General features: G+C 44.1%; 1 protein-coding gene across 3 annotated transcripts; it reads right to left on the bottom strand.

The window, feature by feature from the left end:
- Positions 1-9,884: 9,884 nt before the first annotated feature.
- LOC110502095 (transcription activator GLI2) lies at positions 9,885-124,291 on the bottom strand. 3 transcript variants are annotated; one of them, XM_036959176.2, is made up of 15 exons: positions 123,858-124,291; positions 123,589-123,649; positions 102,570-102,711; positions 68,882-68,987; positions 56,940-57,145; positions 46,926-47,120; positions 32,200-32,401; positions 31,639-31,840; positions 28,752-28,862; positions 28,306-28,437; positions 18,153-18,302; positions 17,139-17,303; positions 16,657-16,935; positions 14,466-14,811; positions 9,885-13,760 (listed from the first exon to the last, which is right to left on the bottom strand). In XM_036959176.2, exons 3-15 carry the CDS (start codon positions 102,682-102,684, stop codon positions 11,437-11,439), a joined length of 4,533 nt encoding a protein of 1,510 aa, XP_036815071.2. In that variant the 5' UTR covers positions 102,685-102,711; positions 123,589-123,649; positions 123,858-124,291; the 3' UTR covers positions 9,885-11,436. The 3 variants fall into 3 exon arrangements, with proteins under 3 accessions (XP_036815071.2, XP_036815070.2, XP_090072179.1); XM_036959175.2 differs by lacking the exon at positions 123,858-124,291 and having other exon boundaries at positions 123,589-123,677; XM_090216053.1 differs by lacking the exons at positions 102,570-102,711; positions 123,589-123,649; positions 123,858-124,291 and adding an exon at positions 71,670-72,842.
- Between the last annotated feature and the right edge of the window lie 5,652 nt (positions 124,292-129,943).

Below are 129,943 nucleotides of genomic sequence, written 5' to 3'. Positions count from 1 at the left end.
CTTTCTAATGCAGATTTAATTCATTTATGAATTAGTTATTACAGTGTTATTTCAGTGTATTGGACATATTCAATATAATATATTAAATAGTGATCCGTTTCAGTAATGTGTATTCATCAAAGCTTGCTTTATGGCATGTCTTAATAAACTCCAAGTGGAGTAGAGTCACTTAGACAGAGGGAGGGTTATTGAACAACAGATGCTGATTTGCATAGGAGCATATTGTGAATAATTACAGGTGGATTATACTGTGACACCTATGGTCCGGGTGCCACGGGGGCAGACCTCTTTAGCTTCAGTGAAAATGTGGGTGAGTAAAGAAATGGACTAATTAAAAAATATTTATTCTTTACATCATACAGCTGTTGAATATGTTCCTCCTTGCTCCCGAGTGGCGCAGCGGTCTAAGGCACTGCATCTCAGTGCAAGAGGCATCACTACAGTCCCTGGTTCAAATCTAGGCTGTATCACATCCGGCCGTGATTGGGAGTCCCATAGGGCGGTGCACAATCGGCCCAGTGTTGTCCGGGTTTGGCCGGTGTAGGCTGTCATTGTAAATAAAAATGTGTTCTTACTGACTTGTCTAGTTAAATAAAGGTTAAATAAAAATAATACATCTCCAGTCACATCACTTAATAACCCTCTAGAGTCAATTGATGCACCAGATTTAGTACAGACACTTCAAAACCTTTCTTATTATTTATTTTTTGACTGCACTTTTTCCCATTTATTAATGTGTTTTGCAATGCGTTTCTATGGGCTTTAGTAGTAAAGGCCAAAATCAATATTTTACCAAACCATTTTTGAAATATATTTTTGCGATACCTAAATTCTAAATAAAATAGCCCCCCCCCCCCAATGTTTTAGACTAAAGAAATAAGGTACAGTATAATGAAAAGAAAAACATGAAACAGCAGTGGAATATTTTGCCTAAGCTACAGAAGGTACTAGGCATCTCATCAGACAAATAATGAAAAAGTGCCTTCCTTGAGTTCCCTATAAAATGATTGGTTGTGAGATGTTAGCATGGCTTACTCAGGAGGTGCTAAATGGTCCTGCTGGGGCTGGTTGTTGTTGGTACAGAGGCAGGTTTCCTGTGTGAGAAGGGGCAAGCAAAGCGAGCGGGCAGGTGCTTTGTTGGGCGGTTAAGCCTGTCAGCACTGCCAGGGTGCATCACACCAGTTCTGGGTTCACGTACTATTTAAAATCATTTCAAAGACATTAGCAATGCTTGATTGAGCTTGCCTGGTGCAATGGAACCCATAGAATAGTGACAAAGTCACAAAACTCTATGTAGGCTCAAGCAAATGCTCAAAGTACTATGAAAGATTTCAAATGGTATTTGAACCCAGGTCTGCACTGTACTACAGTTGGGAAACTATGATGCTCTACTCTGCTCTACAGTTTGAGTCCAATTCAGGTTAATCTGAACCCCTGGCCACAGCACAGGCTTTGATTTAGCATTCCTTGTAAAGTCACGCTGGTGGAGAAGGGGATGCGGAGACACACGCACACACAGTCACATGCACACAGTACACACAAGATTTAAAGGCACATTGTTTTATAACTTGTGTGTGTGTGTGTGTGTGTGTGTGTGTGTGTGTGTGTGTGTGTGTGTGTGTGTGTGTGTGTGTGTGTGTGTGCGTGTGGTTTGGTTTTAAAAAACAAGGTGGGGGCCATTTCGCTGGACCCCACAAGGAACAAGGCTATTTCAGGCTTAGGGGTTAGGGTTACGGTTGCAATCAGGGTTAGGGTTAGAATTAGGCTTAGGGGTTAGGTTTAGGGTTACAATTTGGGTTAGGGTTACAATTAGGGTTTGGTTTAGAATTAAGGTTAGGAATTACGGTTAAATATAGTCTTAGGGTTTGGGGTTAAGGTTTGGGTTTAGGGGTTAAGGAAAATAGGATTTTAATGGGACATTTTTTGGGGGTCCCCACAAGGATAGTACAACAAACTTGTGGGTGTGTGTGTGTGTTAGAGCGAGTGCATGTGGTTTGAAAGAAGGACCCTTCAAGTGGTTTGAAAGATGGACCCTCCTAACTTTCACAAAAATAATACTCATCTATAATTCTGAAAAAAAAAAACACAAGGCCATGTAAAAATGGGGTTATGTTTGAGCTGTTTTGGCTAGCAGTTCGCAAGATCCTCAGCTTTTCTTTTCTGTGGTGTCTTAGTTGTCAGCACATTTAGCTTGTTAAAGGGAATATCAATAGAAACATCTTCAAGGCACCTCCGGCTATCGCAATCTAAAATGCCCTCTGAACAAACCCCCAGGCATCAAAGCCTCAGCTAGCTCAGCTATCTCTCTGACACGAAGTACAATTTTAATTACATATAAGATTTCCACTCTGTACTACTAGGGCCTCTCCTAGAGGGGGGGTGTTCAGTTTACAGATGTAGGATCTTACTGTGATCACCCTATATTGCAGCAGAACTTTAAAAATATTATTTCCACTTATCCCTTAAGAAACATTTATTAACCCCTACATAAATGTCCATGGATCATAATCATCATAAAATTCTCATTTCTTGTTGTCTTGTTGTCTGTCATACTGTATATAACAAGTAACCACCTTTATTTCTCCAAGTACTTAAATGATATGATATACACTATGTGCAGACTTTTTAAAATTGTCTGAATAGTTAGACACCACAAAAGCAAACTGGTCACACCAGATCTTGAGGTAGAAATCTAAAAAGAAAAGGATTCACAATGAAAGACAAGAATATCTCCAAATATACCCTACAGCCTTCAAGTAATGGAGCTGTTTCCAGGATATATACATTGGTTCATTCGCAACAATGTCACTGTGGTTCCAGACCACTTCCCCCAGTCAGTCTCTGTGTTAAAGGAGACACGTTAATGATTTGCCAGGTGGACTATTGTGCCATTGTATAGACTATAGAGGGCTGTGTTTTGTTTAGGCTGGTTTATGCTGCATCATGACCTCTTCCTGTTTCCTGTACCATGTGACAGACAGGAAAATTCTGTGGCAATATATGATACCTGTGAGATGCTGGGGTCCCTTACTCAAATCAAATCAAATTGTATTTATCACATGTGCCAAATACAACCTTACAGTGAAATGCTTACTTACAAGCCCTTAACCAACAATGCAGTTTTAAGAAAAAATAAGTGTTAAGAAAGTATTTACTAAATAAACTGAAGTAAACAATAAATATATTTTAAAAAATGTATAAAAAAAGAACATTGAAAAATAAAAAAATTATTAAAGAGCAAAAATAAAATGACAAATGAGGCTATATACAGGGGTACCGGTATAGAGTCAATGTGTGGGGGCACAGGTTAGTTGAGGTAATATGTACATGTAGGTAGAGGTAAAGTGACTATGCATTGATAATAAACAGAGAGTAGCAGCAGTGTAAAAATGGGGGGGGATTAGCGTGGCAGATATGTTGTAACCTATCCTTACCACCTGGGGGCGGCCCGTCAGAAAGTCCAGGATCCAGTTGCAGAGGGAGGTGTTTAGTCCCAGGGTCCTTAGCTTAGTGATGAGCTTTGAGGGCATTATGGTGTTGAACGCTGAGCTGTAGTCAATGAACAGCATTCTCACGTAAGTGTTCCTTTTGTCCAGGTGGGAAAGGGCAGTGTGGAGTGCATCCTCTGTGGATCTGTTGGGGCGGTATGCAAATTGGAGTGTGTCTAGGGTTTCTGTGATATTGGGTTTGTGTTGAACCATGACATACCTTTCAAAGCACTCCATGGCTACAGACGTGAGTGCTACGGGGAGGTAGTCATTTAGGCAGGTTACCTTGGTGTTCTTAGGCACAGGGACTATGGTGGTCTGCTTGAAACATGTTGGTATTACAGACTCGGTCAGGGACAGGATTTTTGCCATTCGTTCCAGTCATTGGCAGCAGAGAACTGTAAGGAAAGGCGACCAAAGGAAGTATAGTAGGTTCACAATAAATGTGGCACAATTCAGTTGTTTCAGAGTTCCGCAATAAGAGCTACAATGCTAATGTTCTCTGGGTGTCACTGAGTAGTCTGATACCCCATGTCATTGATCCACAATCCATAGGTAAGGCTGTACAGTGAAAGAAGTATGCCCCCAATGCAAATCAAAAGTCTAATACAGTGTGATTTCAACAGATTTTTGTCAAAATAATAAATTATTGTCTTTTGTTGATTATATATAACAACATTCCAACCTCGTTTATTATGACCTATTCAATTATGGGATAATTCTACTATTTGTATTCATTTGCATCACTGTCAATTACATACTTTTATTTTGAAGGCTAACCACAAAGTCCCTAATCTTCTACATCTGCACACACAGTACATAGATTTTTCTATATATTGAAAAAACAATACTGCGTGGATATTGAAAAAACAATACTGCGTGGATGTTTTGGAGTCTGATAACCCTGAGGAGGGCATTGGGAAAATATATATTGGGTATTGAGTAGACTGATGCCCCATTTCATTGATCCCCAATCCTGAAGGCAAACCGCAAATTCCTCTATTGTGCCTAATCCTTATTGTGGCTAGCTTCACAACACATAATCCGATCGAGCCTCATTAGCCAGATGAAGCTAGCTGCCTGCTTATAACGTTAGCTTTGGGCAACAGGGTTAAGTAGTTGGCTAGCTATTTATTTTCATGAACTGAAGTTCAATTTCAATAGGTGAACAACATGTGGCTACCTAGCTAATATTCACTCACAAGGATTCCTAAATCCTTGCTAAGAATAATGAAAATGACTGCAGTTTCTACTGGTCATTGTTTTCAGGCTGGTTGTATTGGTACTAGCTAGGTACCAAGCTAAAGCTAGGTAGCTACCCCAGAAGTAGTGGTTGAACAAATATCTTATTACCAACGCGGTATTGTAAACACATCGTTCGTGGCCGGTGTGTGCTTGTTTGCAGACTTTTTTGTACAGCTTTGACTGTGCTACTGATAGTGGTGGAGCTTGGCAAGCACGTGCAAATTCAACACACACAACATTCTATAAATGAATTGTGTTCCTTGGCGTGTAAAATTAAAAGCTTATTTAACATGTCAAATTGTGTTCTTTGATGTGTCAAATTGTGTTCTTTGACGCCTCAAATTGTGTTATTTGACGTGTATCTTTTTTGACACACAAAGACTCAAACGACGTTCCTTAGGATTCAATCTTAGTCCTGTATTGACGCTTTGCCTGTTTGATGGTTTGTCGGAGGGCATAGCGGGATTTCCTATAAGCGTCCGGGTTAGAGTCCCACTCATTGAAATCGGCAGCTCTACCCTTTAGCTCAGTGCGGATGTTGAGATACTTACTCTATCTCAGGCGAGAAAAATCTCGAGAATTCATTAATATCAGATTTTGTGCACCAGCTGTTATTGGCAAATAGACACAGACCGTCACCACTAGTCTACCGGAGGCAGCTGCATCATGCCGATGCACGGAAAACCCAGCCAGCTGTATGTTATCCATGTCATCTTTCAGCCACATAAGATATCACAGTTTCTAATGTCTTGATCGGAGTTTATCCAGTTTATTAATTAATGATTGCACATCGGCTAACAGGACTGGTATTGTCACGACTTCCGCCGAGGTCGGTCCCTCTCCTTGTTCGGGCGGCGTTCGGTAGTCGACGTCACTGGCTTTTGTCTTGTCTTCCCACACATACATACATGTTGTGTATTTAACCCTCTGTTCCCCCCATGTCCTTGTCCGGTATTGTTTATTTGTAGTGCTTGTGCACATTATGCTGGTGTGTACCGGGTTTTGTTTACCCATTGATTTATTGTTCTGTTTACGGTGGTTTTGTTTATTAAACTGCGCCATTGTAATTCCGTTTTTGCTCTCCTGCGCCTGACTTCTCTGCCGCCAGTACGCACCCCCTACAGGTATAGGCGGGTTACCCACTTGACATCTGATTCTTACAAGGCACCCCAACCTACAACCCCTATATCTCCGTCTCCTATCACGCGAATGACGGGGATTTGGGCCTTGTCCGTTGTCTGAAGTAAATCCTTTGCGTCAGACTTGTTAAAGAAATAATTTTTGTCCAGTACGAGGTGAGTAATCGCTGTTCTGATATCCAGAAGCTTTTTTAGGTCATAAGAGATGGTGGCAGAAACAATATGTACAAAATAAGTTACAAATAATGTGAGAAAATACACACAACAGCACAATTGGTTAGGAGCCCATAAAACGGCAGCCATCTCCTCCGGCCCCATTCGTAAGCCTGTGTTCAGCTGTTCAAACTGTAGTTTCAGTCTGTATTTGTAGGGCATAATTACAATGATGAAGTTGTGAAAATAGGCGCACAGCACAGCAGGAGTTTCCATCCCCAAGAGAGGCCCAGTCCATAAATTGCTTTATTACGATGATCTGCCCACTTGGGTCAAATGTCAAGATGTGACACTCTGTTGTTTATTAAAATAGCATAATATTATTTCACCCATTCACTCTCTCTCACAATGATTGAACAGTATCTTTGATCTCCTATCTTTTTCTGCGTACCATATAATTGTAATGTTAATGGGTGTGTGAAATTGCATGATTAGTGGTCTTGTGAAGATAGACAGATATATAGTCAACAGATCAGTAATTGATCATCTTTCTCTTTCAACAACATGCAGTTTTTCTTCTGGTGGATTTATTTCTATTATGTGGAGGTTATTTTCTGATGCCTTCACACAAACAATGATTCATTGTTTACAGCCGACTGGGTTTAGTTTAGCTGCTTGATTCCCCAATACCATTAGAAAGTGGAAGGATTTCGAGCGGATAAAAATGACTTACTACTAAATCAGTGGATGTTGTCATTGGATGAGGATAGGAAGAGGTGCTCATTTAGTGGCCTTTTGTCAGCAACATAAGTCACCATAAGGACACTTGGAAAGAAGAATCCTTTTGGATCAAATTTGTAAGACCTCTGAGCCTAGTGTGAGTTGTGTCTGGTGGCATTGTTTTATCATGCTACCTTCCCTTCTCTAAGCAGCTGCCCTGCCCTGCCCTGCCCACCCTCCTCTCTCTTGCTCCATCTCTCTCTCTCCAGCGGCCCAGTGTCAGCCATCTAGGCAACAGCTAAGTGGAGAGGGGGATGGATAGAGAGAGAGAGCAGGAGGGAGGACGAGTGAAACAGAGAGAGAGAGGGACAGAGGGAGTGAATGCCCTGCTCTCTCCCCTGAGACCTATTCTTATAAAACTGCATCTCAGTCTGGAACGACTGGAACCATGGGACCAAGCAGCATGGAGAACACACTGTGTAGATTCTAGAACGTGATGTCTTGAACCTCGCTCTTTCTCCTTTCATTCTCTCTTTCTCTGAGCTTTGAGATGGGGCATGCAAAGCTAAGCCCAGCCCAGACTATCTCTGTGGACTCTCTCTTTCTCTCTCTATGGTAGTGTTTTGAGTCTTACATCTCACCTCGTTTGTGTTCTTGTCTAATTAGCTAGTGCCTTGTCCGTTAGTGTTCATCTTGCCTCCCGTCCTAACCTCTTGTTCTCTTAGCTCCCTTATTACCCCAGGCTATTTTTCTTCCATCCTCTCTCTGAGAGAATAAGGAATTCAAGTGGCAAATGAAATCAGTGGCAAACACATCAAAAGGATCCTCAGCAGAGTTCCGTTGCCTGTCAGAGTAAAATCATTTGTTCCCCCTCTTTTTACACTTTCTCCACGCCGTCATCCTTTTTACAACCCCCGTTCTTCCGCTCTCCTTATCTCTGTCTTCCTCTCTGCCCCTATCGCTCTCTTCCTTTCTTTCTGTTTCTCTTCCTCTTTCTCTCTCTCCACTGGTGTGTTTAATGTCTTTCCTGAAAACCATTTCCTCAGAGCCTGCCTGCCACTGTTAATTTTGGACAAAATGCCTAACTTTAGAAACTGCTATGTATGCATTTTGTTTTTCTGGAAGAATCCTTTTTAGCCTGGGTTTTCAGGTTGAATTTTATGCCTTTACCGACACTGTTTAAAAAAACTGAAAGAGCAACCCAACTAAGAAGATTCACATTTAAAGATGTCTTCATTTGTTGAAGTAAATATGTATTGTGAAGTAATGGATGAAAGAGAAAAAGAAGGGATAAAAGAGAAAACAAAGTTTTCCCCATAGAGATCCTATAACACGTTCTAATTCCTAATTCTATACTTTTCCCTAGATTATTTACTACAGATATAGGATCTTAATTTGAGCCAGTTTGCTGCAGCAGGAAAATAATCCTGCAGCAACAGGAAATGTGAATTATTATGTAGGTTATAATTAATGGACATCTTTGTAAGGGTTGATACATTTTTCATAAGGGAAAATCAAGTATGAAATTTCAAAGTGGAAATTACAAACTTCAGAAGCCTTTTTGAACTTTAAGAAGTGGAAAGTTGTCCTGCAACAGGGTGATCAAATTAAGATCCTACATCTGTAGTAACCTGTTATGTTCTTTTCTTCTATTCCTATTTTTCTAACCACCTCAACTTAATCTATGATAAAATCACCCCCCAAAACAAAAGGCATCCTTTGCAGCTAAACATCAAATATACTGTAGGTAGATGTTATTTTGCTAGCTGCAATTATGTATTTACAGTACCAGTCAAATGTTTGGACACATCTACTCATTCAAGGGTTTTCTTTATTTGTACTATTTTCGACGTTGTAGAATAATAGTGAGGACATCAAAACGATGAAATAACACATATGGAATCATATAGTAACCAATGAAAGTGTTAAACAAATCAAGATATATTTTAGAGCCTTCAAGGTAGCCAGCCTTTGCCTTGATGACAACTTTGCACTCTTGGCATTCTCTCAACCAGATTCACCTGGAATGTTTTTCCAACAGTTTTGAAGGAGTTCCCACATATGCTGAGCACTTGTTGGCTGCTTTTCCTTCACTCTGCGGTTGAACTCATCCCAAACCATCTCAATTGGGTTGAGGTCGGGTGATTGTGGAGGCCAGGTCATCTGATGCAGCACTCCATCATTCTCCTTGGTAAAATATCCCTTACACAGCCTGGAGGTGTGTTGGGTCATTGTCCTGTTGAAAAACAAATGATAATCCCACTAACCGCAAACCAGATGGGATGGCGTATCGCTGCAGAATGCTGTGGTAGCCATGCAGATTAAGTGTGCCTTGAATTCTGAATAAATCAGACAGTGTCACCAGCAAAGCACCCCCAAAACATCGTACCTCCTCCTCCATGGTTCACCACACATGCGGAGATCATCCTTTCACTTACAAAGTGTCGCACAAAGACACGCTAGTGTCATCAGACCAAAGAATGTATTTCCACAGGTCTAATGTCCATTGCTCGTGTTTCTTGGCTCAAGCAAGTCTCTTCTTCTTATTGGTGTTCTTTAGTAGTGGTTTCTTTGCAGCAATTCGACCATGAAGGAGTGAGTCACGCAGTCTCCTCTGAACAGTTGATGTTGGGATGTGTCTGTTACTTGAACTCTGTGAAGCATTTATTTGGGCTGCATTTTCTGAGGCTGGTAACTCTAATGAACTTATCCTCTGCAGCAGAGGTAACTATGGGTCTTCCTTTCCTGTGGCGGTCCTCATGAGAGCCAGTTTCATCATAGCCCTTGATGGTTTTTGCAACAGCACTTGAAGAAACCTTCAAAGTTCTTGAAAAAATAAAGAAAAAACATTGAATGAGTAGGTGTATCCAAACTTTTGACTGGTACAGTATATCAATCTGTATCGCTGAAGTATCACGTAAGATCTGCAATAAAATGTCACGTTAATTTCCAGTTGAGCCGACGTCTCCGCAACAGCGGGAACATTGCCTCGCTCTATAGTTATTTGACATGAGGATGGTTTTCATGGTGTGTAGAATTCATTAGGGTGGGTGCTGAAGAGTTTAGATAACGACACTTTGCTTTCATGTGTCCCAGAGGGACGAGACCATGTGATTTCAAAGGAGACACAAAACAAGACTTTGGTTAAAAAAGAAAAAACGTGGATACTGTATTTGAAATGTACAAAAGCTATATACAACACACACACACACACACTCACACTGAGCATAGCCAAATGAATGAGCAGTATACCTATACATACTATAAGGCTACTTTAAGTCCAGGAAACAAACTAAATAAAAACTTAGGAGTTGCGGTATCTCATTGTCTTTGATATGATTCGTAATCAAAGTAATACATTCCTTATTTGAATCTCCATATAGTCCATGTCTAGCTCAGAACTCAGGGAAGAGGGAGGGGTAATGAATCCACTAATTAGTGTGTGATCATGTCCACAGAGAACACATGGAGTACTTGCATATTCCTTTAGAGATCGGATTCCTCCAAGACGTTGCGACGCATGGGGATCCGTGTGTATCTTCACAGACTGACTGACACTGAGGCAGATCTCTGTCCTTTTCAATCATACAGTCAGACTGACAAGGAGGAGGGTCCATAGAGGGTTCGACATTTTTTAGAGGGCACTTGGAGGATATTTTATACAGTATGACTGAAAGGGGCCATCTCCTGTTGTACGCCAGGGTCTGGTTTCCCAGATACAGATTAAGCCTAGTCCTGGACTAAAAATCATTTTCAATGGATAATCTCCACTAAGCATGGGTTGTAGTCCAGCACTAGGCTTAATCTTTGTCCGGGAAACCGGCCCTAAGAGCTTGGCAAGGGAACCTGTTCCACTGCAAGTTCCTCTATACACGGATAGATGAAAACAATGTAGCATCGCAATGTTAAATAGTGGCATCATACTGTAATCGGCTTGCAATAATTACGTCCCTTCAACATAATTTAAACCACGTACCTTACAGTATATTTATAAACATGATGGAAGGTTGTAATGAGAAATGATATTCTAATATTTTCATACGCATTTTTTCTTGGCAACATTGTTACATGTATGTACGTTTTATGAGTTCACATATTACTCAAACTTGATCTTTTTATCAAGGTACTTGGTGAACTGCTTTCAGTGCACTGCTTTTTAAAAGGTAACAAACATCAACAAATACTGAGCAATGGACACATTTGCCAATGTATTTTTATACCCTTGTCTATTTTTATTCGTAGATACAAAGTATGGCTTTTTAAAACAGTGATACAAATACCCCTTATGTCTTTACTACACTTACTTTATCAACATAAACACTACTTAAAATGTACTTGAGCAAATATTACATATAACTGGATGAGCAAAGTCTCTTTACAGGCCGGTAGAGATCGACATTCTCCTGATAAGTAACTATTTCCATAAGGTGTTGTTACATATAATCAGAGCTTTTATAGTACAATTTTCCTGATGCTTTCTTGAAATGGTCTGAATATACAAGAGGGGCGTCCCAATAATCTCTCCTTCCTCCTGAAGTGTGCACTACTCCCCACAAATGTAAAAGCATTGGATTGGTGTAGGCATGGGCCAGGGGGAGTTTCCATTCACCAATCATTTCCTTTGAAATTCATGAAAGGAAGTGAACACGTGAACACTTTGGGAGAAAAACTATTGCGATGCAGCCAAGGCATTAGCTCATCATGTTGAGGAACTTACTCTCCTCAGCCAGGGCGGTCAACATGGAGTTCATATCGCCGATGGCCATGTTACCGATCCCTGCTGGCACAGAGGCCAGGGTCACAGAGCTACGGGGGGTGGTGAGCCTGGAGGAGTTCTGGGACAGACTTGTGAGGAGCCCGGGGCTGAGGGTCCCCGACATCAGGCTGGAGTGGTCACCATCATCCAACATGGCATCAAAGTCAATCTGGGCGTGCTCCACACCAGAGGAGTCCACGGTGCTGGTGACCTGGTTGACCCCTGGGGATACCATGGTAACGGCAGTGCCTACCAGTGCCTGGGGTGTGCAGGGGGACATGGGGGAGTCGAAACTCAGGTTGTTGTTGGACTCGAACATGTGTATCTGGCCAGTGTATAACATTGGAGCGTTAGAGTTGGAGTTTCCCTTTTGTCCCACGTTATGTGCTGCGGTGCGGCCTGGCTTCTTTGGACTGGCCTCAGAGGTGTTGTGATTGAAGTCAGACTGAAGGAAACGGTTCTGCATCGTACTGCTGGATCTTACATGTTGTCTGGACATAGACTTGGTCTCCATGGGAAGCCTGGGCTGCATCCCATCTCTGGTTCCAGTATGGACGGCTTGCTGCTGAGGCGTACTACTGTAGTTCAGCTGCTCAACCTGATTCATGTGAAGGGGATAGCTTTCAACCTGAGTCCTTGATCTGTAGTTTTGAATATCTGGATTATGTGTTGCCATTACTCTGCCATTGGGCAGTGCCATGCCGTTGTAGTTGGGTCGTAGGCTGCCATTCCCAGATCCAGAGTTAGGGATGGGGACAATGTCTTGGCCGTATCCCTGCTGGGGACTCATCTGCTCAGTATAATTCATGCTGCATGGCTGCCTCTGTTGCTGTTGGACAGAGTTGATCCTTTGGGCGTTGCTTCTTTGAGTGTAGCCTTGTAGCTCCATGTTCTGGCTCATAGGCATCACCTGCTGGTTACTGTTACTACCCATACTACCCTGGAAAGGCCCACAGTTCTGTCTCTGCTGAACCACTGCCAGGTTGTTGTTTCTGAGGAGGTTCTGCTTGGTGAGTCTTGAGGTGCCTGTGGCGTCCACAGTCCCTGAGCTGACCTCATTCCACTGCACTGGCATGTTGTTTTTGTTGTTCATACGGGGTGAGGTTGGGTACTGCTGTTGCTGTGATCCAGAACCAGGGCTCATCTTGTAGAGCGTTAGGGGAGCCTGGCCTGACTCAGACAGGGGCATGTTGGTATCCACCATGGCCATCCTCCTTTGCCCATAGAACTGCTGCTGGGGCTGCTGGGAGGAGGTCATATTCCCTTGGACCTGGAAGCCGTGTGATTGGCTGTTGGTGTAGTCGACGGGGCCTGCTGATTGGCCGGCGCCAGTGTTCTGAGACCTGAGATACTGTACGACATCATCAGGCAGCACCATGTCCTCGTCCCCTGCATGGTCCAGCCCGTCCACAGCCATGGTCTCCATCACCACATTCTCTGAGATGCTGGGGGGCCGCGGGGTGAAAGGGTGGCGGTGCAGACTTCCGTCGGATCGTGTGTAGCCCTGCATGCCCAGGCCCCGGCGATCAGTAGAGGGAGGAGGCATCATGGAGTTGGGGTTCATACTGTTCATGCTGTTGTAGCGCTGTACCCTGGGCAGGGACAGTGGGTCCAAGGTAGGTCTGCGGACGGGATCGCTGGCTCGCCGTGGCAGGTTACCAGGGACCTCGTGGGGCATCATACTATGGTTACTGTAGCCAATGTCGCTGCAGCGTCTGGGCACTGCTCCAGCAGGGGGCTGGAACAGGTTGGAATTGGAGGAGCTCTCCCTCTCCTGGGAGTGGTCCCCGTACAGAGCCATCCTGGTCCTGAGGCTCATGCGCTCCATGTTGGGCAGAGGTGTGGGTGGAGCTCCTCCGGTTGCGGCAGCATACTTGGCCTTAAGATGGTAGTGCTGAGCCGGGGTGAGGCTGAGCAAACTAGGGCCGTTTCCACCAACCCCTCCACACTGGCTGGCCTCGCTGGATCTCCGGGACAGGTCTGTGGAGATGGGGTCGTAGGAGTCGGCTGAACTGATGTTGTTGTGGCGGTTGCTGAACTGTGAAGCTTCAGAAGAGCGGCGGCTGGAGTAGCAGGGGGAGATGCCCGAGGAGCGGCGGCTGGTGTAGGCTGAACTGGCAGTGCTGGTGTTGCTGTACCGGCGGCCCTGCTCATTCAGCTGGTTTAGCATGGTCACCCCGCATGATGACAGGTCACCAAGACGCTGACCAGGGTAGGGCCCGGGTGAAGCGATCATATTGGAGTTCTCCAGAAGGGAACCTGAGGAACCAACAAGAGGAACCACATTAGAACGTATAGGGCAAAACACCTTTCCTGGTATCTAAGGCTGCTTCAACAAATTCCTCCCAACTCCATCTCTCCGATTGTGGATGAACGCAAAAAAAATAAAGTTTGTTATTTGGTCATTTGTACCCCTTTTTCTCTCTAATTTTGTGATATCCAATTGGTAGTTACGGTCTTGTCCCATTGCTGCAACTCCCATGCGGACTTGGGAGAGGCGAAGATCGAGAGCCATGCATCCTCTGAAACACACATTGCTTCTTGACACACTGTTCACTTAACCCGGAAGCCAGCTGCACCAATGTGTCGGAGGAAACGCCGTACAACTGGCGACCATGTCAGCGTGCATGCGCCCGGCGCACAGCAGGAGTCACTAGAGCGCGATGGGACAAGGACATCCCGGCCGGCCAAACCCTCCCCTAACCCCGACGGCCCTGTGCCAATTGTGTGTCGCCTCATGGCTTTCCCATGGCCGGCTGCGACACAGCCCAGGATCGATTCTGGATCTGTAGTGATGCCTCAAGCACTGTGATGCAGTGCTTTAGACCGCTGTGCCACTCGGGAGGCCCTAGCAATAATTTTTTTACAAGATAATATTTTTCTTCCTTGTCATTGTTTATTAAACTTTCAGCATTATAACAGTTCTTAACAACAGTTATCAAAAACTCAATATAAAACTCTTACCAACAGCAGGAATAGGAGGCAGCTTGGTGTTGGTGTTCCGGATCTGTGGACCAGAGTTGGCCCAGGGACACGAATCCCTCACATTCTTCAGCCTCTCCTTCTTGATGTTCTCCAGCTTGATGGTGATTCCTCCCCCTTTACGGAGCCCAAGCCCCACCCCTGCTGAGTTGCCGTGGGAGAGGGTGGAGGAGTCCACCATGGGAGCGTCATCCAGTGCACTCAGCTCCCCAAAGCTTCCCCCGCTGTGCAAGGCCATCTCTACTCCACTGTCATTGTTGTGGGCACTGCCAAGTGGCGATGGCTCACTGCTACATGACGAGTGACCGCCAGGGCTGGATTGATACGTCTGGAGAGGAGGACAGGATATATGGTTTATGTTAGACACCAGATCAAGCCTATCAAGGGCTTCTCATATTACTAAGTTGAACTGAGCTGAGCCAAACCAAGCTCTACTGAGTGGTTTCGTTCAGGTTGGCTTGTTAGTGTGAAAAGGGTACCACGGTCAGACCAATTCAGGGCATGGTCATTGTAAAAATATGCTTAAAGTATGTACAAGCTGGATGTAGAAGCCTAAGTGTTGTTGTTTCTTAGATTACTCCAATTAGGGGAGGGGTGGTAGGGTTTTCGGGAAATAATAAAGGAAAATATAATTTTAAAATATATATATATATATACACATTTATGTATATATATTTATATATATGTGGGTGTGTATGTATATATATATATATTTACAAAAAAAATATGGGGGATTGGAAATGATGTAGACAATTACACTGATGGAAGCTACAATCTATCTGCAATATCTAAATATAATATAAAAATAATAATAATAATAAAAATGCTAATGAATTGTTCTGTGTTTTCTATATATTTTCACACTATGAGGTTAGAATAATACTGTGAAATTGTGAAAAATATGTTAATGCACTTTTAGTGTAAGGCCTGACATTTCAGCCTGTTTTGGTGGGATGGAGTTTTGGCTTGCCTTGTGACATCACCAGGCAGTACATTTGTTATTAGACCAATAAGAAAGAGTTCCAAACCTCTCTGCCAATAACAGCTAGTGTTCAGTTTCCCCAGACCACACACAGACCACTCCCAGACAGTCCTAGCAAAATTCTTGCTTGAGAAATTGCTATTTGCTAAGAACCTATTTTTGTTCCTTTTTGACCATTTTAATTGAAAAGGATCACAGTAAGGTACTTAATTGTTACCCAGAAATGATTTGATATTGAGAAAAAAACATCTGTATTGGTTAAAATATAAAATACTGGAATACAGTTGCACAATTCTGATTAATCAGGTATTTAAACTCTTTGCCAAACCACAAATTAAATAAATGATGTAGCATAGCTATAGTTTCATAATCCTATTTATCATAGATGTGTTGGATTCATTTACAAAGGAAACAAGTATATTGTGGAGCGATGGAGGGATACTGTGAGTCTAATCACAGTCAAGTGTTGATAGTGATGAATTCTGACACAGACTGAACTAGAAAGAGTCTTGATCACAGCTTGATTGCTGACACTATTTGTTCCACACACATGCTGAACAGTCCCGTTCTTTGAATATTAATTTGATAATGACTTTTATCATGGCCCGACAGACATTACCGTCAGATCACGTAGGCCACAGAGGAATATAACTGAATAAACTCATGCAAAAACATCAAACTGTAGACAGTACAGTATAGACTTTTAAAACCAGAAGCGCTTGGAAAGTGCTCGGTGTAATCCTCTATTCTTTCATACATAAAGGAACAGAGTAGTGCAATTTCAAATGTACAGATGCAAAATTGACATGCAGAGTTAGAAAGCATTGAAATGAAAGAGAAAAAGTGGTGGTGCTTACCTCAGAGATGCCTGTCCGTTAGGGAAAGTGTTAAAGAAAGAGAAGCACATTCAAGTAGTGACCAGAGAGGTGAGTTGGATTAGGAGAAAGGTAGACCATCAGCAGGTCAATTGTCCATCACAGTTAGCGTGAAAGGTGATGGGATAGATGGTGAAATGCCTGCATTTGAGTCACAAGACTCAAATAACATAGAATATGTATGAATGGTACTGATAGGATTTGCATTGATAGTTTAAGTAGTTAGTAGTTGAGAGGATTTGGACAATAGTCAAAGTCAATGCTTTGTTAAATAATTAGTGGTGATGACACATTGGAATGTCACACCCAGTCTTACCATTGAGTTCTCGGTCTTGATTGACTTGACCTGCAGGCAGTCCTCCACTCCTCTAGTAATGCTGTTGGCCTCCATCTTTCCATCTATCCCTCTATCACTCTGTTTGGCATTTGCCTCGTTCTCTCCATTTCCCTTGGGAGGACCCCTGGGAGGCACATCGCCACGTTGTTTCTTGGTGACGTGGGCCTCTGGTCCGTGAACCGTCTTCACATGCTTCCTGAGAGAGCTGGGGTCTGTGTAGCGTTTAGTGCACCCAGGGATCTTACAGATGTAGGGTTTCTGGGAAAAATAATTTAAAAGTATGTCTTATTACCTTATCATGCTTATGTTGATTACTGATTTCTTTCATTGTCTTCTGAAAATGCAATATATAAAAACAAAATTAATTTAAATGCACATTAGTTGATTTAAATAATGGCAGTGGGTATATACTGATGTCGCTCAAAGTATGTCTTTGAGGTGATTGTCTATAAGAGCCTTACCTCATTGGAGTGTGTGCGGTTCTGGTGCTTGGCTCTGTCTGAGGCGTTGGAGAAGGCTTTGTTGCAGCCCTCATGTTCACAGACGTACGGCTTCTCCCCTGTGTGGGACCTCAGGTGGGTCTTCAGGTTCTCCAGGCGAGAGTAGGCCTTACAGCAACCTTCAAACTAAAGAGAGGGAGGGAGGGAGACAAAGGTAAGTTAGACTCAGAGACTCTTACACGTATCACACAAAAGTATTTGCTCTTAGAGAAAAATTACTACTACACGTATTCAAGCTAAGTAAGAGACCATGGACAGCTTTGTTGAAACAAAGCATCAAAGCTGGTCTGTGTTTAACTTTGGTATGCTACAATAGGCTATGCATTGATTTGGTATTCCTTCAGAGCGACATACTGTGCTGGGCACTGTGGGTAATTGACAGTTTGTGTGAGATGGGATCAAACTATATTCGCTCAAAAGTGGACATAAAAGACCTAAGATCCTCCCTTCAAAAACACAAGACTTGCTAGAGAGGGAGATAGCCGGGGGTGAATGAGATGCATGTGGGATTTAAAACTAAACTCTTTACACTTTAATAACTAATATCCTTCCCTCCTGTCAATCAGCCTTGTGAAGTCTCTAGTCAGAAGTATTTTAATGGACTGGACTCACAAGGCCTCATCAATGAGCTTTGAAGCTGAGGAAACTACACTCTGAATGTGATCATCATGAGTGGACTGCATGCTACAGATGAAGCCCTTAGGAATTCCCGGAAAACTCATCTAGATGGAGAGGAAGGATCACTACTGGTGAGAAATAGGCTTGGAGTGAAGAAATACAGTAATGTTACGGTCAATAGTTATTATAGGGTGCAAAGCATAACCCTATCTAAAGGTAGGACTTGTGAAGAAATGTGTTTAATACAAGGAGAGATAGTTATGTGAGTGGCTTATCCATGACCTATAATAGAAGGCTCTGGGCTTATTGAAATAACGTGTACATGCCCAGGTGCTAGTTGGGAGTTGGAGTTCTTACTGTGCATTTGTGTGGCTTCTCCCCAGTGTGTCTCCTCATGTGGACCACCAGCATGTACTGAGCTTTGAAGGGCTTCTGTTCTCTCGAGCACTCATCCCAACGGCACACAAACTCTTTCTTCTCCCCATGGATGTGGTCGTTGTTGATGTGCTGAAGAGAGAACAGGGGAACATGGGGTTACATGGGAGTAAAACACAGCCGACACATCCATGTATCTCAACTTGTTTCAGGATATGATCTTCTCAATCAACTGTCAGACTGTCTTTAAAGCGGTCTCTTTCCTGCTCATTCGAGGTGTGTGTGTGTGTGTGTGTGTGTGTGGAGAAGTGAGACATTTAGTCAGCTAGAGCAGGCCTCCTTGTGAGAGCAGGCCTCCCAAACATCCCTCTCTGAGATCCCTTCCCTTCCCCAAGCCAGACCACGAGTGACAACGCCATCCATCATGGCTAACAGTTTGTCTACAACTCACATTGTAGACAAAGGGTTGTGACTGTTTTGTCAGGTCCTGTGTCTCACACACACACAATGTTTTCTCAGGCCCTATATGTGTCAGAGGGAGGGGACTTCCTTAACTAACCGGAAGAGGAATTAGTTATGGGACAGTCACACCTGACATTTACACACATCTCCTCCTCTCTCTTCCTCAGATGCACATGCTTCAACAGCTGATTATATTCTTCGAGGAACACGGTGCACCCTCCCAAAGAACACGTTGCACACCCCCACCCTCATTTTGCCCTCAGAATAACCTCAATACGTTGGGTCTTGGACTCTACAAAGTGTCGAAAGTGTTCTACAGGGACACTGGCTCATGTTGACTCCAATGCCTCCCACAGAGGTCAAGTTCGCTGGATGTCTTTTAGGTGGTGGACCATTCTTGATACACACGGAAACTGCTAAGTGTGAAAAACCCAGCAGTGTTGCAGTTCTCGACACAAACCGCTGCGTCTGGCACCTGGTACCCCCCGTTCAAAGGTACTTCAATCTTTTGTTTTGCCCATTTACTCTCTGAATGGCACACATACACAATCCATGTCTCAATTATCTCAAGGCTTAAAAATCCTTGTTTAACCTGTCTCCTCCCCTTCATCTACACCAGGCCTGGGCAAAGGCCGACCCGGGGGACCTGATTCAACATGGCCCGCGAACCTGATTCAACATGGCCCGCGAACCTGATTCAATATGGCCCGCGAACCTGATTCAACATGGCCCGCGAACCTGATTCAACATGGCCCGCGAACCTGATTCGACATGGCCCTCGAACCTGATTCGACGAGGTAAAGGATTTCACCTATTTCTCCTTGTACCTGGATGAGAGCAGTGACGCACGTGACACGGAGCAGTTGTTGATGTTCTGACGAGGCAAAATCCCAGACTTTGAAATGACAGAGGAGCTTGCTTCAGTGCAGTCAATGAAGAGCACAACCACAGGGAAATATTTATTGGAGGTGGTTACTAAGTGTGTGGCAAAGCTGGGACTGAGTTTTGAAAAGTTATCCAGTGTGACTGTGCCCAAACTTGACAGGAAAAAACGTTGACCTTTTGAAAAGGACACAAGATCAAGTAGCAGAGCTGAACCCAGATCAGATTTTGTTTTCTCCTGCATTGCATTATTCATCGGGAGGTCCTCTGTAAATGTGTTCTGAAAATGAGCCATGTTGTGGATACAGTCACTAAAGTGGTAAACTTCATAAGAGCAAAATCTAAACCACAGGCAGTTTGTCTCACTGTTGGAAGAGACAGAGTTGGGTCATGCAGATCTCCCCTACCACACAAACGTGATGGCTGAGTTTGGAGAAGGTGCTTAAAAGGATCTGGGACCTGAAGTCGGAGATTGATGAGTTTTTGCAAATGAAAGGAAAATGATGATTTCTCTCAACTGCAAGATAAAGAATGGTTGGCTGATTTTGCCTTCACTGTGGACATCATGGCCCTAATGAAATAACTGAATTCCTAACTACAAGGAAGGGCCTTTTAGCACATCAGATGTACAGCCTTGTCAAAGCCTTCAAGGGAAAATTACTCCTCCTGACCCGCCAAGTAGAAGCCAACAATCTCACCCACCTTCTGACACTACTAGTCTGTTCCCTATCAGATGACCTTCTGACACTACTAGTCTGTTCCCTATCAGATGACCTTCTGACATTACTAGTCTGTTCCCTATCAGATGACCTTCTGACACTACTAGTCTGTTCCCTATCAGATGACCTTCTGACACTACTAGTCTGTTCCCTATCAGATGACCTTCTGACACTACTAGTCTGTTCCCTATCAGATTACCTTCTGACACTACTAGTCTGCCCCCTATCAGATGACCTTCTGACACTACTAGTCTGTTCCCTATCAGATGACCTTCCGGCACAACTAGTCTGTTCCCTATCAGATGACCTTCTGACACTACTAGTCTGTTCCCTATCAGATGACCTTCTGACACTACTAGTCTGTTCCCTATCAGATGACCTTCTGACACACCTAGTCTGTTTCCTATCAGATGACCTTCTGACACTACTAGTCAGTTTCCTATCAGATGACCTTCTGACACTACTAGTCTGTCCCCTGTCAGATGACCTTCTGACACCACCAGTCTGTTCCCTATCAGATGACCTTCTGACACTACTAGTCTGTTTCCTGTCAGATGACCTTCTGACACTACTAGTCTGTTCCCTATCAGATGACCTTCTGACACTACTAGTCTGTTCCCTATCAGATGACCTTCTGACACTACTAGTCTGTCCCCTATCAGATGACCTTCTGACACTACTAGTCTGTCCCCTATCAGATGACCTTCTGACACTACTAGTCTGTCCCCTATCAGATGACCTTCTGACACTACTAGTCTGTTCCCTATCAGATGACCTTCTGACACTACTAGTCTGTCCCCTATCAGATGACCTTCTGACACTACTAGTCTGTCCCCTATCAGATGACCTTCTGACACTACTAGTCTGTCCCCTATCAGATGACCTTCTGACACTACTAGTCTGTTCCCTATCAGATGACCTTCTGACACTACTAGTCTGTCCCCTATCAGATGACCTTCTGACACTACTAGTCTGTCCCCTATCAGATGACCTTCTGACACTACTAGTCTGTTTCCTGTCAGATGACCTTCTGACACTACTAGTCTGTTCCCTATCAGATGACCTTCTGACACTACTAGTCTGTTCCCTATCAGATGACCTTCTGACACTACTAGTCTGTCCCCTATCAGATGACCTTCTGACACTACTAGTCTGTCCCCTATCAGATGACCTTCTGACACTACTAGTCTGTCCCCTATCAGATGACCTTCTGACACTACTAGTCTGTTCCCTATCAGATGACCTTCTGACACTACTAGTCTGTCCCCTATCAGATGACCTTCTGACACTACTAGTCTGTCCCCTATCAGATGACCTTCTGACACTACTAGTCTGTCCCCTATCAGATGACCTTCTGACACTACTAGTCTGTTCCCTATCAGATGACCTTCTGACACTACTAGTCTGTCCCCTATCAGATGACCTTCTGACACTACTAGTCTGTCCCCTATCAGATGACCTTCTGACACTACTAGTCTGTCCCCTATCAGATGACCTTCTGACACTACTAGTCTGTTCCCTATCAGATGACCTTCTGACACTACTAGTCTGTTCCCTATCAGATGACCTTCTGACACTACTAGTCTGTTCCCTATCAGATGACCTTCTGACACTACTAGTCTGTTCTCTATCAGATGACCTTCTGACACTACTAGTCTGTTCCCTATCAGATTACCTTCTGACACTACTAGTCTGTTCCCTATCAGATGACCTTCCAACACTACTAGTCTGTTCCCTATCAGATGACCTTCTGACACTACTAGTCTGTTCCCTATCAGATGACCTTCTGACACTACTAGTCTGTTCCCTATCAGATGACCTTCTGACACTACTAGTCTGTTCCCTATCAGATGACCTTCTGACACTACTAGTCTGTTCCCTATCAGATGACCTTCTGACACTACTAGTCTGTTCTCTATCAGATGACCAGCGGGAGAAGTATACATCGCTGCTGCGTGCTTTGAACTGTGAGTTTTCTTGTCGTTTTGAGGATTTCAAAGTGTTGGAAAATGACATGCTGTTGGTTTCCTCTTCTTTCACCTTCAATGTGGATAACACTCCCACTGACCTGCAACTTGAGCTTATCGATCTTCAGTCTGATGCAGTGATTGGATAACTATTCAAAACAATGTCACTGACAAGGTTCTATGCATCTCTCGACGACAAAACTTTCCAAAGATAAAGAGTCATGCTCAGAAGATGTTTGCACTGTTTGGGTCAACCTATGTATGTGAACAGACATTTTCAGTGATGAAATATAACAAGTCAAGGCACAGATTATCTCTTACTGACTCTCACCTCTCAGCAATCCTGCGCATAGCGACATCAGACACTATACCTGACTTCACTGCTCTAGTCAATGCCTATCAGAGACTTCACTCCTCACACTGATTGAATAGTTAAAATGTAATATTGAGCTCTCTCTCTTTCTTGTGTTTTTTGTGCATACCCGTTAACAAGAGTTCTGTCCATGGTGCTGAATGCAGTGTACTTTTCCCTCTGTGTAGTTCATTGCATGTTTAATAATGAAAATACCTATCCTGTGGTGCCTGTTATCCCTAGCCTGACACTGCTCTTATCTCCGCTATAGTTCCGTCCGCTCTGACTCTGGTCCCTCGTCTCGTAAGTCCTGCTTCCCAGCCTTGGACCCCTGCTCTACTGCTTCCTTGGATTCCGCTCCGGACCTGCTTACCCTGCCCCTACTTCCCTTGCCTAAGCCGTAGCCTCAGTTCCTGGTTCCCTGCTACCTGCCAGAGCTCCCCCTGGCCTGCACCCCATTTCCCCCCGGTTTTCAATAAATACCTTGGTTACCTTATCCCTGTCTCCTCGTTTGAGTCTGCACTTGGGTTCACCTGCTCCACCCCACGTAACACTACCATAGTGAAACCATAATATGGGGCTACTCAGGAAGGATTCGTTTGGGTAAATAGAACCTAGAAGCGCTATGTCATAATTGAGTATTTTTTCAAGGTGTGTGATTTCACTGGTGAGAACATTGTATGAAACCTTGGATCTACAGTACAGGGGCATGTGTACAGAAATGTAGATGAAGGTATAAAGTCCTATCAAACTCTTAGCAGCAGACTCTCAGCTATTACATCTACATCTACCGAGATATATAATTAGAATTTACTGTAACAAGAGACTCATTCATAAATACATTATTTTATAACACTGTATTTATACTGTATTGACATATACTGTTAGTATTTTCCTTCCTGGCTGCCTAACCCTTGTTCCAGAGAGTTGTGGTATGTTCTTTGCTTCACATTGTCGATCCACACCCCACGCCCTACAATCTACACCCTACAATCCACACCCCATGCCCTACAATCTACACCCTACAATCCACACCCCACGCCCTACAATCTACACCCTACAATCCACACCCAACGCCCTACAATCTACACCCTACAATCCACACCCCATGCCCTACAATCTACACCCTACAATCCACACCCCACGCCCTACAATCTACACCCTATAATCCACACCCCACGTCCTACAATCGACACCCTACAATCCACACCCCACGCCCTACAATCTACACCCTACAATCCACACCCCACGCCCTACAATCTACACCCTATAATCCACACCCCACGCCCTACAATCTACACCCTACAATCCACATCCAACGCCCTACAATCTACACCCTACAATCCACACTCTACAATCTACACCCTACAATCCACACCCCACGCCCTACAATCCACACCCCACGCCCTACAATCTACACCCTACAATCCACACCCCACGCCCTACAATCTACACCCTATAATCCACACCCCACGCCCTACAATCTACACCCTACAATCCACACCCCATGCCCTACAATCTACACCCTACAATCCACACCCCACGCCCTACAATCTACACCCTACAATCCACACCCAACGCCCTACAATCTACACCCTACAATCCACACCCCATGCCCTACAATCTACACCCTACAATCCACACCCCACGCCCTACAATCTACACCCTACAATCCACACCCCACGCCCTACAATCTACACCCTACAATCTACGCCCTACAATCCACACCCCACGCCCTACAATCCACACCCTACAATCCACACCCCACGCCCTACAATCTACACCCTAGAATCCACACCCCACGCCCTACAATCTACACCCTATAATCCACACCCCACGTCCTACAATCGACACCCTACAATCCACACCCCACGCCCTACAATCTACACCCTACAATCCACACCCCACGCCCTACAATCTACACCCTATAATCCACACCCCACGCCCTACAATCTACACCCTACAATCCACATCCAACGCCCTACAATCTACACCCTACAATCCACACTCTACAATCTACACCCTACAATCCACACCCCACGCCCTACAATCCACACCCCACGCCCTACAATCTACACCCTACAATCCACACCCCACGCCCTACAATCTACACCCTACAATCCACACCCAACGCCCTACAATCTACACCCTACAATCCACACCCCATGCCCTACAATCTACACCCTACAATCCACACCCCACGCCCTACAATCTACACCCTACAATCCACACCCCACGCCCTACAATCTACACCCTACAATCTACACCCTACAATCCACACCCCACGCCCTACAATCTACACCCTACAATCCACACCCCACACCCTACAATCTACACCCTACAATCCACACCCCACGCCCTACAATCTACACCCTACAATCCACACCCCACGCCCTACAATCTACACCCTACAATCCACACCCCATGCCCTACAATCTACACCCTACAATCCACACCCCACGCCCTACAATCTACACCCTACAATCTACACCCTACAATCCACACCCTACAATCTACACCCTACAATCCACACCCTACAATCTACACCCTACAATCTACACCCTACAATCCACACCCCATGCCCTACAATCCACACCCCACGCCCTACAATCTACACCCTACAATCCACACCCCATGCCCTACAATCTACACCCTACAATCCACACCCAACGCCCTACAATCTACACCCTACAATCCACACCCCATGCCCTACAATCTACACCCTACAATCCACACCCCACGCCCTACAATCTACACCCTACAATCCACACCCCACGCCCTACAATCTACACCCTACAATCTACGCCCTACAATCTACACCCTATAATCCACACCCCACGCCCTACAATCCACACCCTACAATCCACACCCCACGCCCTACAATCTACACCCTACAAACCACACCCCACGCCCTACAATCTACACCCTACAATCCACACCCCACGCCCTACAATCGACACCCTACAATCCACACCCCACGCCCTACAATCTACACCCTACAATCCACACCACACGCCCTACAATCTACACCCTACAATCTACACCCTACAATCTACACCCTACAATCCACACCCCACGCCCTACAATCCACACCCCACGCCCTACAGTCTACACCCTACAATCCACACCCTACAATCTACACCCTACAATCCACACCCAACGCCCTACAATCTACACCCTACAATCCACACCCCATGCCCTACAATCTACACCCTACAATCCACACCCCACGCCCTACAATCTACACCCTACAATCCACACCCCACGCCCTACAATCTACACCCTACAATCTACACCCTACAATCCACACCCCACGCCCTACAATCTACACCCTACAATCCACACCCTACAATCTACACCCTACAATCCACACCCCACGCCCTACAATCTACACCCTACAATCCACACCCCACGCCCTACAATCTACACCCTACAATCCACACCCCACACCCTACAATCTACACCCTACAATCCACACCCCATGCCCTACAATCTACACCCTACAATCCACACCCCACACCCTACAATCTACACCCTACAATCCACACCCAACGCCCTACAATCTACACCCTACAATCCACACCCTACAATCCACACCCTACAATCTACACCCTACAATCCACACCCCATGCCCTACAATCCACACCCTACAATCCACACCCCACGCCCTACAATCTACACCCTACAATCCACACCCCACGCCCTACAATCTACACCCTACAATCCACACCCTACAATCCACACCAGCAGGTCCTATTTCTGTTTTCTGATCCCCTCAGCCCCTGACAGAGCAGCATAGTAGGGGGATGGATGCTGGAACTAACTTGGGTTGGTCTGGACTAGCCCTCTGTCAGGACAGAATGGGGCTGAGGGAGGGTTGTTGGGGAGGAGAGGTGAGTGAAAGGGGGGAAGATGGGGTAAAAGGGGTTCTTAGTTTGCTCTCCTCCTTGACTTGCCTTGTCAGGACAGTCTGGGACCGGGGTGCTGAGAGTGGACGGAGAGGGTGGAAAGGGGGGGAGAAAGGGGCTCCAAGGTGAATCCACTCCTGATCCGTAACACTGGGAGACTCCAGACCATTGCAGGCTCAGCTCAGAGACTCCCAGTCTGGGTACTGGGCTGACACATGCCCCCTGCCACCTGTCTGTCAGGTTGGGGAAACCCAATTGTTAATCACAGCCTATGGGAGTGGAGCCGCAGAGAAGGCTGCGTCGGGAGTTTAGTGGACAAGAAAGGAATAGAACAAAGTTCAAAGGTCAGAGGTTAGAGCCAGGGGTTCGGGGTTACAGCTGCAGGGCCATTAGTGTACCTATGTCTCCTCAGTCACAATCAACAGGCTTCATTAACCCTGCGCGTGTCCACTACAGGAAAGGATCAACAGCTGTGACCCCCAACCCCTGGCTCTGACCCGGCACTGACTGGTTAAATCTTAAACTTGACGCACTGACTCTAACCCTGCACACTTCAAGGATGAGCAGAGGAGGCTGTTTTGAACTTTTTTTTTTTTTTAAATGTGAGGTCTTTTGGACTTTTTCCTGTATCTGTATGCCTCTCTCTGTGTGCCTCTCTCTGTGTGACTCTCTGTGTGACTCTCTCTGTGTGACTCTCTCTGTGTGACTCTCTCTGTGTGACTCTCTCTGTGCCTCTCTATGTGTGACTCTCTGTGTGACTCTCTCTGTGTGACTCTCTCTCTCTCTCTCTCTCTCTCTCTCTCTCTCTCTCAAAAACATGGTTTCCATGTTTGATACCATTCCCTTCACTCCATTCCAGCCATTATCCTCCTCTCACCAGCCTCATCTGACTGGCACCCCATGTCATTGTAATAGAGGAGAATAGTTAATTTGGTGAAGAGTGTTGTCATACTGTCCCTTAGGCTAGATGAAACAGTACTGAGAGTCAGGGCATTATCACTTTTATATTATCATTAAAAACATTATTTTGATGAATTTATTCATACTATTTCATCCTTGCACAAGATATGGTCCTTTCTTGCTAGCTAGCCGACTACGGCTAACTTACAGTCACTTTAAACAGTGCTGCCAGAATAATAGCAAAGTAGCTGCATTTGCGTTTGTTTCTAGTGACATTTATTTGGATATATCCATAACGATGAGCTAATGATGTGCGATTTCACTTGGCATAGAAAATGTGCTCTCCCGTTAGGACACTGTTGTTCGGCGGAGCTAGCCAACAACACAGCTAACACAATCACTTCAAACTGAGGCTGGAAAGACTGCAAACTTGCTGCACTTTGTTTCGTTTTGCCTGTTTTCTACTGACATTTATTTGTATACACTGTATATCCATAAAAATGATGTTGATTCATGATTTCGACTGACTGAGAAAAGCTGCCTGCTCGCCTGTCTGTCTCATCCCGACTCCTGACCCCTACATGTTCATTACTATGGTACAGCTGGAGATCGAATACTGAAACATTGTTTCAATACTGAAACAATGTTGCCAATGATAGAGAGACAGACAGCAAGGTTTATACAAATCTCCACTGTTGAAAACTAAATGTTAGTCTAAAAGAAATGGGAGATAATGTCTAGATGCTTTTTACATTGGAGATCAAGTTCATAAATTGTCTGGCTGGGCTGATGGATTGCCAGGGAGATGGAACAAAGTAAATAGGCATTTCAACGTCATAGCTTTAGCTGGTGGTAACTTGTGGAATAGACACCAGCTGCAATGTGGTTTTAACGAATCAGCATCCAGGATTAGACCCACCTGTTGTATAATTTATAATAACTCACGTGAACGAGCTGGTCCTGAGTGTCGTACTCCTTGGTGCAGCCGTCCCAGTGACAGTTGGTCTCGTAGACAGCCTCTGGCTCCTGCTTCCACTCATCTTTATCCCGCTCCTCACTCAGGTCCAAAACATGCTCCTGTGGACCAGAGGACTCAGTTAGAGAGGGGTTCATGACTGTGTCTGACGTGCATGCACGCACACAGTATGTGTGTGTGTGTTAATTGTGTGTAAATGACAATAGCATATCGCTACCAACTATACTGTACTATTCTGCAATTGCTTATCTGCTTCCTGATGATCTAAGATTGCTTTTGCACAACTCGCTGTAAAGATAAGAAAAAGCAACAACACAGTTCGTCTTATTGATCTAGTGTAAAAGGCCCCGGTATTTTATATTTCTGCATGCCATTTATAAAGATCAATTAAGTCAGGGGTCGTGGGGTCCCATACCTGAGAGCACGGTGATATGGACCGGGGTCCCTCTGCTTCTGTCTTGACCTTGTGCCTCTTGGTGATCATGGGATTGACTGTGCTGCTCACCGCCGGGTCACCACCAGCATTCTGCAGGAGAGAGAAGGAGTTAGGAGTTAGACAGACACAGGCTATACCAGCCTTCTGAAGGACATACTGTAGAGCGAGAGGTAGAGTTCAGATAGAGTGGTCCTTTGTGGCTCAGTTGGTAAGAGTGTCGAGTTCAATTCACACAGGGATTACATACAAAAATGTCTGCCAAGTGGCCAAATAGAAGGAGTCAGAGAGTTACGGTGCTCTGGTGCGAAGAGATGGAGGCAGCGTGAAGAGAACCCAGGGTGGCTCTGGCTGACTGGCTCTGTTCTATGGCAACATGATGATGTGAGGGTTGGTTGGTTCCAGAGACAACCTGAGCCAGCCAAGCACCAGGCTCAGGGCACATAACTCGTATAGCGACCCACCACAGAGAAACAGTTCAGACTGCTTTATGAGAGTCAGCCAGTGGAAATATGAAAAGAAAGAAATTATTACCCACACTGCAACGCTCAGAGCTTTGATCCTCCGGCCAACTCTTAACACGACAGGCAGAAACAGCCTTTTAAAGCCTCAGTCACAGGCTCTGAGAAGGAGACACTCAGTGTGTGTGTGTGTGTGTGTGTGTTTAAGCATCGTAAGAAAATATATGAAGGGAGGGTTCGGAGTCAGTGAGGAGGGGTCTCTCTAATCTCCAAATCTCACCCAGCCACTGCACTACACTACAGTACAGTACCGCGCTGACTGTGCTTCTGGGATCTCACTAACACTGACTTCTTTGGCTGGAAACCAGGGGAAATGTGGTTCTGTTCACTGTCAAGCTGAGGGGGAATTCAGCTCTCTCTGCCTGTGTGTGAGTGTGTCTCTGTGTGTGTGTGTGTGTGCGTGTGTGTGCGCACATTGGTGTACTAAAATAGACATAGTGATGGAATGTATGGGTGTCTGTGTGTGTCTGAGGGGGAGATGGTAAATGAGGGGGAAGTTTACATTCATAGAGACCATATTGTATACAATATGTTGATAAAGGAGACAGAGACAGATAAAAACAGCTGCTAGTGGGAGGGAGTCATCCTCCAGCTGAAACATCTCTCACCAAAAACACTTGACAGTTTATGAGAATCTTGGGCTGGATTAATTTAGCATGACATAATTTTACCAATAACATAACTTGTACACAATATACATATCATTCATGTTAGAGAGTTCTGGGTGTTCGTTAGGGCATCTTCACTTCATTTCAGTACATCTTGTGTTTTGTGTCATCTGAACATGACCCCAGATTCTGTGAGATGACAGATGTAGACTATTATTATATTACCCCTGTCTGTCTGTTTAGCAGGGATGCAAACATGTCTCCTTTCAGCGAAATTCGCCGTTTTGAGTGGTTGGGGTTGGATCACTATTGGCTGTAAGCGAACGAGCGATGCGCGTTTGGAGCAATACTGGCTGTATCCAAGGCTCAGCCAATCATTTACATAACAACAGAAATCAGCACAACAAGTGACTGAAGAGAGAAGAGACAACCATCAGCGCTCTGGGAAGACAGCGACCCGTGTGTTTTGTTAGGCTATTAGTTGGTTGTGTTGTATTTGCCAGTACCCAGTGTTCGCGGGGTCTGACATGCCAATCAACCTGCTATCTGCCAATCACAGGAATGCCTGGAGTGTTCTGAAGCCGGGCATCCTGGTGCTTGGTGGAGTAGGAGGGCGGTTGGGCAGGGAGCGTTGGAAGTTAAGACCAGGTTCAGACATTGTTCTCTCTCTTAGTTCTGGCCTTCACAAGAGAAGGTCACGGTTGGTTCATAGGGTATCCTTCGTTTATTTGGCGTGGGCTACGGCCAAACAGTAGCCTGTGTGAAGTTGGGTTAATAAACCGTACATTCGTAAACTCAATCCTCTGTCTGGACAATTGTTCCTTTATGATCCAGTCATTATTAACTGGTAACGGATAAGACTCCTTGTCATTCCTCAAGTTATAACGCGTTAGTTGCTTACTGGACCCTGACATTCTGTGTGAAATGTTAACTAGCTAACGAACTATGAGACATTGCTTGTTAAACAAGTGGATTCAGGGATCAAGTGTAGCTGGAGCTGGGCCTGGTTTAAGCTGGATGCCACTATAGAGGTGAAAGGACCACCACACACTTTCCTGCTTTCTCACTTTTGCTGGGACATTGTAGAACAGATGTCCACAGGCAGAAAGTGTACAATGTAATAATGTGCAGTGTAGCCCAAAGATATTGTTTTTGTTGTGTTGAATTTGACAGTAACATGTATGAGTGAGGGGCAGATTAAAATTTGTTTTACTCAGTGAACGTTATTTTTGCACACATGTAGCCTTGTGCACTTGGTCGATGTCTACTATAGTGGCCACTATAATAGAGCAAAAATAGAATGCCTGTTTCTTTCATTATTTTTCTTCTTTTAAGATGTGTTTTCCCCCATGGCAATATATAGATGTGTGTGGTCACAAGCGTTCTATTATAAAGGCCGTCATGGCTAACTGCAATATTACTGTATTGTTCTTTCTCAGGAGTGTCATTTGCAGTGAAGTCTAGGCAACAAAAAACATTGGATTGCTTTTTTTTTCCAGCTGTGAGTTAGGTTCACATTAACCACTTTATTTTACACACAGAGACTGATCATGTAGATCATATTCTTGGTGGTTTAGTTAGTTAAAACCTGCATTCCCCCTAGCAGGGATTTTTCTCTATTATTGCTCTATTATAGTGGCCACAATAGACATCGACCAAGTGGCGTATTTCAGTGCAACAACAAAAAAAGTCACCTTTTTGGGCCCTCAGCAGTTTGCATCCCTGGTTTAGGAGACTCACCTGGTTGGACTCAGAGCTGGAGGTGTTGTGGGTGGTGTTGAGGGCGGAGGCTGCAATGGCGTGGGCATGCTGGCGGGCAGCGAAGGAGGGCGAGGGCTGGATGAGGGGAGGGGTATGGCCGAACGCACTCAGGCCTCTCTGTTGGTTGAACAGATGCTGGTATGCCATGGGGTTGATGGAGTGGGGGAAGGTGAACGAAGGACTGGGAGAGGAAAGGGAAGGACAGTTATTAGCAGATCCACTCCATTTACAACAGCAAGAGACAGACATAACTCCGCTATAGGCCTGGACATAAGGTTGAATGCTGTGGCGATTGAGTGAGCGAGTGAATAGTGTACGTGGATAGATGTATAGATATGTGAAAGTAATAAGTACTTTAACACATAGAGATGAGGAGAGTTAGAATACCGTGTAAGTCTTTGAGTGAGTGACTGGTGTAATGCCTTGTATTGAGCCCTGTGTGTGTGTGTGTGTGTGTGTGTGTGTGTGTGTGTGTGTGTGTGTGTGTGTGTGTGTGTGTGTGTGTGTGTGTGTGTGAATGCGTGTGTGTATGTCCTGCACCTGATGCCGCTGACTGACAGGTGTCCGTAGGAGCTGCTGGCTGCAGAGCTGGAGCGTGAGTTGTTGATGTAAGCCACGAGGGAGTTGGGCGAGGTACGGATCATGGTCTGCAGGTCGATGCTGGCGTCTGAGAGAGGGGAGATGGACAGGGCTCGCTTCCTGTTCAGCCTGGGGGTCAGTCTGGGGCTGGAGAACCTGGACACTGCAGAGAATGAACACAATCAATCAATCAAATGTATTTGATAACTGTTTAACTGTTGTCACTAGTCATCGTCTGTTTTTAGATGAAAGCAGCGCAAATATTTTCTCCAGAGGCGTTCTAGTAGAGGTCATTGTGCTGCTAGTCTGGTCTAGACTACAGTACAGTCCCCCCTCAGTCTGTTAATGGTTGTGCTCCAAATGGCACCCTATTCCCTATATAGTGCACTACTTTTTTCCCTTCTTTTTTTATTTTTTGTTGTTGAATTGTACCCCCTTTTCTCCCCAATTTCGTGGTATCCAATTGTTAGTAGCTGTGCCACCCAGAGTCTCTGGTGGCACAGCTAGCACTGCGAAGCAGTGCCCTAGACCACTGCGCCACCCTATAGTGCACTACCTTTGACTGGGCTCTGGCATAGGGCTCTGGTCAAAAGTGGTGCACTGTATAGGGAATAAGGTGCCATTTGGGACACAACCTATCTCTCTCCAGCATCTCTCTCATACAACCCTCCTTCTCCCCTTAAAGTTCACATCCTCTTATGCATAATTAATCACTTGCAATCATTTCTGTAATTACCGTGATAAGAATCTCACCCAGTCAGTTGCATTTCAGCAAGTTAAATGGAGGCAATTTAAACAGATTTATTTGAGAATAGCATTAAAAGAATGAGGCATAGCTACAAAGGACAGAAGTCAACCTAGAGAGTTGTGGAGGGCTTTTCCTAAGCTGTTTTTAGAGCATGAACATTACAGTAAAATAAAAAAGGTTTTTGACTTTGAACTGCCCATGAACTGTTGTTTTGGTACTTTGTGTTAACTTCAACCCTTTTAGCACTAATTCCCTCAGGTTGTGTTTGATACTAACCCTTATTATATAAGAATGCATGTAGACATACTAAAACCACCTAGTTCTGTGTACGTCAATCTGACCTGAATTGAGCACGTAGTTCACGTTCACTCTTTGGGACATGCAATGGAAAGCCCCTTCTACCCTGCTACATTAAACAGTTCCAGGTAGTCATATACATTTGGAAAGATGTCTTTCAGGGGTATCCAAAAAGTTCCTTTCATTTTTCTTTGTCGGCTTTGGTTTTGACTCCTGTGTTCCAGTGGCAATGGGTGACAGCTACTGTAGGGAGAGATGGAAAGAGACAGAGGAGGTGATAGGGGAATACAGGGTAAGGGTAGAGGGGAGTGGCTAAAGGAATACAGGGTAAGGGTAGAGGGGAGTGGCTAACGGAATACAGGGTAAGGGTAGAGGGGAGTGGCTAACGGAATACAGGGTAAGGGTAGAGGGGAGTGGCTAACGGAATACAGGGTAAGGGTAGAGGGGAGTGGCTAACGGAATACAGGGTAAGGGAGGAGGGGAGTGGCTAACGGAATACAGGGTAAGGGTAGAGGGGAGTGGCTAACGGAATACAGGGTAAGGGTAGAGGGGAGTGGCTAACGGAATACAGGCTAAGGGTAGAGGGGAGTGGCTAATGGAATACAGGGTAAGGGTAGAGGGGAGTGGCTAACGGAATACAGGGTAAGGGTGGAGGGGAGTGGCTAACGGAATACAGGGTAAGGGTAGAGGGGAGTGGCTAACGGAATACAGGGTAAGGGTAGAGGGGAGTGGCTAACGGAATACAGGGTAAGGGTAGAGGGGAGTGACTAACGGAATACAGGGTAAGGGAGGAGGGGAGTGGCTAACGGAATACAGGGTAAGGATAGAGGGGAGTGGCTAACGGAATACAGGGTAAGGGTAGAGGGGAGTGGCTAACGGAATACAGGGTAAGGGTAGAGGGGAGTGGCTAACGGAATACAGGGTAAGATTGGAGGGGAGTGGCTAACGGAATACAGGGTAAGGATAGAGGGGAGTGGCTAACGGAATACAGGGTAAGGGTAGAGGGGAGTGGCTAACGGAATACAGGGTAAGGGTAGAGGGGAGTGGCTAACGAAATACAGGGTAAGGGTAGAGGGGAGTGGCTAAGGAATACAGGTTAAGGGTAGAGGGGAGTGGCTAACGGAATACAGGGTAAGGGTACGGGGGAGTGGCTAAGGAATACAGGGTAAGGTTAGAGGGGAGTGGCTAACGGAATACAGGGTAAGGGTAGAGCGGAGTGGCTAACGGAATACAGGGTAAGGGTAGAGGGGAGTGGCTAACGGAATACAGGGTAAGGGTAGAGGGGAGTGGCTAACGGAATACAGGGTAAGGGTAGAGGGGAGGGAGTGGCTAACGGAATACAGGGTAAGGGTACGGGAGAGTGGCTAAGGAATACAGGGTAAGGGTAGAGGGGAGTGGCTAACGGAATACAGGGTAAGGGTAGAGGGGAGTGTTGGCCAGCTGCTGTGGGTCAACAGGTGCAGGGGCAGGGGCAGAGGACTGAGGGTAGTACTCGTCTGTAGGGTTATTAGGCCTAACAGGGAGCATCATCAGAGGTTCTGGCAACAGGAAGTTCTTAATAGCTCTCATCCCACCTCGCCAAAACACATGCCCCGTCACACACAGACACGCACACACACCAGCCGCCAACATGTCAAACACACCACTGTCAACCTGCTTTATTGGGTAAATTAGTGATCCTTCCTTCCAGGCCGTATGGCTCCAGAGACCACTATACTATTCCAAACCTACGGCCATAAAAACTGTAGTCTTATACATGGTGTGTGTGTGTGTGTGTGTGTGTGTGTGTGTGTGTGTGTGTGTGTAAAAACTTAAGTCTTACGTTTTCAAACTATTACGTTGTAAAAGGCATATGTGAATAAAGAGCTGCAGGACTCAGGACTCTGGCTGCTCTATGAAAACTGCTGTAGAGATGTAAGAGATATTTATGAAAGAGTTGGCAAAAACAACAAACGGTCCTTAGGAATGTTCCTCTATGAAGCTAATAAATAAATGTGTCATGTATCATTAGGCGTGTTGAGAAAGAGGGGGGTTTGTCTCAGGGGAGAGGGGGAAGAGAGGGAGTAGGGGGGGGGGGAGTGGGGAGAGGGGGAAGAGAGGGAGTATAGGGGGAGGAGTGGGGAGAGGGTTGATACCCGAATACAGTGGTGGGTTTACAGTTCTCTAAAAAAGTTTGAGGTGGATTTACATTGAGCCTAATGGCTCTTTCTCTCTGCCTGGGACTGGGCTGGCCCATTGTGGAGCCGCTTGTGTGTGTGTGTGTGTGTGTGTGTGTGTGTGTGTGTGTGTGTGTGTGTGTGTGTGTGTGTGTGTGTGTGTGTGTGTGTGCGTATGTATGTACAGTGGGGCAAAAAAGTATTTAGTCAGCCACCAATTGTGCAAGTTCTCCCACTTAAAAAGATGAGAGAGGCCTGTAATTTTCATCATAGGTACACTTCAACTATGACAGACAAAATTAGATTTTTATTTTTTTAAATCACATTGTAGGATTTTTAATGAATTTATTTGCAAATTATGGTGGAAAATAAGTATTTGGTCACCTACAAACAAGCAAGATTTCTGGCTCTCACAGACCTGTAACTTCTTCTTTAAGAGGCTCCTCTGTCCTCCACTTGTTACCTGTATTAATGGCACCTGTTTGAACTTGTTATCAGTATAAAAGACACCTGTCCACAACCTCAAACAGTCACACTCCAAACTCCACTATGGCCAAGACCAAAGAGCTGTCAAAGGACACCAGAAACAAAATTGTAGACCTGCACCAGGCTGGGAAGACTGAATCTGCAATAGGTAAGCAGCTTGGTTTGAAGAAATCAACTGTGGGAGCAATTATTAGGAAATGGAAGACATACAAGACCACTGATAATCTCCCTCGATCTGGGGCTCCACGCAAGATCTCACCCCGTGGGGTCAAAATGATCACAAGAACGGTGAGCAAAAATCCCAGAACCACACGGGGGGACCTAGTGAATGACCTGCAGAGAGCTGGGACCAAAGTAACAAAGCCTACCATCAGTAACACACTACGCCGCCAAGGACTCAAATCCTGCAGTGCCAGACGTGTCCCCCTGCTTAAGCCAGTACATGTCCAGGCCCGTCTGAAGTTTGCTAGAGAGCATTTGGATGATCCAGAAGAAGATTGGGAGAATGTCATATGGTCAGATGAAACCAAAATATAACTTTTTGGTAAAAACTCAACTCGTCGTGTTTGGAGGACAAAGAATGCTGAGTTGCATCCAAAGAACACCATACATACTGTGAAGCATGGGGGTGGAAACATCATGCTTTGGGGCTGTTTTTCTGCAAAGGGACCAGGACGACTGATCCGTGTAAAGGAAAGAATGAATGGGGCCATGTATCGTGAGATTTTGAGTGAAAACCTCCTTCCATCAGCAAGGGCATTGAAGATGAAACGTGGCTGGGTCTTTCAGCATGACAATGATCCCAAACACACTGCCCGGGCAATGAAGGAGTGGCTTCGCAAGAAGCATTTCAAGGTCCTGCAGTGGCCTAGCCAGTCTCCAGATCTCAACCCCATAGAAAATCTTTTGAGGGAGTTGAAAGTCCATGTTGCCCAGCAACAGCCCCAAAACATCACTGCTCTAGAGGAGATCTGCATGGAGGAATGGGCCAATAATACCAGCAACAGTGTGTGAAAACCTTGTGAAGACTTACAGAAAACGTTTGACCTCTGTCATTGCCAACAAAGGGTATATAACAAAGTATTGAGATATACTTTTATTTTTGACCAAATACTTATTTTCCACCATAATTTGCAAATAAATTCATAAAAAATCCTACAATGTGATTTTCTGGATTTTTCCCCCTCATTTTGCCTGTCATAGTTGAAGTGTAACTATGATGAAAATGACAGGGCTCTCTTATCTTTTTAAGTGGGAGAACTTGCACAATTGGTGGCTGACTAAATACTTTTTTGCCCCACTGTATGTACAGTATGTGTGTGAATGCGTGTGTGTATGTCCTGCACCTGATGCCGCTGACACATAGAGATGAGGAAAGTTAGAATACCGTGTAAGTCTTTGAGTGAGTGTCTGGTGTAATGCCCTGTGTTGAGCCCTGTGTGTGTGTGTGTGTGTGTGTGTGTGTGTGTGTGTGTGTGTGCGTGTGTGTGTGTGCGTGTGTGTGTGTGTGTGCGTGCGTGCGTGTGTGTGTGCGTGTGTGTGCGGTGCAGTGGTCCTATTAATCTCTGCTTGCTTCAGAACTGAACCTCAGGGGAGATGCTTATTAATGTGCCACTTAATAAATCAGGAAACAAAACAGGGTACCACTCGCAGCCTGGCAAGGCTGGCGCCTGCCTCACCCCCTTGGCACCTATCCCAAAAGACTGCCTCATACCTCCTACCCTCCAACCCCCATTACCCAGACATGGTCTCAGCCCCTTTCCAAAAGACTGCTTCATACCTACAACCTCCCCTAAACTCCACCCCTATACCCCTGAACAAACTGTAGTCATAACCCCCCAAACCCACCACCACACACTCCTACCCTCAGACAGGATCTCAAACCCTCTCATACCTTATACCTCCAACCCCCAAATCCCCCTCCGTATCCACCCCTAGACAAACTGTAGTCTCTCCCTATGCAATTCAATACAACTTCATTTTCCCATTAAGAGTCCCTAGCTAATGTGTTAGTCAACAGTGTGTGCATGGGAACAGTGTTCACTCCTCTAGCCTGGATCTGGCACACCAAGGATACACTCCTCCCAGGCCCCCGTGTTAGAGACACAGCGTACAAGGTCATTGCTGCATCTGCTCTGCTAGAGGTCACTCAGGCAACACTCACACGGCGATGGAGTGTTTTATAGGTGGCGGGGCTCTAATTTAGGGATACGCCAGGTTCCGGCAGGGGAGAGTGAGAAACCAGATGTTCTATGAGGTGGGATACGCCGCGCTGGCGGAGAGATATGTCCTGTTCTTTAGGTATAGGACTCTCTCTGTGGGAGCAGAGGAGAGCAGAGCACGGGGAGGGTTGGCTATAATTGGGGGATCTGGGCTCATAATTACAGGCACTTCAGTGCACATTCACCAAAAAACGAAAAGGAGGCAGAGTGATTATTTTAAGCATCTGCCTTGCTGTTTTAATTGAAATGGCTTTGTGGAAAATCGGAAAACTCTAATTGGTAGTTATCCTTTACCCCCCGTCCCTCCCCAACAACCCTAGTACAGCCCTAAACCAAAGCCCCCCAAATAAGAGTTGGCACAGGTTCCACACACAGCACAGCACACAAAGGTAGTCTCCCTTTGTTCAGTGTAACAGTTTGCATGGGACCAGGAGAGCCAGTGGAAACCTGTGGAGGGCCTGGCTTTGTTGGGTCATTAGTTAGGAGTGTTGATTCACTACATCCGCTGCTTTCTGGCTCTGACTCTCTCTCTCTGGTCTCTCTCTCTCTCTTTCTCTGGTCTCTCTCTGGTCTCTCTCTCTCTCTTTCTCTGGTCCCTCTCTCTGGTCTCTCTCTGGTCTCTCTCTCTCTCTTTCTCTGGTCTCTCTCTCTGGTCTCTCTCTGGTCTCTCTCTCTCTCTTTCTCTGGTCTCTCTCTCTGGTCTCTCTCTCTCTCTTTCTCTGGTCTCTCTCTGGTCTCTCTCTATCTTGTCTCTCTCTCTCTGGTCTCTCTCTCTCTCTTTCTCTGGTCTCTCTCTCTGGTCTCTCTCTGGTCTCTCTCTCTCTCTTTCTCTGGTCTCTCTCTCTGGTCTCTCACTGGTCTCTCTCTCTGATCTCTCACTGGTCTCTCTCTCTGGTCTCTTTCTATGGTCTCTCACTGGTCTCTCTCTCTCTGGTCTCTCACTGGTCTCTCTCTATCTTGTCTCTCTCTCTCTGGTCTTTCTCTCTCTTTCTCTGGTCTATCTCTCTCTCTCTGGTCTCTCTCTTTCTCTGGTCTCTCTCTCTCTGGTCTCTCTCTTTCTCTGGTCTCTCTTTCTTTGGTCTCTCTCTCTCTGGTCTCTCTCTTTCTCTGGTCTCTCTTTCTCTGGTCTATCTGGTCTCTCTCACTGATTATATATTTTTTTGCATGATTTTGGTTTTGATGATTTTTTAAAACATTAAATGCACTATGCATTATGTGGGTTGAATGCTGTTACAACACAGAATAAAACATTTAAGTCCCATGATGGTGTGACGGACCATGTGTGAATAACCATCAGTTATTCACAGTACTTTACTTTAATCAAATATTTCAGTTGTTGTGTATATTACATTTGTGTTACTTGATTACTTGATTATTTCATTCCAAGTCATCATCTCATCGCTATAGAGCTGCTTCCTAAGCTGTTGGACAAAAATCCCAATTTTAGTAGTTCTTCAAAGTAAATAAGGCATACTTTTATGTCTGCTGAATACCAATACCTTGCGAAGCAACTGTTCTGTATCCCCTCTTGATCGCGCATTCTTCGTTCTCTTACATAGTAGGCGTGAAATAAACACAGACTGGACAAGTAGCTGCTGCGCTATGGATTGTGGTCATTGCAGTTAAAAATCATGTTTTCTGCGCTAAACTATGTATAACATTGGCCTGTTGGAAACTACAACTCCCTACTACATTGCACAGTTCGGGCATGATCTGATTTATCTCTAGAGAAACAACAACTCAAAAAACGGAACAAAATGGAATCCAATAAAATGTAACAGACATCAGTCAATTAGTTTTCTAAAAAACTAAAAATAACCAACATTTTGGTTAATCGCTCAGAACTACTCTCTGGACTCTCTTTCTCTAGTATAGTTGCTATACAGTGGTTCCACTACATCCACTGCTCTCTCTCTCTCAGGTGACCCTAGACTGAGGTGAAGCATGCAGGCCCAGGCCTTGATCCTGCGATGCGAGTGAGAGGCCCAGCGCAATGCCCAATCGCCTCCCTGAACTACACCCCAGCCTGGGTACCAGCCAGCCAAGAGCCCCAGCCCAGCCACCCCAGCCTGGGTACCAGCCAGCCAAGAGCCCCAGCCCAGCCACCCCAGCTCCGCTCTGCTCTCCTCCGAGTGGTGAGGAATGTTTATTTTCCCTGGTAAATCTCTCTAATACCACCACTGCACATTTTATTAGAAGAGGCTCGCTGCGATGATTCCCCTGTGAGCCCCTAGTGTCGTGCTAAAGCCACATGTCTGCTGGGTGTTCATACAGTAAGTGTTTGTGTATGTAGTCAAACCAGGGGGACAAGACCCCCCCTCCTTCTCTGTCCCTCACTCACATCCCCTCCCTCATCCCCAGATGTATTTTTCCTCTGACTAGATGGAAGATATTTACATTGGCAGCAGCTGTTGTCATAGGATCTTCAGTTTATTTTCCCGCCAGCAGGTTCCTCTACAGTTAGTTCTCTATGACACCCCCCCCATTATCAAGACTGTGCATCATGTACTGTAATCTGTAGGACTTTTTAAACATGTTTAAAGAACCTAGTCAGTTCTTTCAGATCAGTGCAATAAAGGAGAAGTGAGGAGACAGATTGTTTAGACAACTGAAAAAGCTTATCCTCATCCCCTCAGTTTGGTGATGTACATGTATGTGTTCTGCTGAGTGCCGCAAGTTTGGCCCACCATCCGGCTGTGTAACAGCATAATATCCCCCCCTGGTTTGGCCCACCATCCGGCTGTGTAACAGCATAATATCCCCCCCTGGTTTGGCCCACTATCATGCTGTGTAACAGCATAATATTCCCCCTTGGTTTGGCCCACCATCAGGCTGTGTAACAGCATAATATTCCCCCTTGGTTTGGCCCACCATCCGGCTGTGTAACAGCATAATATCCCACCTTGGTTTGGCCCACCATCCGGCTGTGTAACAGCATAATATCCCCCCTGGTTTGGCCCACCATCCGGCTGTGTAACAGCATAATATTCCCACTTGGTTTGGCCCACCATCAGGCTGTGTAACAGCATAATATTCCCCCTTGGTTTGGCCCACTATCACGCTGTGTAACAGCACATTATCCCCCCTTGGTTTGGCCCACCATCCGGCTGTGTAACAGCACATTATCCCCCCTTGGTTTGGCCCACTATGACGCTGTGTAACAGCATAATATCCCCCCTTGGTTTGGCCCACTATGACGCTGTGTAACAGCATAATATTCCCCCTTGGTTTGGCCCACTATGACGCTGTGTAACAGCATAATATTCCCCCTTGGTTTGGCCCACTATGACGCTGTGTAACAGCATAATATTCCCCCTTGGTTTGGCCCACTATGACGCTGTGTAACAGCATAATATTCCCCCTTGGTTTGGCCCACTATGACGCTGTGTAACAGCATAATATTCCCCTTTGGTTTGGCCCACCATCCGGCTGGGTAACAGCATAATATCCCCCCCTGGTTTGGCCCACTATCATGCTGTGTAACAGCATAATATTCCCCCTTGGTTTGGCCCACCATCCGGCTGTGTAACAGCATAATATCCCTCCCCTGGTTTGGCCCATTATCATGCTGTGTAACAGCATAATATTCCCCCTTGGTTTGGCCCACTTTCACGCTGTGTAACAGAATATTATTCCCCCTTGGTTTGGCCCACTATCACGCTGTGTAACAGAATATTGATACGTGATACGCTGTGTGCTGTGTTTGCATTAGGCTGTGTCGTCGAAGCCTGCGGTTAGTTACTGACAGATGTACTGACAGATGTATTTATTTGCATGTTCATCCACCCAGGGGCCCATCTCTTCCCCTTTATCTATCAGAGATCACTCATAACATAACATGTCACGTGCAATATATTTACTTTAGGTTTACAAGGGGCTTTAGGGAACAAGGCCCAACTGGCCTCTGCCTGGTCTGCTGGAAGTGTCTGCTACTAGAGGGGGTAATTGGTCTTTGTTGGTTTAGCGGAGACTGTTCTTTCAGCCTGTGTGTGGGCCTGCCCGTCACATGAACGTGTCAGAGCACACATTGGCATGGACACGCATTTGGCACGGCAGTGAAGAAGAGAGTTTCGGCACGGCCCACACTATCCGGCCGAGCGACGGCAGGCTGGATCTGCCAGTGTTTGTTTTGTAGGCCTGTCAAAGCAGACTGCATGTAGACTACATGGCACCCATGTCTCAGTCAGTCACACAGTAGGTGGAGGAGAGGAGCAGAAAGCTACTGTCTGCGTCCCAAATGGCTCCCCAATACTGTATAGTGCACTACTTTTGACCAGGGCTCATAATGTGTTCTCAGAGAAAGCATTTCTACTTACTTAGCTACTCCCCTTCAACCTTAACAAAGGGACCCAAAAATGTTAAAGGATGCTCACACAAATTATTGTTCAGATTATTGACTGTTCTCATCAATTGTTTTACACAGTATACAATTGTCAACGTACAGAATACAGTACCATGCATGGAGACAGGGTTGCATGGTCTTTCCTGAGCAGTTAGCTCTGGTAGACTGAACTGGACAGCATCAGGGTGACATGTTTAGTGTAATTTAACCATGTTCCTGAGAAAAAGAGAGTGTCTGGTTTATAGATCTGCTTAATGGCAAGCTGTACAATTGACAGTAAATCCATACATTTAGCCCTATGGAGATACGAGGATACCAGACTGTCTTAAACCTTTACTCTCCTCACTGACACGGCCGAATTTTACATAAACACATTTCTCTCTTTTGTTAACGAATCAAAATCAAATCAAATCAAATGTATTTATATAGCCCTTCGTACATCAGCTGATATCTCAAAGTGCTGTACAGAACCCAGCCTAAAACCCCAAAGAGCAAGTAACGCAGGTGTAGAAGCAACGATCACTATTTTATAGTTCAACCTTTAACCTCTAAGCCCACTCTCTCATGTCTGCAGTACTAATAGGAATAACTGGGAGGGAAAATAACCAGCCATTATTTAACTTTGGGTTCACTGAGGACTCTGCCCTTGTGGTAGGTCCAATGAGTTTATTAGAGCATAAACTGATTTTGAAATATGCATATACATTTTATTTTATCAGAGCAAAGCTTCCAAAACAAACGTTGGGGTCTAGATGCATATGTATCGCCCTCTCTGCTGTTAAATGAGTCTCTTTATTCGCCAGGCTGTCTGCTGAGCCCCTGAGCCATTAGATGGCTGGCTGGGTCAATACAGAGGCTGTGTGTGTGGGGCAGCTAGCCTCGCTAACCGCACTAACAGAGAGCCACAGGTCCGAGAGTGCCCGGACGTTGACCACATCAAACCCAGCGTGGAGAAGGAGAAGGCCCAGTGCTGTGTTGTGTGAGTCGGTGTCTGTGGGTGTCTGAGCAAACAGCCTCCCCAAACAACTGTGGGCAGCCAGCAGCAGTGGCGGTCACAACGGGAGAGAGAAGTGGATGGAGGAATGGAGGGGGAAGGCAACAACATCTATGCCCCAAACTAGCCGCCCGTTCTCCACCCTCCCTCCCTCTTCATGTTTGATTATGTGATTTAGGGGTAATTTAAGGTTCATTTCAACGGCGGTCCTGTTTTCCTAGCGCGTGCGTGTGAGGATTGATGCGTAAGCGTCACGCAGGGTGGACCGGGAGTGTGACAGATGAGGTGGAAACACTGTTAGATGGCTCGCTCTCGCTCATTTTCCTTGGGTGGGTTGAGACAGGATGAAAGTGATATGGATACTACACCGGGAGTCTGTGCCTGGCAGGCAGCGACTGCATTTCTTTGATTGTCGAAAGGCATCGAAAGGCTTACTTTCATGGACAGTTTAGTTTAGTTTTCCACTCAGGACTATATTGCCCTTTCATACAGCTTACTGGAAGGTTCCTGGGTTCATTTAACTTAAGTTGAATCCAAAAGTCTTGGTCCAGGGACTTGCAGCAATGTTAGGCCGTACTTACTATCACTCTGCTCATACAGATATAGGATATTAATTTGAGTCAGTTTGCTACAGCAGGAAAATAAACAGGAAATGTGAATTATTATGTGAATTAATAGACATTTTTGTAGGGGTTGATACATTTTTGTGTAGGGGAAAATCAAGTCTGAAATGTCAAAGTGAAAATTACAAACTTCAGAAGCCTTTTTAAACCTCAAATACACTATACGTTTTAAATTGAAGGAAAGTTCTCCTGCAACAGGGTGATCAAATTAAGATCCTACATCTGTAGTTCTGGGTCCTATAACAATGCAATAACAGGCGAGTGAAACAGACTGGCAGCAAGGCTTTGGTCCCTCACCATATGTCTGACTTCTGTGAAAAGCAGGGTTGTTCTCTTCTGTCACACTGTCACTGAATGACCCCTGCCTGTATCTAGTCTCTGTCTTTGCCATTAGCTGTAGAGAGCAGAGCAGGAACCACAGATTTACAGTATACCTGCCATAACACTGACTGAGAAAGAGAAGAGACAGATATAGAAGCTCTGGCATCTGCTGCTGCCTGCAATATAGTACATCCACTGCCCCCCCCCCCTCTCTCTCTCTCCATGGTTGCCCTTTTAAGGTTACCGCTGTGAATTTACAGGATGTTACTGATAACAGTGTAACACACCTAAAACACCATATGACTGGCTGTGTGAATAAGAAGCCTGTGCTGGGAGAACAGTAGGGGTTTTTACGAGTCCCCAGCCTCAGGCCTTTCTGTGTTTATATAAGACCCCACGACTCTCACTTTGATGTGGGGAAGTCTTACACACAGAAAACCACAAGAAGAAAAGGCATCTATGAAAAGCACAGCACCACATCCACATACCTGGAGATCAGCACAAAGGGCAACAAGGCTGTTAGTATTTAGTAGTGTGGTATATGGATAACTAAGCTGTTAGTATTTAGTAGTGTGGTATATGGATAACTAAGCTGTTAGTATTTAGTAGTGTGGTATATGGATAACTAAGCTGTTAGTATTTAGTAGTGTGGTATATGAATAACTAAGCTGTTAGTATTTAGTAGTGTGGTATATGGATAACTAAGCTGTTAGTATTTAGTAGTGTGGTATATGGATAACTAAGCTGTTAGTATTTAGTAGTGTGGTATATGGATAACTAAGCTGTTAGTATTTAGTAGTGTGGTATATGGATAACTAAGCTGTTAGTATTTAGTAGTGTGGTATATGGATAACTAAGCTGTTAGTATTTAGTAGTGTGGTATATGGATAACTAAGCTGTTAGTATTTAGTAGTGTGGTATATGGATAACTAAGCTGTTAGTATTTAGTAGTGTGGTATATGAATAACTAAGCTGTTAGTATTTAGTAGTGTGGTATATGGATAACTAAGCAATAAGGCATGGGGGGGGGGGGGGTGTGGTATATGGCCAATTTACCACAGCTAAGGGCTGTTTTTAAGCCCGACGCAATGTGGAGTGCCTGGACACAGCCCTTAGCCAAAAAATCAGAATTGAGCTCAGGTGCATGCTGTTTCCATTGATCATCCTTGAGATGTTTCTACAACTTGATTGGAGTCCACCTGTGGTACATTCAAGTGATTGGACATGATTTGGAAAGGCACACACCTGTCTATATAAGGTCCCACAGTTTGGAACCACCAAGACTGTTCCGGCCGTCCTGCCAAATTGAGCAATCGAGGGAGAAGGGCGTTGGTCAGGGAGGTGACCAAGAAAAAACAACGCATGAGAGGCTTCGGGACAAGTCTCTGAATGTCCTTGAGTGGCCCAGCCAGAGCCTGGACTTGAACCCGGTCTAACTTTGGAGAGACCTGAAAATAGCTGTGCAGCGACGCTCCCCATCCAATCTGACAGAGCTTGAGAGGATCTGTAGAGAAGAATAGGAGAAACTCACCAAATACAGGTGTGCCAAGCTTATAGTCATACCCAAGAAGACTCAACGCTGTAATCACTGTCAAAGGTGCTTCAACAATGTACAGAGTAAAGGGTCTGAATACTTATGTAAATGTGTTATCATATTTTTAATACATTTGCAAAAATGTCTAAAAACCTGTTTTGGTTTGTCATTATGGGGAATTGTGTGTAGACTTATGAAAAAAATGTAATCTGTTTTAGAATAAAGCTGTAACATAACAACATGTAGGAAAAGTCAAGGGGTCTGAATACGTTCCCGAATGCACTGGTAACAGTATCACAAACCCCAGAGGAGCCTTATTGCTATTATAAACTGGTTACCAATGTAATTAGAGCAGTAAAAATAAATGTTTTGTCATACCCGTAGAATACAGTCTGATATACCACGGCGTTCAGCCAATCAGCATTTAGGGCTCAAACCACCCAGTTTATAAGATGCTCCTGAGTGGCACAGTGGTCTAAGGCACTGCATCTCAGTGCTAGAGTCATCACTACAGACCCTGGTTCAATTTCAGGCTGTTTCACAACAGGCCGTGATCGGGAGTCCCATAGGGCGGCGCACAATTGGCCCAGCGTCGTCCGGGTTTGACTGGGGTAGGCCGTCATTGTAAATAAGAATTTGTTCTTAATTGACTTGCCTAGTTAAATAAAGGTAAAAAAAAAGGAATATATGATACAACTAGCAGTGAGGTGAGTAGAAACTATAACGTGTAGGAAACACTGGTCGTTTAGTGTCGCTTTAGACATGTGAGACCAGGTGAAGAATTTAGCTCATTAAGGTTGGTGAGGTGATTGGTATAGTCAGGTTTACGGTGTCTGGTTGGGAAAGAATTCTGCAGTGGTTGTTGCACTCCAGGACCAGGGTTTCTTACCCCTGTTCTAGAGAATTGGGTGTCATTTGCAATACAACCCTGGTGGGTGTGCTTTAGGATTTCAGGGTGACTCACCATCCACAGGGCCGATGTAGTCGGGCAGGTGTGCTGCTGCGGCTGCTGCTGCCGCGGCCGCCCCGGTCTGCAAGAGGAGGTCTCCGTAGGTGCTTCTGCCACTGGCCATGAGGTGGTAGTACTGTGTAGGGTTGGCCCCTGGAGGGGGAGGGGGCAGGCTGAACAGACCACGCTCCTTCAGGTGCTCATGGGTCACTGTAGGACAGAGAGAGGGAGAGAGGGGTGAGATGAGAGGCACCTGTTAACTAACCAACAATTGACACAGGGAAGACTGGCACAGGAACAGACTGACAGCGAGAGAGGTAAAGATAGACAAAGAGAGACAGAGAGAGAGAGAGAGAGCGAGAGAGAGGAAATGAGAGGACGTAGAGGGACAGACAGACAGAGACAAAAAAAGAGTGAGTAGGCAAAGAGACAGACAGACACAGAGTGTGTGCATTGCTTCACAGGTTTGAAGATCTTTGCTACAGCAGATGACTGGAGGCAAAAAGGCTTTTGGTAAGCGATGGGTGAAGTCTGAGGTTTGATGGGGTGTGTGAATGACCCTGGGGAGTAAAGGAAGAAGACAAAGAAGGAGAAAAAGAAAGAAGGGATAACACATTCCTGCTTTTCTCATGTCTCATACATAAATTAACCGTGACAGACTATCTGCACACACACACACGCACGCGCGCACGCACACACACACACACACACACACACACAAAGCCATAAATGCTATCCATAGTGAGTAGCAGGGAAACCCTTTTGCACCACAGTAATATTGATGTAAAACATGTTAACACCTGCACACAGTAAACCCACATGTAAAAGTGTCACAAGCTATAAGAGTGAGAGATGGATTTGTTTTTTCTTCCTTTCCTTTCATTCACAGCCAGCCACTGTGGGCTAAAGCCATTACTGTGGCCTCCTCCCCCTGTTTCCTGCTCTCCGTTTGTCCCTGTGGATATGTCAGGGGCTAATGTCTCAAATCATCAAATCAAATTTTATTGGTCACATATAGGCTGTGGCAGTCACGAAATTTCGTCAGCCGGTGATTGTCAAGCAAATAACTGTCAGGTAATTGACAGTTTATTAACCTAAACACATTTAGCATCTCCTGGCTTCCACACATAGCCTACAAGACACTGATGCAGACCTTTGGAACATTCACATTTTAAAAAGTTAAATAAATTCAGGTAATAAAGCCTACACCTTCACAATACATCCATTATTTATTTTAGACAGGTCTAAAGAAACATGATATGAACAAAATGTATTCCATTTCAGAAGAAAAGAAAAGCCTACTCTGAGTTGTCCTTATGTTAGGTCCTAATCTGGCTATGCCAGATGGCTGTGGGCTACACTAGTTCATTTAGCAGACAAGATTTGCTTAGAATTCCATGGCATTATTTTATAGTATAAAGAATTCAACTGAACAAAGCTGAAAAAAATATAAATGTTTTCTCCAGACGATTTGAGGGAGTGTGCACATGTGGCTATTCTGTGTTGAGCGGTTAAAACTTCTTCGGGATCGGTGTCCCTTCCACGGGACAGTTGAGCTAATGTAGGCTAATGTGATTAGCATGAGGTTGTAAGTAACAAGAACATTTCCCAGGACATAGACATATCTGATTTTGGCAGAAAGCTTAAATTATTGTTAATCTAACTGCACTGTCCAATTTACAATAGCAGTGAAAGAATACCATGCTATTGTTTGAGGAGAGTGCACAATTTTGAACATGAAAAGTTATTAATAAACAAATTAGGCACATTTGGGCCATCTTGACACAAAATCTTGAACAGAAATGCAATGGTTCATTGGATCAGTCTACAACTTTGGACATACACTGATGCCATCTAGTGGCCAAAATCTAAATTGCACCTGAGCTGGAATAATAAATTATGGCCTTTCTATTGCATTTCAAAAATGATGGTACAAAAAAAATACAAAAGGATGTTTTTTTTTCTTTATATTATCTTTTACCAGATCTATTGTGTTATATTCTACTACGTTCCTTTCACATTTCCATAAACTTCAAAGTGTTTCCTTTCAAATGGTACCAATAATATGCATATCCTTGCTTCAGCTACAGGCAGTAAGATTTGGAAATGTCATTTTAGGCGAAAATTGAAAAAAAGGGGCTAATCCTTTTAACAAAGAAATACAGTAGGTATTCCTATATGCTTAATTTAGAGTTATTAATGTAACTTTAGTTGTTCTACAAACGTTGGGCTATATGTTTGGATTTTTAATACATTGTAAGGCTGCATGATGAGACTAAAGATGATTTGAAAAATAATCGCTTGAAAGGCTCGAGCTCTGTTTTTTTTTTCTGCAGGCTTTACACACTTCAATAGTCTCTCGTTCACAATTTGACAAGCACTTGATAATGCCTCGAATTTCACCGCAGTATCACCCTTGTGGCCGGAATGCACCCTAAAAAAACATGCCTTTTGCGGCCCAGAGACCTTCTCCCTGAGTGCTATTCTATTCTGTGCAATAAATACTGCAAATATTCCAAACATAGTCAGGGAAAGTTGTGGGGTGCGATAGATCCCAAATGAATACAACCACTAGCATCCCCCATTTGTTTACGCAATATGGCTGATACAACAGGTCAGAACGTTCAACTTAAAATGTTGGTAAACTATTAGGCTATTTCTTCACATTATAGGCGCATTATAGCACATGGTACTAGGCTATAAGCGCAAATGTTCTATTAGCAGGAAAACACCATTATCAAAAGTGACCACAAATGCAATTATGCATGTATTGCTTTTATTATAAAGGTGCATTTTTATGGTGAAAATGTTCTTCCCCAAAGTTGAAGCTCATGTGCTGTTTACGTATGCCAGTTAGGCTCTAACCCTTCATTTTAAGAAGCTATTTAGTTATGATACAAACCTTATCAAAACATATAGTCCTATGGGCTAGGCTACATGAGGTGTGCGACTATGATTAGAAAAAGTCACAAAATAAAAGCAGTTTCTTAAGTTGGGCATCATTCACAAGTGATCATATATAATATTGTGATAGGCTAATCTTTCAAAAACAAGGACATTTCTAAGTGACCCCAAACTTTTGAACGGTAGTGTATTTAGCAGAAGTTATTGCGGATACAGTGAAATGCTTGTGTTCTTTGCTCCAACAGTGCAGTAATATCTAACAATACACAACAATACACACAATACTCTACTGTTAGAAAAAGGAGGAAGAAAGGAGAGGGAGTGGAGGGATAGTTTGAGCTCCCTCAAAGGGTTTAATGTCTCTACTGTTAGTTAGTGAAACTGTGAAGAAAATGAGAGAGGGGGAGGTTTGAGCTCCCTCAAAGGGCTTAATGTCTCTACTGTTAGTTAGTGAAACTGTGGAGAAAAGAGAGAGGGGGGAGGTTTGAGCTCCCTCAAAGGGTTTAATGTCTCTACTGTTAGTTAGTGAAACTGTGGAGAAAAGAGAGAGGGGGAGGTTTGAGCTCCCTCAAAGGGTTTAATGTCTCTACTGTTAGTTAGTGAAACTGTGGAGAAAAGAGAGAGGGGGGAGGTTTGAGCTCCCTCAAAGGGCTTAATGTCTCTACTGTTAGTTAGTGAAACTGTGGAGAAAAGAGAGAGGGGGGAGGTTTGAGCTCCCTCAAAGGGTTTAATGTCTCTACTGTTAGTTAGTGAAACTGTGGAGAAAAGAGAGAGGGGGAGGTTTGAGCTCCCTCAAAGGGTTTAATGTCTCTACTGTTAGTTAGTGAAACTGTGGAGAAAAGAGAGAGGGGGGAGGTTTGAGCTCCCTCAAAGGGCTTAATGTCTCTACTGTTAGTTAGTGAAACTGTGGAGAAAAGAGAGAGGGGGGAGGTTTGAGCTCCCTCAAAGGGTTTAATGTCTCTACTGTTAGTTAGTGAAACTGTGGAGAAAAGAGAGAGGGGGAGGTTTGAGCTCCCTCAAAGGGTTTAATGTCTCTACTGTTAGTTAGTGAAACTATGGAGAAAAGAGAGAGGGGGGAGGTTTGAGCTCCCTCAAAGGGCTTAATGTCTCTACTGTTAGTTAGTGAAACTGTGGAGAAAAGAGAGAGGGGGGAAGTTTGAGCTCCCTCAAAGGGCTTAATGTCTCTACTGTTAGTTAGTGAAACTGTGGAGAAAAGAGAGAGGGGGAGGTTTGAGCTCCCTCAAAGGGCTTAATGTCTCTACTGTTAGTTAGTGAAACTGTGGAGAAAAGAGAGAGGGGGAGGTTTGAGCTCCCTCAAAGGGCTTAATGTCTCTACTGTTAGTTAGTGAAACTGTGGAGAAAAGAGAGAAGAGGAGGTTTGAGCTCCCTCAAAGGGCTTAATGTCTCTACTGTTAGTTAGTGAAACTGTGGAGAAAAGAGAGGGAGTGGAGGGATAGTTTGAGCTCCCTCAAAGGGCTTAATGTCTCTACTGTTAGTTAGTGAAACTGTGGAGAAAAGAGAGCGGGGGAGGTTTGAGCTCCCTCAAAGGGCTTAATGTCTCTACTGTTAGTTAGTGAAACTGTGGAGAAAAGAGAGAGGGGGAGGTTTGAGCTCCCTCAAATGGCTTAATGTCTCTACTGTTAGTTAGTGAAACTGTGGAGAAAAGAGAGGGAGTGGAGGGATAGTTTGAGCTCCCTCAAAGGGCTTAATGTCTCTACTGTTAGTTAGTGAAACTGTGGAGAAAAGAGAGAGGGGGGAGGATTGAGCTCCCTCAAAGGGCTTAATGTCTCTACTGTTAGTTAGTGAAACTGTGGAGAAAAGAGAGAGGGGGAGGTTTGAGCTCCCTCAAAGGGTTTAATGTCTCTACTGTTAGTTAGTGAAACTGTGGAGAAAAGAGAGAGAGTGGAGGGATAGTTTGAGCTCCCTCAAAGGGTTTAATGTCTCTACTGTTAGTTAGTGAAACTGTGGAGAAAAGAGAGAGGGGGAGGTTTGAGCTCCCTCAAAGGGCTTAACGTCTCTACTGTTAGTTAGTGAAACTGTGGAGAAAAGGGGGGGAGGTTTGAGCCCCTTTCCTCTGCGTTGCCAAAGCCACGGGCCACACCAAAACGGTCCTATCAGGACCAATAACATATTGATGTATAATTTACATGATATTCAGTCGAGTAGAAATAGGAAGGAGAATATTGAGATACTTTTAAAAACAAAGTCTGATATTATTTTTTGCATAATAATTTTGTCTGAAAGAGCATATAGACATTGACACATTTTAAAATGTAATCTTGCTATATCAGAATGTGAACAACTCGTAAAAAGACTATGGGCAAAAAAAGCAACCCCAAAAAATAAAGAAATTAGAAAGGATGCAAACAAATGATTGTATTTCATGAAAAACAAAAGAAACAGAGAAATATATATATATATATATATATATATATATATATTTTAAGTAAGAGAGAACAGGAGGCGCACAGAGAAGCTTCAGTTTCTCCTCAACCTGCCAGATCACATAAATCCACTTCCAGCTTTGTGTGGACTGGACAGACACTAAAGATGGTGGAGGGTAGTGTATAGGACAGACACTAAAGATGGTGGAGTGTAGTGGATAGGACAGACACACTAAAGATGGTGGAGGGTAGTGGATAGGACAGACACACTAAAGATGGTGGAGGGTAGTGGATAGGACAGACACTAAAGATGGTGGAGGGTAGTGGATAGGACAGACACACTAAATATGGTGGAGGGTAGTGGATAGGACAGACACTAAAGATGGTGGAGTGTAGTGGATAGGACAGACACTAAAGATGGTGGAGGGTAGTGTATAGGACAGACACACTAAAGATGGTGGAGGGTAGTGGATAGGACAGACACACTAAAGATGGTGGAGGGTAGTGGATAGGATAGACACACTAAAGATGGTGGAGGGTAGTGGATAGGACAGACACTAAAGATGGTGGAGGGTAGTGGATAGGACAGACACACTAAAGATGGTGGAGGGTAGTGGATAGGACAGACACTAAAGATGGTGGAGGGTAGTGGATAGGACAGACACTAAAGATGGTGGAGGGTAGTGGATAGGACAGACACACTAAAGATGGTGGAGGGTAGTGGATAGGACAGACACTAAAGATGGTGGAGGGTCGTGGATAGGACAGACACTAAAGATGGTGGAGGGTAGTGGATAGGACAGACACACTAAAGATGGTGGAGGGTAGTGGATAGGACAGACACACTAAAGATGGTGGAGGGTAGTGGATAGGACAGACACTAAAGATGGTGGAGGGTAGTGGATAGGACAGACACACTAAATATGGTGGAGGGTAGTGGATAGGACAGACACTAAAGATGGTGGAGTGTAGTGGATAGGACAGACACTAAAGATGGTGGAGGGTAGTGTATAGGACAGACACACTAAAGATGGTGGAGGGTAGTGGATAGGACAGACACACTAAAGATGGTGGAGGGTAGTGGATAGGATAGACACACTAAAGATGGTGGAGGGTAGTGGATAGGACAGACACTAAAGACGGTGGAGGGTAGTGGATAGGACAGACACACTAAAGATGGTGGAGGGTAGTGGATAGGACAGACACTAAAGATGGTGGAGGGTAGTGGATAGGACAGACACTAAAGATGGTGGAGGGTAGTGGATAGGACAGACACACTAAAGATGGTGGAGGGTAGTGGATAGGACAGACACTAAAGATGGTGGAGGGTCGTGGATAGGACAGACACTAAAGATGGTGGAGGGTAGTGGATAGGACAGACACACTAAAGATGGTGGAGGGTAGTGGATAGGACAGACACACTAAAGATGGTGGAGTGTAGTGGATAGGACAGACACACTAAAGATGGTGGAGGGTAGTGGATAGGACAGACACTAAAGATGGTGGAGGGTAGTGGATAGGACAGACACACTAAAGATGGTGGAGGGTAGTGGATAGGACAGACACACTAAAGATGGTGGAGTGTAGTGGATAGGACAGACACTAAAGATGGTGGAGGGTAGTGGATAGGACAGACACTAAAGATGGTGGAGTGTAGTGGATAGGACAGACACACTAAAGATGGTGGAGGGTAGTGGATAGGACAGACACTAAAGATGGTGGAGGGTAGTGGATAGGACAGACACACTAAAGATGGTGGAGGGTAGTGTATAGGACAGACACTAAAGATGGTGGAGTGTAGTGGATAGGACAGACACTAAAGATGGTGGAGGGTAGTGGATAGGACAGACACACTAAAGATGGTGGAGTGTAGTGGATAGGACAGACACACTAAAGATGGTGGAGGGTAGTGGATAGGACAGACACTAAAGATGGTGGAGGGTAGTGGATAGGACAGACACTAAAGATGGTGGAGTGTAGTGGATAGGACAGACACTAAAGATGGTGGAGTGTAGTGGATAGGACAGACACACTAAAGATGGTGGAGGGTAGTGGATAGGACAGACACTAAAGATGGTGGAGGGTAGTGGATAGGACAGACACTAAAGATGGTGGAGTGTAGTGGATAGGACAGACACACTAAAGATGGTGGAGGGTAGTGGATAGGACAGACACACTAAAGATGGTGGAGGGTAGTGGATAGGACAGACACTAAAGATGGTGGAGGGTAGTGGATAGGACAGACACTAAAGATGGTGGAGGGTAGTGGATAGGACAGACACACTAAAGATGGTGGAGTGTAGTGGATAGGACAGACACACTAAAGATGGTGGAGGGTAGTGGATAGGACAGACACACTAAAGATGGTGGAGGGTAGTGGATAGGACAGACACACTAAAGATGGTGGAGGGTAGTGGATAGGACAGACACTAAAGATGGTGGAGGGTAGTGGATAGGACAGACACACTAAATATGGTGGAGGGTAGTGGATAGGACAGACACACTAAAGATGGTGGAGGGTAGTGGATAGGACAGACACTAAAGATGGTGGAGGGTAGTGGATAGGACAGACACACTAAAGATGGTGGAGGGTAGTGGATAGGACAGACACTAAAGATGGTGGAGGGTAGTGGATAGGACAGACACACTAAAGATGGTGGAGGGTAGTGGATAGGACAGACACACTAAAGATGGTGGAGTGTAGTGGATAGGACAGACACACTAAAGATGGTGGAGTGTGGTGGATAGGACAGACACACTAAAGATGGTGGAGGGTAGTGGATAGGACAGACACACTAAAGATGGTGGAGGGTAGTGGATAGGACAGACACTAAAGATGGTGGAGGGTAGTGGATAGGACAGACACTAAAGATGGTGGAGGGTAGTGGATAGGACAGACACACTAAAGATGGTGGAGGGTAGTGGATAGGACAGACACACTAAAGATGGTGGAGGGTAGTGGATAGGACAGACACACTAAAGATGGTGGAGGGTAGTGGATAGGACAGACACACTAAAGATGGTGGAGGGTAGTGGATAGGACAAACACTAAAGATGGTGGAGGGTAGTGGATAGGACAGACACACTAAAGATGGTGGAGGGTAGTGGATAGGACAGACACACTAAAGATGGTGGAGGGTAGTGGATAGGACAGACACTAAAGATGGTGGAGGGTAGTGGATAGGACAGACACACTAAATATGGTGGAGTGTAGTGGATAGGACAGACACACTAAAGATGGTGGAGGGTAGTGGATAGGACAGACACTAAAGATGGTGGAGGGTAGTGGATATGACAGACACACTAAAGATGGTGGAGGGTAGTGGATAGGACAGACACTAAAGATGGTGGAGTGTAGTGGATAGGACAGACACACTAAAGATGGTGGAGGGTAGTGGATAGGACAGACACACTAAAGATGGTGGAGGGTAGTGGATAGGACAGACACTAAAGATGGTGGAGGGTAGTGGATAGGACAGACACACTAAAGATGGTGGAGTGTAGTGGATTGGACAGACACACTAAAGATGGTGGAGGGTAGTGGATAGGACAGACACACTAAAGATGGTGGAGGGTAGTGGATAGGACAGACACACTAAAGATGGTGGAGTGTAGTGTATAGGACAGACACTAAAGATGGTGGAGGGTAGTGGATAGGACAGACACACTAAAGATGGTGGAGGGTAGTGGATAGGACAGACACACTAAAGATGGTGGAGGGTAGTGGATAGGACAGACACACTAAATATGGTGGAGTGTAGTGGATAGGACAGACACTAAAGATGGTGGAGTGTAGTGGATAGGACAGACACACTAAAGATGGTGGAGGGTAGTGGATAGGACAGACACTAAAGATGGTGGAGTGTAGTGGATAGGACAGACACACTAAAGATGGTGGAGTGTAGTGGATAGGACAGACACACTAAAGATGGTGGAGGGTAGTGGATAGGACAGACACACTAAAGATGGTGGGGGGTCGTTGATAACCTTTTATCCTCTCAGGCGGCTCTATTGCGCTGCTTTTTAGCCTCTCAGGCGGCTCTCTCTAGTCTCTTCAACCTGTTGTCATAAGAGGTTTGTGAGGACAGGCCTGTCATCATAGGAACTCCGTACAGGGGAAGCAAATGGGCTTTGTTTGTCTTTGCTAATTTCCATGGTTTCCGATACCCAAACATTCGTTCACACACTTTAACACACATTTTATTGTGTGCATGTGTACACATACACTCTCTCACACACACTCAAGCACGCACACACGTACACACATGCAAACACACACTATATACATCATACACATCCCATTACATGAGAGGATGAAAGGAGAATGTTTTAATGTATCAGAGTGTATTAGGTGTTAGACTAATTATCACTAATTATCACAGTAATGTAGTGTGTAAACAACTTAACAACATATACCCAGGTGTGTTCTGGGAGATCTTGTGTGCAAGACGTGTGTCTTATATGCTATTCTTATGTGCCTCAAACGCAGTCTGCTCCTCTCATCTCACCTTCATGCTGAAACAAATATGTTTGTAAATCAACCAACTATATTTCTGCCTTATCGTTAGCATTTGTATAAATATAATTTATAATCTGACAGATATGGGCTGTGATTTGACGTAGAAAATGTAGTTTTATCTGGACTTTTTACATTTTTCATTTGTTTTAATGCTCTCTTGTAGTAAGATCCCCTGTAACTGCCAGGAGATTGCATGCGTGTCTGTGTGTGTGTGTGTCTCACCTTCTGCGGGGCTGAGTCCACGGGCAGCTGAGATCATGGATAGGGTAGGGCTGCTGTGCATGGAGCGGAGGTAGTGCTCCATGTGGTGGTTGATGTAGGGGTGAGGGGGGCTGAAGGGGGACTCCCCCGTCCCTGCTGCCTGAGGGGACAGACGGATCAGAGAGATGCAGTCTGAGATCACTGGGCTGCTGGCTAGGCCTTGAGGTCTGGCGAGAGAGAAAAGAGGTGGAGAATTAGTTAATGACAGAAATAGAGAGTGAAAGAGACCATTGACCATCGACAAGCACATTGTTGTTTAAAGTGAAGACCTTGAAAGAGTAATGCAAAACTGTGAAGTAAAACAGGATTTTTGTGAATTGTGGTTTATGTGTGGGTACCAGTCAGGTCTGTCCCTGAAACCAGTTCCTCTACTACTGTTCTTTCTCCCTATTCCCGATGTGTCACAGTGATCCCCTCTTTTACCGCTACTCAGAGTAAGGCTTCAGGCAGTGAAAAAGTTGAGACTGAGGGTCTTAGACTCCTATGAAAAAGCCTACTGTTTTGGTGGGCTCAGCCAAGGTGTCTCTCATATTGGTACTTAACGCTTTCACAAGACAACATATTCTCCGGATGTTACTATAAAACGGAGGCATCTCACCAGCCACCTTCAAGCTAGCATATTAATAAAACAAGATACAATGATTGAAGTGGAGTCAGAGGTAATATAGTCCCCAGGTCACCGTCAGTGGGATATATATTTGTCATTTGTTAACTAGCAAGTCTGCTTGTAGAAACACAGCCAGGTTGCTGTAACTCTTGATAGCCGCCCCCTGAAGCCAGAACTGAACACTGAATACAGTACAGTCTGTCTGCTGACCGCTGGCACAGTTCTTTGAACTGTCTTTGGCAAAGCTAGTTCTTTGTAGTGGCATGCTACTCCTCCTATGAATCTGGTTGTTGTGCCATTACATTTTCTACTGTCCAGACAGTAGAGCACCTGGAAACAGGGAGTGACTGCCACTTCTCTGAGGAAGAAAGACTGCCGGACACCACTCAAGAGCTCTATAGGCTACTGTACTTACATTCAGATGAAGAACTTGTTCAACTCTATCCTCTTGCAAAAACAACAGTGAAAGGTAGAAGCCTAGAGACTAGAATGTATTTTGCTAGAAGCCAAAAGACACACATTTTGATGCTGCAATTCATCCACACCCTTCCACGGTCTGTCTGTTGTTATTGAGACATGCAGGCTGCTCCTCCTAACTGAGGAGTCGATGTGTCAGGAGTCGTTTTTAAACAAAGCAGTACCACATCCTCACACTTCATTAGTCTGCAGTCACTTTCCAAGCAGGAGGAAATTACCACTAATGAGGTGGGGGAGAGTGGGAGAGGGTGGGACAGTGAGGTGGGGGAGGAGAGTGGGAGAGGGTGGGACAATGAGGTGGGGGAGGATAGGAGAGAGTGGGGGAGGGTGGGACAGTGAGGTGGGGGAGAGTGGGACAGTGAGGTGGGGGAGGATAGGAGAGAGTGGGAGAGGGTGGGACAGTGAGGTGGGGGAGGGTGGGACAGTGAGGTGGGGGAGGATAGGAGAGAGTGGGAGAGGGTGGGACAGTGAGGTGGGGGAGGGTGGGACAGTGAGGTGGGGGAGGATAGGAGAGAGTGGGAGAGGGTGGGACAGTGAGGTGGGGGAGGAGAGTGGGAGAGGGTGGGACAATGAGGTGGGGGAGGATAGGAGAGAGTGGGAGAGGGTGGGACAGTGAGGTGGGGGAGGATAGGAGAGAGTGGGAGAGGGTGGGACAGTGAGGTGGGGGAGGATAGGAGAGAGTGGGAGAGGGTGGGACAGTGAGGTGGGGGAGAGTGGGACAGTGAGGTGGGGGAGAGTGGGACAGTGAGGTGGGGGAGGATAGGAGAGAGTGGGAGAGGGTGGGACAGTGAGGTGGGGGAGAGTGGGACAGTGAGGTGGGGGAGAGTGGGACAGTGAGGTGGGGGAGGATAGGGGAGAGGGTGGGGGAGTGAGGTGGGGGAGGAGAGTGGGAGAGGGTGGGACAGTGAGGTGGGGGAGGGTGGGACAGTGAGGTCGGGGAGGATAGGAGAGAGTGGGAGAGGGTGGGACAGTGAGGTGGGGGAGGAGAGTGGGAGAGGGTGGGACAGTGAGGTGGGAGAGGGTGGGGGAGTGAGGTGGGGGAGGATAGGAGAGAGTGGGAGAGGGTGGGACAGTGAGGTGGGGGAGAGTGGGACAGTGAGGTGGGGGAGGATAGGAGAGAGTGGGAGAGGGTGGGACAGTGAGGTGGGGGAGGATGGGGGAGAGTGGGAGAGGGTGGGACAGTGAGGTGGGGGAGGATAGGAGAGAGTGGGAGAGGGTGGGACAGTGAGGTGGGGGAGGATAGTGGGGATGGTAGGGTTGGGGGCTCAGAGTACCAGACTTGAGTCTGCTCAACTGATGAGTTGCAGGGCAGGCAGGCAACATACAAAAAACTACCAAAATCTCTGGCTTTGAAAAATCATAAATAAGCTAGTATACACAAAGATGTTTTAACATCCATTAGTTATAATGATAATAATTCATATTAGATACAACTAGGACTTTGGATTTAAAACACATAGTTCTGTATCTCAAGGATAGTAAATTCTGATATGTGCCAAGAGCACGAGGTAAAAAACGGTTAAAATACTGATAAGGTTTCTTTCTGTAAAATCTGTGGATTTGGGTATAATCTCTAAATCACTGAAATCCACAGGGATGACAGGCTGTCTGAGGCTGGTTTCAGGTCTGAAAGTTGGGTCTGAGGTGTTAGCGTTCTTGGAAAGGCCTGGATTCACCTCAGTCTCTCATTTATACCCCTCTGTATTGGAGCCAACCTGCCCCAACCCAACACAGGCCTTGTTGCTTCCTCTGTTTCCAGTAAACGCCTACAGACAACCAGCCTTGTCTGACGGCCAACTTTCTGCCGTCAACCCCTTCCAATGGACGGCCCATAAAGAGGTTTCTGTTCTGTTCTGGGGGAACTGAGAAGAAACAGACGCCGATTCCCTCCCCTTGGTGCGTCCACACACAGCACAGAGTTAGAGAGAGCCCTGCGCGAGTTCCAGAGATTAGCGTCCGGCTTTTGACGAGACCGCACGAGACCGCTCTTATCTGTTTGGGTAATTTTTTACGGACCGTACTGGTTGGTCACCGTCCTTCATGTTTAGCCCCAGTGTTCCCTGTTACCACTGTGCTGTGGGGAGAATGTCATTTGGTGGAGCGGTGGGATCTGGGATCTGTGGTGTGATGACTCCAAAGAGCATTTAGAGCTGACAGACTCTCCTGTGGTCCTGACCTCAGCCACAGAAGATCAACACACAGAGTACACAAGTGGAGGCTGTGAATGCTAATTGAAACTGTGAAATTGAAATTGTTAAGTTTGTTTAGGCTGTGAATGCTCTCCCTTATGGAAGTGCAAAAATGGTGAACCACAACTAACCTGACTGGTTCAAAATGAATTGGGGAGCCCTGGCTCCCAGACTCAAATTATTTATTTTATCAGAGCTCAAATGGAAACATGACATATAATGGACACATGTATATTTCTTAAAGTCCTTCAATTCCTTTGTTTCAATGGGAAACATTTCAGATAAAAAACATTTTGTATGGGTTTCTCTGAGCTTCAAAATACCCCAGTAACACAATGCACATCGTCTCAATCAACAACATATTATTTGTCTGTCACAGTATGATACTAGAACACGTTAACACATACAGGACATAAATAATGCAAACTCCCATGTGGGTGTTTGAGTCCGTGATAGTAAGGTGAAATGTACTACCTCGGCCTGTCAGGGGACAACAAAAAGGAGACCTCTCTGACAGCTACTAAAGTCTTGTTAAAAGACCCTCTTTCTGACAAGATGTTACCTGAACTGCTTTTCCACAGACATGTCTTAGTTACAGCAGAGAAATTACATTAAAAAAAATGATTACCAGTATAATTTTTTGTATTATGTCCCTTGATGATGTGAGGCCTGAGGCAAATGCCTCTTCTGCCTAATGATACGTTCACCACAGATGAGTAGAAGGGGGAGAGAATAATTCAAGAAAGTGAGGACACACAAACTACATTACATTTCCAATTCAGGTATTAGTTGTTTGCTTCACTAGATGATTACAAGCTTGTAGCCTGCTACACTGTTATCCCATTGTTGGATTCCTAGTGTGAGAAAAAGTGCATTTGGACAAGGGATTGCTTGTTTTAGCTTCAAAAGCCTATGAGTAAGTGCATACCTTTGTGTATGCACGTCAACTACATGGGAAAGGGGAGGGGGCACATTTCTGTGCGGTCCTTTTGGTGTGGGGCAGAGCAGTAGACGGACAGAGGCTGGTTAGGGCCACCTGTACCTATTCAATACCTCTTCTTAAGTACTCTTAGTTATTTTCTTTAACTCCAGGGATGGGGAACAGGTTGTAAAGGAAGCCTTTGTCTGGACTGACAGACAGACAGACAGACAGACAGACAGACAGACAGACAGACAGACAGACTGACAGACTGACAGACAGACAGACAGAAGCCTTTACCTCTCTTTCTCAACACTTGAATTCAGGCATCCTGTTTCAGTGGATCTCTCTACTCTCTCTGCCTGGCTGGCTGGAATCGCCAATAAGTTAGTATTTGCCTCTCTGGCATGTTGTTCCCTACTGGCTCAGCAGACAAATTACGACGTGAGACACTCGTCTGTACACCTGGGAAGGTGCTCCCATTGAGATAAATCACTGTATCTGCATCTCAAATGGCACCCTATTTCCTATATGCACTGTTTTGACCAGGGTCCATAGGGCTTTGGTCAAAAGTATTGTACTATAAAGGGAATCGGGCGCCATTTGGGACGCAGGCCATGTTACCCCACAGGGCTGGGGCTGCAGTGAGATCCTACTGTAGTTGTGTTTGGGACCCTTCATCAGGATGCTGAGGATTTGGCCTCAAACTTTGAAAGATATATTATTCTTTCTGTATAGCAGACAACGGGATGAGGATGACCTAGAAACATAGGACAGTAGCTAGTATGCAAAGACACACATATTTTATTCTGATTCAACTTGGTGACTTCCGCAGTCCTTCAAACCAAGTGCAAATTATTTAAAGGGCATCAGATAAATCTTGACATTTTTAAGCCGTTCAGCCTTTAATTTGACTGATGGCTGCCTCTGTCCTTTCATGAATTCATTCCTTACAATAATTCACAGGAGCTGTTAAATCCTCCCATAACCAGAGTGAAGACTTGAACCAACAAAATGCACCCAATCAGCACGCTTGGGAACAACCCCATCTTTCCACAATCAGCATGCTCAGGATCGGCCTCCCTTCTAACGCTAACCAATCAGCACACTCGGGAACAGCACGCTAACCAAACAAAGAAAAAAACAAATGGCTGATCTGTAAAATCCATTTAATCAACACATTCCAAGCCCAGACTGATTGCCTGGTCAACTGGACCACATCTGTTTGTGTAAAAGGGTGGTGCAGGCTACAGCTCCATAGCTCCACCACACAAAACCTTGGGGCAGAATCCTCCTCAGCTCAATGCTGCAATTTACTGTCTCACTCTATCAAAAATAATAAATAGCAGTCCTGCTGGTCTGGAATGAGTGGGGATCTGTTTTTATTTTCCTCTTGTTGTGTTGTCGTTGAGGTTCTGGGAACAGAAGGCTGGATTGTAGATACTAATTAGTAAACCCTTCTAACAGACTTGTCTTCCCTCTTACCAGACTTGTGGGTTCACACAGAGGATGCCCATTTCCACATTGCCATAATCCGCTGTACACTGCACATTATAAGCACTATCTCAAAACAAAATGCTGTACTTTAGCACTGTCTCAGAGCAAGCGAGTCATTAACCGAATGGGAACAGTCATATAAACTCAGCAAAAAAAGAAACATCCCTTTTTCAGGACCCTGTCTTTCAAAAATAATTTGTAAAACTCCAAATAACTTCACAGATCTTCATTGTAAAGGGTTTAAACACTGTTTCCCATGATTGATCAATGAACATGCATTTCCCATGCAATTAATGAACATGCACCTGTGGAACGGTCGTTAAGACACTAACAGCGTACAGACGGTAGGCAATTAAGGTCACAGTTATGAAAACCTAGGACACTAAAGAGGCCTTTCTACTGACTCTGATAAACACCAAAAGAAAGATGCCCAGGGTCCCTGCTCATCTGCGTGAACGTGCCTTAGGCATGCTGCAAGGAGGCATGAGGACTGCAGATGTGGCCAGGGCAATAAATTGTAATGTACGTACTATGAGACGCCTAAGACAGCACTACAGGGAGACAGGACGGACAGCTTATCATCCTCGCAGTGGCAGACCACGTGTAACAACACCTGCATAGGATCGGTACATCCGAACATCACACCTGCGGGACAGGTAAAGGATGGCAACAACAACTGCCCGAGATACACCAGGAATGCACAATCCCTCCATCAGTGCTCACACTGTCCACAATAGGCTGAGAGAAGCTGGACTGGGGTTTGTAGGCCTGTTGTAAGGCAGGTCCTCATCAGACATCACCGGCAACAACGTCGCCTATGGGCACAAACCCACTGTCACTGGACCAGACAGGACTGGCAAAAAGTGCTCTTCACTGACGAGTTGCGGTTTTGTCTCACCAGGAGTGATGGTCGGATTTGCGTTCATCGTTGAAGGAATGAGTGTTACACCGAGGCCTGTACTCTAGAGCGGGATCGATTTGGAGTTGGAAGGTCTGTCATGATCTGGGGCGGTGTGTCCCAGCATCATCTGACTGACCTTGTTGTCATTGCAGGCAATCTCAACGCTGTGCGTTACAGGGAAGACATCCTCCTCCCTCATGTGGTACCCTTCCTGCAGGCTCATCCTGACATGACCCTGCAGCATGACAATGCCACCAGCCATACTGCTCGTTCTGTGCATGATTTCCTGCAAGACAGGAATATCAGTGGTCTGCTATGGCCAACGAAGAGCCCGTATCTCAATCCCATTGAGCATGTCTGGGACCTGTTGGATCAGAGGGTGAGAGCTAGGGCCATTCCCCCCAGAAATGTCTGGGAACTTGCAGGTGCCTTGGTGGAAGAGAGGAGTAACATCTCACAGCAAGAACTGGCCAATCTGGTGCAGTCCATGAGGAGGAGATGCACTGCAGTACTTAATGCAGCTGGTGGCCACACCAGATGCTGACTGCTACTTTTGATTTTGACCCCCCTCCCCTTTGTTCAGGGACACATTATTCAATTTATGTTAGTCACATGTCTGTGGAACTTGTTCAGTTTATGTCTCAGTTGTTGAATCTTGTTATGTTCATACAAAAATAAACGCAGTTGACAGTGAGAGGACGTTTCTTTTTTTGCTGAGTTTAGCTAGCTCTTTACGGAGTCACTGTCAGCCATGGATATAGTTACATATTGGGATAACATTTTTGACGATATATCGTATCGTTTTGACAATACCGCAATATTATTTTTGCGCCGTATGGCTGTACCTGCACCAAAACGTCAATAATTGTCCTTCATAGCTTGTTCTCCAACTTCTTTTTAAACAGGGAGCTAATTTGTTTTTAGCACTTTTATTTCCATGACTGATCAAAACTTGTTTTCTTATGGCTCTCTCTTGTCCCTCTGCAGCAGGCATTATGGTTTGGAACATCGAATCACAATAAATTCACAGTATCGAATCACAAGACATGTAGAATCGTGAGAATCACAATACATATCCTATTGGCACCAAAGTATTGTGATAATATGTGGCTCGTTTCAGGAAACTAGGCATTTGTTGCACGTCCATACTTCACAGGAGAGGCATTTGAACGTAAACTTGTTTTTTTTATAACAATGCATTTCTTGGAAGAAATCCCTTCTGGAACATGTGAACTTCCATGTACCTCAATAACAAACTTGTATGCCATCTGAAAATATGAATACAATTATTCAATTACGAGCCTAGTTGTTTTAACCATGGAAAAAGACAGTAACCTTCCCGCTAGCCATGATTGGCAGAGATAATGGATGGGCTGGACATGCCGAGAGATGGGTTTGGATTTGTCTGATATGTAGCACGCTTCTGTCTATAACATGAGCTGGTCAGTATGTGTAGGTAAACCTTTCTAATGCGTCTTTTTTGAAAGATACGGTGTTGTTCTCCACTTTCTGGAGGACCGAGTTTTGAAATCAGTGGAATGCCCTTCGGAATGAAAGTATGATAGCTAAGGAGAGGGAGAAAATTCTCGCGTTTGATTGCAAATATACAGACGGAGTTGGAAAGAGAACACACAGAAGGCTGTTGTATTACATATTCAAATGGGAAACCTTGACATCTGTGAAAGAGTGGGAGAAACGTCCATTCATGTAAGATAGTCTAGCTAGCTACATTTTAAGATATTATACAGTACCAGTCAAAGTTTGGACACACCTACTCAATCAAGGGTTTTTATTTATTTTTACTATTTTCTACATTATAGAATAATAGTGAAGACATCAAAACTATGAAATAACATACACTGCTCAAAAAATAAAGGGAACACTTAAACAACACAATGTAACTCCAAGTCAATCACACTTCTGTGAAATCAAACTGTTCACTTAGGAAGCAACACTGATTGACAATAAATTTCACATGCTGTTGTGCAAATGGAATAGACCACAGATGGAAATTATAGGCAATTAGCAAGACACCCCCAATAAAGGAGTGGTTCTGCAGGTGGGGACCACAGACCACTTCTCAGTTCCTATGCTTCCTGGCTGATGTTTTGGTCACTTTTGAATGCTGGCGGTGCTTTCACTCTAGTGGTAGCATGAGACGGAGTCTACAACCCACACAAGTGGCTCAGGTAGTGCAGCTCATGGGACATCAATGCGAGCTGTGGCAAGAAGGTATGCTGTGTCTGTCTTGAGCATGGAGGCGCTACCAGGAGACAGGCCAGTACATCAGGAGACGTGGAGGAGGCCGTAGGAGGGCAAAAACCCAGCAGCAGGACCGCTACCTCCACCTTTGTGCAAGCAGGAGCAGGAGGAGCACTGCCAGAGCCATGCAAAATTACCTCCAGCAGGCCATAAATGTACATGTGTCTGCTCAAACGGTTAGAAACAGACTCCATGAGGGTGGTATGAGGGCCCGATGTCCACAGTTGGAGGTTGTGCTTACAGCCCAACACCGTGTAGGACATTTTTCATTTGCCAGAGAAGAGATTGGCAAATTCGCCACTGGCGCCCTGTGCTCTTCACAGATGAAAGCAGGTTCACACTGAGCACATGTGACAGACGTGACAGAGTCTGGAGAAGCCGTGGAGAACGTTCTGCTGCCTGCAACATCCTCCAGCATGACCGGTTTGGCGGTGGGTCAGTCATGGTGTGGGGTGGCATTTCTTTGGGGGGCTGCACAGCCCTCCATGTGCTCGCCAGAGGTCGCCAGACTGCCATTAGGTACCGAGATGAGATCCTCAGACCCCTTGTGAGACCATATGCTGGTGCGGTTGGCCCTGGGTTCCTCCTAATGCAAGACAATGCTAGACCTCATGTGGCTGGAGTGTGTCAGCAGTTCCTGCAAGAGGAAGGCATTGATGCTATGGACTGGCCCGCCCGTTCCCCAGACCTGAATCCAATTGAGCACATCTGGGACATCATGTCTGGCTCCATCCACCAACGCCACTTTGCACCACAGACTTTCCAGGAGTTGGCGGATGCTTTAGTCCAGGTCTGGGAGGAGATCCCTCAGGAGACCATCCGTCACCTCATCAGGAGCATGCCCAGGCGTTGTAGGGAGGTCATACAGGCAAGTGGAGGCCACACACACTACTGAGCCTCATTTTGACTTGTTTTAAGGACATTACATCAAAGTTGGATCAGCCTGTAGTGTGGTTTTCCACTTTAATTTTTAGTGTGAACTCCAAATCCAGACCTCCATGGTTTGATAAATTTGATTTCCATTGATAATTTTTGTGTGATTTTGTTGTCAGCACATTCAACCATGTAAAGAAAAAAGTATTTAATAAGAATATTTCATTCATTCAGATCTAGGATGTGTTATTTTAGTGTTCCCTTTATTTTTTTGAGCAGTGTATATAGATATCATACTACATACTACATATCATGTAGTAAGCAAAAAAGTGTTCATCCCAAACCATCTCATTTGGGTTGAGGTCGGGTGATTGTGGAGGCCAGGTCATCTGATGCAGCACTCCATCACTCTCCTTCTTGGCCAAAGTAGAGACGAACAAAGCCGGATGGGTGTAGACAAAAAAAGATCTCTCCAGTAGGTTTACAAAAACATTCAAGGGACATTTTATCAAAAGTGAGGTTACAAGTTTATCAACTTTCAAAGCAGAATTACTTTACCATTGTTCCTCAACTGTAGTGTATGATATACCATTTTCTATTTTTTTTGTTCCATGCAAACAGTGATGAAGGGTCTCAGTGTGGAGGCGTCATGCTCAGGCAGACAGGAAGCAGAACCCCTGACATACTGTAGCGCGGATAACAAAGCGACACAACACCGACATATGAAACCGCCACTTAATTTGCAGAGCAATGTTACGTAATTTGGGTGATTTTAGCACAGCCGGAGGAAGATTAGGGGCTTGATGAATTAGGGGAGCACTGTCTAGATCAAATCATGTTAATCATTGCAGTCGGAGTACAGACTCGGTTTTCATCCCCACTACTCCTTCCTGGTTTGTTTAGTGATGAATAGCTTTTCTGCTGCAGGAAAAAATTATTGTATCACCATCAACATCAGATATGTGAATATAAATGGAAGGACAAGTCCCACAAACCTATTGATTTGTTTTATCCATCTGTTCGTGTTTTTTAAGATAAGCAGAGGAGGGAGAGGAAGGCTGGCAATGTTAAGCAGAGGAGGGAGAGGAAGGCTGGCAATGTTAAGCAGAGGAGGGAGAGGAAGGCTGGCAATGTTAAGCAGAGGAGGGAGAGGAAGGCTGGCAATGTTAAGCAGAGGAGGGAGAGGAAGGCTGGCAATGTTAAGCAGACTAAACTTTTTCTGGGAGGGACAACAAATAAAAAGTTGTGGACTGGAAAGAAATGTCAGTGTGGTTGGAGACTGAAGGACAAAAATAAACACAATTGAGCCAAAGTTCTGTCTGTCTCTCTATCTTCCTCGCCTGCCTCCTTGCCTGCCTCCCTGCCTGTCTCCCTATTTGTCTGTCTGACAGATCCCTTTCTGTGAATCTCCTCTAATGTGAAGAGGATGTTTCCCTGGCAGTTTGCTCCCTAGTGTTGCAGCACACCATGCCAAAAGGACCACAGAGCTTTCCAAGTCCCACACCATGAAACGTAAGGAGGGGAGATGCTGTTGATTGTAAACTGGCTGGTACTTTCTTTTCTCTCTCAGTATCATCTGTCTCTGATATGGACCTGGCTTTCTCTCTCTCCATTTGGAAAGGCTTCTCTCTCTCTCAGGCTCGGATGAAAGCAGGGAAAAATGGAGGGATCACCGAGGGTGAATCACAACAGGGTGATGACTGACCTGCTCATTCACATTATTGTAAAGACTTCCACCGCAGTTGTTCCCTCTCCTTGTTCGGGCGGCGTTCGGCGGTCGACGTCACCGACTTTCTAGCTGCCACCGATCCATGTTTCACTTTTATTTTTGTTTTGTCTGTTTACACACCTGGTTCCCATCTCATAATTATGTTCCTTATTTAACCCTCTGGTTTCCCTTTCTGTTTGTGCGTGATTGTCTTTCGTGTGTTGGAGTTCTATCTGGTTTTGTCCTTGTTTGATAACGGGATTTTTGTTACGTTCTTGGATGGAGTAAATACAGTGGTTTATTTACTCTTACCTGTGTCCTGCACCTGACTCCTTCGCTATCTTCTAGATAGACTCTGACACAAGGGCCCAACGTTCCAGATAGATGCCATTGTCATGAACACTCCCATTCTGCCCTGCTCTGCAACACAAGTGGTGTGAATCTGAACTTAATAAGTTAGTCTTAATTACCCATGCATGGTGTGGAGGGGGTGTGGCTCGTAATGGTACCTCCCCTCATGGTGACGCATGTCGATCGGGATTGGTGTGTGAAACGTGGGGAAGAGATGGTGAGGACCTGTGAGAAGAAAAAGAGGGAGGAGAGATAAGAAATATATGGGCACTTCAATAAAGACTTTCAAGTGAAATATTTAAAAGGGTAAAAACCTAAAGCTACAATGCAGCAAACATGAACCACCTCAAAGAGCTGGATGAGCAGTTTCGTGTTAAATATTGGCCCTATCACTCAGGAAGAGGTCCTGAGGAATCCTACTACATCTCAAACAAGAGAGATGAGAAAGATCACATTGGGCCTTTGACAAAGACCTGCTGCGATCCTGCCCTTTGAACTTAGTGTATGTGTGTGTGTTCATGTGTGCGTGTGTGGTTTGTGTGTGTGCGTGTGTGTGTGTGTGGAGGTGCCCATTTGAAGGAGAGATACAGTCTGGACATAAACAAGGAACAACAGTCGTGAGAGGAAAACCTCTGACTCACACTACACTTGAGATGCTCACCTCACTTCACGTTACTGGCAGCAAGCAGCAGCTATAAGCAGCAGCTAAACCATTATTATCCTAGAAACTGGTATTGGTTATTATCCTGCAAACTAGTTGTGGTTATTATCCTACAAACTAGTAGTGTTCATTATCCTACAGACTAGTATTGGTTATTATCCTACGAGCTAGTAGTGGTTATTATCCTACAAACTAGTAGTGGTTATTATCCTACGAGCTAGTAGTGGTTATTATCCTACAAACTAGTAGTGGTTATTATCCTACAAACAAGCAGTGGTTATTATCCTACCAGCTAGTAGTGGTTATTATCCTACAAACAAGCAGTGGTTATTATCCTACAAACTAGTATTGGTTATTATCCTACGAGCTAGTAGTAGTTATTATCCTACAAACAAGCAGTGGTTATTATCCTACAAACTAGTAGTGGTTATTATCCTACAAACAAACAGTGGTTATTATCCTACAAACTAGTATTGGTTATTATCCTACGAGCTAGTAGTGGTTATTATCCTACAAACTAGTAGTGGTTATTATCCTACAAACAAGCAGTGGTTATTATCCTACAAGCTAGTAGTGGTTATTATCCTACAAACTAGTAGTGGTTATTATCCTACAAACAAGCAGTGGTTATTATCCTACCAGCTAGTAGTGGTTATTATCCTACAAACAAGCAGTGGTTATTATCCTACAAACTAGTATTGGTTATTATCCTACGAGCTAGTAGTAGTTATTATCCTACAAACAAGCAGTGGTTATTATCCTACAAACTAGTAGTGGTTATTATCCTACAAACAAACAGTGGTTATTATCCTACAAACTAGTATTGGTTATTATCCTACGAGCTAGTAGTGGTTATTATCCTACAAACTAGTAGTGGTTATTATCCTACAAACAAGCAGTGGTTATTATCCTACAAGCTAGTAGTGGTTATTATCCTACAAGCTAGTAGTGGTTATTATCCTACAAACTAGCAGTGGTTATTATCCTACAAACTAGTAGTGGTTATTATCCTACAAACTAGCAGAGGTTATTATCCTACAAACTAGCAGTGGTTATTACTCTACAAACTAGCAGTGGTTATTACTCTACAAACTAGCAGTGGTTATTATCCTACAAACTAGCAGTGGTTATTACTCTACAAACTAGCAGTGGTTATTACTCTACAAACTAGCAGTGGTTATTATCCTACAAACTAGCAGTGGTTATTATCCTACAAACTAGCAGTGGTTATTACTGTACAAACTAGCAGTGGTTATTACTCTACAAACTAGCAGTGGTTATTATCCTACAAGCTAGTAGTGGTTATTATCCTACAAACTAGCAGCGGTTATTATCCTACAAGCTAGTAGTGGTTATTATCCTACAAACCAGCAGTGGTTATTACTCTACAAACTAGCAGTGGTTATTATCCTACAAACTAGCAGTGGTTATTACTCTACAAACTAGCAGTGGTTATTACTCTACAAACTAGCAGTGGTTATTATCCTACAAACTAGCAGTGGTTATTATCCTACAAACTAGCAGTGGTTATTATCCTACAAACTAGCAGTGCCAAGGAAGGCATATGTTGACTTTCTCTAGCCCTTTCAAACGTCAGAAAACGAAGCATATTTCTAGTGATCAGGCTGAGCTAAGGATGCTGTGCTCCTGCTCCATCCTTACCTTCTTAGCATGGGGTGTAACTGTAATATTTACAATTCCCATAATACCCCAGTAATTGAAACCTTAAGTTACAGACAGTCTGGTCTGGGTACTTTGTGTCCATTAATAGCTCTCTATCTGTAATGGGGGCGAAACAGAGCTATTTCACCATGAGTGTGTTTTTTTATGTGAAATACTCAAAATGCACAAATCAACAATTTCCTGCCATAAAAAGGTTCATAGCTCGGGGAACGTCTTGTTAAAAACAACAGACCTTCATTAATTAGTGTGATGATTACAACCTCTCCCTCTAGCTCTCTGTATGAAGTTACAGTACAGCAGAAGTGCTCTGCTCCCATTAAACACTTTCTAAGTTAAAACCAGTTCCGTTTTTTCCTCCTTTAACATCATCCCATTTTAAATGTATGCAGAATAAAATCAAAGCGTGGATATTCAGCACAACATCCCACCCCAACAATGGCACTGGTTTACGTAAGTAAAAGCATCTGAGTCTTTTGTACTGAATCCAAGCTAGTGTGTGTGTGCATTGCAGTGAGGAGAAGGAGAAAGAGAAGAAGGAGAAGGAGGAGGCCAGGTCAGCTCACTTGGGTTGGCTGGTTGATCTCTGGGATCTCTGTATTAAGATTCTTTGGGCAGCATCATGCGCTCCAGTGAGTCAGAGATGACCTGGGGGTCAGAGGTGGCACAGATCATTATCTCCTTCTGTGAGGGGGATAGGGGGAGGAAGGAAGTAGGGGAGTAGCCGATGTGTGTGTGTGTGATTTTAAGGAGAAGTTCTACCTGCATGAGTCCGCATTCCTGGGTCATCGCTAAAGCCACTGAAGCCCAACAGAGTCCCCAGTCACTTTGATTGACAGCCGCCACACTACAAAGCTCAGCCCATGATCAGAACACAAACTGAGGCAAAAGACAGCGATTGTTGTGGCCTTATTGCTCATCGGGGAGGAAAGGGACTAAGCCCACCACAGAGCGCCTCCGAGCGGTGGTGTTTAAAGACATGACGGGAAACTTCTGATGGCTCCTTCCTTGGCACCTCTCTGTTTGAGATGTACTTAGCGTCATTACTGCACAAAGACTCCTGAAGTCATGTCTAAGAAAACATGCCACTGTAACTCAACTCTGCCTGGAGGCCAAACAGGAACGTTTCAGTGTTTTTCTTTGCAAACACAAAGCAAGACATTACTGGAACTTAAACGTGATGGAACTCATTCTTGTCATGATTGTCTTTATTGTACAGTACACTTATTGGTGGGTTATTGTGACATTAAAATGCATGGTTTGAGGTATGCACTGTCCCAACAACTGTGATTGTTGTTAGAAATGATTGACTTACATAGAATTGTTTACAAGTGTTTATCATGACATCAAGTCAGTGTAACTGAAAATCCCTCCCTCGCGCTCCACCTCTCTAGAATCCTAGAGAACCTCAGTCTCTGTAATGTTCTACACCGTTCGATGTCTGCCAACGAGCCTCTCTTCCTTTTGTGTGCAAGAGAAGACACATTCTCAAGTCAACTTGTATGTTAGAGGCAACAAAGACGCTACAAAAAGCCCCCCTGTAAAAACTTAAATGGGGGATTAGCGTTGAGAGAAGTTCCAACTTTTATCCAAATGTGTCTCCTGGCTCACAACAATGCCTGGTGCAAGGCAGGGAGAGTGGGCTGCTAAAGAAGGTAGAGTGGGGTGGAATGGGTCTGGGTCTGGGTCAAGGGGATGTCAGTGGTGCTCAGAGCATGCTGGAGTAGGCTTACCCTAACTTGAAAACAAGAAAGCAGACAGGCACAACTTTTATCTCACTAAATAAAATAAGGACCCCCATAGAGAGACGGGCTGTCCAGATCTGAAGGGAAAGGCTGAGCAGGCCTGTTCCATCACCAAGACAGCAGCATAGTCTCCTGGGCCACAAGGACTACAAGAGGAAGGTACAGAGGGTAGCTATAGTGGGGCAAAAAAAGTATTTAGTCAGCCACCAATTGTGCAAGTTCTCCCACTTAAAAAGATGAGAGAGGCCTGTAATTTTCATCATAGGTACACTTCAACTATGACAGACAAAATGAGGGAAAACAAATCCAGAAAATCACATTGTAGGATTTTTAATGAAGTTATTAGCAAATTATGGTGGAAAATAAGTATTTGGTCAATAACAAACGTTTATCTCAATACTTTGTTATATACCCTTTGTTGGCAATGACAGAGGTCAAACTTTTTCTGTAAGTCTTCACAAGGTTTTCACACACTGTTGCTGGTATTATTGGCCCATTCCTCCATGCAGATCTCCTCTAGAGCAGTGATGTTTTGGGGCTGTTACTGGGCAACACAGACTTTCAACTCCCTCCAAAGGTTTTCTATGGGGTTGAGATCTGGAGACTGGCTAGGCCACTCCAGGACCTTGAAATGCTTCTTACGAAGCCACTCCTTCGTTGCCTGGGCGGTGTGTTTGGGATAATTGTCATGCTGAAAGACCCAGCCACGTTTCATCTTCAATGCCCTTGCTGATGGAAGGAGGTTTTCACTCAAAATCTCACAATACATGGCCCCATTCATTCTTTCCTTTACACGGATCAGTCATCCTGGTCCCTTTGCAGAAAAACAGCCCCAAAGCATGATGTTTCCACCCACATGCTTCACAGTAGGTATGGTGTTCTTTGGATGCAACTCAGCATTCTTTGTCCTCCAAACACGACGAGTTGAGTTTTTACCAAAAAGTTCTGACCATATGACATTCTCCCAATCTTCTTCTGTATCATCCAAATGCTCTCTAGAAAACTTCAGACGGACCTGGACATGTACTGGCTTAAGCAGGGGGACACGTCTGGCACTGCAGGATTTGAGTCCTTGGCGGCGTAGTGTGTTACTGATGGTAGGCTTTGTTACTTTGGTCCCAGCTCTCTGCAGGTCATTCACTATGTCCCCCCGTGTGGTTCTGGGATTTTTGCTCACCGTTCTTGTGATCATTTTGACCCCACGGGGTGAGATCTTGCGTGGAGCCCCAGATCGAGGGAGATTATCAGTGGCCTTGTATGTCTTCCATTTCCTAATAATTGCTCTCGCAGTTGATTTCTTCAAACCAAGCTGCTTACCTATTGCAGATTCAGTCTTCCCAGCCTGGTGCAGGTCTACAATTTTGTTTCTGGTGTCCTTTGACAGCTCTTTGGTCTTGGCCATAGTGGAGTTTGGAGTGTGACTGTTTGAGGTTGTGGACCGGTGTCTTTTATACTGATAACAAGTTCAAACAGGTGCCATTAATACAGGTAACGAGTGGAGGACAGAGGAGCCTCTTAAAGAAGTAGGTAGGATTTCAGGTCTGTGAGAGCCAGAAATCTGGCTTGTTCGTAGGTGACCAAATACTTATTTTCCACCATAATTTGCAAATAAATGCATTAAAAATCCTACAATTTGATTTTCTGAAATTTTTCCCCCTCATTTTGTCTGTCATAGTTGAAGTGTACCTATGATGAAAATTACAGGCCTCTCTCATCTTTTTAAGTGGGAGAACTTGCACAATTGGTGGCTGACTAAATACTTTTTTGCCCCACTGTATATGTTACAGGGGAGGGTCCACAGGCACTGGACTGTCAGCTGTCCTCTGGGTGTGCAGCAATGTAGGGACACATTGCCCCAGCCTCTGGCACCCTGACACTCTCACTCTCATCTGGCAGGACACGGCTGAAAGTGTCACTTCAAAACCTCCTTGCTTTTATCTCTGTATGGATCTCGGATTGGAGTTGATCCACCCACCTCATGGGAACGTGCTTCTTGAGCTGCGTTAACTTTGTTTGTGTTCAGGTACATATATACATGTCTGTCTGCTCTCTATCCTTTTAGATGTTCCATCATCATAACATGTTTGCTTAAATGTCTTTAATAATATTGCTTCCCAACCCCCATAATAATGTTCTCAGAAGTGCCAAACATCCTGTCAGAGAGCGGGTGAGAAACAACCCCATTCTCTTTTCTTTTTGTTTTGGTCTTAAGCCGGGTTTGATCTCACCCTAAAGACAAAGACAGGTGTTCCACATTAACAAAGGGCACTGGTGTGTGTGTGTATTTGAGTGTACAAGGTTTCCGAGCGAAGGGAAAACATTCGCTTTTCATGTCCCAACGCAGCAGCCAAGATCAGATCAGAAGGGGTTGAGGGGTTCATCCTAAATAGCATCCAATTCCCTATATAGTGCACTGCTTTTGACCAGGACCCTTAGAGCTGTGGTCAAAAGTAGTGCACTGAATAGGGAATATGGTTCAATTTGGGACAGACCCAGGGGCTCATCCTTTAAGGAAGTACTCAGTGATAATAACATCCTGAGAGAGAGAGAGAGGGATAGACAGAGAGAGAGAGAGAGGGCCCTGGACAGGGTAATTAAAACAGCTTTTCTTTCTGTCTCTCTCTCCAAAAGAGAATGAGGGAGTGAGCTAGGGGAGAGGGGGATGAGAGAGGGAGGGAGCAAGGGAAGAAGGAGAGGAGGAGGAGGGGGCGCCATTCAGACAGGAAATTCCAGCAGGATATGTTGGCTGTGGTCCTAACGACACAGCACCATGCCAACGGCTACACACAACGAACGAATGGCCTTGTCCCTTCTCGCCCTGTACTATGGGTAGTAAAGCAACAGTTTGACCGGCCTGAGGCTTCAACATGCTGGGGAAAAGCTTTGGGTAGCTAGCGTGCAATTTGTTACCGCCAAGCGAGGAGAAATACAGAGAGGGAGGCCTTTTCTTAGACTTCTATAGTATTGTACATCCATCCAACCACAACAGTTTAGCCCCTATTTGATTGGTCATTAAGAGTATTGTGTATGTAGAATGATCTAGGACCATTATGACACAGCATGAACCAGCCAGGCTAATAAGCCAGTGAGGTAAGTCGAATTCAACACACACACACACACACACACACACACACACACACACACACACACACACACACACACACACACACACACACACACAGCAGGTTAATAGGCCAATGTATTAAAATCAATTTTAACCAGTTTAACGTTCACAGCCTCAGGTTTAGTCTGCGGTGCTGACTCCTACTGAGGCGTGGGCTCGCCATGGCGACAGAAGGATTAGGGGCTTACAGGAGAACACGGAACAACCACACCCCCTCTGTGTGTGTGTGTGTGGTGTGTGGGTGGTGTGTGTGTGTGTGTGTGTGAAAGAGAGAGCATGTGCTTCTCTTCATACCCCTCACTCCGGGACAAGTTAAAATGCTACATGTTTTATTGATAGGGAGATTTGGGACTGAAGGTAAGTAGATTAAGTCAGGGCCTGGCTCCATGGCAACACGTGACAGGTAGAATTGATGTTCATCATAGAGCCTGTTTTTACTTTCTTTGACTGGTTTGAAGTCTGACTAAGAAGCAGAGGAAGTCCACTTCCATATTCAAATAAACATACAGTATAGAAAAGGAACATTGTTGGCTCAGGGAAGTGATGGGGTTATATTACATATTGGAAGTCCGGTTCCTTTTATAGTACATTAGGAAATAAGATGTTTACATCTCAAGCAGTACATTGTCCATTAGGTGACAGTTACAGCTTGGCTAGGACATCCATATGCCATCTTAAACAGTAAGACTGAGGTGGCTGAAGAGGGACCATGCTGGGGAGAATGGGAGAAGGTTATTGGACAATGTTTTTTTATAGAGAAGACTCCTCAGGTTTTTGGAAGGTGTTCATTAAATCATATCAGGCAGGGAAGCTGTGTTTGAGAAGCACTGTATATAAATGGAGTTGAATTATATGTGTGTGTGTGTGTGTGTGAGAGAGAGAGAGTTGTGTAAACATGAACAGGAAAGGCACTCAGGACACCGCTACACAACGCCTGATGAAGATCGGACACATCTGTGGGTGCCCATGGCAACCAGCCCTAAACACAGCCTGCATGACGGGTCTTAGCGGCCAACATGCTCACATCACTCCCCCCCTCCTCCCCACTCTCTCTCTCCCTCCCTTCTCTCTCCCTCTCCCAAACCGTCTTTTCTCTACCATCATCCATCTCCATCAAACAATAGGCCTAATCCACCCAATCACTCCCAACTAACTATACACTCACAGTCTCACTGAACCCCAAATCTGCAAACCCCAACCTGCTCTTTGACTGCAGTCAGCATGACGCATTACCTATAGCTGAGGTAAGGTGGGGTACTGGTTCTCTTAATTGTCTTTAGGGTACTGTGGTACTAGGACCTCACCTCTCTAACATCACAGTGAGGGTCCTATTCTAGTGTGGGGGCCAGGGGACATGGTCGTAAGGAGAATACAGCTATCTGTGTTGGGTAGATGTGTCTTGGGGGCTAATGACCGCCATGCTTCACCCAGCTGGGAGCAGGCTGGGAGCAGGGTGGGAGAAGGGTGGGAGCAGGCTGGGAGCAGGGTGGGAGCAGGGTGGGAGAAGGGTGGGAGCAGGGTGAGAGCAGGCTGGGAGCAGGGTGGGAGCAGGGTGGGAGCAGGTTGGGTGCAGGGTGGGAGCAGGCTGGGAGAAGGGTGGGAGCAGGGTGGGAGCAGGCTGGGAGCAGGCTGGGAGCAGGGTGGGAGCAGGCTGGGAGCAGGCTGGGAGCAGGGTGGTAGCAGGCTGGGAGCAGGGTGGGAGCAGGCTGGGAGCAGGCTGGGAGCAGGGCTGCACTGTGGTGGGCCACGCATTCACATTACATTTAAAGAGAGGGAGCTGGAGGGGGGCAGCCACCGTTTGCCCTCACTGGCCTAGGCTTAGCCTGTTAGCATTAGCATGCTGTCAGTGTAGCTTTGGGGACCAGCGAGCCGAGCGAAGATCTCTGTAAGACTGATGAGGTGTCTGGGTAATCAGCTACCTGACCAGACTCTGATGGATCACCAGATCAGCTGACCTAACCCTGGTTAACACCCAGGTGTGGGCTTGGTTCACAAATTTCCTCAGAGCAGAAAAAGTATATTATCTCTATTAGAACAGATCAGGATAAAAAAGGGTTCTGTTGTCTGGTGAATGAAGATAATGTGAATGAAACTTGTCGTCAAGGTGATTAAATTTGCACACTTTTTGGTTTTCCTTTTGGTTCTAACCAACACAGATGGATTTTTTTTCTATTTTTGTGACTTGATCACATGACATTTATCTTGTTTTAACACTTTTTAGGCTGTTCCTAACACACTGATACTCTCACTTCAAACCCAGAGCGGGAACTCAGGCCATAACAGCTAGTGTTGTGTTGTGCATCTGACCCCTAGCATCACAGCTAATAGAAAAGCTGCCAGCTCACACACAGAGCGTCCTCACATCCTCACGACCCTAACAGCCCGATGACGGCATGGTTCTACACTGGCTTAGCACATCCCCCTCCCCCTTCGTAAAAGGGATTTTTTAACAGGAACAGGGAGCGAGAGGGGAAGAAACAGGAAGTACACTTCATAACCAGACAATGCGTGGGAGCAGGAGGCAGGAACATCAATCTAGGGCAGGGATGGGCAGCTCTAGGACCTGACTGGTGTCACACTTTTGCCCCAGCCCCAGCTAACCCACTTGACACCAATAATCCACTAATCATGATCTTCGGTTTAGACTCTCTGGCCCCCAAGGACTGGAGTTGCACATCCCTGATCTAGGGGGTGGGGGTGCCGTGGCTGGGGGTCACCCCGGGGTGAGGGCCTCCTGGGGTACCTGGGTTCTGGGCCTTTTCAGGTCGAAGGGAACTAGAGGGTCTGGGGAGTGTCTCAAAGAGAGAGACATATTCTGGACTCTATCAAACTGCCACTGAGGGTCTATAAAAACAACACTGTGATGCTGCACAACATGTTTATTTCATACAATGACTGCAGCGCCAATGTTTTGGCTCAACGGCAGCTGATTTGTTCTCAGAGTAGAAGACTCAGGAGACAGTTATTGAGGATTGATTTTCTATATTTTGTGTTCATATGAAAAGTATAGACACCTTAGGGGAAATCTGGTGGATATTTGGGATCATCATCAATTTTGGTTAACCAGCATTTCTAATTCTTTAAACGCCATCCTCTGAGAGATATGCTCTCTGGGCCTCAAACATCCAGTATGTCTGCCCTGGCTAAAACAGAGCTCAACTAACTGTCAGTGGAGTTCTGACACCGGGCAGAGCATCTTCAGTTTAAGTGCAGGCCCCAGGTCATCTAGTTGGATAAGATAAGAATACAGAACAACAACCTGACTCACCTCCTCACAGACACAGTCTGGTCTGGTGATCACTGTCCTGGGACTTCTGGTCTTGGGGAAACTATCTCACTCAGATAATTGGTTTTAAAAACACCAATGGCAAACAGCTGTGGAGGGTCTGAGACGGTTGTGTGATTGGTTTAAGGGTCAGAGATCCTAGTTCTCAGGTGCTTTGTTAGAGGTCTGGTAATTCAGAGAGGCTGACCGGTCAGGCTCCGACCTTGTCTCTTCATAAGTTGGAGACTTTTATCTCCCTCACCAACTTCAAACATCTGCTATCTGAGCAGCTAACCGATCGCTGCAGCTGTACATAGTCTATCGGTAAATAGCCCACCCATTTTTACCTACCTCATCCCCATACTGTATTTATTTATTTACTTTTCTGCTCTTTTGCACACCAATATCTCTACCTGTACATGACCATCTGATCATTTATCACTCCAGTGTTAATCTGCAAAATTTTAATTATTCACCTACCTCCTCATGCCTTTTGCACGCAATGTATATAGACTCTCTTTTTTTTCTACTGTGTTATTGACTTGTTAATTGTTTACTCCATGTGTAACTCTGTGTTGTCTGTTCACACTGCTATGCTTTATCTTGGCCAGGTCGCAGTTGCAAATGAGAACTTGTTCTCAACTAGCCTACCTGGTTAAATAAAGGTGAAATAAAAATAAAATAAAAAATAAAACCATTTTTTGGGGGAAGTGCTATCCTGCATACTGTCACCACGAGAAACGCTTGCAATAATGATGAATACCCATCATTGGAGAGACAACTTATTCATATTCCTTCACTAATGCAAGTCTAGTGGCTTTATGGGATGTAACTCAGAGCCTATCAACTTTTCCTTGGTTCTTGCGTCAGCTAGCCAGGCTACGTCAACTAAATGAATCAAACTCACATTTACATTAAAAACAACAAGCAGGGTCTGTCTTAAACTAGCAGTGTTGGCTACAGTTCCATCCCACACAGAGAAAGTGACATGATTTATCACCAGCCTTCATCTTATAGCATTATTATTACAGCACAGACCCGAGCAGCCAGTGTGAAAGCCCCTTAGCCATAAAGATAATGAACTGTGGGGAGACATTTCACTTCCTTCCACCCCCCCTCTCTCACTCTCTCTCTACCTTTACCCTCCACCTACCCCCCTCCCCCTCTCCTTCTCTCCCCCTCTATCCCCCTTCTCTCTCTATCCCCCTTCCTCTGTCTGAGGACCCAGTTAGAGATTAAGAGTCTTAATTGGAGCATCCGGGTTGGTTTATAGTGAGGCAGTCAGGGGTGGGGGAGAAACCAAGGGAATGTCCAATAGCACAGCATGGAAGGGCCTGGTCTCAGGGGGGGTGGGGACAGGGGGGTGGGGAGGAGGAGGGGAGCACCTTTCTCCCTGGACAATAGTGGTGTTTGTGTGGCTGGGTTAGGCTAGTTAGAGGGAGGAATAGTTAGGTACAGAAATGTTAGAGGTTTCGCGGGTTAGGGTGAGAGGGAGGGGCGATGCGGCCGGGCAATCACTGATTCAAATGGTAGCTCGCCGTCCTCTCGCAATGTTCTTGGTCCAGTAAGATAATAATAAACAGATGGACTGGCTTCACGCTGGAGTAGAGGAGGAGTGGAGTGGGATGGAGAGATAGAGTGGGGCACAGTCAACAATGGCATGAATTAAAAGGCTAACCTTAGGATCGGCCACGTAAACATGGTCTTTTTCTTTTTGTCGTCTGTCATGGAGTGCTTGTGTAACTAGACCAACCCTTCAGGCAGAAGAGCTCTCCTTACTCAAACACTACAGAGAGAGAGCTGAGCTGACAGCTCAATGCATCAACACACTTTCTACACTTTTCAAAACATATGGTATATGGCACCCATATCAATTGTGACTAAATGTTTTGGAAACTATAGTGTTTACCAGATGTGGAGAGGTATGTGTACAGCCCATAATACAACTTTTAGTGGATTTATGGTAAATGTAACCATTAGCATTTTACTCAGTTAGAATCAGATGACATTGTGTTGATTACATGAATGTTTTTAATCCTGTCAAAGGTAATACATCGTGATTCCCTTGAGTAAACTTTATCATTGAGAGGGTCATGGGGAATGCAATAAGCCATGTCGCCCTAGTTCAGAAGCCGCCATCTTTTTGGTGGCTTCGTGTACCGAGCGCAGTTGAAATGTTTACTTGGCTGTAATGCAAGTATGAAAGTAAAATAAACAGGGATCTATGAGTAACACATGTTGCTTTCTTCAGCCCCTTCCTGCATGGCTGGCAGAGAGGTCGACACGTTCAACGGTGGATTTACTTGGTAGAAGAGAGGGAGAGGTTGATCTGTGTTAATCTACATGTCCATCTTAATTACTCTTTGTATAGTTAGTGTGGGCAGGCCAATCAAACACTGGAGAATTCATACAACATTGTGAGTGACTTGAGTAAAGCGAAATAACAATATGGTTGTTACAGACACCGTAGGCACACACACAGCCACTACTATTACTGGGGATATGGGCTGATGTGTAGGATGGTACAAGGTCCAGGGTGAGGCCTTGTAGAACTGGGGGAGTCCATTTACAACTCAAGGAACGATTTTGTTTAGATGTTTGCTTACTTGATAAGCACCATCCATGTTTGTTGCAATGCAGCTTCTCACAAAAAGGCAGGTGAAAGAAAGAGCCAAACCTCATGAGACGAGACAAAGAAAGAAATGGATAGAGAGTCTGGGACATTACTCAGCTACAACAACAACCCTCATGATAACTAATCATCCGTCACCATGAGTCGAGTGACAATAGCTAGATGCTACATTGTGTGATAAAATTAGCTGCTACGTCCTTAGAGTGTGTGACCCAGATGGGAGACGAGCTTGTTCACCTCAGAACGTGTCTTGCGGTATCTTCTTTATCTTCCCAAAGTTTGTTTCAAGTTTTAATGTAACGTGCACAAGTACAGTAAAATGCCTTTCTTGCAATCTACAAACCCAACAACGCAGTAATCAATAAAATAGTGTACAAAGTCACCTCATAAAGGCCATGTGTTGGAGTGCGTTTGGAGTCAAGCCCAGGAGTCAATTGTGAGTCCACTAAGTTCTGTTCACACACTCCTTTATCCTTCCTCAACACCATGGCAAATATTGTCAGACGAGGGCATGGCATGCGTGTCTCTCTTTTCTCTCTCTTCTCGCAGTCCTTCTCAGAGTGCAGTCCTAGCTCTGCAAATAAGTGTCATAGAGTGGACTGGGGCTGGGGAAGGAGGCTGTCGTGTGTGTGTGTGTGTGTGTGTGGTTTGATGAGGGGGGAGGAACAGACGGGCCTGGGTAAACACCCTAAATGTGTCCTAGACACATACACACGCACACACACACACGTATTGCATGCACACAGCTCAGAGTGGGCTATCGTCTGTTTACCCCCTTCCATTCAGAGACTAAGTGCGAACAGCGGCAAAGACAACACCAGCAAAAGAAAAGGGAGGCTGCGGGTGGAGGACGGCTCATAATAATGGCTGGAATGGAGTGAATGGAATGGTTTGATAAAATGGTTTGTCTCAGCCTCCAGTATTTATGCTGCAGTAGTTTATGTGTCGGGGGGCTAGGGTCAGTTTGTTATATCTGGAGTACTTCTCCTGTCTTATCCGGTGTCCTGTGTGAATTTAAGCATGCTCTCTCTAATTCTCTCTCTGTCTTTCTTTCTCTCTCTCGGAGGACCTGAGCCCTAGGACCATGCCTCAGGACTACCTGGCATGATGACTCCTTGCTGTCCCCAGTCCACCGGGCCGTGCTGCTGCTCCAGTTTCAACTGTTCTGCCTGCGGCTTTGGAATCCTGACCTGTTCACCGGACGTGCTACCTGTCCCAGACCTATTATTTGACCATGCTGGTCATTTATGAACATTTGAACATCTTGGCCATGTTCTGTTATAATCTCTACCCGGCACAGCCAGAAGAGGACTGGCCACCCCTCATAGCCTGGTTCCTCTCTAGGTTTCTTCCTTGGTTTTGGCCTTTCTAGGGAGTTTTTCCTAGCCAATGTGCTTCAATACCTGCATTGCTTACTGTTTGAGGTTTTAGGCTGGGTTTTTGTACAGCACTTTGAGATATCAGCTGATGTACGAAGGGCTATATAAATACATTTGATTTGAGTTTGATACACATCCATGTGTTTGATACCATTCCATTCACTCTATTCCAGCCATTATTATGAGCCCGTCCTCCCAATTAAGGGGCCACCGGCCTCCTGTGATATTTACTATATACTGTGAAGATATACCATTACACCTTATGATTAGAATATGTCTCTAAACATATGAATGTAAAAATAATAATAATACCCAAGAGTAATGTAAATGACAGGAATGGTACATGGTTGCCCCCCCCCCCCCCCCACCAATGATAGAGCAGCAGTGTGACTGAGGACTATGTCATTAAGGTTTTAGACCACATCTAAATCACTAGCAGATGGTGACTCTCTACTCTACCACTGTTGTAATGAGACGTTTAGGGAACATATCAAAGAGCACGAAGAGGTTTTATGTTTCCTATCAAGACTTAAAAGGACTGTCATTAGTGTTAATGTTGAGACGAGGAGGAAAGGAATACAGCAGTGGATCTTAGTCAAGACTGTTTGTGTGTATATGGTTTGACAACATGGATGACACGATGTTGGTATCAATGGTTCGAGGTTCAGTCACTAAAGTAAAGGACACACAGGACTAACGATTGGTCAGAGGCCAACCATCACCTGACTGTCGCCCCATCTTTTTGGTGTGTCCTTACCTTAGAGCAATCCCAATGTAGAAGTACTATACTGTACATTGACATACTGTACTTGAGATCTAAAATCATGCATAGATAAAGTAAGGCAAACCTCTGGCCTCCTGACATTGGCTTGTCGGTAAGGATGGTTCTGACGGGGTTAAAACAGCACAGTGCTTGTTTTTCCAAGACTCTGATTACAAAGCATTTTTCCTTCCCATCAAAGCAAAGAAAGCCCCCAATCTAAGAGCAGCACATTGAAGTTTAACAATCACCCCTTCCGCCTTGATGATGAGATGATCCACATGTGCCACAGATGTCCCCTAACTAATCCAAGTATCCATCCCAAATGTATTCCCTATGAAGTGCCCTACTTTGGACCAAAGTCCAATGGGCCCTGGTCCAAAGTAGTGCATGATATACAGTAGGTGGAATAGGGTGCAATTTGGGACGCAGGCCAAGTCTTGTTCTTCTTGTGGGTTGTTCTGTGGGTTGTACTGTGGGTCATACTGGGTGCCACACGTTGCCCCCCTGTGTTATTTTTAATTCTCCTAATTTTAAATAGGCCGACCATATTCTGCTCTCTTGATAGACAGAGAGGAGCTCTCTTGTGACCGTGAAGTCATCATAGCTGCTGGATGTGGGAAATGAATGACGACGACGCAGAAATCAACTGGTTGCTTTGATAGAGTCATATATCACATTTTCCTTCAAGGCGTAATCTATTGCCAGAGCTCCACACAGCTTAGCTCCACCACCACCGCACTCAAGAGCTGCTCTGTTTGTCTGACCTCTGCCTCTTTTCCCCTTACACTTAGGCCTGTTAGGCCTGGGCTTTTGCCATAGCTGGGGTGAAGTAGGGTGGGACGTACAGGGGAGCAAGTGTGGAGTGAGTAGGGAGCTAGTGGAGCCTTAACCTGTTGAAATAGTTTGTATGATCCAGATCGAAACTTTGTGCATTTACCAGCCCAATAAAATGTGTGTGGTGGAGCAGTGGTGTGTGTAGGACCTACTTCACTCCTTATCCAGTTGCAAAGCGTCTCTTTTAGAGTGTCAGTTGCTCTAAAACTGGGCCTGAACAGGACCATGTCTGAAACCATGTCTGCAGCCAGCAGAAATATGATCTGCCCTGTCAGACCTGCAGACCGCCACTTGTCAGCTCCTATTAGGACCACTACTAGGCACAGCTTACATGTGGTATCTATCACCTAACCATGGGTTACTGAGCCACTACACCAGCCACACGTCTCTACCCCCGCCCTCCCATAACAGCCCCCCCCCCCCCCCCCCCACACACACCTCAGGAGACTTTACATGAACTGAAGCCTGGGATCACCTGAGGTTGTATTATGACAAGCTAATTGATCTATTAACTGGGTGGAGGCAGAGAGAGCGAGACCAGCAGAAACGATAGTGTTTTTGCCAACCGAAAATAAATTCAGCACGTTTGAGTGGATGGGCATAAGTAAGACGTTACACATAATTACTGATCTATAAAATACCTACACAATTATAGCATCCCCAAAAACTTGATGTGATTAAGATTCAGATTGTTTAATAGATGCTCCCCAACGCTCCGCCTCACAACAGGGAAAATGGCTGTCAGGCTGCATGCTACTGTACATTTAAAATCCTGGTGCTGACAATAATCCTGAATAACACAGTCCTTAACAAACAAAGGGCCTTGTTCCAGTTCAAAGTGTGACCTGTCCACACCTGTGCTGCAAACCGTGACAAACAAGCACCTGGTAAATTGGGACTTGGCTCTTTCCATTAGTCCTGTAGGAGAGAAACTAGAACTGGCCCATTCAGATTCCATACCCTTTTACAGTGTTAATGAGGGAAAATATTCCATGAAACGGTTTATGTAGAACTTGAGAATACAGAACCACCCGTTATTGCCTAACAGTCTGTCCTATTTTCTTATATGAGCAGTATGGTAACTGGTGAAGGACAACAAGACGCCAGTTTCTGAAAGCGTAAGCGATTTTTTTTAAATACCAACACAATTTCGTCTCTTTCACAGGTATTTTACTTTAATGGAACAGCTTGTGAAATTTCGTAGCAAGGCTCGATTTGTAGCTGCACTGTTGTGGTTTTCAGGCCTCATTGGAGCTGAGTTGTGTCAATTGAAAACGTTTCGTATTGAGTCAAAAGTGGCTTTCTTAGGGAGTTGAGGGCTATTACAGTGTCTCTACAGGTCTGACAAGCTGCCGTGTCGAGTTGCCCTGAACATGAGCTAACTAAACAGACAGACAGGCACACAAGGCCCTATTTAGAGAATCATACAAAGCCTCGTCTAGTGTTAGTCTGTGCATGCACACCTGCAAAAACACTATTCACAGTTTCTTTTGACTTGCGAAAAGTTATATTTTCTGACAAAACCATTAGAGGCTATATGAAATAAATCTGTGTAAAACCTTTAAAGTGAACAAAAATGATACTTTCTGCCTTCTGGCAGGCAGACAAGAACGAAAGTCTTTGATACTTCAGAGGGACCTTGCTAAATGTCAGATATCATGTGTAGTAAGTCATTTGCAGCTGCTGTAATGTACAAAGAAAGAATGACAAATTGGGATACTGCAAGTCACAACCCTGTGGGCGGGGTCTGTTCCTACAATTTTCCTCAGATGTTCTTCACACATTTATTCAACATCACTCTTTATCCAGTGGATATTTAAATTCATACCCACTCCTCTGAAACACTATTCCCATAACAGTTAGAGATTGAATTAGCTAACCCCAGAATGAAAGTTGTACCACTTTAAACCAATAGGAGAATGCAGAATGGGAGGATAAAATACTTTTGTAAGTTGTTAGGGTGACACTGGTCTTCATATGGACAGTGAACACACTAGATCAGAGTTGGGGTCAATTCAGTCAGAACGAATAAGACTGAAATTCCACCTCCAATTCGAATTGTCCTTGAGGCTTGAACTGAAATAGAACCCTGCACTGGACAGTCCAGTATGTGGTAATGGCGTGATCAGCCATGGAGTAGTATTGGGATAGCTCTGGCTCTATGTTCCTACAGGCTGCATGCATGTTGTTTGCTCGGCTGTTGGCAGCCCCTGACTGGCTCCCTCACGGGCCTCCAGGCCGAGACGCCTCCCTGTCTCCACCAGCAGAGAGAGACTGGCCTGACTGGCCTAGAGGAAATATTACCTGGAGCATAGAGAGATGAGATACAGTGCCTTGCAAAAGTATTCATCCCCTTGGCGTTTTTCCTATTTTGTTGCATTACAACCTTTAATTTAAATAGATTTTTATTTGGATTTCATGTAATGGACATACACAAAATAGTCCAAATTGGTGAAGTGAAATGAAAAAAATGTATGTTTCCAAAAAATAAAAATAAATAAAAATAAAATGAATAGTGGTGCCTGTATATGTATTCAGCCCCTTTGCTATGAAGCCCCTAAATAAGATCTGGTGCAACCAATGACCTTCAGAAGTCACATAATTAGTTAAATAAAGTCCACCTGTGTGCAATCTAAGTGTCACATGATCTGTCACATGATCTCAGTATAAATACACTGGATCTGAAAGTCCCCAGAGTCTGCAACACCACAAAGCAAGGGGCACCATCAAGCAAGTGGCACCATGAAGACCAAGGAGCTCTCCAAACAGGTTAGGGACAAAGATGTGGAGAAGTACAGATCAGGGTTGGGTTATAAAAAAATATCTGAAACTTTGAACATACCACGGAGCACTGTTAAATCCATTATTCAAAAGTGGAAAGAATATGTCACCACAACAAACCTGCCAAGAAGGAGGAGCTGCAAAGCTCCACAGCGGAGATTGGAGTATCTGTCCATAGGACCACTTTAAGCTGTACACTCCACAGAGCTGGGCTTTATGGAAGAGTGGCCAGAAAAAAGCCATTGCTTAAAGAAAAAATAAGAAAACGCATTTGGTGTTTGCCAAAAGATGAGACAAAAATTTTGCTTTTTGGCCATCAAGGAAAATGCTATGTCTGGCGCAAACACAGCACCTCTCATCACAACGAGAACACCATCCCCACAGTGAAGCATGGTGGTGGCAGCATCATGCTGTGGGGATGTTTTATATCGGCAGAAACTGGGAAATTGGTCAGAATTTAAGGAATGATGGATGGCCCTAAATACAGGGAAATTCTTGAGGGAAACCTGTTTCAGTCTTCCAGAGATTTGAGACAGGGACAGAGGTTCACTTTCCAGCAGGACAATGACCCTAAGCATACTGCTAAGGCAACACTCAAGTGGTTTAAGGGGAAACATTTAAATGTCTTGGAAAGGCCTAGTCAAAGCCCAGACCTCATTCCAATTGAGAATCTGTGGTATGACTTAAAGATTGCTGTACACTTGCAGAACCCATCCTATTTGAAATGGAGCAGTTTTGCAGTGAAGAATGGGCAGAAATCCCAGTGGCTGGATGTACCGAGCTTATAGAAACATACCTCAAGAGACTTGCAGCTGTAATTGCTGGAAAAGGTGGCTCTATGAAATATTGACTTTTGGGGGGTGAATAGTTATGCATGCTCAGGTTTTCAGTTTTCTTGTCTTATTTCTTGTTTGTTTCACAATAAAAAATATTTTGCATCTTCAAAATGGTAGGCATGTTGTGTAAATAAAATGATACAACCCCCCCCCCCCCCCAAAACTATTTTAATTCCAGGTTGTAAGTCAACACAATAGGAAAACTGCCAAGGGAGGTGAATACTTTCACAAGCCACTGTAGATGAGAGAGAGTAAGAGCGATGAGAGAGAGAGAGAGAGAGAGAGAGAGAGAGCGAGAGCGAGAGCGATGAGAGAGAGAGAGAGAGAGAGGAGAGAGAGAGAGAGAGCGATGAGAGAGAGAGAGAGAGAGAGAGAAAAGGGTAAACTAAATTGTGGCCTCAGGAAGTAAAGTCCCTGACACCTCTCAGCCTCTGAGCTCAGCTTCCTTCTGTCTGGATTAAGCAACTTCCTCAGTCACAATTAAAGGTTTATCCCCTCACAATAAAGAAATTAAACTGTAAAAACTCACTAGCTAAATTATTGTTATTCAGGGAGGTTTAAAGAAGCGGACGCTTGAATTGTAAACTCTTCTGTTAAGTACACTGTGTGGCGAGTACAGCCATGGGAATTTCAGAGCGAGTAGGAACCTTCTTAGTCCACTACAACTGTGTTGAATAAGAAGGACTTACTGAGCTCTTTGACTCTTAAATACACCAACCCTCTCAGAGTCAAAGCTAACACTTGGAGAATGTACACATGGAGAATTTACACTTGGAGAATGTCCACATCTATAGGACATATAATGTTTATACAATACACACACATACATTCCTGCAAATGTACTTTACATTTCTACTACTGTAAAGGGATTCTACTCTGTTATAGATTGAGTCAGTAGGCCCTCATTGTTTAGGATTCAACATGTGTTTTGCGTCTGTATTTAGGATATAATGAAATGAAATGCAACATGTTTACCATGGCAGTTTGATGGCCATCCTCACTATCATTGATACGGAGGTAAGGAACTGTTCCGTGTCTTATGATCAAGCAGAGGGACCAGGTGGATGTGTGTACGTGTGTGTGGGAGAGGTGAAGGTGAGGGGCATCTTGGGGTGAAAGACAGAGAGAGACAAGTCTGTATCTGCGGCAGCAGTGGGATGACCCTGATGATCCTCTGAAGCCTGGGCTAAGAATGCACACGCATACTTCCTATTGAGGGAATCTACCTAAAATCCTAGACTACACTGAGTATACCAAACATTAGGAATATCATCCTAATCTTCAGTTGCACCCCTCCCCCCATTTTGCCCTTAGCTCAGCCTCAATTCGTTGGGTCATGGACTCTACAAGGTGTCGAAAGCATTCCACAGGGATGCTGGCCCATGTTGACTCCAATGCTTCCCACCGTTGTGTCAAGTTGGCTGGATGTCCTTTGGGTGGTGGACTATTCTTGATGCAAACGGGAAACTGTTGTGTGAAAAACCCAGCGGAGTTGCAGTTCTTGACACAAACTGGTGACCTTGACACCTACTACCATACCCTGTTCAAAAGCACTTCAATATTTTGTCTTGCCCATTCATCCTCTGAATGGCAGACCTTCACAATCCATGTCTCAATGCTTAAAAATATTTAATCTGTCTCCTCCCTTTCATCTACACTGATTGAAGTGGATTTAACAAGTGACATCAATAAGGGAGCATAGCTTTCACCTGGATTCACCTGGTCAGAGCAAGTGTTCTTAATGTTTTGTATACTGAGTGTATACTGTTATTACAGATGTTTTACATGAGTCACAACACGCAGGAAGGAACTGGACATTTGGGTTAGGGTTAAGTTTGGCTGAGGTTAAACTGGGTTAGGGTTACATTTGGCTGTGGTTAAACTGTGTTAGGGTTAAGTTTGGCTGAGGTTAAACTGGGTTAGGGTTAAGTTTGGCTGAGGTTAAACTGGGTTAGGGTTAAGTTCGACTGAGGTTAAACTGGGTTAGGGTTAAGTTCGGCTGAGGTTAAACTGGGTTAGGGTTAAGTTCGGCTGAGGTTAAACTGGGTTAGGGTTAAGTTCGGCTGAGGTTAAACTGGGTTAGGGTTAAGTTTGGCTGAGGTTAAACTGGGTTAGGGTTACGTTTGGCTGAGGTTAAACTGGGTTAGGGTTAAGTTCGGCTGAGGTTAAACTGGGTTAGGGTTAAGTTTGGCTGAGGTTAAGCTGGGTTAGGGTTAAGTTTGGCTGAGGTTAAACTGTGTTAGGGTTAAGTTTGGCTGAGGTTAAACTGGGTTAGGGTTAAGTTTGGCTGAGGTTAAACTGTGTTAGGGTTAAATTTGGCTGAGGTTAAACTGTGTTAGGGTTAAGTTTGGCTGAGGGTTAAAACTGGTTATGGTTAAGTTTGGCTGCTAACTATCCCCTTATTCAGCGGAACTGATCTCAGCAACATAGTGGGTGTGGGGACGGCCAAGCTTTCAGAAAAGCACAAAGAGGACATGGAGCATGACTATGATTCAAGGTCACAGCCACCATGTCTTTCTCATGACTATGAGATATAAACAAGAAAATGATTCATTTAAATCCTACACTTTCAAAAAGAAGGAATCCTCTCTAAAGGAAAATCTTTCTAACCAAAGAGCTCACATGAAGGGATTTCACTTACTCATCACTCACTCCATTTCTACCCAGTTGTTATGAAAATTACTATTTATTTTCCCCACATCTCTTCTTCTCCCAGAGCTGTCTGGCGTATGACATCACAAACTAGTTTTCCATGAGGCTGGTAGCGGGCCTGTTTACATGTTTCTGGGGACCATGACAACCATACATTGAAGTAACATCGGTCTCAGAGCCTGTACTGTAATCACAGGGTGTACTGTAGGCCTATCTACTGAAATCCTTTAAAGTGATGATCCAGAACTTTTGTATAATTTCAATCAGTAGTTTTGAAAGTGGAGCTCAAAATGAGTCCCCTTTTTTGGTGTACCACTTCATCCAATTGTGTACTACGTTATCCATTTCATATGATATGTTACATCCTGCAGATGTTGTTATTGTGCAATTTGTGTAAAATGTTCTGAAGATACCGGACTGCATCTTTAAGTAGTGCTAGAAAGTACTTTCTCAGTGAGGAAAATACACTCCACCATTCTGAAGAGCCTGTATTTAACCATGGCCTAAAGTGAAACACCAAAATGACATGCCTGTCTAGCTATGGCATGGTACAGAACATAACTATTTATGGAAAAAGAAACATGCAAGGGACTTCAATGTTACAGTCCAGAAAACATAAAGGCTTGGTTGGATTGGTTTTGGATTGGTTGTTCCCAGCCCACAACCCGCCGGCCAGGACAGAGTTGTGGTCTGGGATGCCTCTGTTTGTTATCCCTGGGTCTGCTGCATTTACTCAGGATAACCTGTCTGCTTATTTTGCTGGTCTCACAGTTTACTGTAGCCCTGCCGTCTGCCTGCCTGCATTTTATCCTGAGAGAGAGGCCAGTAGCCAGCACTGGTGTCAGGGTTGTGGGCTGCACTGGGTACATCCCAAATTGCATCCTATTCCCTGTTGGCCCTGGTGAAAAGTAGTGCACTATATAGGGAAAACAGTGCCATTTGGAACATACCTACTGTCTTATTTCAGACAGGATTTTCCCTGCTGCACTGACCACACAAATACTGGAAAAGTTGAATGTCACTAAATGTTTATGGAATTTCTCCTCCTACTCTTCCTCCTTTTTAAGCTTAGCTGCTGACCTGACTCTTATAATGGACGAAGCTGACCAAAAACGAACATAAAATAAGAAAAACTTTAAACACTTTTTTCTTTGTTTTTTAACCAAACAAAAAATGATTTCTTATAAATGTTTATTTGACTAGGTTTACTTAGATTAAATGTCTGACTAACTTACATGTGCGGGTGATTGAACATGTGGTATGTGACTCTCTGTCTCTATTATAAGCCCTCCATAATGAGGCTAATTGCTAATGGCTAATGCTGTGGTATTACCAGCCTGTTTCAGCAGTGTAACCTTAGATCTGTAATTACTAGCAAACCAACTCCCTCAGCCTAAGGAGGAATTCTAGTGTCGCTACAAATCAATATCCTGTGAGCCTAACAGAGCTGCAACAGCAGTCACAAAGGCCTCTAATACCAGGGATGGGGAAGGCTATGGGCCAACAGTGCTTCTTTTCAGGTAGAGTGTCAAAGTAGCTAAGAGCAGTACGGAACTGTGACTTTGTCAATTGAGGCATTCATGGAATTACTTTTCCCTACAACATTCTCTAGAAAAACTTTGAGTATGTGAATACAATATTGTAGATACAATATTGTCCTATTCTATTCTGGACAGACACCTAGATGACTGGTGGCTGACTCATTGGCTGACTGATTTGCTGGCTGAATGGCTGGCTGACTGTCTGGCTGACACTGTTTTCACCAGCTGTGTGTGCAGGCCCTGAGGGAGGGGGGAGACACATGGGCCGGATGGACTCCCCTGGCCTCAGCCTAGACTATAGGAATAGGCTGTAGCCTGTCTACCCCAGCTATAGGAACAGACCAGTGGAAGTGGAACTGGCTTCAAGTTGAGTTTGAGGGCCCTAAAGGATCCATATATTGAGAGAGAGAGAGAGAGAGAGAGAGAGAGAGAGAGAGATGCCCATGGATCAGATTCGGGGTCAGATCTAACGGGAGTCCATTGTGGCTATAACACAAACACCAGACCAGAGTTCCAACAAACCAGATCATTGTGGCAGCTGGGGTGTAATAGTGTAATGGAATGACTTAATATACGCTTATGAATATCTGATCTAGATGTAGAGTCAAGTGTATGTATAAGTCTATAAGCTCTATAATGATATCTGTCTCTGTCTTATTCAGTTATAAAAAACAACAGTCAGTTCCTGCTAGTGTGTGGAGGATCGGATCGCCCCGAGAGGAAAGCAGAATTGGGCCGAGCCAGTCAATAGCTTCACCTTCCTGCAAGACATGAGGTCTTCTCATGTATATGGTCAGTTAAGGCATTACTGATACGATGTTGTGATTGTGAAATACTGTACATGGCACTGGATACAGCTGGTAATTTCTTTCCCAACATGACAATCTACTGGGGATATGAAATAAATCAATATATTCAGGGCTTCTCCGCTGTGTGTGTCATGCTGCTTTCTAAGTAGTAGGTCCAGGCGAGGTGGTGTCTTGTGCAACACAGATACCAGAACTATTTATCTCTTGCACTGCCTTGTCTACTCTTCTTTAAGACATGGGGAATGAATACTGAGGCGCTCATCCACATGTTGTGGAGTTAGAGCAATGTTCTAGATATCTTAAAAAGTACTTCTGCCTACACAGAATATTCCACTCATGAGGATATTTATTCTTTAAACATATGAGGGAGTCACTCTGAGTCACAAATCCCCTATTCTCACCCTGCCATTCACGGGCTTACAGAACCACAACAGTGCAAGGGCCTTATTTAGAGGGAGAGAAAGAAAGAAAGAGCAGAAATCCCTGTCTCTTTTCTCAGGAAGATTAGTGGATGTCCCTTTGGCGTGTTCCTGCCTATGAACAACTTTTCCTTTCTTTTTCTGGTCACATTTTTCTCTGCCAGCAGCATGAACTCCAAAGCACCTTCCCCAGAGCAGAGCAGGGACGAGGAGAGAGGCGTGGTGGAAAGAGACACTTCACACACCCTTCTAATCCCCGATCACCTCTCGGAACCCCTCTTACCTTGACCATTACTCACTTACCCTCGCTACGGAGACCACGGCTGCTGTGGTTAACACGCTGCTCTGTCCATATCACCAACTCGCCACTCTCTTAAAACAATTAATTACACTGCACGCGCCTGCTCTATCCATCTAGTGTAGTCACCAGTCACACAGAGTTTAGGCTCAATAGCGGTATACTGGATTTAGATTTGTGAATGTCGCCATTTGAACAAAACTACAATCTGAGGTGTTAGATAAAGACAGGGTGTGTAGGCTGTCTACAACTGTTTCACAAACAGTTTTAGACCATGAATTTTACGTGATCACGTGATCTTATGTGAACACGTGATAACATGTGACAAAATTTAAAGCAACCTGTGATAGCATGAAACTACACCTGTGAAAACATGTGATCACATGTGAAGTGTTCCACATCTTTCACATGTGAAACGTCATGAAATCATGCGATTTTCTGTAAGGGAAAGATCACAAACATTACGATTCAGCTTAGAGATCTGCTTTGAAATACTGAGATGTTTACTGTCCTATACTAGGAACCTGATCTGGCTATTTACAACCAGAGAGACAGACCAATAAACCCTACAGACTGAGGTTTGTGTTGCTGTGTGTTACAGCCTATACCAGAACACACACACACACACACACACACACACACACAAACACACAAAAACACACACACACACACACACACACACACACACACACACACACACACACACACACACACACACACACACACACACACACACACACACACACACACACACACACACACCAGCCTGCAAGAGTCTGCCCTGCCAAACAGATGCGGGCTGTCACTGAGACTGCGGGTGCCCATTTAAAATCATTAACAAGGCCCAGCTAGAGAAACAGCCTGATGCATATCAAGGAACAGGTGGAGTCATGCCAAGCCAACATCATCCTTCCCCGTCTAGCCACGGCCCCTTCCCCGTCTAGCCACGGCCCCGTCCCCGTCTAGCCACGGCCCTGTGCCCGTCTGGCCCTGTCCCCGTCTAGCCCCGTCCCCGTCTAGCCACGGCCCCGTCCCCTTCTAGCCACGGCCCCGTCCCCGTCTAGCCACGGCCCCGTCCCCGTCTAGCCACGGCCCCGTCCCCGTCTAGCCACGGCCCCGTCTAGCCACGGCCCGTCCCCGTCTAGCCACGGCCCCGTCCCCTTCTAGCCACGGCCCCGTCTAGCCACGGCCCCGTCCCCGTCCAGCCACGGCCCCGTCCCCGTCCAGCCACGGCCCCGTCTAGCCACGGCCCCGTCCCCTTCTAGCCACGGCCCCGTCTAGCCACGGCCCCGTCCCCTTCTAGCCACGGCCCCGTCCAGCCACGTCCCCATCTAGCCACGGCCCCGTCCTCGTCTAGCCACGGCCCCGTCCCCGTCTAGCCACGGCCCCGTCCCCGTCTAGCCACGGCCCCGTCTAGCCACGGCCCGTCCCCGTCTAGCCACGGCCCCGTCCCCTTCTAGCCACGGCCCCGTCACCGTCTAGCCACGGCCCCGTCCCCGTCTAGTCACGGCCCCGTCCGCGTCTAGCCACGGCCCCGTCCCCATCTAGCCACGGCCCCGTCCCCGTCTAGCCACGGCCCCGTGCCCGTCTGGCCCCGTCCCCGTCTAGCCACGGCCCCGTGCCCGTCTGGCCCCGTCCCCGTCTAGCCACGGCCCCGTCCCGTCTAGCCACGGCCCCGTCTAGCCACGGCCCCGTCCCCGTCTAGCCACGGCCCCGTCCCCGTCTAGCCACGGCCCCGTCCCCATCTAGCCACGGCCTCTTGCACTACGAGCTATAAAGGCCAGACATACTTCCATTATGGATTAAGAATCATGGACTCAAATGTAACTGGTCAAGTCTCCATGTCTCCATGAAACCCAACTGAAATTGAGTTTTGTTCGTAAGACGCTGATGTTCTAACTGCCAATGAGTCTAGACCAGGCCGGCGAAGAGAAAAAACATAGCTGGTAGAACTTTATTCATTTGTAATGACTTGGATGTTTTACCAGTATATCTTATACAAACATTTGAGTGTTTTTCTTAGCACTTTCACTGAGAATGGTCTGACGATGCTTCAGTTAGTTAGCCTTTGACTTTACAGTAGTTTTCAATAGAGTTGAGGGAATGAGGCCATTCGTTTTGGTTACTTTGAGAAATGTACTAAGAATAATACACTGTCATATTGATTTATTCACGCTATGCCCTATATTCATATTCCTGTTATGATCTGCATGTTAATTGCAGAATCAGTGAAAAGGTGTCGATAAGAAGATAAAAACTAGGGCTATAACTATGTAACCAAGTCAGTATGGCTGTAAATGTTCTACTTTCACTGTTGCCAATGAGTGAATAGAGAATGTAGGGTGATTATAGTTGGTTGAGGGAAGGCCACCAAGCCCTTCATTAAACAGTAAAAATATCCCACTGATAAGTTCTATTAAGGTTTCAGTGGTGGGCCCTTGCTAGATGTCTTTGTGCATCTCAGAAGGAAGGACCGCAGAACCGCTCCACTATGCAGTTCTAACTTATTTATAACGTTGAACCTCTGGAGCCAAGAACAAGGTCCTCAGACCTCGTTATGAGGAGTTGTCATCACACATATAATCACTGATGAAAACAGGAGGTCTCATTTTTTATATATGAGAGGGTCTGCCTCTCTCTCTCTCTCTCTCTCTCTCTCTCTCTCTCTCTCTCTCTCAATTCTATTTAAATTTAAATTTAAGGGGATTTATTGGCATGGGAAACATATGTTTACATTGCCAAAGCAAGTGAAGTAGATAATAAACTAAAGTGAAATAAACAATGAAAAATGTACAGCAAAAATTACACTCACAAAAGTTCCAAAAGAATAAAGACATTTAAAATGTAATATTATGTCTATATACCGTGTTGTAATGATGTGCAACTAGTTAAAGTACAAAAGGGGAGAAAAAATCAACATAAATGTAAGTTGTATTTACAATGGTGTTTGTTCTTCACTTCATCAGTTCCTTCTGGCAACAGGTCACACATCTTGCTGCTGTGGAATTTCACCCAAAAGATATGTGAATTTATCAAAATTGGATTTGTTTTTGAATTCTTTGTGGATCTGTGTAATCTGAGGGAAATATGTGTCTCTAATATGGTCATACATTTGGCAGGAGGTTAGGAAGAGCAGTTCAGTTTCCACCTCATTTTGTGGGCAGTGTGCACATAGCCTGTCTTCTCTTGAGAGCCAGGTCTGCCTACGGCGGCCTTTCTCAATAGCAGGGCTATGCTCACTCTATACATAGTTGAAAATGTAATTAATTAAAAAATAAATAAAAAATGTAATTAAAATTAATGGGACAAATGCTAATTAATTACTTAAAAATCATACAATGTGATTTTCTGGATTTTTTTAGATTCCGTCTCTCACAGTTGAAGTGTACCTATGATAAGAATTACAGACCTCTACATGCTTTGTAAGTGGGAAAACCTGCAAAATCGGCAGTGTATCAAATACTTATTCTCCCCACTGTATACAGTGCCTTGCGAAAGTATTCGGCCCCCTTGAACTTTGCGACCTTTTGCCACATTTCAGGCTTCAAACATAAAGATATAAAACTGTATTTTGTTGTGAAGAATCAACAACAAGTGGGACACAGTCATGAAGTGGAACGACATTTATTGGATATTTCAAACTTTTTTAACAAATCAAAAACTGAAAAATTGGGCGTGCAAAATTATTCAGCCCCCTTAAGTTAATACTTTGTAGCGCCACCTTTTGCTGCGATTACAGCTGTAAGTCGCTTGGGGTATGTCTCTATCAGTTTTGCACATCGAGAGACTGACATTTTTTCCCATTCCTCCTTGCAAAACAGCTCGAGCTCAGTGAGGTTGGATGGAGAGCATTTGTGAACAGCAGTTTTCAGTTCTTTCCACAGATTCTCGATTGGATTCAGGTCTGGACTTTGACTTGGCCATTCTAACACCTGGATATGTTTATTTTTGAACCATTCCATTGTAGATTTTGCTTTATGTTTTGGATCATTGTCTTGTTGGAAGACAAATCTCCGTCCCAGTCTCAGGTCTTTTGCAGACTCCATCAGGTTTTCTTCCAGAATGGTCCTGTATTTGGCTCCATCCATCTTCCCATCAATTTTAACCATCTTCCCTGTCCCTGCTGAAGAAAAGCAGGCCCAAACCATGATGCTGCCACCACCATGTTTGACAGTGGGGATGGTGTGTTCAGCTGTGTTGCTTTTACGCCAAACATAACGTTTTGCATTGTTGCCAAAAAGTTCAATTTTGGTTTCATCTGACCAGAGCACCTTCTTCCACATGTTTGGTGTGTCTCCCAGGTGGCTTGTGGCAAACTTTAAACGACACTTTTTATGGATATCTTTAAGAAATGGCTTTCTTCTTGCCACTCTTCCATAAAGGCCAGATTTGTGCAATATACGACTGATTGTTGTCCTATGGACAGAGTCTCCCACCTCAGCTGTAGATCTCTGCAGTTCATCCAGAGTGATCATGGGCCTCTTGGCTGCATCTCTGATCAGTCTTCTCCTTGTATGAGCTGAAAGTTTAGAGGGACGGCCAGGTCTTGGTAGATTTGCAGTGGTCTGATACTCCTTCCATTTCAATATTATCGCTTGCACAGTGCTCCTTGGGATGTTTAAAGCTTGGGAAATCTTTTTGTATCCAAATCCGGCTTTAAACTTCTTCACAACAGTATCTCGGACCTGCCTGGTGTGTTCCTTGTTCTTCATGATGCTCTCTGCGCTTTTGACGGACCTCTGAGACTATCACAGTGCAGGTGCATTTATACGGAGACTTGATTACACACAGGTGGATTGTATTTATCATCATTAGTCATTTAGGTCAACATTGGATCATTCAGAGATCCTCACTGAACTTCTGGAGAGAGTTTGCTGCACTGAAAGTAAAGGGGCTGAATAATTTTGCACGCCCAATTTTTCAGTTTTTGATTTGTTAAAAAAGTTAGAAAAATCCAATAAATGTCGTTCCACTTCATGATTGTGTCCCACTTGTTGTTGATTCTTCACAAAAAAATACAGTTTTATATCTTTATGTTTGAAGCCTGAAATGTGGCAAAAGGTCGCAAAGTTCAAGGGGGCCGAATACTTTCGCAAGGCACTGTATATGTTGAAGAGGGTGGAGCTTAAGCTCTCTGTTTCACCCCACGGTCCCGTGGAAAGAAATATGTGTGTTTTTTTGCCAATTTTAACCACACACTTGCTGTTTGTGCACATAGATTTTATAATGTTGTATGTTTTTCCCCCAACACCACTTTCCATCAATTTGTATAGCAGACCCTCATGCCAAATTGAGACAAAAGCCTTTAAAAAAAAATCAACAACGCATGGAAGACTTTGCCTTTGTTTTGTTTTGTTTGTTTGTAAATTAGGGTGTGCATGGTAAATACGTGGACTGTCGTTACAGTAATTTGGTAAAAAGTACATTTGACAATTGCTCAGTACAATGTTTTCATTGAGGAAATGTATGAGTCAGCTGTTAATGATAATGCAGAGGATTTTCCTAAGGCTGCTGTTGACGCATATCCCCCGGTAGTTATTGGGGTCAAATTTGTCTCCACATTTGTGGATTGGGGTGATCAGTCCTTGGTTCCAAATATTGGGGAAGATGCCAGAGCTGAGGATGATGTTAAAGAGTTTTAAGTACAGCACATTGTTATTTGTGGTCTGTATATTTGATCATTTCATTGAGGATACCATAAGCCCCACAGGCCTTTTTAGATTGGAGGGTTTCTATTTTGTCCTGTAGTTCATTCACTGTAATTGGAGAATCCAGTGCGTTCTGGTAGTCTTTAAATCGAATCAAATCAAAGTTTATTTGTCACGTGCGCCGAATACAACAGGTGTAGTAGACCTTACAGTGAAATGCTTACTTACAGGCTCTAACCAATAGTGCAAAAAAGGTGTTAGGTGAACAACAGGTAGGTGAAGAAATAAAACAACAGTAAAAAGACAGGCTACATACAGTAGCGAGGCTATAAAAGTAGTGAGGCTACATACAGACAACGATTAGTCGGGCTGATTGATGTAGTATGTACATGTAGATATGGTTAAAGTGACTATGCGTATATGATGGAACAGAGAGTAGCAGTAGTGTAAAAGAGGGGTTGGTGGGTGGTGGGACACAATGCAGATTGCCCGGTTAGCCAATGTGCGGAAGCACTGGTTGGTCGGCCCAATTGAGGTAGTATGTACATGAATGTATAGTATTTAGTAGTTTAGTAGTTGATTCTGCAATTTATATTTGATCATGTATGTGTTTGCTGTTTGTTCATTGTTATAGAGCGAAAAAGACTAGAGAAGTGGTTTATCCATACCTCGCCGTTTTGGATAGATAACTCTTTGTTGTTTGTTTAGATTCTATGGATTCTTCAATTACATTGAGCTGATTTCTGATGTGCTGCTCCTTCTTTTTCCGTAATGTATTTCTGTATTGTTTTAGTGATTCACCACAGTGAAGGCGTAGGCTCAGGTTTTCTGGGTCTCTGTTTTTGGTTGGATACATTTCTCAATTTCCTTCTTAGCTTTTTGCATTCTTCATCAAACCATTTGTCATTGCTGTTAATTGTCTTAGGTTGTTTGCTTGAACTGTTTAGGTTTTATAGGGAAGCTGAGAGGTAAAATATACTGTTTAGGTTTTATAGGGAAGCTGAGAGGTAAAATATACTGTTTAGGTTTTATAGGGAAGCTGAGAGGTAAAATATACTGTTTAGGTTTTATAGGGAAGCTGAGAGGTAAACTATACTGTTTAGGTTTTTTGGGAAGCTGAGAGGTAAAATATACTGTTTAGGTTTTCTACTGCCAAGTTTACACATTCACTATTACAGTGGCACCTTTTGTCCAGGAAATTGTCTAGAAGGGATTGAATTTGTTGTTGCCTAATTGTTTTCTTGTAGGATGACAATGTCTGTATTTCCAATTTCTTTGATGAAGTCTGGGTTCCTGCTCTTTAGGCCAAAGGCAGATGACCTCAGACCTTGTATATTCCAGGATGAGATAGTAAAAGCTTTGTGTTCCATATTGTCTAGTGTTGTTTTTGTGTGGTTTAGGCCTGGACCATCACAGTAGGTGTGAGCAGAGCATGTTGAGCATCTGATACATACCTCTTAGGTCGCAGGATGGGGCTTGGTCGGGTATAATAGTGGGGGCTGGGCCTGTTGCTCTACTCACGGCCTGGGCATATGTCCTGCTGTCATGTTGAGGTCCTTGCTTCAGGGGCAAGGGGCATGGGGTGGGCAGAAGGGGCATTGGTCTGATATGGGGGGGGGGGGGGGGCTATATAGGGTGTGGCCGGGTTTTTCTTGGGGCGGTCTTAGCTGGTTGGAGTGATGCTGTGGTCTGGGTGTAGGTCCTCTTGGCATGGGTTCTCTCTCTCTCTCTCTCTCTCTCTCTCTCTCTCATTCTCTCTCTCTCTGACTCTTTCTCCCTCTCAGTTTCTTTCTTTCTTTCTCTCTCTCTCTCTTTTTTTCTCCTCAGACCAGACTGACCCACTAAGGGTATCATCACTTTCCATTTCAGTCATATGCTATGCAATTTTACTTACAACATAATTTACAACCATCATACTTTGTTTGTCTATGTGGGTTTGAAGAATTGCAAGTGTCCGATATAGGCCACAGTAGATTCCAAGACAATAAATATAATTAATATTTTTGGAAACAATCTTTGACCATTTCTTTGTAGAGGTGCCAGTGAGGACAGAGAGAAACGTCCTATTTTTCATGTATTTCTCTAAACAATTAATACTCATATAGCTTTGCTTATGGCAGGCCACCAAGCTTATCAATAAACATAACTAACCAATGCCACACTATCAGATAAAAAGCTCATTAGCATATCAAAGGTACTTCCCGGTCCTCGCCGGTGTCAGACGACTCTGATGCACTGTCGTCCACTGTTACCACAGACAGCTTTAGTAATTCATAACATTTATACTCAGGAGGTAAGAACAAGGTCTTTCAACCTCATTATAGTGTTTTTTCATCTCCCAGTCTCTGACATCTTTGAATCATGCAGTCCCTCGCCATCTATCTCTTTCATGTGCCACTGAGCGGGGGAATAAGCCAATATGAAAGCATACACCAACACAGACCACCGAAACAAAAACACGACTTAAAGTCAATATCTGAGTCATTTTTCAATTAATGCATTTTACCTTCTGCACGATCAATTAAGTCAAGAAGTATTTTATATTGAAAATATTTTCAGTATGAGAGATACCGTATGACAGGGGGACTCCTATAATGTATTTGATGTGGGTATTAAAGACACTACTTTATGACTGGGAGCATTGCTATAAGGTACAGACAGAGAGTGGAGAGAGGGAAACATTGGGAGGTTTGGACTGGAGAGATGTAGTTGAAGGTAGCAGCTCTTAGACTAGTCATACCTCTGGTAACTGTAGTAGGAGACGGTTTCTTTGGCAGGTCTGAGAAGCTGCCTCCATCCAGACCTGATCCTGTGTGCTCCTTCTTCTCAGTGGCTGTAAGGGCAGAGGTCTCCATGGTGGACAGCAGGGAGTCCGAGTCAACCTAGTGACACAGAGAGGGAAAAGGAAAGATTAAAGCAAAACATGTGTAAAGGCAATACAAATGTTGTTGACAAAGGATATTTTGGAATGAGGAGGTAGATTTTGTCACAACACACACACATACTCACTGGCTGCAGCAGTGCCCGAGTTGCCAACAGAGGGAGTTCTACAGATCATACACTCAGTATTACATTCCAGCACTGTGTATAAAATATGAAATGAATAAGAAAGAACCTAAGAACTATTCAGTGTCCTGACATGAAGCAGACTTCTCTGAGATAATGCAGAGTGTTGCTGGTTGCCAGGCACCGTCTGGGGCACAGAGAAAGACACAAAAGGACACATTATTTTACCATATTATATCATGTAGCGTGTCTGGTCACAGCCTCCTCTCTTACACAGTCAAACTAAATTTAGATGTTTTACTTTTTGTCAGAGAATAAAAACAGTATCCCTCAGAATATAGTCCACAAATAATACATGAATGTACTGTAACTACCATGTATATTGGCTACATAGTTTTAAGGCGTCACTCAATATGAAAATGTACACTTAAATAGATACAGGTTTTTCAGTTGTTCAGTGTAATACGTTCCTAATGTCCTTCATAGTAAAAATGTGACACACTCAGCAGTCTGTCTTTTAGCCACTGTGACATCATCATTACGCCACATTCACATGCTTATTTGAATGACAGTAGACTTGGCAGCAAATGACTTGTTTGAGTTTGTGGAACCTAGATGATTATCTTCGGCTAAGTGCAAACAAGTAGCAGTCTAAAGCTAAGAGGGGAGGTCACTCCACACTCTCAAATAATTTAAAATCACATTTTAAGAAGAGAAATTGTAGAAATAAGGAGGGTTTATGGCTGTGGAAGCTAGTGATGACCCGCTGTCACTAGGCACTAGCTTGCTGTCATGGTTATCAATACTGGTTTTACCCCTTTTAATGTGTCAATATGAGGGTTTCGTTGTTGACATTGTCTAATCTGACCTGTATGCACGGATTTGATTCATTGTGATTTATTGGTTGATTCATTGGTTATTTGCCACATAAGTACAAACTCGGACAGATAACTTGACTATTTTGCTGGTTAGGACGGTTCTACTCTACACTCTTCAATGTAGTGAAACACTAAAAACAGCTCTACTGGAGTGTCATACAGTTTCCACACACTTGTTGACAGACGTGGGCACTTGGCAGTCAGAACTTGAAATGAATGCACCATAGACTATGTTTTACACTGTTTATATTGCTGAACTCATATACAAACATTTTTTCAATGACTTGACAAACAGCACTTGCAAATAATTCTCTGTCACTATTAACATTTTAACACCACAGGCATTTAGGTATGGCATACACAGTATTTGCAGCATGTTGGTGTTCTAGAGACCAAATAGGACATTAGCTCAACTGATTATAAAATGTCTTTCCAATAATTAGTTTATATGCTACTGTAATACATTGATTAAATATGTTCTGTTTCTCCAGCCTTTTACACTAGCCACTATGAACAGTACTCACAGATCACTATCAAGTCATTCAATGTGTGCTCATGTGTGAAGCATCCTTTTAGGTTTCCTGTGGTCCTCCAACATCTTGTGTTCTATTGGAGGTATGGCGGACCAGTGGCCATTGGTATGACCCTTCAGAGGTACTAGTCGCCTGTCCCGCTGCCCGTCCCTGTGCCAAGGTAAGCCGATTAAGAAGTGGGCAGCTAACCGGTTTAAAAGGCATCTGTTTATTTATTGTCTTGCCAAAAGCAAATAAAAGTTGTTCTCCCTCTAGCCATCTTGTCACTGAGGCTGACAACTCATTCATAAGACATTTCCTTTTACGATCACAATCCAAAGCAGTAAGAAGTCTTTTATTATCTGTTTCAGCTGATTCCAACGGTTGTATGACATTGGCAACAAATTATATATATATTTTTTACAATCAAAGGCTCTTGGATCAACGAAGGTATGCCCAACCCTAGAGCACATAGTAAACCCTAAACATCAGTCTATCTGCCTTCCTAGTGACTTGACCCCTGAAGAAGAGAGAATGTCTTCTTAATAACATCATGTTTAATATGAACATCTGGCTTGCAACACATTAATAGCTGTTGTTTCCTGCTATAATTCAAGCAAAGTATTGTTTTTTTTACTACTAAAAACAAAAAGCTATGTTTAAAGTGATAAGGAAGCATTGGTCTGATGCCGAAAAAGAAAAGAAATTCACATGAGCACCACAATGTCTACTCTACCCATACTCTACCAAGGTTTTCCAGAACACAGCTTGACCTACCACAGTAGAGATATTTGTCTATTGTACTTCAAACAATGTGTATGGAGGTTGCTTAGGATTCAAACCTTCTCAAACAGCCTAATTCGTACTCTTAGAGGTGCTCCCACAATAATGTGATTTGCACCACATAGAAGTTAAAGTATTGGATTCTTCACACACCACACTAATCCCATTCCACTACCATTTCAAGATTTTTTTAAAATTATATGAAAGCAAGCTTCTTCTAGTAATATGGTGCCTGCTTGCATTTCCTTAAACCTTTATTTTAAAGATGGTGATGCTACAATAATACACATTTACAATAGGCCTATATCAAAAAATACATACAACCTAATGATATAAACAGTGTCTTCGGAAACTATTCTGATCGTTTTTTCCCCTCATCAATCTACACACAATCTACATACCCCAGACCCACCCCTCTAGCTATGCTTTATGGAAGAATGTAACTTAGTTGGCTAGGATATATTGTCAACATTGAGTTGTGGTTCATATGGTACAGTCTTGTTGGCTTGTAGCTACTGGCTAGTTTGCTAGCTAACTGGCTGTAATAGCAGCCAGGGATGTTTGCTAGCTTATTTGTGCTCGGATTTAGTTTACACAGATGACTTCAGCCATATGAAAATCTTCCCATAGCTAAATATACCTAGCTAGCTTCTTTTCCTTGTAGCTTGCTTCTCATCCGACTGGTGTTAGCTGACTAGCTACAGCTGCTAGCCTGCTACAAGCCAGCTGCTGCTGTTGTTGTGCAGCAATTGAGTTTCTGCTCCTGGTTTTAGAACTCTGAGATTCGGCTGGAAAGATGTTAGTGTTGTCAGAAATGCAACAAAAATATAGCACATTGTTGGTTCTTAATGGACAGAAATTAGCACGCGAGAGCAATAAATTAGAGACGTAATAAAAACTGTTTCACCTACAAATATAGTCAATCCGACATTTTGTAAGTCCAATGGTCACTTTATGGACGCTATAGTCTCATTTTAATCTGAATTTGAGCTAGGTAGGCACAGAAAATACTCTGAAAACTCAATTGCCAACACCCTGTTAAACAATCCGGGATGTGTACGTCCAATCAAGTTGATTTGCCAAATGTCCTTGAAATTGGTGTCATATAGGCTTAGATATGATGGTAGGGAGATTTACATTTTACACTAAATTTAACATCGCCCCCACAATAATCACAAATATACATTAAGCCCTAAGTTGTATATTAAACAGACACAAGCTTGTTCTGTTAAGTCCATTATTAAAAATGTGGGGCTTGGATCTCAGGGTACTGTAGGCTCAGGTAAAGGACTAAAGAGCTAGAAAGTGTGTTGCTTGGATAGAAGTGGCCCCAACTTCACCCGCATCCCCCCACAGCTCCACCATGCAGGTCTTTGGAGCCTCTCTCTGCCCCATTCCTCCCTCCCCTCCACTCACCGTCCCTGAAGACAGGGGTGTCAGGCTCTGACGGGACAGTACAGGTGTCAGGAACTGAACAGACAGATGGTGGATGAGGAGAACAAACAACAAGAGGCCATTTCTTCTTCTTCATTTCTCCTTCTTCCCTTCTTCTGGTTGGCTGGTCAGCCTAGTGCAGTGAGCGAACAGGATCGTGGCTCCCCCAGCCCCCTCCACTGACCCCCAGTCCACGTGACCACAGGCAGGGGACTCTATGGTGCTGGGTGTTGGTGGGATAATCCCCTATACAGGACTCCCAGACTCCTTTCTTGGATTTGTCCCTCTGCTGCCCCATACCCAATACCCCACCTCTCAGTGAGCGAGCCACAGTCTGGGTCCTGGGATAGTAAAAAAGCTTTTTGTGTTGTCATTCTCCGTCTCTTCTTAAGGTCTTCTAGTCCTGTTTTTATCATACTGCGTTACACAACTTTTTATTTTTACACTGATTAAAGCCATAAACAAGTTGTATGTCTGAGTGAGACAATCAACAGGAAATAAATGGCATGTGTAAGCCTGTGTACGAGCCCATTAGAGAGTAGAGAGAAGCGTGAGGACGGAGGGATAGGAGGGTAGCAATGACTATACACAAGTGAGAGGAGACCCAGATGTTGAAGCAGTTAAGTTATACCCCATTATAAACCCTTCTTTCCCCTGGTTGGTGGTTATCTGACATTGTGCCAAATGGCACCCTATTCCCTATATAGTGCACTACTTTTGACCACAGCCTGGACTCGGTCAAAAGTGGTGCGCTACATAGGAAATTCCATATTTCTGCATGGGAAACATATGTAAACATTGGGGCGGCAGGTAGCCTAGTGGTTACGAGTGTTGGGCAAGTAACCGCAAGGTTGATTTTTCGATTCCTTGAGCCGACAAGGATGAAAAATGTGTCGTTCTGCCCTTAAGCAAGGAAATTAACCCCCAACAACAACTGCTTCCTGGGTCTCTCAATAACAAGTCTATGCTCACTGAGTCTGTACATAGTCAAGGATTTTCTTACTTTCGGGTCAGTCACAGTGCTCAGGTAATCTGCCACTGTGTACTCTCTGTCTAGTGCAAGGTAGCATTCTAATTTGCTGTTTTTTGGTTGATTCTTTCCAATGTGGCATGTAGTTCTCGCTCTCTCTGTCTCACTAACGTTCAACATATCCCCTTTCACTAACACTGAAAGGAATGAAAACAGATATCAAAGACAGTCATCATCTATGAAGATTTGCAGGCTCCTCTTCTGCACTCCTCTTCCGCCCCTTTCTTCCTATCTCAGGATGATGATACTGATGCTGGTAAGATCTCTCTCTCTCTCTCATTCCCCGTCTCTCTCTCTTTCTCTCCTGCCTGCCCTCATGCAACCCAACCCTCTCTCTACCCTGGTGTAGTGTGATATATAGGGGTTTGACGCCCCTATTCCACCCTCAGATGTCTGGGCCGCTGTTGAACCCGCTTAGGTTTCAGATGTATGGTGGTCCTCAGGTGAGTTATCACCACCAGCAAAATGGGGTCTACTTCATAGGGTTTTTGTGTCTTGCAAGTCAATATAAACACGGAGCTATATTGTATGCTCCAAAAAATAGAGCATACATTTTATACTAATACAATTGTTTAGAGAAAGACAGACATTATTATCTAAAAATGATGGATAATCCTGAATAAATCATGAATAATGATGAGCGGTAAAAGCTACAGAGGGTCAAAGATCATACCCCCAAGACATGCTTACCTCCCCTGGTAATGGTGAGAGGTTAGCAGGTCTTGGTGGTATGATCTTTGATGCTCTGTAACTTTCTCACTCATCATCATTCACCATTAATTCAGAAGTATCCGTAATCATGGTAGCATCAACATTAACATAGAAGTGTTTAGAAACATATTATATTCTTGTAAATATTTGTATGAACATAACAAGATTCAACAACTGGGACATAAACTGAACAAGTTCCACAGACATGTGACTAACAGAAATTGAATATTGTGTCCCTGAACAAAGGGGTCAAAATCAAAAGTAACAGTCCTCCTCATGGACTGCACCAGATTGGCCAGTTCTTGCTGTGAGATGTTACCACTCTCTTCCCCAGATGCACCTGCAAGTTCCCGGATATTTCTGGTAAGGGAATGTTCCTAGCCCTCACCCTCCGATGCAACAGGTCCCAGACGTGCTCAATGGGATTGAGATCCGGGCTCTTCGCTGGCCATGGCAGAACACTGACATTCCTGTCTTGCAGGAAATCACGCACAGAACGAGCAGTATGGCTGGTGGCATTGGCATGCTGGAGGGTCATGTCAGGATGAGCCTGCAGGATGAGTACCACATGATGGAGGAAGATGTCTTCCCTGCAATGCACAATGTTGAGATTGCCTGCAATGACAACAAGCTCAGTCCGATGATGCTGTGACACACCGCCCCAGACCATGACGGACCCTCCACCTCCATATCGATCCCGCTCCAGAGTACAGGCCTCCAGAGTACAGGCTCATTCCTTCGACGATAAACGCGAATCTGACCATCACCCCTGGTGAAACAAAACCGCGACTAGTCAGTGAAGAACACTTTTTGCCAGTCCTGTCTGTTCCAGCAACGGTGGGTTTGTGTCCATAGGCAACGTTGTTGCCGGTGATGTCTGGTGAGGACCTGCCTTACAACAGGCCTATAAGTCCTCAGTCCAGCCTCTCTCAGCCTATTGCGGACAGTCTGAGCACTGATGAGGGATTGTGCGTACCTGGTGTATCTCGGGCAGTTGTTGTTGCCATCCATTACCTGTCCCACAGGTGTGATGTTCGGATGTACCGAACCTGTGCAGGTGTTGTTACACGTGGTCTGCCACTGCGAGGATGATAAGCTGTCCGTCCTGTCTCCCTGTAGTGCTGTCTTAGGCGTCTCACAGTACGGACATTGCAATTTATTGCCCTGGCCACATCTGCAGTCCTTGCAGCATGCCTAAGGCACGTTCACGCAGATGAGCAGGTGTTTTTCAGAGTCAGTAGAAAGGCCTCTTTAGTGTCCTAAGTTTTCATAACTGCAAGCTGTTAGTGTCTTAACGACCATTCCACAGGTGCATGTTCATTATTAGTTTATGGTTCATTGAACAATCATGGGAAACAGTGTTTAAACCCTTTACAATGAAGATCTGTGAAGTTATTTGGATTTTTACGAATTGTCTTTGAAAGACAGGGTCCTGAAAAAGGCACTTTCTTTTTTTGGTGAGTTTATATATTTTTTATTTAACCTTTATTTAACTAGGCAAGTTATTACCACAACATAATCTGAAACACAATCAAAACAAACTGCAAACGCATCCAACAAGTTTGTAGTCACAAGCTTGATGTAGTCATTGCGTGCTATGAATATAAGATCAAATGTATAATTTTTTAAAATTTTAATCGATAAGAATCTTTAGGGGTGCCAATAATTTCATACCCCACTGTATATCTGTAATGAGTTTTTGTTCTTTTTCCTGTGAATACTTTACTGTATATGGCCTAACTGCAGAGTGCAGACTACGGTCTCTCTGCATGTACAGAGATCCTCCATGCACTGTTCTGATGTACTTCTTATAGTTAAGATGTTCACCTCCCCTCTACAGTCTGGCTTTCAGGAAATACATGCCCGTTTCTGTTAACTTCCAGCATTGATGTCGGAGCACTGAAATCCCTTCACCAATCACTATCCTAACTGCTGTCTGTTGGTGGCTTACAGGATCTCAAATATACAGCCTGGGTTAGGGCTATCCCGACCCCAAAAAGAGTATTGGTAGAAATGTTTAAACGTGTATTCTTCCATATATACATTAAAGAAAAACATAAAAGCAACATGCAACAAATTAAAAGATTTTACTGAGTTACAGTTCATATAAGGAAAGCAGTCAATTGAAATAAATTCATTAGGCCCTAATCTATGGATTTCACATGACTGGGAATACAGATATGCATCTGTTGGTCACAGATACATTAAAAAAAGGTAGGGGCGTCGATCAGAACACCAGTCAGTATCTGGTGTGACCACCATTTTCCTCATGCAGTGCGACACATCTCCTTCACATAAAGTTGATCAGGGCGTTGATTGTGGCCTGTGGAATGTTGTCCCACTCTTCTTCAATGGCTGTGAGTAGTTGCTGAATATTGTCGGAAACTGGAACTAGAGCTCCGGCAGTCAGGCGTCATGACCGCAGAAATATTCTACATGACCGTTGAGTCACGGTAATCTCCTCTTATGCACTCTGGACATGTGTTAGTAGTACCCAACTCGCTAATGATCATCAGGTCACTAATGGCCTGGTAACCAGGGCTCTATTGTCCCTCCATCAGGTCCTAATGGCCTGGTACCCAGGGCTCTATTGTCCCTCCATCAGGTCCTAATGGCCTCGTAGTCAAGGCTGTATGGTCCCTCTAACCACTCTGACATCAATGCAAACACAATCAAAAATCACATCAAACACTTATCATCAAAACAGTATGTGCTTTAAAACTCACTGTGATTGAACAATTTGAAGAAAGAAGTTCAAAAACCAGTTTAATCTGAGTGTAAAACATGATGGTTGTGGGTGTTGTTTCAAAGCCTAACACAACAAAATGGACAGCGCTTTCTACTGTGATGATTTATTCAAAACACCCATATGCATATTAGAGCTTATGGATACACACAGGCCCAATTATGACCTCAAGCCCGAAAAAAATTAATATGAGTGTCCCTTTATAATACATTGCCTACCGCATATTACACATGTCTAGTGATGTTCGGTAAGCTCTTTTGCTTTGTTGTTCCATTTTTTTGAGCGCGTTTGTTTTGTTGTTCTCCCGGTTTGGAACTATAATAAAGTGCACTTTATTTAATCATACTCTGCTCTCCTGCACCTGACTTCGCCTTCATACACATCTTGACATATTCAGAGCATTGGTGACTGCAACTGTGCTGCTGGCAACAATTTAATTACAATTTTTTTGACAACGTTTACTGACACCGGCCATATTCAACGGGTGTTGAGCGTCGTAAATTTGTCAGTTATTCTGAGCTCTGGCACACTCAGATGAATGCTATGAATTCAGAGTAGATAGCCAGAGAGAATTTACCAGCTACGTCTATCGACAGTTGTCGCAGTGACATCATAAAGATTCTATTGAAATGGTTACTTGCATAGTGGAGTCTTTTGTTTAGACATGTAGCTAGTTAGCTAAACAGTTAACCATAATCTCAACTCATAACTTTACTACCCTGCAGGTAGCTAACCAACCAGGTTCAATGTTAGCTAGCTAGCTAACATTAGGCTATAACTTGCAATGCAAATGGCTCTGAGATACGAATAATATTACTACACAGATCATACACTTAATGTTATCTAGCGAGAGAGCCAGCTAACATTAGCTAGCTAGCTAACAGTACACTTAACATAAAATGAAAACAACTTTTTGACTGAATTAGATATGTGTAATATCTGAAAATTTAGCTAGCTAGACTATCTTACCCGTATACATGGATGTAAACTTCTCCCTCTCTGTCACAAATGCCATGGTTGCCTTAGTTTGAAGATGTAATCTGGAGACAGGTGTTTTATACAACAGCCTTCTGTTTGTTCTCTTTTCGACTCCATCTGTATATTTGCAATAAAACGCCAGAATTTTCTCCATCTCCTTAGCTATCATATTCTAATTCCACTGTGCATTCCACTGATTTCAAAACTCGGTCCTCCAGAAAGTGGAGAACAACACCTTTGCAGTATCTTTCAAAAAAGACGTGTTAGAAAGGATTACCTACACATACTGACCAGCTCATGTTATAGACAGAAGTGTGCTACATGGCAGACCAATCCAAACTCATCTCTCGGCATGTCCAGCCTACCCATTATCTCAGCCAATCATGGCTAGCGGAAGGCTACTGGCTTTTTCTGTGGATAAATCAACTAGGCTCGTAATTGAACAATTTTATTCATATTTACAGATGGCATACAAGTTTGTTATGAAAGTTCACATGTTCCAGAAGGCATTTCTGACAAAAAACTTTGATTAAAAAAACGTACGTTCAAATGGCTCTCCTGTGAAGTAGTCATGTGCGACATATGCCTAGTTTCCTGAAATTAGTCAAATATGCGCACTCGTTCTGGAATGGGAAATCATCTAATATAAAATAATGGCAAGGGACTTATAAGCATATCTTGTCTGCTAAATGAACAAGCCTACAGACTCTGGAATGGCACTTAGCCAGATAACATACAGTAGGCTAACTCATATTCTGTTATCTGAAATACATGTTTCTTCATAATATATTGTTTCTTTAGACCTTATTAAAATAAATAATGGATTTATTGTGATGGTGTATATTCAATTGATTTATTATACTTTTTTATATGTAGATGTTCCAAAAGCAGCGCATCAGTGGCTTGTATGGCTTGTATGCGTGGAGGCCTGGAGATGCTAAATTTGCATGACAATAACAGGCTGACAAAATGTCATGATCGCCACAGCCCTAACTGGAACACTCTGTCGTACACGTCGATCCAGAGCATCCCAAACATGCTCAATGGGTGACATGTCTGGTGAGTATGCAGGCCATGGAAGAACTGGAAAATGTTCAGCTTCCAGGAATTGTGTACAGATCCTTGCGACATTGGACCGTGCATTATCATGCTGAAACATGAGGTTATGGTGGCGGATGAACAATGGGTCTCAGGATCTCATCATAGTCTCTCCGTGCATTCAAATTGCCATTGATAAAATGCCAATGTATTTGTTGTCCGTAGCTTATGCTACGGACCATAAAATGTTGTGTGCCCGAACAAAATGTTGTCGTAATATATGCACAAACTATTTCCAAACTGTTTTGTCTGGGAAGCATGTGGATGCTTTAAGACAAGGGCACATTCTAGATGGGGGAATCACTGTCTCAGAACAACATCCATCCCTGAAAACCTTTGATGCCCTGGTTTAAAAAGGGCACAGGTTAAAATATATGGTGGAACAAGAACTGGCAGCATTCATTAGTCATTTGCGTGACTCAGATGCAGGAAGGAATATCTGTTGTATGACTTGTCTTATAGATAGGTGTCCTCCTGGTCAGTGAACCGAGAAAGGAAACTATTGCCCTAACATGTTAACAAAGGAAGCTTCAGTCAACTGACAGTAGACTATCTGAAATTTGAGCACTCATATTAGAGGAAGATCAGACTCTAACAGTGAAGAGGAATAGTGAAAGGTGCTACGGTATACACTGTATGCCCATTGCCCAGGCTAGGAGGGTACTACTATTACTGCCTTAACATGGATTCAAAAGCAAGGAAAGTACTACTATTACTGTCTTAACAAGTTCACAAAGGAAGCCTGAGAGAACTGGCACTTGACTATAAACCTTATTTGCTGTAAGTACACTACTTTTATCCAGAGCCAGGTCAAAAGTAGTGCACTAAATAAGGAATAGGATGCCATTTTCGGATTTTGACTATGAAAAAAATACTTTTGAGTACACACTGTACATTCACTGAGTAAGGTACACTAGATCCCGTGTCCTGTTCTTAGTAGCTGGGAGGCAATCAGTCAGTCACTCAGAGGCCATGTTCTTCCAATGATCCCCAGAATGAACAGATGTACACAGACGAGTCTTGTGGATGAGCTGTTCCTTTTAACCCACCCTCCCCCACCACCACTCGCTGCTAGTACATGCAATATCCTGTGGTCGATCTCTTTATATAAAACAGATGTAAAGACTCAAACACAATCGCCTGAGAAATGTCATAACTGTTTTTAGGGCGTAGATCAGCTTTAATATTGCAGATAGATTGTAGCTTCCATCAATGTAATTGTCTGCATCATTTTCATTTGATACGTTACAGCCTTATTCTAAAATGTATTAAATGAAAAGAATCCTCAGCAATCTACACACAATACCCCATAATGGCAAAGTGAGAGAAATAACAGAAATACCTAATTTACATAAGTATTCAGACCCTTTGCTATGAGACTCGAAATTGAGTCCACCTGTGGTAAATTAAATTTGGACATGATTTGGAGAGGCACACACCTGTCTATATAAGGTCCCACAGTTGACAGTGCATGTCAGAGCAAAAACCAAGCCATGGGGTCGAAGGAATTGTCCGTAGAGCTCAGAGACAGGATTGTGTCGAGGCACAGATCTGTGGAAGGGTACCAAAAAAAGTTTGCAGCATTGAAGGTCACCAAGAACACAGTGGCCTCCATCATTCTTTAAATGGAAGAAGTTTGGAACCACCAAGACTCTTCCTAGAGCTGGCCACCCAGCCAAACTGAACAATCAGGGGAGAAGTTCCTAGAATTCCTCTGTGGTGATGGGAGAACCTTCCAGAAGGACAACCATCTCTGCAGCACTCCACCATTCGTGTCTTTATGGTAGAGTGGCCAGACGAAAGCCACTCCTCAGTAAAAGGCACATGACAGACTGCTTGGAGTTTGCCAAAAGGCACATAAAGGACAGACCATGAGAAACAAGATTCTCTGGTCTGACGAAACAAAGATTGAACTCTTTGGCCTGAATACCAAGCGTCATGTCTGGAGGAAACATGGCACCATCCCTACGGTGAAGCATGGTGGTGGCAGCATCATACTGTGGGGGTGTTATTCAGCAGCAGGGACTGGGAGACTAGTCAGGATCGAGGGAAAGATGAACGGAGAAAAGTACAGAGAGACCCTTGATGAAAACCTGCCCCAGAGTGCTCAGGAACAGCAGACTGGACAACGACCCTAACAGGACAACGACCCTAAGCACACAGCAAGAAAACGCAGGAATGGCTCCGGGACAAGTCTCTGAATGTCCTTGAGTGGCCCAATTGAACATCTCTGGAGAGACCTGAAAATAGCTGTGCAGCAACGCTCCCCATACAACCTGACAGAGCTTGAGGGGCTCTGCAGAGAAGAATGGGAGAAACTCCCCAAATACAGGTGTGCCAAGCTTGTAGTGTCATACCCAAGAAGACTCAAGGCTGTAATTGCTGCCAAAGGTGGTTCAACAAAGTACTGAGTAAAGGGTCTGAATACTTATGTAAATGTAATATTTCTGTTTTTATTTGTAATAAATTAGCAAACAATTCTAAAAACCTGTTTCTGCTTTGTCATTATGGGGTATTATGTGTAGATTGATGAGGAAAAAAACTATTTAATCAATTTTAGAATAAGGCTGTAACCAACAAAATGTGGAAAAAGTCATACATACACATCCACATACAGTGCCTTGCGAAAGTATTCGGCCCCCTTGAACTTTGCGACCTTTTGCCACATTTCAGGCTTCAAACATAAAGATATAAAACTGTATTTTTTTGTGAAGAATCAACTACAAGTGGGACACAATCATGAAGTGGAACGACATTTATTGGATATTTCAAACTTTTTTAACAAATCAAAAACTGAAAAATTGGGCGTGCAAAATTATTCAGCCCCCTTAAGTTAATACTTTGTAGCGCCACCTTTTGCTGCGATTACAGCTGTAAGTCGCTTGGGGTATGTCTCTATCAGTTTTGCACCTCGAGAGACTGACATTTTTTGCCATTCCTCCTTGCAAAACAGCTCGAGCTCAGTGAGGTTGGATGGAGAGCATTTGTGAACAGCAGTTTTCAGTTCTTTCCACAGATTCTCGATTGGATTCAGGTCTGGACTTTGACTTGGCCATTCTAACACCTGGATATGTTTATTTTTGAACCATTCCATTGTAGATTTTGCTTTATGTTTTGGATCATTGTTTTGTTGGAAGACAAATCTCCATCCCAGTCTCAGGTCTTTTGCAGACTCCATCAGGTTTTCTTCCAGAATGGTCCTGTATTTGGCTCCATCCATCTTCCCATCAATTTTAACCATCTTCCCTGTCCCTGCTGAAGAAAAGCAGGCCCAAACCATGATGCAGCCACCACCATGTTTGACAGTGGGGATGGTGTGTTCAGCTGTGTTGCTTTTACGCCAAACATAACGTTTTGCATTGTTGCCAAAAAGTTCAATTTTGGTTTCATCTGACCAGAGCACCTTCTTCCACATGTTTGGTGTGTCTCCCAGGTGGCTTGTGACAAACTTTAAACAACACTTTTTATGGATATCTCCTTGTATGAGCTGAAAGACGGCCAGGTCTTGGTAGATTTGCAATGGTCTGATACTCCTTCCATTTCAATATTATCGCTTGCACAGTGCTCCTTGGGATGTTTAAAGCTTGGGAAATCTTTTTCTATCCAAATCTGGCTTTAAACTTCATCACAACAGTATCTCGGACCTGCCTGGTGTGTTCCTTGTTCTACATGATGCTCTCTGCGCTTTTAACGGACCTCTGAGACTATCACAGTGCAGGTGCGTTCATACGGAGACTTGATTACACACAGGTGGATTGTATTTATCATCATTAGTCATTTAGGTCAACATTGGATCATTCAGAGATCCTCACTGAACTTCTGGAGAGAGTTTGCTGCACTGAAAGTAAAGGGGCTGAATAATTTTGCACGCCCAATTTTTCAGTTTTTGATTTGTTAAAAAAGTTTGAAATATCCAATAAATGTCGTTCCACTTCATGATTGTGTCCCACTTGTTGTTGATTCTTCACAAAAAAATACAGTTTTATATCTTTATGTTTGAAGCCTGAAATGTGGCAAAAGGTCGCAAAGTTCAAGGGGGCCGAATACTTTCGCAAAGCACTGTATATAAATGTTCTAACTGATCATTTCAATTTCTTACTATGTAATTACATAGGGGTTTGTGTGTTGGGGAGTTTTGTTATGTTATGGCCGTGCAGTAACAAGCAAATCATGGTGCTGAAAAAACGATAATCATACAAGCACTTGATCAAGTTATGTCATGTATGGTCAAAGAAGTTGCAATCTGCTCAGGAGAGGAGAACCTTCTATGGGAGAAACCCTCAGCTCAGATCAGCTGTCATTTGTGCCACATTGCAGAGTCGGCTTCATTCTTTCAGTAGCATTAGGGGCCATTTATCCTAAATGTGTTGTTACAACTCATTCTCAACAGTAACAGCTGTCAATATCCTCACCAGGCCCCTTAGGCAACAGCGGGTGGTGTGGGTGGTATGGTGTGCACATATGTGGGCATCCCTTTGAATCAAAGGCAATAATCTACAGTTGTCATTTGTTCTTCCAAGTTTATCTATTTAATGATGACACATCCACATTGATATTACAAGAGATTATCATTCTAATATAAGTGCTTTTGAAAGCAGACTTTATCTCTGATGTGTGTGTGTGTGTGTGTGTGTGTGTGTGTGTGTGTGTGTGTGTGTGTGTGTGTGTATGCCGGCAGTCTGTCAGCTGTTCCTCAGCTTGGACGCCTTGGTGACAAGGGGACAGCCCTAGCTGTTGTCTGAGGCCCTTGTGTGTGGGGGGTCAATGTCCTACCAGCTGCCACAAGCACACCAAGAGGTGCGATGACAACCTGGAAGCCACACTGAGCCAAATATACCTGGTTAAGCAATCAGCCTAGCCTGTACTTCAATTGTCAGAACATGTCCGTCTTTTACAAGCGATGATTCAGAAGCATTGACACCTAGCGACTCTTTGAGAATGATAACAAAAGGTGTAAAGACCGGCCACCCACACATGAGATGTTAGTAATAGGTACGTTAAAACCACAAGAGTTCTTAATGGTCTTTTCCAATCTGTCTCTTTTAAGGAAGTTCCATACTTTTCTCAACACTGAGGATAAGGAGCTCGGGGATACTGTTACAGTTCTGCCATGACCGCATTCATGACGATTCTACTCTGAACAACATATTTGTTGCATTATATTTGAAAAGTCTTACATGGTTCAAGTTACTGAGAGAAGACAAATGCAGCATGCATCCACATACGATCCTCGTCCCATCAGGTTCTCCCATTTAATGAGAGGATTCCAAAACAAACTTCCTCAAAATGGACTGAATCCAGAACCAGAGTTCTGTTCTGAGCCGGAGAGAGGCCGACGCAATGGCGACAGGCAAGCAGCGAGCTAGTGGACATGTGGGAGTTGGTGTAGAACAGGGCTCTCCAACCCTGTTCCTGGAGAGCTACCATCCTGTAGGTTTTTAGCTCCAACCCTAATCTATCACACCTGATTCTAATAATTAGCTGGTTGATAAGCTGAATCAAGTTAGTTACAACTGGGGTTGAAAGAAAAACCTACAGGAGGGTAGCTCTCCAGGAACAGGGTTGGACAGCCCTGGTGTAGAAGAACCAAATGTTTTCTTTGCAAGCAGCTAAATGCTTTCAATGCGCTCCCCTCGTCTCCTAGTCTAACACAGAGGAGTCTGTGGCCTGGCACAAAGTAAGGCACTTAATATTTCTCATCATATGGAATGTAATACGATTACATTCAGCCCCTATGGGCAAGTCAGCAAGTCAACTTTGCTTTGTAGCTACGGGAGGCCTTTGGATAAATCATAACTTACATCTGAGGCCTCTCCCCTCTCTCAAAACCCCAGTGTTGGAAGCACAAACAGAGCATGCACACACGCCACACACACTCACACACACACTGTTGAATATGCTGCGTGTTCTGCAAGCGGCCTCTCTATAGACCTGACGCTCTGCATCAGATTAAAGCCCACGGCAAACACTGGAGACAATACACCATTGTCTGGGAGTCCATGTCAGTCTTAGGAACAACCAACACAGTGAATCTGGTCATTCATTGACAATGGCGAGTAAGATAGGAGAAGACACAGTGGTGTTAATAATGATACTCTGTCTGGGCTGCTGCCAGCTGCTGTGAAAGGAAAGTTTCCGTGATGGAACCGCAGATCATCTTGTTACCCTGGCTAACCCACTATGGGAGGTGATTAGCAGTAGGATCAAGGCAACCCTCTCAGATTAACCACATGCTGATCTCAGATCTTTCCAGTGTCCGCCAGGCTTGGTGTTGGTTCAGAGCGTTAGGACGAACAAGAAGTAAGGAGAACCAGGCACATGGTTCGGCTACATTTGGCTATATATTATTACGATTTGATACTGGCACCAAGATATATATATATATATATATATATATATATATATATATATATATATATATATATATATATATATATATATTGGTGCCAGTGGACTGGAAAAGCTTGACTGGTAGTGTACTGGCAACCAAACACAACCCATGTTTTTTTCTCAAGGCATTTAGCTGGTTGAGCAAAGTGGGCCGGTCCAGTTGTGGTTATCTCTGTGTCAGCGCAGAGCTCTGCAGCTTAAACCCAATGGTTTATTTTAGGGTGAAGTAATGAAATAAATGTTGTGTCCCCCACTCCAACTGGCTAACTTGCTTTGACCTATAGAATCACTGCTAAAAGCCTGTGTTTGGAGAACTCTGGCCGTGGGGCTGGGTATCGTTTCAAGATGTCATGGTGTTGACACATCATATATAACACAATGTAAATTGTATACATGATTTAATCTGTTGAAGTTTCATTCCTTCCTCCCTCAGAGAACAGTGTGAAGGCAGGCTGGGACTACAGAGTTATGAAGTCCAGAGGCCCCAAAGTCGTACCCTACTCCCTATGTAGTGCACTTCTTTTGACTCGGACCATTGTTAAAACTAATGCACTATAAAGAGAATAAGGTGTCATTCCGGATACACCCCTGGAGTCCAAAGGCCCCCAAAATATCCCCACTTTGGTGCCTGTGATTGTGACTAACTGGGAGAATTTTGTTAAATAAATGGGTAGGTCTAGAGGAAATAGATCATTAGGCTTTGTTGCGTGACTTACAGAAACCTGGAAATAGTGTTTCCTCGAGAGAAACCATGTCCTCCGTAATTGTAGCCTAGCTTCTTGCTTTTTGATGAGGGCGACTCACTGTGCCTCCCGCCTCCAAAGATTGATGACATCAATCATGATGTGATGAGGTTGTCAGTGATTTTACCATACAGCGCTTAAATGGCTAGTTAAAACCACATTGGACTCTCTCCTTTACTTTTACAATTACGTGTTTTTTTTACAGAGGAGGCCATACATGGTTTCCCATTTTCTTTCGATAACAACAGATGTAAATTCTCTCAACCTCACATTCCATGGCACTGTGTGTCTTAGTAAGGACTCGTTCTCGTGGCTGGCCCTGTGAGAGATGGAGAGGGGGGTGAGGTGGGGTCTAAGTACTCACTCCTAGGCCTAGCTGGCCCTGTGAGAGATGGAGTGGGGAATGAGAGGGGACAAGGCCAGGCAGGGCAGGTTGCTACTCTCCTTCTTCCAGACCGGATATGATGTGATCCTATTTAACCCCAGACACTTGAAAGAGAATGAGCCAGATGCCTCGAGGGTATGGTATAACAGACACTAAAAAGCCTTGATTGTGTCCACTTGCCATCCCAAGCCAATGCAGAGAGGAACTCAAAGAGGGACCCTGAAAACAAATGAATGTAGCTTCTCTGCCGACTGCCGTCACTTCACTGGTCCCTGTGTTTTCCCCTTCCCTCCACCTTACCCCTCATCTCAAGTACAGCCTCGCTGTAAGAAGAGTGCGCCGTGGCAGACTAGAATAGTTCAACACATAGATGTCTTTTTACAGCTCCCTAAATGGCCATTAAATGCCCATCAATTGAGCTCCAGACATGAGTGTACTTCAGCCACCCTCCACCCCCACACAGCTCCCCCCGGCCTGGGCTGAAGGAAGGCTGCAAGGTCCTGCTAGACACCCAGTATTGTCCAACACTCTCAAAGTGGTGTCTCCGACGGGTCTAGAATGATAATGCTCTTTTCACTCGATGGCAACCACTCGTTGTATACAACGTCAGAGGTGTACGTCATCTCGTAGGGAAACAGTGTTGGGCTCAACAACGTGTTGCAAAACATACAGCAGGCTTAACAACACTGGTGGGAAGGTGTTCATTTTCTTTTACAGCAATGGAAATATGAAAATATAGTTTAAATGCACTGTAGGGCATTTTGGATATGATTCAACCATCAACGATTTGCCTATATTAAAACGGTGTGGTTTGTAATCATAATGGCCTAATATAACCACGTAATACGGCCACCAGAACAGAAACATAATTGTGGGAAAGCAGCCATTCTGGGAAACATGTAAACTATAGAGATACAGCAGCTGTAGTTCTTTCTTTTACATCAAGTAGATTTCTAAACACAACAACTTTCTCAACTGTATACCCACAACATTGACCTTTCTCCTGGTAGAATCTCTGAGCAGTTTAAGGGGACAGAGCTTAAAGGGACTGCAATCTAGGAATGCCATGCTGTAGTAAATGGCTTTATCAGAACAGTATATTATCTTAGCTCACTGAGGTGTGAGAGGAGAGAAAGAGAGAGAGACAAGAAAACCCTGTTCTTTTCAAAAAAATGTTGTCCTCTCTATAGGGGGAGGTCTGTCCTCTTCCTGTCCTTCTCAGAGTCATTCAAACGGACCCTCCTGCATACTAGACCTCATCAGAATATGTGTTTTTAAGTCCCCCCCACCTCTCCTCCTTTCCCTTTTCCAGTATTCGGTTCATTACATTTCTGCAGACTTCCAGAGAAGAAAAACGGCAGATCAATAAAGTAGGGAGAGCTGTGGAGGGACATGTGAAAGAGAGAAACAGAGGGTAAGGGGAACATAGAAAAGAGAGTGAGGCTGGCTCTGGCTTGGGAGATGAAAGTGACATCGCCACCATGGGTTTCAGAGCCTAGAGAAAAGAACCCCAAGCAGAGCTTGAATAGGCTGAATAGCCCCATCATTTCTTTACATTCTTTCACTCTCCCCAGGCCTGACTGCTGGAACTCTTCATTGAGCACAATGGCAAATGCACTAAAACTTTTTTCTTATGCTAATGTTCCCGCAACTGCATGGGCATCAACGCATTAAATTAAAATCACACTCATGGTGGACACACATGTGCAACACAGAAATGCATACCACCACGGATGCTTTTTTTGCAAGAGTCAGAGCTTTTTCCTTGAGCATTTGTCTATTCTTACTTTTCATTTTCTTTCTTTTCACTGTTTTCTTTTCACTTTATTCTCTAGAGAAAATACTATTGTTCCTTTGTAAAATCCTGCACTTTTAACATTCTTCAGTAAGCCCATGACATCAAATAACTTGAACCAGTCCTTTCATCAGTTTTACATTTGAGTTGATGAATATCACCGATTTAAGGAATTCATTTGACATTAAACTATATCCTTTTCAATTGATATACAATCCTAAAACCATGTCTATTCTTTTTTATTTGTGGTTCTATAACTGATCTGAGACCAAAACGAGGATGAAAATGGTGTCGATATTATTAGTTCAGGCGTGAGCCTAGGGATTATTAACACACACTCTAGATGGGTGAAAGCCAACAGTAAATACAGCTGTTTTTACCTGCACAAAAGCGTCAAGTGTTTGTTGATTACTCAGGCTACAGTGCAAACAGGCGAACAACTGAGAATTTTTCAACAATAAGTAAACAACTCCTACTGACATAGGAGATTCAAGGAGGTGTCCTTAATTCCACAGCATGTGAAGCACTTCAAACATTTATTGCAAGTTTTTAAATGAGAGGGATCTTGAAATAATCAGTACATGGAGTGAAGTGAGTGCACACTTGAGCACCAATCACTTTCTTTTACGTCAACTTGTAGCCACTGTGTATAGGCCTACAGCCAGTCTGCCACAAACGTTAGTGTGAAAAGCACAATTAAATTGGAATGTAGCCTATGAAATGTGTCAATCTGAAACCACTCAAAATGATGATAGACAAGACAACAACATTTGGGAACACATGTCCCTAAACCTTCTATAGAAGTTAAAACTTCCAGAAATATGCACAAAATGTATTGCAAAATAAAAGTTACTGTTTACATCGAACTTTGCACACATTTTTAGGATCATATTTAAAGATGCAGTGTATCACGATAGGTCTAGGCTACTACTCTGCTGGGCATTTGGAAGTCAGTAGAAGGGTTGACGCCGCGGCTTTCAGATCACATCTCTTCGCATATGGATCAAGTTGCAAGACAGAATGTTTTGGATTCCAATGTCAGTTAAGTTCAAAGTGCAAATGTGATGTGGAGTTACCCAAACCCCATCTGTCCTTGACACGCAATATTATTCAATGTGACTGCAGGATAGTGGTTTACATTTAAACAGATATAGCTTGTCTATTGCATTCAGCATCAAGAGGTTTCAAATAAGAAATTAATTATTTGTTTTAAAATGTCTCCAAGCTTGTCATCTAGGCTAGTCTACACCACAACAAAAACTTTCCTTACCTTGAATAGTTTCTCTTTAGACCCCGATGCTGTTTTTTTTCTCTCACTTTGTCCGACGACTCTGCAAGTATTTCGAGAATTAGGTTTAAGTGTACTTTTTCAATGAAAACAGCCGAGGCCGGCTATGTACTTAAAGAAAAGTTTGAAAGTCTATTCAAAGTTCGGAACACGGCATCCCTCGGATAACTCATTTAACACGGAGGAGCGCAATTACTCGCATCTAACTTTTACAATCCATCATCTTCAAGCGGTAACGTTTTCTCACTCACCTTTGAGTTTTTACATAAGAAAGCGCATGACATGTTTTCGCCAGAATACGTGGCTGAAAATGTAAACTAAAACTAGATTTTAATCGACAGTTGTTCTAGACATGCGGTGGTGAGATCTTCAAGCTGATCTGTTTTCAATCCGATCCCCTCTTTCTCTCCCCCTCTCTACCCTCCACCTCCTCCGTGCTCCCTGTTGAGTTGAGCCATTTGCTGCTCCAGATGGGCCGGACTAACTCAATCCAGCAGTTGGACTCAGGTACAAGTTAGATGAAGTTGAATTATTGTTCGATTTCACAAACTTCAGGCAGGAACGTTACTGGGAGATAATTTTGTCAGATACACATGGGCTATTCAATTGAGAATAGGAGCATCATTGCAACTGACTAGGAAATCACCCAACTGACCCCCCCCCTCCCCCTCATATAAACGTATTTTTTGGCCATCACATATTTTGGGGTAATTGATATCTTCTTCCCCGTCTCCATTTGTCTTGGCATATCCTTACAGCAGCAACACTGATTAAATCAATTTGGAGACAAGCCATCCACATTGCCTACACAAAGCACATCATCAGGCATACTTTCCGCCATTATCAACAGTGCCTGGTACTAGCAAGTTACAGGATATGTCAGACTTTAACACTTGGAATGCGGATGTGGGTATATGTATATATATATATATATATATATCAGGCCTTTCTGATTAATGTGTCATGTCTGAGCAACATTATGTCTGTGAGTTGAATAATGGTTTGTGTGGATAATAGGGTAGTCTGTGAGTTGAATAACGGTTTGTGTGGATAATAGGGTAGTCTGTGAGTTGAATAACGGTTTGTGTGGATAATAGGGTAGTCTTGTGAGTTGAATAATGGTTTGTGTGGATAACAGGGTAGTCTGTGAGTTGAATAATGGTTTGTGTGGATAATAGGGTAGTCTGTGAGTTGAATAACGGTTTGTGTGGATAATAGGGTAGTCTGTGAGTTGAATAATGGTTTGTGTGGATAATAGGGTAGTCTGTGAGTTGAATAACGGTTTGTGTGGATAATAGGGTAGTCTGTGAGTTGAATAACGGTTTGTGTGGATAATAGGGTAGTCTGTGAGTTGAATAACGGTTTGTGTGGATAATAGGGTAGTCTGTGAGTTGAATAACGGTTTGTGTGGATAACAGGGTAGTCTGTGAGTTGAATAACGGTTTGTGTGGATAATAGGGTAGTCTGTGAGTTGAATAACGGTTTGTGTGGATAACAGGGTAGTCTGTGAGTTGAATAACGGTTTGTGTGGATAACAGGGTAGTCTGTGAGTTGAATAATGGTTTGTGTGGATAATAGGGTAGTCTGTGAGTTGAATAATGGTTGGTGTGGATAACAGGGTAGTCTGTGAGTTGAATAACGGTTTGTGTGGATAACAGGGTAGTCTGTGAGTTGAATAACGGTTTGTGTGGATAACAGGGTAGTCTGTGAGTTGAATAACGGTTTGTGTGGATAACAGGGTAGTCTGTGAGTTGAATAATGGTTTGTGTGGATAATAGGGTAGTCTGTGAGTTGAATAACGGTTTGTGTGGATAATAGGGTAGTCTGTGAGTTGAATAATGGTTTGTGTGGATAATAGGGTAGTCTGTGAGTTGAATAATGGTTGGTGTGGATAATAGGGTAGTCTGTGAGTTGAATAACGGTTTGTGTGGATAATAGGGTAGTCTGTCAGTTGAATAACGGTTTGTGTGGATAATAGGGTTGTCTGTGAGTTGAATAACGGTTTGTGTGGATAATAGGGTAGTCTGTGAGTTGAATAATGGTTGGTGTGGATAACAGGGTAGTCTGTGAGTTGAATAACGGTTGGTGTGGATAATAGGGTTGTCTGTGAGTTGAATAATGGTTTGTGTGGATAATAGGGTAGTCTGTGAGTTGAATAATGGTTGGTGTGAATAATAGGGTAGTCTGTGAGTTGAATACTGGTTGGTGTGGATAATAGGGTAGTCTGTGAGTTGAATAATGGTTGGTGTGGATAATAGGGTAGTCTGTGAGTTGAATAATGGTTGGTGTGGATAACAGGGTAGTCTGTGAGTTGAATAATGGTTGGTGTGGATAACAGGGTAGTCTGTGAGTTGAATAATGGTTTGTGTGGATAATAGGGTAGTCTGTGAGTTGAATAACGGTTTGTGTGGATAATAGGGTAGTCTGTGAGTTGAATAACGGTTTGTGTGGATAATAGGGTAGTCTGTGAGTTGAATAATGGTTGGTGTGGATAATAGGGTAGTCTGTGAGTTGAATAACGGTTTGTGTGGATAATAGGGTAGTCTGTGAGTTGAATAACGGTTTGTGTGGATAATAGGGTAGTCTGTGAGTTGAATAATGGTTGGTGTGGATAATAGGGTAGTCTGTGAGTTGAATAATGGTTGGTGTGGATAATAGGGTAGTCTGTGAGTTGAATAATGGTTGGTGTGGATAATAGGGTAGTCTGTGAGTTGAATAATGGTTGGTGTGGATAATAGGGTAGTCTGTGAGTTGAATAATGGTTGGTGTGGATAATAGGGTAGTCTGTGAGTTGAATAATGGTTGGTGTGAATAATAGGGTAGTCTGTGAGTTGAATAATGGTTGGTGTGGATAATAGGGTAGTCTGTGAGTTGAATAATGGTTGGTGTGGATAATAGGGTAGTCTGTGAGTTGAATAATGGTTGGTGTGGATAATAGGGTAGTCTGTGAGTTGAATAATGGTTGGTGTGGATAATAGTAGTAGTCCAAACAAAAGCTGTTTTCTGGACTATTTGAAGGTACCTCTGTTTTGTGTCATTGTCAGTAAAAGTCTCATAATTCTCAAAAAGAAAAATAACAGAACAGTCATGACAGTCTTTACCTATTTATCAGACAACTACTCAAAAGCTTGCGTTCATGTGTGGTTTACGGGCTTTTTTCTTCTCTCACTTTTCTTGTGTGTTTAAAAAAAAGAATCTATATTATTACGTTTATTCTGCATTATTGGGAAAGAGCTTGCAAGTTAAGCGTTTCACTGAACTGTTTTACTCCTGCTGTATCCTGTGCATGTGACAACTTTTAACCTTTGAAACATCTTGGATTTGGTTTGGATTTGACCCATGATCACCAAATCAGCAGATATTGAGGGAAACAGTGACCCCTTGTGGACATCGAGAATACAACCGTTGCATTCATTCAGAGGTTGTGTGTGTATGTGAAAGAGAAAGAGAGATAAAGACAGAGGGAGGAACATAAAGAGATAGAGGTAGGTAGAAAGAGGGGGAGACAAAGAGTGGGGGGCGAGAGAGAGAACAAGAGAGAGAAAGAAACATAGAAAGAGAGTGAGAAAGAATGCAAGAGAAAACGAGGGAGAGAGAGAGTGTCAGGCCTGGCTGCGTCCACCTATTGTTAATCTCTGTGTGGGCATAGCATGCCTGGATGCCCCCTCTCAAAACCAGGCCGTGCACATGAGCCCACTCTGTGCCTCTGCTTGTCTGTATAAAAGGGGGTGAACGCCAGTGTCAGGCCGTTTGCATTTCTTCTCTGCCAGCAGATCCTGGAATTTTAATGAGCATGTTGGGTTTCTGATTTCAGGAGCAAAACAGGAGTGAGGCAAGGAAGAGAGAGGCTTTATAGAGTTTCATAGACCATTCATAAAGTCTTCATAAGCATCACCTAGATGCTTCATAAAGTCTTCATAAGCACTACCTAGATCCTTCATAAAGTCTTCAAAAGCACTATGTAGATGCTTCATAACAAAACCTTCATAAGCATTACCTAGATGCTTCATAAAGTCTTCAAAAGCACTATGTAGATGCTTCATAACAAACCCTTCATAAGCATTACCTAGATGCTTCATAAAGTCTTCATAAGCACAATTTAGATGCTTCACAAATGAGACTACAGCAGTTTTGATAGTGAGTGAGATCACCTGTTGCTTACGATCTGGTCACATGATCTCATGCATACTTTCAGCATTACACAACCCTCACCTCAAGGTGCAGATCTAACCAAAACGTAATCAATCAAAAGTGTTTGTGCTGGTTTATGTTTTTGGCTATGAATCAACTATTCATTGTTTTTCCAAGTTATTGATATAGTCTTTCCTCATTTAATTAAATCTACAACAATAAATAATAATAAATAATAATAAACAATAATTACCACCTATCTATTTTTCTGTTCTGTTGATCTATGTAATAACAGGACAGTAGTGATGGTGCTGGCTGCTGTAGCCTACATTTGCCTAAATACTACAGAAAGTTTGCATATGAACGACAGTTTACTGTATTTTGTTGCATTGTTCACAGTATGATTCTTTGTATTTACAACTGAGAACCGACAAGACGTGTCTGAAAGCATACATTTGTTATATCACATCCCTGACCTGGCGTGTGAGGTCAACCCTCTCTGTGTGATGACTCAGTTCGTCCACAGTTAGTTAGCCTTCTGCTGGAGTATATATCCTGTGTTTTCCTATTATCTCCAAATCATCTCTGGGGTCCACTGTGTATCCAAAACCAAAAAACACACACCCACGCACACACACTTGCACCTTACAGTATTCAAAAGCAACATGATTAAACAAATTGCACACCAACTCCATACTCTTATCTGGTGTACTTGATGTAGAATACCTACTCTGGATGAAATTGTTCTGTAGGCGTAAACTTTGAAAGAAATTGAGACGCTTGCTGGCAAAAGTTCATTTGTATGAAAACACTACCATCAAGTGGTGTAAAGTGGTATCACAGTGTTGGTTCTTATCACCAGGGTATTGGCCTGTACAAAGCAGTTTACAATGCATTTTAAACTGAGGATACTCACCCCTCTGTCTGCTCTATATTTATGGTCAAGTTGAAGGAAAACAGCGGCTTGTGTCTCTTAAACAGACCCGAGGACAGTCACGGACACACACGCATGCACAAACACACACACACACACACACACACACACACACACACACACACACACACACACACACACACACACACACACACACATTTTATTGTCAATCCAAGCTATCACAACTGGTTAACACTTTACTTGACACCCAGTGTCTTAACACATTATGGCACGGTCATAAACATGTCATAATATGTCATAACAGCTGACATAACTTGTCATAACCTATCATAATATGGTCATAACACTGTCATGACCCATATACAGTGTCAAGAAAAAGTATGTGAACCCTTTGGAATTACTTGGATTTCTGCATAAAATGGTCATAAAGTTTGATCTGATCTTCATCTAGGTCACAACAATAGACAAACACAGTCTGCTTAAACTAATAACACACTAACAATTATACGTTTTCAAGTCTATATTGAACACACCGAGTAAACATTTACAATGCAGGGTGGGAAAAGTTTGTGAACCCTTGGATTTAATAATTGGTTGACCCCCCTTTGGCGGCAATAATCTCAACCAAACCTTTTATGAGGTCGTGGATCAGACCTGCACAATGGTCAGGAGGAATTTTGGACCATTCATCTTTACAAAACTTTCAGTTTCAGTTCAGCAATATTCTTGGGATGTCTGGTGTGAACTGCTTTCTTGAGGTCATGCCACAGCATCTCAATCGGGTTTAGGTTAGGACTCTGACTGGGCCACTCCAGAAGGGGTATTTTCTTCTGTTGAAGCCATTCTGTTGTTGATCTACTTCTGTGTTTTGGGTCGTTGTCCTGTTGCATCACCCAACTTCTGTTGAGCTTCAATTGGTGGACAGATAGCCTAACATTCTCCTGCAAAATGTCTTGATAAACTTGGGAATTCATTTTTCCATTGATGATAGCAAGCTGTCCAGGTCCTCAGGCAGCAAAGCAGCTCCAAACCATGATGCTCCCTCCACCATACTTTACAGCTGGAATGAGTTTTTTTTTAATGTTTGTATTTTTGTATTTATTTTGGAACTCCTTGGCAGCAGCTCCTCTTCCTGGGGTCCAGCAAAATGAAGGCAGTTTAAAAATGTTACAATACATTCACAGATTTCACAACACACTGTGTGCCCTCAGGCCCCTACTGCACCACTACCACATATCTACAGTACTAAATACATTTGTATGCATAGTGTGTATGTTATTGTGTGTGTGTGTGTATGCATGTGTCTGTGCC

The sequence above is a fragment of the Oncorhynchus mykiss genome, chromosome 22 (genome assembly GCF_057628025.1).
Source record: "Oncorhynchus mykiss isolate SJ-2025 chromosome 22, ASM5762802v1, whole genome shotgun sequence".
Lineage (NCBI taxonomy): Eukaryota > Metazoa > Chordata > Actinopteri > Salmoniformes > Salmonidae > Oncorhynchus > Oncorhynchus mykiss.
This window is presented reverse-complemented; position numbering and strand designations above follow the sequence as displayed.

What these genes read in the sequence shown, in the direction of transcription:
- LOC110502095 (XM_036959176.2), bottom strand. Translation starts at nt 102,684, where the DNA reads ATGGAGACCTCTGCCCTTACAGCCACTGAGAAGAAGGAGCACACAGGA. An exon ending in CTACATCGGCCCTGTGGATG is followed by an intron (nt 32,402 to 46,925) that starts GTGAGTCACCCT and finishes CATTCTCTGCAG; the next exon opens with TGTCCAGGTTCTCCAGCCCC. An exon ending in ACCGCACACACTCCAATGAG is followed by an intron (nt 16,936 to 17,138) that starts GTAAGGCTCTTA and finishes TATTTTTCCCAG; the next exon opens with AAACCCTACATCTGTAAGAT.